Here is a 144,179-nt window from a genome sequence, read left to right as displayed (position 1 = left end):
TGCTATTGTTGAGTGAAGTGTTCTATAGATGTGTGTTAGATTCAGTTGGTTTATAGCAGTAAGTGCTCTAATTCCTTGCTTATGTTCCATCTCATTGCTCCACTGTTTATTCAAAATGGATTACTGAAATTTTAAACAATTATTGTTGAACTGTCTATCCCTTCAGTTCTTTTGGTTTTTATTGTACATATTTTGGTTCTCTATTGTTAAGTGTATATATGTTTATAATTGTCATATCTTCCTGAAGAGTTGACCTCTAACATTATATTTATAAACTGTACTTTGTCTATAGTAACAATTTTTCTCTTAGTCTATTTTCTTTAGTACTGGTCTAGTCACTCTAGCTCACCTTTGCTTATTGTTTTCATGAAATATCTTTTTCCAGCCTTTACTTTCACTATATTTGTGTCTTTGAGTCAAATGTGAGTCTTCTGTAAAGTATGTAGTTAGCTTATGTATTTTTAATCTATTCTGTCAATCCCTGCCTACTAATTGGACTTTAACCCATTTACATTTAATGTAATTACTGATAAAGTAGGATTTACATCTGCCATTTGCTATATGTTTTCTATATGTCATATGCATTTTTGCTTCTTAATTCCTCCACAATTGCTTTATTTTATGTTAAATGAATATTTTTAGCATATCATTTTAATTCTCTAATTTCTTTTACCAAATATTTTTGGGTAATTTTCTAGTGGTTGCCCTGGGGACTACTACTAACATCTTATTTTGTAACAATCTAACTAGAATACCAAATTAAATTCAAGAGTATGCAAAAATTTTCCTCCTACATAGCTCCATTCTCCTCCTCAGTTTTATACTGTTATTGTCACAAATTATACTATATACATTGTGTGCCCAACATGTTTATCATTATTGCTTTACGTAGCTGTATTTCAAACCAGATAAGAGAACACAAGATAGGAACAAAAATGCACATGCACTGTGCTTTAGATTTCCTTATGTGAATCTAGTTTGCTTTGTTTCTTCACGTTGATCAAGTTGCTGCCTAGTGTCCTTTCACTTCAATGAGAAGAACTTCCTTTTTTCTTTTTAAAGGTAGGTCTACTAGTGACAAACCCTTTCAGTTATTTATCTGGGAATATCTTACTTTGTCCTTCAGTTTTTAAGGAAAGTATTTCTAGATACAGAATTCTTGGTTGACAGTTTTTTTCTTTCAGCACTTTGAATATGTCATTCCAATGTTTCTGGCCTCTACAGGCTTCTAATAAAAATCAAGTTGTTAATCTGACTGAAGATCCCTTCTATATGATGAGTTGTTTCTTGCTGCTTTCAATATTCTGTTTATCTTTTGACAGTTTGATTATGATGTGTCTCTGTGTAGATCTCTTTGAGGCTGTCCTAAATGGAATTTGTTAAGCTTTTTGAATGTGTAAAGTTTTTCATCAAATTTGGGATGTTTTCAGCCCTTATTCTTTTTCCCTCTTTCTCTCTCCTCAACTTCTGTGATTTCCATTATGAGTATGTGACACTGTTGATGCCATACCATAGGTCTCTGAGACACTGTGAATGTTTCTTCACTCTTTTTGATTTCTGTTCCTCAGGCTGGATTATCTCAATTGAACTATCCTTGAGTTACTGATTCTTTCTCTTGCCTGCTCAAACTGCTGTTAATCCCTCCAGTGAATTTTTCCCTTCAGCTATCATAGTTTTCAGAATTTCTATTTGGTTCCTTCTTAATAATTTCTATCTCTTTATTAATATTCTCTATTAGGTGAGATATCATTCTCAGAGTTTCCTTTAGTTTCTTAGACATGTTTTTCCTTAGCACTTTCAACATATTTAAAATAGCTGATTTAAAGTCTTTGTCTAGCAAGTCCAAAATCATGCATGAGCCACATTTTCTTGTCTCTTTGTATGTCTTGTAATTGTTTTTTATTGAAAACTGATCATTTAAAATAATATAATGTTGCAATTCTGGAAATCAGATTCTTCCCAGGGTTAGTGTTGTTGCTACTTGTTGTAGTTATTGTTTATTTAATGATTTACTGAACCAATTCTGCAGAGTCTATATTTATTATGTGTGGCTACTGAAGTCTGTAGTCAGTTTGCTTACTCGTCAGCTAATAATTGAACAGCACCTTAAACACCTGGATTAAATCTCCAAGTCTTTGGTGAGAGATTGTGTGTGTGTGTTTCTGTGTGTGCTAAGGCAGGTTTCAACAATACCCAGCTAGTCAATTTACAACTCTGCTCTAGCCTTCACTTCCTTCTTGCACAGATTGTCAAGGTCAGCTAGTGGTAGGAGATTAGGACCTTCTCAGGTCTTTCCTGAGAATGTACACAGCACTATGCATGTAAGTGGCATTCTAGATTTCCAGGAATATGTTTCTTTTCAAGGCACCAATGAACATCTCCTTTGGTCTCTCCCTTTAAGCTTTTTAGTTAGTCTACTCTTTTCCTTAACTGTTATTCATCACCTAAGACAGTTGTGAAGTTAAAGTCTTGCCTGTAATTGTTTTAGACAAACGGTCCCCAGGAAGAGGCTGTTAGTGATGAGCATACTACAAGCCAGGTCAAAAGAAGACAATTCTTTCTATTAGTGGCTTTTAGGGAACCACCAAAGATGCCAAATAACGACAATTCTTTGGGAATGAGGGACTAAAAGAGCTCCAGTTCTATCCTACTCCCTCTGATACCAAGAATGCAGGGCTGACTGTTGAGGGGGAGGGTAGGCGATAAAACTAGAGCAAATTAAACAACACAAAGCTCACTCTTCTTGCAGAGGTCCAGTCATTTTTCTTGAATGGGCAAATCTTTGGTTAGTTTCTAGAATTCTGGAAAAGTTGTAACAATTTTTGCTAGTTTTCATGGAAGGGTAAATTTCCAAAGGTCCTTACTCCATCATTTTCACTGTCATCTGGGCATTTATTTCGAAGAAAATTTCTTAAGTGCTTGTAAGACTTACTTTCCAAATCCTTTAATGTGAGAATTCAGGTTGTACTACAACTTATTTTCTCACTTAAGTAATGATCAGAGTAGCTAAAATAAAAATTTATTTTTTTAATAAATTATTTCTTTTACTTCTCATTTCTTGGATATTTGCAACTAATCTTGCTAATACTTGTTTAATGATATCAGTAATTCAACTGGCATGAAATATAAATATTTCCTGCAAGAATTATTGAGAAATGAGAGATAATACATAATCATGTCTACAGGAACATAAGGGCTATAGCTATTATCAGCAGAAAAAAGTTTCAAAATAAGTCATGACAGACTTAGAGATAAGCCTGATTGCTATAATACAAAGTGTTACAGCCACATTATTAAGAACCAAATCCTATTAAAATCAATTTGTGAAACTCATAATCCTTTAATCCAGTATAATCTGTTCTGCAATAACATGATAGCCAAATCCTATGAAACCCTTCATTACCAAAAAGTACATTTTAAAAACAATAATCTCATTGGGAAAAGGGATTTAGGGTAAGTCAAGGTAAAGCTTAAAAAAGTTCTCTAGATTTAGTGATACAGAGATCACTGCCATTTACTACTTACATATTTAAATTTCTTGAATCTGTGGGTTTAATCAAATTAAAAAAAAATTTACACCTTTATTTCTTCTGATATTTATTTCTTCAGATATTTTTCTGGTCTGAAACACCCCCTGCCCTGGCCCCACCCTCAAAATACACCCCTTTTGGGACTGTAATTACACATACATTAGGTCACTTGAAGTTGTCCTATAACTCACAGAGGCTATTTTCATTAAATTATTTTTCCCTGAGTTTCATTTTGAGTAGTTTCTATTGCTATGTCTTCAAATACACTAATCTTTTCTGCAGAAGCTCAATCTGCTGTTAACCCAATCCAGTGTATTTTTCTTTCCAGACACCATAGTGTTCATCTCCAGAAGTTTGACTTGGGTCTTTTTTATATCTTCAATGTTTCTACTTAACGTTTTGAACATATAAAGTACATTTATAGTAACTGTTAATGTTATAGTCTTCTAATCCTACTATCTGTGTTAATTCTGGGTCAGTTTTCATTGAAGGTTTGATTATTCTCCTCATTAAGGATAATGTTTTCCCTACTTCTTTGCATACTTGGTGATCTTTCATTGTATGCCAGACATGAATATTTTCTTGCTGGGTGCTGGATATTTTTGTACTCCTACAAAAATTATTGAGCTCTGTTAGGAATGAATTTAGGTTATTGTACAATACTTTGATCCTTTCAAGACTTGTTCTTATGGCTTGTTAGGTGGGTTGAGAGCAAAGCTCAGTTGAGGGCTAACTACTCCCTTCTACTGAGGCAAGATCTTCTTGAGTACTCTACCCAATGCCTTATGGATTATAAATTTTGCTAGTCTGGCTGGTGAAAGCAGACACTACTCCTGCTCCTGTGTGAGTGCCTGGCACTGTTCCTTCAATCCTTTGAGATTGTTCTTTCTTCAGCTTTGGGTATATTTCTCATATGCATGCATCAACTACTTGAGAGGAACCCTCTCTAGATATCCAGGGTTCTCTTTGTGTTACTCTTTCCCCTCTAGAATGCTGTTGGTCTCCCTAATCTCAGTTGCATCTCCTCGACTCAGGGAGTCTGCAGGGCTCTGCCTAGGTTCTCCTTCTTTGTGCTGCAGCCAGGAAACTCAACAGAGTAACCTGGGACAATGTAAGACTTACTTTGTCTGTTTCCTTTCTCTAGGAATCACTTTCCTTTGTGGTCTGATATCAAGTATCTTGAAAACTGTCATTTCATATATTGTTTGTTTTTATGTGGGGGGATAAATTCAGTACATTATTACTCTATTTTGGCCGAAAGTAAAAGCTCCACATATAAAGTTTCACTTGTTAGCTGTTTGAATTTTAAAAGCCAAGAAATTAAACATTTCTCTATAAAAATATGAACTGAAGTTAGCTTAAAAATTCTTTCTACAGGTATACAGGCTTTGACAGTTTTTTTTCTTTTCACTGTAGTTTGGTAACATTCCACAGAAAAAGATATGGTGCTACCTTCACATCTAAAATATATTTATGGCCCAACTGGCTTGGTCGGTAGAACATGAGACTCTTAAAATTTATTTATGGAATAATGTAATTATCCTACACATCTAATGTCTATTAAATATGCTGTAATTTTCTATAATTAATGTATTCTATAAAAGATTTTTTAATGAAATAAAAGAATAATAGCACAAAACTAGGAAGGAAGGACTCTTATCCTTTCATTTCCCATTAAGATCAGAAACATACAATGTGAAAATGTAAAGAATTAATATATTTGTAATAGATTCATAATTGCAAATTCTATATAACCCAAATACAGATCCATTCTTATGTGGCTGCATAAATAAATACTAAAAGATAATTTAGGTTTGATGTTGATGAAGAAAGATAGTCTCTCCACTGAAAATCAGAAAACTTCTCATTCACTTAGACCTCATACCCCGCATAATACTCATTCACATTGGCATGTTTTCCTTGGGTTGAGAAATAAATTACCAATTTTTAAATTCAAGGGTTAAGATGGAGAGAATTCAGGCAACCAGTATAAAATTATAGTTGCAACTTCCATCTCAACTATGTTATTCTACTCTCCAGAAAACCCATCATCTTTAATATACCCTGAAACCACTTTCTTCAAGTTTGATTACCTTTCTAACAGGTGATGCACTTGCCAAGATTGCTGCTTGATTCAGAGGTACAAGAAATGGCAACACTGGAAATTATGTGCCTGAAACAAGTTTTCCCACTTCATGAGTCAGTCTGGCCTAATTCTCTGTCTTGATTTTCAGCAACTCAAGATGCTCCACTGGCTTACGATCACCATCAGCATAGGTCAGAATAGTTTTCTAAGCCTAAATAAGAGTTTTAGTCGTTCCTGAGTGGACAGATGTAATCAAAATCATGAAAAGGACTGTAAAAATGGGAGGTCACAGTTGAGGTGATATCAGTCAGGGTCATCTGCCCAAGGAAAGAGCTGTGACAACCCAATGAGGACCACAGGGTGAAAAAGCAGAAGCCTTGACTAGGTATGGCTAAGACCTATGGGTCCCTGGATAGAAAAAAGAATGAGATGGGGAAGCAAGAGTTGGTACTTCAAGGAGAAAGTCCAAGAATTGCACAAAACTAAAATCAGGAAGGAACGTAGAACCAAGTAAAAGTAATAAATGAAAGATCATATTTGGTTAATGTGAAAACGTAATTTTCATGAGGAACTGCTACAGGGCACAGCCATGCTGATCCTGAAAATAAATCATCTGAAGGTATTAAATCTGGGTAAGAAAATTGTTCTTAAAACAGTCTTTCATGAGAATCTGCTCTAGATAAGACACATAACATCCGATGTCCTCTTTAACACACAGTACGTGTTTCCTTTTGAAGGTAAATCATGAGCAGGCCTAGCTTCCTAGTAGTGAATTCATACCTTGTGTCCTGTTGCTTTGATGTGCTTGTATTCACTAAGGGTCATTTGATACTAGTTAAAACTTTAAAATAGATTAAAGTGGTTAATTCTGTAGCAGACTTGGTTAGCACTTTCTTCTGCAAGAAAATAATAAATGAAAAGAATCTGCAGGCAGCACAAAAGAGTTAACATGTCTCCCAAATACTTAATTCACAGAAACTGGCTCAGGGGGTTCTGTCTCCATTTTGCTTTGAAAATTGCTCTGGGCAATCAGCTGAACTAGGACTGATACATATTATCTCAGCTGTGCACCGCATGGACTTGAACGGTGACTCCTGCAGTCGTGCAGAGCAGGACCTGTCTCTAAAACTAAGTTTAACTGTAGATAACACTAACTGAACTGCTTAAAATCTTTTTAATTGTGAAGAATACCATGTGATTCTCAACTTAATTTAAAAATACCAAATATTTTCAATTTCTCTCAAAGCCTTCAATCACATACTGTCATTTTTTTCTAAAAGTTTCACTGGGTAAAATTTCCTAAATGAAAAGAGAAGCTAAGATAGAAAAATATAAAAAGGTTATGCATATTTCCCTAAGCAATTAAATGTAGTATTTTTATAACACACTGTATCATTTCTTCAAATATTCAAAATTCCATATTTACATGAATATATAAAAATTATTAAAAATGAAGCTCTGGGGACTCTGGTTTAAAAGTAAGGAAGAATATCATTGGAGTGTTCTCAAGGCAAGTCAATGCACAGACTAATTTTCTGCAACTTGTAAACTCATCCTTTTTGATATCACTTTTCTTGGAAGATAATGGTGAGTTTCTTTCTAGAATCAAGACAACAGCTTAGTTCCCTCTCTGACTCCTCAGTTTCCTAAGCTTATATTTTATGACTTTATCCTTCTACCTCACTGACCTTCCTTGTTCTTGAAATGCTCATAATTTCAAAGTTGTTACTGTTCAATGCTTTAACATTAAGATCCCTTAATGGAAATATTAATGAAATATTAACACTATTAAGGGCTTTATTTTCTCACATACATGGAGAATGGTTACCAGGGAACTAGAAGTATAAAGTATCTTTCATTAGCAAAGTTAAAAACCCTCAAAGTGTAATACAAACTTACGTATTTCTTCCACAACTTGCGGGTCACATTCTCTGTATTTTTCTACTTCTGCTTTTAGCTGTTCCCTTTGGTCTCGAAGTGAAGAAAGTTCTTTTGTTAGCATGGTTCGCTCTTCCTGCATTCAAATAATATTATGTATAATTAAGATAAACAAAATGCCATATGTTATAAAGTTACATGTTTTATAAACATTTTCATTTTATTTCTCATAACTGATATGCATTAGGCTTTTGACAAAATTATATACATACATATATTCACGGTGCAAGAACAAACTCAATTCTCATTTTTCTCTGCAATCTCAAGCACCTTATATATATGTTGACTAACTGGAAATTATTATGTAGAATGGAATGCTTGTAAATAGATAAGAGGTTACTGATTATGCATGAACTCAAAGATGATTGTCATCAAGTTAGGAAAAAAAAATACTGCTCCTTAGGTAGTTTCACAAGACTGCATCCATTATTATATAAGTAATATTTTATGGCAACATCAATCATTGTAAAATTTTCCTTAAAAGTCATCTAGATAATTTTCCAACCTTCAAAGATGATTAACCCTCAAAAATATTTTAAAATACCAGAAATAAGAGTTGTAGCTTTGTGACCTCCTTATCACGTTCCTTTAAAGGTAAACCAGAATAAAGGTTTTAAACACAAAATGATCCAATAAACACCATTTGAAATTTCTAGCCTTAGTTCTAACAGGTAGAAGTCATAGTGCTATCAGTATTCAGTTCATATGTGTGAAACGTAAGCCCAAATAAAAATCAACTAACGGAAAAGTTATGGTACAGAATTATAGGGTAAGTCTGGGGCAAAACCAAACAGAGTTCAAGCTGCCTGATCGGACTTGTTTAAGGTTCCTTGCTAGCTTACATTTCTGTACTTGTATTTTCCTACTTTTGCCTTTCTCTGTTCTCTTTAGTTCCAAAGCGAAGAAAGCTCCTTTTGTTGGCATTTATACAAGAGAATGCATGCACACAGCTCTGAGGTAGCCGAGTCCAACAGAATTCTGCAGTGACAGAAATGTTCTGGATCTGTGTTCTCAAAGGCAGGAAACATCAACTACATGGGGCTACTGAGTACATGTACTGTGACTTTTGTTACCGAGAAACTGAATTTAATTGTATTTAATTTTAATTTAAATGAAATAGATAAATATGATTACAGTATACCACATTAGCAAAGCACAGAAGAAATTAAAAAATAACTACAATATAAGATGGTCATTATTTGCTATCAACACTGAAATTATACACATTCTACAATGACAAATGAGTGGAGAGAAGCTAATGGAGACAGGAGCAGCAGAGGGGTGGCCATCCGTGTGAATGCAATGACAGCTCTCCAGATACCCTGAGTTGGGAGCCATCTCAGACTGTTACCAGCAACAAGATCTTTGCCAAATTACTTAACCTCTTTGTGCTTTCAGTTCCTCAAATGTAGAAATGAAGACAGTAATAGGAGCTACCTCCTTGGACTGTTGGCAGGATTCAATAAATATAGAAAATGTGTTTGGAACAGTCCTGCCTTGCTCGTAGTAAGCAGAATATGTAAGCTAGCTGTTTCTTCTCCTTCATTACCATCGTCAGCAGTATCACCACCATGAATAATATCTAGCAGATGGAAAAATCTTTTAGATATTTCTGAAAACTCCTGACTAGTGAACTCAGGATGAACACAAGAGTTTGTCTCTCTCAGGAGCTTTTCTGAACTACTCTACCCTTCTGATGGCTACAGGCACCAACTAAGTGTGCCAGTGTCTTTTTGTCCTCATTCCAGTGGTTACAGTGGATGGGGTAACCTTCAGTAGACTGGCTAACTAACTACTTTTGGGCATGAATATGTCACCATTAGTTGAAGGTGCTTCTACAAGTTATTGCCAAATAAAGAAGTGGTAATTGCTGTCCACAGAAGAAGAAACATCATAGTTTAAGGTTATGCCCAGAACTTACCTTCCCTTAAATCCTCTTCAGCAATCACCATTCTCTAGTTCCTATCTGTGAGCGTGCTGACCATTCACGCAGACTGCATGTAAAACAACTTTGAAAAGCATAAAGCCATGTAAACCTGTGATGTATTCTTTTCTACAATGTGACAAGTTTTTGAGTCTCTTTCACTATCAAGTGGTACAAGCAGAGGCTGAGTTGAAATGCTTAGTGGTTCATGTTGATCTTCAACATTTTTTTCAAGTCATAAATCCATACTTTAGATAATGATGAAACTAGAAAGTAAAGTGATTTTTTAAAAACCCCTAATGTAATACTTCAGAGAACATTTGCACTTTTTAAAATAAAATAGGTCAATATTCATTTAAATAATTTAGAAACATTACGAGGACACAAGGATACTATAATGATAGTTTTCAATTTGTTCTGAGCCAAGACTTTAAAATAAAAGACTCTTAAAATTTTACATAAACATTTATATAGGGCTGACTTTGTGCCAGGCTCTCTTCTAAGTCCTTTCCAAATATTAGCTAGTTCAATCCACACAGTAACTCAGTGATGTAGATTTTATTATTCCCCACTTTACAATGGAGAAAACTGAGAAGAGAGAGTTTAGGAGACGTTCAAACCTAGGCAGCCTGGCTCCAGGGTTAATGCTTCTTTGCTATACTGCCCAGACAACACAACACAGCAACAATGACAAATCTAGATTCACCACTAGCGAACTACCAGGTGAGATGTTGACATACTTTGCTGAGCTTCACTTCTCCTCTGGGAGAAGCAGCATCCTCCCCACAGGAAGCTCTATGCTTTTACTCTTCTATTTAGAATCGACATGATTAAAGAACCTACAGGATACAAACTTACCGTTTCATGTCGGCCAATTTTAGCTTTCTCGATGCTTTTCTGTAGGTTTGCATGCTTTTGGTTTCCCTCAGATAACTAGAGAATTAAAACAAATAAAATGTCTTGCTAAGATAAATTTGCTCAACATAAAGTTTACGAGTCAAGAAGACAGAATGAGATTCGTCTTCAGCCCAAGTCCGTGTAACAAAAAAGTCAAAGACTACATTGGGAACTAATTTCTCTAAATTGGAGAAAACCAACTACCATAAATCATTAGGGCAGACTGAAAAAAAAAAAGTTTAATATCACTTCACATGAGTCAGAATGGCCATCATTCAAAAGTCCATGAACGATAAATGCTGGAGAGGGTGTGGAGAAAAGGGAACCCTCCTACACTGCTGATGGGAATGTAGCTTGGTGCAGCCATTATGGAAAATAATATGGAGATTCCTCAAAAGACAAAAACCAGATTTACCATATGATCCAGCAATCCCACTCCTGGACATACATCTGGAGAGAACTCTACTTCAAAAAGATACACGCACCCCAATATTCACAGCAGCACTATATACAATAGCCAAGACATGGAAGTGGCCCAAATGTCCATCGACAGATGACTGGATAAAGAAGTTGTGGTATATTTATAGAATGGAATACTACTCAGCCATAAAAAATAAAATAATGCCATTTGCAGCAACATGGATGGAACTAGAGATCATCATTCTAAGTGGAGCCAGAAAGAGAAAGAAAAATACCATATGATATCAATCATATGTGGAATCTAAAAAAAAAAGAAAGAAAAAAAAGGACACTATGAACTCACTGACTTGCAGACATGGTAAACAATCTTATGGTTACAAGGGAAAGGGGGTGGGAAGGGATAAATTTGGGAGTTTGAGGTTTGCAAATATTAGCTACTATATATAAAAATAGATTTTAAAAAAGTTTCTTTTGTACAGCACAGGGAACTATATTCAGTATCTTGTAATAATCTTTAATGAGAAAGAATATATATTATATGCATGACTGGGACATTGTGCTGTACACCAGAAATTGATACATTGCAACTGACTCTACTTCAATTAAAAAAAAAAGTATTTCCTCCTATCCTATACAAAAAAAAGAGCAATATGCTTTCAACCTTTTCTACAATCTTCATATATCAGGTTTTCCCACCTTCATCACAAATAATGTGAAGTGTATTATTTAAATTTTTAATTTGAAAATTCAAAAATACCTGTTTTATATAAATTCTCTCTTTAAATTTCTTTTCACCTCTGACTTAAGTCCCTTTGAAACACCCTAGACTGTTTCTTATAGACTGGTGGTATTGGGACCTGTTTCACTAACACAGTCAAAAACGAATGCACCACTGATTATTCTTAAATAAGGTACTTTATAAGGAATTGCATATTAAATTCTCAGAAAGAAAAAAATCTACTAGCCGGCTGTTGATTTTATTCATGTTTTACATACCTTAAAAGTGATCATTTTAAGTATTTTACTAAGCTTAGAAAGTAGTAAGTTGTATTGGAAATGGATTAAATAATACCAGCAAAAGGAGACCTCAGATAATAGAATATTCATTAGTACGTGGTTGAGCCCACACCAAAAAGGACTGTTAATTTCATAACTTTGCTTCCTGTCTCAATTGTATTAATCCTACTTGGGCCCCAGACTAAATAATCACAGGAAATTCCCAATACTAAATTCTCCACCACGTCTTTCACTACGAACTTGTTAGAAATTTCAGACTCACTTGATTGGGTAAGGGGTTTCTTAAAATATATTCCACTCCTCCCTCATTCTTGAGTTATAAACATTTAGAAAATAATTAATGATTGGATGAGTAATTTCTTTTGTCTGATTCTAAGAAACTAACCTTTCAGAATATGGCCTTATTATATGTAGAGGGTGAATAATATTTAGATACCCGTTTTCGCTTAAAAACCACAAACAGTACCTTCAGAAAGTTGGTAGATTTACCCTGACTTTAAAAAACCTTCCACTTCTCAATATGCGTAAAGGTAGGTTTTCCTTTAATGATTCTCTAGTTCCTGATTCTAACCTATAGCACGAACAAGACCCATCTGTGATGCCAAGAAGACACCACACCAAACCAGTTATACCTCTTCTTGAGAGTAATTATCTTCCTAAGTTGAAAAAACAAAAATCTGCTGTAGATTTAAGAGCCAAAGTAAGCTATAAAGCCCTAAATTTAGCAAGGGGATAAAGTTCTTTAAAACAAAGGCTCTCATTTATAAAATAACACCTTGTTTAAAAGGTTAATATTCCACCCTGACAAACCCACCTGAAATAATTAATAAATGTATGTAACATCTAAATTCAGGAGTAGAAAATTTTCCAAAGAAAAAATACACATACTTATTAGCGTAACATTTTCCTATTAAAAATGTTTTAAAAATAACCAGACAGGCAGATGTTACCCTAAGAATGAAGAATTACATAAAAATAATCCAATAATTAATTAACATATATCTTAATTATATTAATGAAGTATCTCCCAGGTATTGTATGTCTGCTTGTAGTTATTTACAACTTAAAAGCATTTGAAAGAGAGCTAATTTAGGAATTCCTTAACTCTGAAAATAATCTTATGTAATTTAAATGTGATTTCATGATTTGTCATTTTAAGTATCTTGGTAATGGAGGGAGGCACAATCTAAATGATGTTATTAAATGAGAAGCTTCTGCCTATCATCCTAGGTACTGAAACAATTTGGTTCAACTCAACAGTGAAGGATTCTTGGCTCTGTTTAGTGCTTAAAATCTTAACTCCTGGGAACAATGACAGCAGCTCTTGTGAGGCAGCCCCTGCTATCAGTTTTTCATCTACACATCTCTTAGAAGCAACATTGCTATAGTTCCTAACACACACCTTGGAATTAAACCAAATCCAGAACTCAGATGACTAAGAGCTGAGATTTTAAGCCACTCTGTAGATATTATCTAAACCAGTAGTTCTAAACTTCAGCACATAGCAGAATCACCCGAAGGGCTTGTTAAATATAGGTTGCTGGGCTCCACCTCCCAGTTTTTGAATAGTAGAGGTCTGGGGTAGAGCCTAATAATTTGCATTTTTAACACACTCCCAGGTGATGTGATGCTGATGCTCCTGGTTGGGGGCATCACACTTTTGAGAACTAGTGACCTAAACAAAAACCTGTTTTCTTGCAGTAGAGAACCCAAGTAAAACACACAAGGTATTAATATATGGGAGACTATTACTAGTTTATCCGCAAAAATGAAGTACTGCTAAATATCGTAGCCTGAACTAGAAACAAAACATCTCAATATTTCCGTCACTGAAAGAAATACAAAGTCCACACTTACAAAAGTAGAAAACGCAGTGATACTCTATAATCAAAGAGGATTCACCATAGGATTCCTTTAAAGAGAAAACTCTCTTGACACATATGTATAACATAAAACAAGAACCACCTATATGCTGGAAATCCATTTCCAACTTTCCCTAAAGCAAATAATAATTTTTAAAATTCTGTAACTCAGAAAAAACAGCACCAGCAAGAACAAAAATAACTTACAATTAGAAAGAACAGGACTTCATCTTTAGACTTGAGTTTCTGACACAATGCTTCTCTTTAATGCATTCCAGACCACCTATACAGACACTCAGCGTTCAGAAACATAATGCCAATGTTTTCTAAAGGGCTAATTCACTGCCTGGAGGAACTGTCTATTCATAAGAGGGACAGAAAGATTGATTCAAGCTGGTTGCACTGGAAATCTGATTGGCTCCCTTTTAGAAATAAAAAAATTTCAAAGCAGTAAGGAGGAAATATAGAAGTTTTCATAGATGCGAAAGAATGTCAAGAAACAAAGAATGGGAAAAAGAGGTAAAAGCAAGAGAAACCAGATCAGTCTACTGCTTGAACAAAATTCATGTACAATATGTTACAGGGTAAAAAAGGTTCTATGTCTTGTTTTCCCTTAAAAGAAAAAAAAAAGAGAGCTAGTATAACTTAAGATTTTTTACATTTAAAAAGTATAGTTTATATTAGTGTAGTACAATTTTAAAATTTATTATTTTTTATTGAAGTACAGTCAATTACAATGTGTCTGGTGTACAGCACAATGTGCCAGCCATGCACATACATATATATATTCGTTTTCATATAAAATTTATTTTTTAGGGTGATATTTCATTTAGGAATAGATCACAGGGAAACAAAGAACACTATAAAGATGTATTTACATAAAGATGGGAGCTGTACAATTGTCTTAACAATAGAGAAATGGTAAATCATTATTTCATGGTATAGATAGGTCACAATTATGTAACCAAAGGAAACATTTTAGAAAACTTTCAATGACACAAATACAGAACAGGGGTTTTAAAAAGCTGGAAACAAAACTGTGAATACATTTGAGAGCTTATCTATGACCAAAACCCTCAAAAAACTGCAAGAAAATGCACAAAATTTAAAAAATAGTTATCTCTGTATTGTGAAACATACTTGTAAATTTTCCATATTAAAAGCATACATAACTATTATTTTTTAAATGCTTTTCCCGGGGAAGGGGGTAAGAAAAGGAAAGAAATAGGTGACGATTAAGAGGTACAAATTTTCATTTGCAAAATAAATGAGTCATGGGTATGACATGTACAGTGTGGGGAATAGAGTCAATAGCTATGTAGTATCTCTGTATGGTGATATATCGTAACTAGACGACTTACCATGGTGATCAGTCTGAAATGTACAGAAGCATAGAATCACTATGTTGTGTAACAGGAACTAGCAACGTATAGTAACTCAGAAAAAGATCAAATTTGTGGTTATCAGAGATGACCACAGCAGGGGGGTAGGGTGGGGGTATTGGATGAAGGCAGTCAAAAAGTACAAATTTCCAGTTATAAGATAAATAAGTACTAGGGATGTAATATACAACATGATAAATATAATTAACGCTGCTGTATATTATCTATGAAAGTTGTTAGGACAGTAAATCCTAAGAGTTCTCATCACAAGAAAAAATTTTTTTTTCTATTTCTTTTATTTTGTATCTATATGAGATAATGGATGTTCACTAAACTTACTGTAGTAATCACTTCATGATGTATGTAAATCAGATTATTATGCTGCACACCTTAAATTTATACAGTGCTGTCAGTTATATCTCAATAAAACTGGAAGAAAAAATTCTTTTCCCATTATAAGAAATATATGAATATATTTTCAAGAGACCAAAATGAATACATTTTTATTTTAAAAGACTCAAACAATGCACAAGTATTTAAACTAAAGCCCCCTCGCTCTCCACTTCTACACCACCCCCACTACCCTCTCGGGGGGGGGGGGGGGACCCTGTAAAGTCTAGTGGGCATCTTTCTTGTTCCAATTCTTTTGCTTAATATTCAAGTACAGGTCAATGTGGAGAACATGTCAAAACACACAGGGGATTATCCTTTATGTTTCATGTCAATATATTTTCTATAGTCTACTTCACTTTTTAAAAATAGATTTTATTTTTTTAGAGCAGTTTTAGGTTCACAGCAAAATTGAGTGGAAGTTATAGAGAGTTCCCATATAACCCCTGTCCCAACATACACACAGGCTCTCCCATAAACAAAATCCCCTCCAGAGTGGTACATTTGTTACAACTGATGAACCTACACTGACACATCATTATCACCCAAAGTCTATAGTTTACATTAGGGCTCACCTTTGGTGGTGTACATTCAATGGGTTGAACAAATGTGTAATGACATGCCTTCATTATTATCCTATCACACTGAGTATCTTCACTGCCCTAAACATCTGTGCTCTGCCTATTCATCCCTGCTTCCTCTCCACAGCCTCTGGCACCCACTGTCTATGTAGTTTTGCCTTTCTAAAATGTCATATAGCTGGAATCATACATTATGTAACCTTTTCAGACTGGCTCCTTTCATTTAGTAAAATGCATTTAAGGTTCCTCCATGTATTTTCATGGCTTGATACCTTATTTCTTTTAATCACTGAATAATATTCCACTGTCTAAATGTACCACAGTTTATTTATGCATATACCTACTGAAGGACATCTTGGTTGTTTCCAAAGTTTTGGCAATTATGAATAAAGCTGTTATAAACATTTGTATGCATGTTTTCCACCCATTTGGGTAGATCTCAAGAAGTGCAACTGCTGAATCATTTATCTTCCCACTGTCTTTCAAGAGCACTGGGAAATGACATGCTCACATTTCAGTCCTAACACATCTGAATACTTCTTGTGAGAATTAAGATTGTCCACTATTTGAATTTCTAATAAAAATGTTACTTAAATACTATTTAAAATGTATTGATCCAGAAAATTACTCAGTTTAAGTAATTTATTTCATTAGAAACCACCCATCTAAAATATAACAAATTACTTGCTAAGGAGCATCAGTTAAAGAGCTTAAGCTCAAATATCTATTTAACTTAAATGTAACTAATTTAAATTAAAGCTTTACACTTCTTTCCAGGCCAGGTTATAATATACTCCACATTAAGTATATAAAGCCAAAGAAAAAGTCATAAAGAGACAACAGTGCTCAGAAATAGTGACTGAATAAAGTACCTGCTTATAAAGGCTTTTATCTTTTTCCCGTATTTCTGCCTCTTATAGTGGATAGATTCAAGAGAACTTGGATTTCAAAGGATTAAAAAAGCAAACGAAAGCCTTCTCTTCCACAGCTTCAACAGCTTTAGCAGAATAAAGAGAGCAACATAACACATCTGGATGAGAGTAGCCAACCAAACTAAGATCTGTGGCAAGTTCAAGTGTTAGAAATTATTGAAAAGGTAAAATGTACTGAACTTTAAAAGCTATAATAATTAATAAAAATTTAAATTGAAGTTTCTTTGCATTCAATCTCAATTTTTAAAGAAGTTATAGACCAGGAAATTTATGGTTATAAATAAATATAAACACTACGGAACCCGAACAACGCCCGATATTTGAATCTGATGAAATGCAGGGTTGAAAGTTTGAGCCATGCCCTTTGGTTAAGTGAGAACCATACTTTAAACCCAAAAAAGCACCCAACTTATAGGGCTGTTTTCGTGAAACTTCTAAATACATAAAACAGCCAGAGACATTATGAATACTGAAATATTAAAATCTATAAAATATTGATACACTTCTTGAGGGCAAAACAAGCCAAATGAAATTAGGGCTGGCTATCCTGGGAAACTAAGGATATATATGACCTGGACATTGCCACCACCTGGTGGCATGACATTAAAATTGTAGGTCCAGTTTTGATGGAATAGATCTTTTCCAGGTTGGTTGATCTGGGGAGAAGAGAGTTGTGAATGAAGAATGGCTGTCACAAATCTGTAATCCACATGAAGCACAGAAGAATGTTCTGGGAGTGGGAGAAGAAATTCTAAAGCTCTAGAGTAAGGCTTTTCAAATTCATCCAGCAAGTAGCTCCAATAGCAAAGGAGAATAATTCCTGGGGGAAGGTTCAGAAGCCTAGCCCAAAGCTACCTACCGCAAAAGCAAAACAAACAAACAAATATAAAAAATAAATCATGGAAATCTTTGGTTCTACTGTAAAAATTTCTGCAAGTTTCAAGTTGTAATATTACCTATTACAATTTTTTTGTTATTTAAAATTATTTACCAACAAAAATCCTGTTTATATACTTCCTCCATCTACCACCCACCCCCAATTTTTAACTAACTCAACCTGAACAAACATATTTAATTCTTGATTATCCAAGCTGATGCAGAAAAGTAGTAAGAACATTCAATTTAAAAGACCTGGACTTTCAAGTGCATATAGATATAATTTTGTAGGCCCTGTTAATTGCCTCTCTAAAGCTTCAGGTGATCTAAAGCCTTTCTTTGTAAACAGAACTCCAACTTTGTTCAGATTGGGAGGGCAATGTGCTCAGAGAGAATAGGCCCCTCCCAGTCCAAGAGGGCAACCTATGATGTCCTACCTTCCAGCATGAGCATGTATCTCAGACCTGGCCAATGAGGGTTATACATAAAGGGAAACCTATTTGGGAAAGGGGGGCATTCTGGGATTTCCCCTCCTGGATAAAAAGAGAGAGGTATACAAGAAGAAAGTCCATCATTATTCTTGCTTTGGACATTGTCATGGGAAGATATAGTAGCTGTGGTAGCTACTTGCATCCAAAAAGGGAAAGTCAAGAAGAGAAGCCAGCCCAGACCTCTGATATCAATGTGTGGTGAATTCTGAAAGAGCCCACCTCCAAACTTCCTACACAGGATAAAAACCCCTATTATTTAAGCCCATTTGGATCTACTTTTCTGTTATTTGTGGCTGAAAGATATCCTGATTCATGCACACAAGAAAAGGAAATAAAATAATATAATATAATAAAAGAAAGGAAATATATCAAAATGTCAACAGTAATTAGTTTTTTAATTGAAGTATAGTCGATTTACAATGCATTAATTTCTGGTGTACAGCATAGTGATTCAGTTATACACATACAATATTATATATATACACACACATTCCTTTTCATATTCTTTTTCATTATAGGCTATTACAAGATAATGAATATAGTTCCCTGTGCCATACAGTAGGGTCTTTTTGTTTATCTATTTTATATGTAGTAGCTATTATCTGCAAATAACAGTAACTAGTTTTGAATCATAGAATTACAAGCAATTTAACTTTCTTCTCTACTCTTTTGTTCTAAAGTGAGTAAGTTTTAAATTTGTTATAGCAAAATGCAAATGTCAATATTTGAAAATTGGGATGTGGTTTTTTTTCTTTTCAGGGACAATTTATTAATTTATATATATATATTTATATTTATTTAATGCCTATTACCCTGCAGAATCTATATTGGATGAGAAAGTTCCCTAGCAGTGGCTGGAAAGGGATGTGGTTTGCTGACTGGCAAGATTATTTCAGGTTTCAACAAAGAATATATATCAATTTTGGGGAGAAGAAGGTAGTCTAAGACAGCAGTCTTGTCTGCTGAAAAGAATCGATAAAGTTGGGAAGCATTTCCCAAATGTTCCATAGAACATTAATCCCTCAAGAAAAAGAATCAAGTAAAGATTCACAAAGCATACTGGCATGAGAACTGAGAACTCAAAGTAGTTTATCTTTGTTAATCCAGAAGCCCCAAATTCCTCTGATTACAGAACTCCTCTTCAAGTAATACCTATTATATATCCATTCCACAGGATTACTTTGGATAATGCCGAGCTAGTCTCCAGCAAAATATAATTCAAGTGATGGTAAAAAGAAATAATGGAGTTGAAAATTCATGCTTAATTATTCCTATACATGATATTTCTGAGGCTGAATTTTTAAAAATCGAGATTCCTATAAACATGAATACTTAATGGAAATCATCTGTGTTGCTCTATATTGTGGACTAGAAGGAAAAGAAAAGGTACGGGCCAGGGAGGAAGGTTCCTAGACCAAGAAGACAATAGTTAGGACCAAAACTAGGCAGTGCTGTACTGATCTATGTATTCATTCACTAACAGTTATTATGTCTCTGTGTGTCTCAGTAAGTGCATTCCATGCTGGGGATAAAACATGGTTAAGATATGCCTGCTCTCAGAATGCTGGCCGTGGACATAAGACACATAAAGACTTCACCCTATAAGAAATACATGTAAGATAGTCAAGGCACAAAGAAGTACTCAGCTTTGCTGAGGGGATAAAAACTTCCCAGAAGAAAAGATTTCTGAGGTGGGTCTTAATAAACATCTCTGGTTAATGGACAGGCTGGAGTTTGTTAGTTAAACAAGTAAAAAGAGCCAGTCCGGTGCAGCATGTAAAGATGCAAGATATAAAATAAGTCGCATTCAGGAAGCTGTAAACAATTTGGTTTAACGGGTGCTAGGGTTGGAGAAGGGGTAAGAGCAGGTTATTAGGCTGGCCAGTGGCAGGAGGTAGATTACAGAGAGCCTTAATGTCAGGCTGAGGAATCTGGATTTGTTATTCAGGAATGGGAAACCATCCAAAAGGAATTAAAAAAAAAAAAAAAAAAAAACTACTACAGCAGATGAAAGAAAGTGAAAGCTGGAGACAGGGAGACCAGTAAAGACATTAATTCAAAATTCTGGGCCAGAGGTAATGAGAGTCTAAGCCCAGACAGTGGCAGTGAGGATGGACAGGACGGGAGTGATTTGAGAGGTATCAGCACGTAGAATCAACAGAGTTTAGAACCTACTGGATGGGGAGAAAAGGGAGAGAAAAAAAATCCAAGGTAACTACCAGGTTTTTGGTTTGGGTGACTAAGTGGATAGTAGTTTCAGAGTCTACAACTCAGAGGAGCAGTTTTGAGTAAAGAATTTTGAACATACTGAATGCGAGTTGCCTGCTAGCTGTTCAAGAGATGTCCAGTTAGTAGCTGAATACACAGGTGTGGAGTTCAGGGCAGAGGTACAGGCAGGAGATGAAAAGTGGGGAGTCAAAAGTATACAGGTGGCAACGGAAGCCACAGGAGTAGGTGAGGCCTCCCAGGAGGAGTGTGCAGAGCAAGAAGGGAAATGAGCTGAGGATATAAGGACTTGGACCCTAGTTCATCTGGAGATCCTTAGTACGGCAAGGGTGGTTGCCTGGATTTGAGTTCTTTCCTTCCCTGTTTCAAACATTTTAACAGAAAACACATATTTAATTAAGATGAGGCTGCAAAAGCTAGCTAAAAATCTCATGAGTGATAGTTCTTCTAAATGGCAAATCTTCAAAAAGGAGACTTGAATGGAAAGAATAAACCAAACTTTCTTTACAATTAGAGAGATTGAAGGCCTAGAAGAGATTTTAAGGCCTAGATTTGTATCAACTAAGTATGTTAGCACTAGTTATTTCGCATCAACTCTGAAAAGCTCTTATTGGTGTCAAATATATCGCTGGTTAAAAAAATGAGAAAAATGATTAAAAATGCAATGGGGTGGGGACAGAAATAAAATAGACAAAAAAAAAAAAAAAAAAAAACCCCAAACAAACAATAGAAAAGATCAATAAAACTAAGAGCTGGTTTACTGAAAAGATAAACAAAAATGATAAACTTTTATCCAGATCCATCAAGAAAAAAAGAGAGAGGACTCAAATAAATTCAGAAATAAAAAAGGGAACATACCTCAACATAATGTAGGCCATATATGACAAACCTACTGCCAACATTATACTCAGTGGTGAAAAGCTGAAAGCATTTCCTCCAAGATCAGGAAGAAGACAACAATGCCACTCTCACAACTTTTATTCAACATAGTACTATAAGCTCTAGCCACAACAATTAGACTAGAAAAAGAAATAAAAGGAATCCAAATTGGAAAGGAAGAAGTAAAGCTGTCGCAGTTTAAAAGTCGATATGATACAATATATAGGAAATCCCAAAGACTCCACCAAAAAACTACTAGACTAATAAAACAATTCAGCAGAATTGCAAAATTAATATAAAGAAATCTGTTGCACTCCTATGCACAAACAATGAACTATCAAAAAGAGAAATTAAGAGAACAATACCATTTACAGTTGCATCAAAAAATGTAAAACACCTAGGAATAAAGCTAACCAAGGAGGTAAAGCCCTGTACTTGGAAAACTGTAAGATACTGATGAAAGAAAATGAAGATGATGTAAAGATATAACTGCTTGATTGAAAGAATTGGAAGAATTAATTTTGTTAAAATGACCATTCTACCCAAGGCAATCTACAGATTTAATCCAAAGACTATCAAAATACCAATGGCAATTTTCACAGAACTAGAACAAATAATTCTAAAATTTGTATGGAAACACTGAAGATTCTGAACAGACAATACAATCTTGAGAAAGAAGAACAAAGCTAGAGGTTATCACACCCGCTGATTTCAAACTATATTACAAAGCTACAATTACCAAAATAGCATGGTATTAGCACAAAAATAGACACTTAGATCAATGGAACAGAATAAAGAGCCCAGAAATAAACCAACACACTTATGGTCAATTAATCTATGACCAAGGAGGCAAGAATATACAATGGAGAAAAGACAATCTCTTTAATAAATGGTGCTGGGGAAACCAGATAGCTACACGCAAAAGAATCAAACTGGACTTTCTCACACCATGTAAAAAATAAACTCAAAACGGATTAAAGACTTAGATGTAGATGTAAGATCTGATACTATAAAACCCCTAGAAGAAACACTGGCAATATGCTCTTTGACACTGATCTTCACGATATTTTTTATACGTCTCCTCAGGCAAGGGAAATAAAAGCAAAAATAAACAAATGAGGCTAAATCAAACTAAAAAGCTTTTACACATTGAAGGAAACTATCAAGAAAATGAAAAAGCAACCTATTGAATGGGACAAGATATTTGCAAATGATATATGTGATAAGGGGTTAATGTCCAAAATATAAAAAGAACTCACACAATTCAACATCAAAAAACAAAAAATGGGCAGAGAATCTGAATAGGCATTTTTTCAAATTAGACATACAGATAACAAATAGACATGTGGAAAGATGCTTAACATCACTAATCATCAGAGAAATGCAAATCAAAATACAGTATCACACCTGTCAGAATGGCTAGCACCAAAAAGACAAGAAATAACAAGTGCTGGCAAGGATGTGGAGAAAAGAAAACAGTCGTGCACTGCTGATAGGAATATAAATTGGTGCAGTGACTATGGAAAATGGTATGGAGTGTCCTCAAAAAACAAACAAACAAAAAAACAAACCTACCATATGATCTAGCAATTTCACTTCTGGGTATTTTTCCGAAGAAAACAAAATCATGAATTCAAAGATATATGCACCCCTATGTTCACTGCAGCATTATTCGCAACTGCCAAGATATGGAAGCAACCAAAGTACCCACCAACAGATGAATGGATAAAGAAGATGTGGTATACATATACAATGGAATATTACTTGGCCATAAAAAGAATAAAATCTTGCCATTTGTGATGACATGGATGGACCTAGATGGTATTATGCTAAATGAAATAAGTCAGACAGAGAAATACCATATAATTTCACTTATCTGTGGAATCTAAAAAACAAAACAACAAATAAACATAACAAAACAGAAACAGAGTCACAGATACAGAGAAGAGGTAACTGCCAGAGGGGTGGGGGTGAGGGATGAGTGAAATAGGTAAGAGAAATGAAGAGGTACAAACTTCCAGTTGCAAAAGAAATGAGTCATGAGGATGAAATGTACAGCTTAGGGAGTATAGTCAATAAAATGAAATCAAGTACAATAGAAATGAAGTAACAGAGTCATGAATCTGAAACAGAGCTGAGATAATAGTTTGGGAAACACCAGACTAGGGTTATTACAGGAATGAAAATGAGGCAAGTTAAGAAACATAACTAAGGACAACTGACAATAATTAGTGATGCATTACATACAACAGAAAGAACGAGAGTTAATCTTCCAATGTGAAGACGGCAAAACCGTGAAAGTGACAGACCTCAGGATGATCTCCATTTTCTATATACTTAGACATATTCAGTTAAGTGTCTGGAAAGGATATGAAGTTCCCTTTACAGCTCTAGATCCTACTCAGATACTGGTTATACCCATTAGAACTGCTCCCTGAGGAAGTAAGTTTGGAGAAGAAAACGTTCTTTAGAATGAACCTTGAAGGACATGAGAGTGGAGAGTAGAAAACAGCAGTAAAGGAAAGGTGAATGGTCAGAGAAAGATTAATTATCAAGAGTAAATAGCTCAAAGACACAGTTAACCTTATCAAAACTGGCAGAAGGAAGAGGTTAGGAACAGAGAGCAAGACAGAAGAACGGCACTGAAAGCAGTAAGCAGGGCACCTGAAGTACTGAAATTCGGGAGAAGAAACAGGCAGTGGCATCATAAACTCACTGAAAGTTCGCTCCCTCTCCTCCATTCCGTAACAGTGCCTGCTCATTTCTCTTTTACTGAACACGTGTTAATTAATGTCATACAGTTTACTTATGGTCTAGTCTTTGATCTAAAATACGAATTCACTGAGGACATGGCTATGCCTTAAATCTTTCCATTTCCAGCACCTTGCATGGTGCCACAGCACAGGGCAAGAGCACAGGAATTTTCTGAATGGCTCCCCATTTCTCTCAGGATAAAAACCGTGTGATATTATGGATGGCCTGACATCCCTTTATCGCTCTGATCTAAGTTCTCTTACTCCACTTCATTTATACTTACTCTAGCCACACTGGCCTCTTTGATGTTTCTTAAACTATGCTGGTGTTTTAATGCCTTTATGTTGGCTGCTTTCTCTGTCCCTCTCTGGGATATTTCTCAAGATATTCACAAGGTTTACCCCTTCTCCTCTCAAATCCCACTTTCTGAAGAAGGTCTACTCTTTCTTATTTTAAATCTATTTTTATTTAAATAGATTTCTCCCTCTTCTAGAATGTGAGCTCCACAAAGGCAGGGATCTCTGTCTGTTTTGCTCACTGACACATGTCCCAAGCCCCCTGAGCAGTGCCTGGCCCACAGTAGAATCTCAAAAAATAAACAGACGAAACACAGTGACAGACAGAAAATGAGAGTCTGCCAAAAGTGTGGTGTTGCTTTCTCAGCACTGTGAGTATTGGAGGAAATTTCAAATTCAGATACTGGAAAAATCAAGGAGAGGAAGAGAAAGCTGGTAAGTAGGAAGCCAATGGAAAACACACAGACTTGCAAAAGTCTGAAGAGCTAAGACCTAATGTTTTCAATCTTTCCCATCAAGTAGAATGCAATATTAAAACTCCTAAAAGAACTTGGAATTTTACTTAAGAACTGAAAATATGAAGGAGCTTACTAAAGAGGAGAAATGAAAAGCTGCCAACTATTTACCTTTTTGATACAGATGTGAACTTAAAGATATCAAATGCCACAAAAATAAAAGTTCCTTCTTATCTGGAAGAGATATTAAAAATTATAAATCAAGAATGGAATTATTAAAATGTCTAGCAGTGAATTTTAACCCTTACTGAAAATTATCAGATGAGATTATATCTAATACAATAAAGACAGAAAGAATTTCCACTGGGAAAAACTGGCTTGATTTTGGAACATTACTTCTCAGGGTTAATTTCCTAAGAAAAGTCCATCTGGAACTTCAGTTAAGTGTAATTATGGAAGTTTCTAATGTGATTATGTCATGAGGTGATGACCCTCTGGCTTACTGCAGGAAAACAATGGAATTATTCCTCTCTCATTAACTAAGGGATATGGGGCTTTGACAACGGAGAGGTAATATAATTTTTTTTTGAGAGAGAGTAAGTTGCACTATCTTCTACAAAACTAACATTTTAACAAACTGAACATAACTTGACAATGCTAACTAAAAAAGCAAGTAATGTCACTGAAAACTTTTTGTCACTTTCTTCATTTTTTTTCTTCCTTTATGTATATAAAAACAGTGACGAGCAACAAACTACAAGTGAACAAGCCACACATTCTCCCTGTATTCTCCACTGTCAAGAGTCACTCACCTGCTATGAACAGAGTCTCCAAGTGAGCCAGGCCTGCAGAGGACACAGTCTATACATGAGCTCACTGGAAGCTGACACTGCCATTTCACAGATTAAGAAACTGAGATCCAGAGAGATTAGGTAGTTTGACCAGGTAGTAATTGGCAATGTTGCTAGTTTAATCCAGCTCATCTGGATAGCAAAGCCTGTTTTTCACTGAGAATTCTGCCCCTTTGGGCATCATATTAATACATTAAATTTGTCAACATTTTAAATACTAACAAACAATGTCCAGAACAATTTCAAGAGAGGCATCCTCAAGAAAATAAAAAAACTACATTTTGAGTTATATAGCATATACTTAGCTAAGATTACCACTTTGAAAGAAAGTATTAGAGTAAAATGGTATCTTTCATCAAGAAGAACCTTTCAATGCAGGAACTAAAATTTATTAAATAAATAACAACCTCTGGCATTTAAAGAAAAACCTTAGCAGATAATATTGATAGAAGTATGAATACATACCAGTGAAAATGTCCCTGTACAGCAAAAATAGCAAAAAAAAAAAAAAAAAAAAAAAAAAAAAAAAGATTATACAACAAATAAGAAACTGGCCAAGTATTTCCATATTTCAAGGAAAAATCAAAGCACAAATATTATTTTGTTGATGCCCTGTAATACCCCTGCAACCACGGGGGGGAAAAATCAGAGGTAAAGCAGAGTATTTCCTGTATAATCCATGTACTCACAGAGAACAGACTACATTACCACCGAACACTATTATCTGATCAATTGTGCTGCAGTTACAGAACTTTACACTCTCATAAAATAACGTCCTATTTATAACACTATGCCTGTGTCAACCCTTCTGGTTAACTAACTCATCTAAGCCATTTCCAACCTCCTTCCTCCCTTACCCATTCCCACTCCCAGCTTCCGCTACAGAGAGGTGAAATACTGTTTCAGCCTACAGATTTAAGGAAAAGTCTGTTGGACAGCTGTGGGAAAGCTTTTGTTTTCCTGCTAAGAGAGACAGACATTCCAACCACTTCCCTTTCCCCTCTTCCATATTCTGCTTTGGATATGACACGAGGAGCTGTGCCAGCCACCCCATGACCATGAAGGAAAGACCAAGAGGACCACAAAGATGCCGAGACATTGAGCAACATTAATAGAGCCCCACCTCAAGACTTTGTGAGAAAAATTAATTTCCATTTATTTAAGCCACTCTTAGTCAGATACTCTACTATTTGTAGACAAAAGCAATCTTTACCAAACATTTTATAAAACTTTCAGGATGACCAGAACACAGGTCAGTAGCTGGTCAGAGGTCTGATGTGTTCATTCATTTGTTTAAAGGGTTAAATGCCTACTTTCTATCAGGATTAATATTAGGTTTGGGGGAGAGATAGTTGAAGATACGGCTCTTAGTTTGAGACACTCAGGCCTAACACAAGAGGGAGATGTATAAATGACAAGTGTGACAAGTGCTCTAATAGAGCATGAACCAACTTCAATGACAGCCAAAGAAGAATCGTGACAATTTTCTTCTTTTTGCTGTTTCAAAAATCAAAGTCTAGATTCAAGTCAGAAAAATACAGGACCAGCCAGAACCAGTCCCGTACCGCCTTCTCCAAATGACAACTTGAAGACAGAGGCAGGGAAGAAAGGAAGAACACTGAACACTGTTGAGGGTTTCTGATACGAGCCCTGATCTTCCCTCTCCAGTACATGATGAGACTGGTTACAACTATAGAAACAGGAGTGCAACTACAGAGCCTCTAGGAAATCTGGAGGATACAGGAACACAGACAATCTATCACTTCCTGTCTAGAACCCTGGGAAGCAGCAGCCCCACAGGTATTGTCCACACCCTCATGGCAGAGGAGGTGCAAAGAAGCACTCTTGCCTGTGTTACCTGGAGCAGAGTGGGCCTGGGACAGCCACTAGTTTGGCAGTGTCACAGGGCACACTCCTATATATCCTCCAGAAGAAGCACTTTCTAAAATAAGGCTCTGATCATCTCACTTCCCTACTCAAAACTCTTCAGCTTACATACTCAGAGCCCTTCATGATCAGGGTCCACCTGCTCATTCATCCCTCACACACAACTGAGCAGTACAAAACAACTCAAGATCTGCCCCCAACGTTCTCTGCTTCTGTACACACCTGGTCTCGGCACACAGCAACAGAACTGAAGCACATACTATGGATTAGTCATCACTGGAGGCAGCTGATTGTCACAACTACCCTGTGACGTAGGAAACATCAGGACCATTTTTTAGAAGAGAAAACAGAGGCACAGAGGTTATGAGTAAATGGAAGGAGTTGGATTTGAATCTAGAGTCTGGGTGTAGAGTGCACTCTCTTAAACCACTGTGCTGTACATACTGCCTTAACTTACAGGTCTCTGTACCCAGAATGCCATTCACTCTCGACTCCCTTATGAACTCCCATACATCTTTCCAGAGCCAATGTAAAGTTCTCCTTCCTTAACTGTAAAGCCCTTCCTCGGCAGACTAACTCTCGCCCTCTTCTGTACTCCCATCCTCTGCCGTACTGCACACAATCACATCATACTGCAGTGATCTGCTGACATGGGTCTCCTCACTGTGAGGTCCTGGAGGACCTAAATTAACATTACATCCCTTTCATGAGTCACAGGGCCTACCACTGCAAGTATTCACCAAACATTTACCGAACTAAATGAATTTCAATAGAAGTAATGCCTATTTTTATTCAGAAAATATTTCAAGTTGTCCACATAGCCCAAAAGCGGACCTACTCTTTGTCCAGTTTTGGCAATAAAGAATTCTATGTACTGATGGTTCCCGACTTACAATGGTTTGACCTAATGATTTTTTTTACTTTATGATTATGCATTAAGATTGTTCGGTAGAACCGTATTTGGAATTTGGAATTCAGACCTTTTCTGGGCTGCTGACATGCAGTATGATCCTCTGTCCTGACGCTGGGCAGCAGCAGTGAGCCGTAGCTCCAGGCAGCCACGCCGTCATGAGGGGGAATGATGGATCCACTCACAACCGCTCTGGACCCAGGCAACAACTCTGTCACTTTCAGTAGTCAATAAATTACAAGAGCAATTATAAAATAGGCTTTGTGTCAGATGACTTTGCCCAACCATAGGCTAATATAAGTGCTCAGAGCCCTTATAAGGAAGGCTACGCTGAACTATGACGTTCGGTGGCTTAGGTGTATTAAATGTATTTCTGACTTACAGTATTTTCAACTTACCATGGGGTTACCGGATGTAACCCCACTATAAGTGGAAGAAGATCTGTACTCATTTTTAAAAACTGGTAAAAAAAAAAATCACTGAATTATCCTAAGAGAATCTATTAGTGTCTCCCAAAACCCATACACCATGTCTGAAATTCAAGTCAGTATAGATTTCAAAATGTAACACTTATCATAAACTGACTCCTAGAAAATCTGTCCCCTAAACTACCTTCCCTTAGTAGTGAATGGCCTGCAAACCAGAACTTGGATGAAGAACTATGGAAGATCTCAGCAGAGCAAGAAAACAAAAGAAAGAGTATGATTTCTACATTCCGACCCTTTAACAAAATTTTAAAAACATAAGTTAAAAACTGCTACACAGACTTGCTGCAGCACTAATGAAATTCTCTGAATCAATGGATTGTTATCATTAAGACTGACTTTATATACATCTATCAGACTTGATCAAATTATACACCTGAAATATGTGTAGTTTACTGTACAGGAATCATACCACAATAAAGATGTTAAAAAAAAAAAAGACTGACTTCACATCCTTTGTTTCCCCTAATTCTCATTCACGTGTCAGATATCAGTCATATGCCAAGAGCTGTGCCAGGTGCCGAGGGTACAGGCTGACTGAGAGACCGTGTTCAGTAACAGCGGTAGCACCACGTGAAAGACTGGAGTTAGACTCAGGATGCTACAGCAATGAAGCAAACAAACATTCAAGTCAGAATGGGGAGTCCTGGAAGGAGGGAAAGGGCACAAATACAAAAATAAAAGCATACTGAAAGTGCTGTTCTTTTGGGGAAAAAACCAAAAAGTGTGCATTTCAAATCAGTATTGGTCAGTTATTCCCCACACTGCCAGACTTCATGTGAATTAGGCACCACAGTTACAACACTGCTCTCACCTGGTCTGCACACGTTGCAGAACACCATCCTACATCCGTCAGTATCAGCCAAGGTAAAATGGACAGAGTCACTCCTTGGAAGTTGAGATTGTTCCTTCATTATAAAGGGCAAGCTATTTGGAAGGGGCAAAAGAAGATGAGAACCAGAGGATGACTGGAAGAATGGTTTAACGCATTTTGTGTGGCTTTTCCTTACAAAGAATACTCATAAGGACCACAGAGAGACAGACAGACTCTTTGTCTCTCTCATACACACACTAAAATTATTATCATGCTGGGGAAAATCAGCAAGTTTCAGCCAAAATTCTTGAAACTGTTATCAAGAAATAAAAATCATCTCTTGACCTTTAATAAAGTTCTATACATTCTTCAGGACACAGAAAAATGCCATTTCACTTGGGAGTTTCCACAATATAATTACATTTTAAGTTACGTTAAAATTCATAACAAAAGCACAACAAAGACATGAGAAAAGGATCTGGTCATTTCTACTTTCCGTTGAACCAAAAATGGCTGCTTCTGCTGTCATCCAAATACCGTAACATATTTACATATATTTCAGAAGACCACCAGACTTGAACATATGTTACCACACTCATCATCTTTGCATACAATGAAGTTACTAATTTACTTGAAAAAACCTGAGGAATGCATCTGTGTCACAGATATTTAGAGGCTAGTTAACAACTACTTCTTCACCCAACCCAAATATTTATTTCAGCCTTGCAAAAATAAATTACTACACCTTAAATTATTCTCAGCAACACTAATGATAAAATCTTACTCACATACAGAGAGGGGAAAACCTTTTTTGCTTAATACCAGAAAGTAACAACACTATTTTCTAAGTTTATAATCTAATTTTTAAGCAATTAGACCAGGAAAAAAAACCCATAATATTCTGGAAGGAAAAATTTCAACTTCCCCTGCTTGGTGTACATGATAAGAGCTAACCAATCACTAAGATAATCCATAATATGGCCTCAATCTAATGTCCAATCTTATTTCTCCATTTCTATACAATGAAAAATTGCATATTCTTTCCAAGTCAATGACCAACTATCCACTAAATGTAATTTGCTTTTAAGTTGTGTTTATCTGTGGTTATGAGCAAGGACTACAGAGTCAGGATGCCTGGATTTGAATCATGCTTTACCACTAATACTGTCACCTTGGGCAAGTTATTTAACCTCTTGGAGTCTCCAGTTGTCTCACACGTAAAAGGGAGTTCATAACAATAGCTACCTCATGCAGCTTTAAGAATCAAATAATACACAGCACGCAGAAGCTCTGCTCTGGTCTGAATATGTGTGTCCCTCCAGAACTCATACATTGAAATCCTAACCCCCAAAGGTATCAGTAGGTGGGGCTTCTGTGAGGTGCTTAAGTCATGAGGGCAGAGCCCTTGAGCCTGGGATTCAAGCCTTATAAAAGGCTGCAGAGACACCCAGCCCCTTCCACATGTGAGGAGTCAACAAGGAGTCTGTGACCCAGGAAAGGGCTCTTACCCGAACAGCCTCCAGAACCCTGAGAAATAAATTTCTCTTTATAAGCTTGCAAATCTAGGATATTGTTACAGAACCCTGAATGGACTAAGACAAGCTCTTAAAACTGTACCTGGCAAACTGCTCGATAGATCGTGGCTGCAATTATCAGCAACAGCATCCCGGTGCCCTCCATCTCCCACGGCAATCGCCTCCCTCCACCTAGATCTGGTCAACTGTCAGCTCAAAAGAACCATTTCTAAGAAGTCTTCCTTAACTATACAGATTTTCTTTCCTAAAAAGTTAATTTACTATGTCAGGTATTTATCTTGCCTTACCAAGTAAAGTATAAATTACCTTGACACGAAACACATATTTTGATTTTTATATTGCTCAAAGAACTTAGCACAGTGTACAGTGGAGGCACACAGTGAAAATCTGTAGAAGCAGTTAATGCAACCCCCACACAGTTGATGGCTTATCTGCTATCTTATAAAATATTACAGAGAAACAGAAATTATACCCATGAGGATTTTAGACTGTCTTTAATGATGATCAACACATATAACCTAAAGGCATGAGAGAAAAAAATGTGTTTCCTGATTTAATTTTCAAACTTACTACAAGAATGTCTATTCTCAAGAGACGAATACATTCCTGTACATAATTGGAATCACTGGCAGAACCAAAGTGTAACAGAATGAGAGGGAAAAAAAAATACAACTAAGAGCTCCCTCTCTGTATAATCTGGAAGTAATTAACAAGAAACTCCGAAGAAGTTAACATTTTACTTTGGCAAGATGTTGAATAAACTGATCCTCAGTGCAACCCTGGAGTTGGAATCTGATTCAATTCAACAGTAAGTGAGGGACTGCTATCTTTATATAAAACCCACCATCTCTTGCAGCATGTTTCTCTCTGTCACTCATTCAGGCAGTTAGCCACAGAACACTTTTCACTTCATCCCACTCCAACTAGTAAAACGTGAAACTGTGATTTCAATCCATGTTTAATTTCTAACTGCTTCTCTTCCCATTAGGCCATATGGCCTCTCTGAAATAAGTCATCTTCAGAACCATGGTTGAGGGATTTAGTATGATACTGACATTCCCTCTCAAATTTCAGTGAAAAATAAGGTAAGTTTATGTCAGTGAAATGATACTGAGTATTTTCTTTTCTTTTGAAGAAGTTATTTATAGCAAATGCCAAGGCTATCTTTTACGAATGACATATCAAAATCTAACTCGTCATTTACTTCTGTGGTGCTTAGAACAGAAGGTATAGGACCTACTGCCTATGTGTTGGCCTCTAACTTGAACTCTAACTTCTGAGTAAGTGTGTGAGAGTAAGCTTTGACCTCCAGCTTGTAAATGGGGCTGGGGGACAGGGGTGTGTCACAACATACATTGGATGACAACTCTCAGACCAGCAGGGAGAGGAGTATATTGACAGTAACTGATAAGAACATCTTATTCCTCAATCATTCAGAATAAATAAGTAATGATATTAAGTTCACTTATTAAAAATAGTCACTGTACTAGCAAGAATCTCTTTCTTCTATTAAGGTTTGCCGAACTCCTCCATTTGCTAAGTAAAGATTATGCTAAATCCGGAGGCAAAGAAATAAAGTGACATTTGGCCAGATTATCTCTGGATTACAAAGTCAACAAAGAAATGCTTAATCAGCACCCGATTATGCCTAGTTTCAGGCATGAATAAATGCCTGGAGGAAGGTAGGGTACACCACCAGAAACATCAACCATAAAGCAACAAGCTGATAAATTGGACTTCCCTAAAACTTAAAACTTTAGCTCTTTTAAAGACAGTTAAGAAAATGAAAAGGCGAACCACAGACTGGGAGAACATTTGGTAGGTATTCTGTGAGAACTGTTCCACATGTAGATGTATTTTTGATGTATTTGTGGCAGAGGGTGAGCTCCATGTCCTTTTATTCTTCCATCTTGAAGCCCCTCCTCAGGGAGAAAACATTTGGAATGCACTTATCTGATAAAGGATTTTGTATCGAGAATACGCAAAAAAACTGCCCAAACGTAATAATAAAAATAAATGTATCAATTTTTATAAAGGCAAATGATTTGTATAGATACTTCATCAATGATGATATATGGATGACAAACACTTGTGAACATGCTCAACATTCTAAGGCCCTTGGGAAACGAAAATTAAAATCACAAGATATCACTACGTATTTTATTGGAATGGGTATCATACCAAGTACTGATGAGGATGTGGAGGGACCAGAACTTTTATACACGGCTGGTGGGAATGTAAAATGGCATAAGCACTTTGAGAAACAGCCTGGCAGTCTCTTGAAAAGTAAAATACACCTACCAAATGATCCAGCCATTCTATTTCTAGGTATTTACCCAATTTAAATGAAGACATATGTCCATACAAAGATTTATATACAAATATTCTTAAAAGCTTTACTTCCAGTAACCTCAAACTAAAATAAACAAAACCCTGCAATGTCCATCAACAAACAACTCTAGTATATCTATGCAGCGAAATACCACTCAGCAATAAAAACGAATGAGTAGGATATATGGCAGTAATGGATATACTTTAATTATGCTGAGTAAAAGCATCCAGGAAAAAGAGTATATACTGCATGATGCCACTGACATAAAATTTTAAGAAATGCAGACTAACGTTTAATGACAGAAAGCCAATCAGTGTTGCCTGGGGAAATGGGCAGGGGAAGCAGCATATCTGTGTGCGTGGGGGGTGGGCAGGAGACAGAGATTAAAAAGAGGAAGGAAGAAACTTTTAGGGGTGAAAGGTATGCTCCTTATCTTGATTGCAGTGATAGTTGCGTGGAGGTATACATATGTCAAAACTTGTCAGTTTATAAACTTTAAATGTGAGTGGGTTTTGTAGCCCAATTATTCCTCAGTGAGGCTACTTTTTAAAAATAATCAAAGAGATTTATACATGTGAAAAGTTAAAAGAATGAAAAATTTGTGATAAGTATCTTCTAAGATGATCCCAATGATCTTTGCCTCTTGGTATTTATGCCCATGTGTAATCTCTCAAGTGTGGACTAAATTTAATGATTTGTTTCTAGGGAACAGAATGAGGCAAAGGTGATGTGATGTCATTTCCAAGATTAAGTTACAAAAAAACTTGTGGCTTCTGTCTTGGCCTCTCCACACGCATTTGCTCTGAGGGAAGGCAGCTGTCATGATATAAGGAACGAGGGAGACAGCTGGCTAAAGCTATCAAGAAATTATGGCCATCACTCCGATAGCCTGCAAGGAACTGAAGACCTCAGCACAATCGCCCGCAAGGAACTAAATCCAATAACCATTATGATTGAGTTCAGAAGAAAATCCTCTCTCAGAGGAGCCTTCTGATGAGAATGCAGCTCTGGCCAACAGTTTTGACTACAATCTCATGTGAGACTTGGAGTCTAACTAAACTGTACCTGGATTCCTAACCCAAAGAAATTGTGAGATATAAATGTTTGATTCTTTAAGCCATGAAGTTTAAGAGTACAGTTTTGTTCCACAGCAATACACTCCTAGTATAAGATCTAAGTCATGTTTATATAGAAAAAGTCTTCAAAGCAATTTTATCCATTCGGAATACATTCAGCTACAAATAAGAGAGTTTTTGACCAAAACTAGATTAAACAGGGGCTTAATTTTCTTATGTAATATGAACTCCGGAGGTAAGGGAGTCCAAGGCTAGTGCAGTGTCCAAGTGCCACCAGAGACCCAAGCCTTTTTTTATCCAGGTCCTGCCATTCTTAGGGAATGTCTTCATTCGAATGCTTGTTACCTTGGGGGTGTCACAATATGATCTCATGTCCATACCATGGAAAAGAAGACAAAAGGGTTTTGCTTTCATCAGGAAAGTGAATGCTTTCCCATAAACCTCAAAGCCAGTTTTCCACTTACACCTCATTCATTAGAACTGTTTCCCATAGCTGTCCTTGGGTGCAAGGGAGTCTGGGAAGATTAACGTTTTTTTAGCAGGACATGCAGCTACGTCAACACAGTGTTTTGTTAGTAATGAAGGAAGTAGCAATGCTTATTAGATAGGCAACCAGCCACATCTGCCAAAGGAACACATTTTACTTATGGTAAAACCAAAAATATTACTCAAGTTTACAGAACGGCAAGAATACGGTAAGCTATAGGAGCTTGAGAAGGTTCCTGAGGAGAGATGTTAAGAACTGGCTAAGCAGAAAGGAAAGACAAGGGAACTTTCAAAGGGGATAAAAGCAAGAACAAAATCTATGAAGACGGGAAAATGTAGTAAGGTCTAAAACTAAATTACCCTGTAAAAAGTTTTTAATTGCATAATTAAGTTTAAAAAACATTGCTGAGTGATAAACATGCATGTTGTTTCCTAGCAGGAAAAAAAAAAGTAGCATCATGTTTAAGAGATGAGTCACGAGCCAATGATCTCATTAGACATTTCTCCAAAGAAAATACACAAGTGGCCAGTAAACACATGAAAAGACACTCATGATTAGTCACCAGGGAAATGATAATCATACCCATAATGAGATACAACCACTTCATACCCATTAGTATGGCTAGAATCAAAAAGTTAGCAAGTTTTGGTAAGGATGTGATGAAACTGGAACCCTCATACACTACTGGTAAGAATGCAAAATGGTACAACCACTTTAGAAAACACTCTGGAAGTTCTTCAATCAATTAAGTATGTTATCATATGACCCAGAAATTCCTAAGAGAAATGAAAACATATGTCCACCCAAAGACTTGTATGTGAAGTTTTATAGCATTATTCATAATAGTCAAAAGGTAGAAAAAAAACAAATAGCTAGGAACTGATGTGTAGATAAACAAAATGAAGTATATCTGTAGAATGGAATATTATTTGGCCATAAAAAGGGATGAAGTACTGATACGTATTACAACATGGTCAAACTTTAAAAACCTGCTAAATGAAAGAAGCAAGTCATGAAAGACACACATTATGTGATTGCATTCCTATGACATGTCCAGTACAAGGAAATCTATAGAGACAGAACATAAACTAGTGGTTGTCTAAGGCTGAGGGCGGGTAGGTGGGCTGCTATGACCTGATTCAAACCACTGTTACTTCATAGCTGGATTTTTCTGATAACTTCCTGGTCTCCTGCTTCCATTCTTTGTTCACTAATGAATTCCAAGTGCCTAGAACAGTACCTGGCACACAGAGGAAAGTACGTATTCAATATATCTGTTGTTATTTTGACTTCAAGTTCTGTGCTCCTTTCCAGATTTTTCTCTTGATTTATTTTCTGGGTATATATCCACCATGGGAGGAGAGGAAGTGCTACTCAGAACCCAACCCCCCTTCATATTTTGGGAAATTGCAGGCACCAAAAGGAGGCAGCCCCTTTCCACCATAAAACTAGAAACCCTAATTATTTACTTCACCAGCTCCCCTGGCACACGACCAGGTTTGGCCAATCACATGTACCTCCCAGAATTGTGACTGGGAACTGGGAAAGAGGTTTCTCTGTGGCTTTTTGTTTATTTTGGTGGTAGCAGTATCTGGTTCTTCAGCCAGGGCCAGGAGTGCCAGTGGAGTTACCTTCTGAGGTCAGCAATGTCAACAGTTAGGTGAGGTGTTCAGGGCTCTGAGGCACTGTATCCTCACCAGACAGGCTTCATCGTGTGTTCGGCTGTGATCTGTCTGTGAACCTTCCCTCAGTTCCTGCCCACTTTTAGAACTGGGTGTCCACTCTTCCCAGTGATTCTGCAAGTCCACCTTATATCTCTCAATAAATTCCTTTTCTGCTAACATCAGCCAGAGTTAGTGCTGCTTGTAATGAAGAATACTGACTGAAAGAAGACTTCCTATAAACATGAACCTTCTTAAACCCAGGAGCATCATTTAAAAAAGTGGTGTTTCAGGAGGATTTCCCTGTGAAGAAACACAATCTCACATAACTTCCAGAGAGAAATTAATTTACTTTACTTCTGTTGATTCACTTTTCCTGTTCTTGTTATCTTCCAGACAATCAGGATTCTTCCTCCTTTCACCCCCAAACAAGTCCACAGCCCCTTTCCCTAAAGTCTCATTTCCTGCCTATATAGTAGTCTCCTCTTATCTGTGGTTTCAGTTCCCACGGTTTCAGTTACCTGTGGTCAACCACAGTCTGAAAATATTAGATGGAAAATTCCAGAAATAAACAATTCATAAGTTTTAAATTGTGTGCCATTCTCAGTAGCGTGATGAAATCCTGCACCATCCCGCTCTGTCCACACGGGACATGAGTCATCCTTTGGTCCAGCATATTCTGCCCCTTAGTCACTTCTTAGCTATCTTGGTTACTGGGTTAATGTCATGGTATCACAGTGCCTGTGCTCAAATGACCCTTATTTTACTTAATAATGGCCCAAAGCCTAAGAGTAGTGAGGCTGGCAATTTGGATATGCCAAAGAGAGGCTGTAAAGTGTTTTCTTTAAGTGAAAATGTGAAAGTTCTCAACTTACTAAGGAAAAAGAAAAATCATACACTGAGGTTGCTAAAATCTATGGTAAGAACGAATCTGCTATCCATGAAATTGTGAAGAAGGAAAAAGAAATTCATGCCAGTTTTGCTTTTGCACCTCAAACTGCAAAAGTTATAGCCACAGTGCATGATGAGTGCTTTGTTAAGATGGAAAAGGCATTATATTTGTACAGTAAGATATTTTGAGAGAGAGAAACCATATTCACACTGTTATTAACTATTCTATTTTATTCCTAGTTACTGTTATTAATCTCTTACTGTGCCTAATTTATAAGTTAAACTTTATCATAGGTATATATATACAGTAAAAAACCATAGCATAAATAGGATTCAGTACGTTCCACAGTTTCAGGCATCTACCAGGGGATCTTGGAATATATCTCTTGCAAATAAGGGGGGCTCCTGTACTGTAATTACGTGTAAGTTCCACGTGATAATTCACGGCATCAGTCCCGTAAAAGGATGAAAAACAGCTCACTAAGTGTGATGGGATCTGGGACTATGTTTTTGGAAATAACCAAGATTTCCTTCTATAGTTGAAAGAATAAACAAGCTGTGGTACTCACATGGAATGGAGTATTATTCGTCAATCAAAAGAAATGAGCCATCAAAAGACATGGAGGAACATAAAACGCATATTGCTAAGTGAAAGAAGCCAACCTTCCTTGTTTTGAAAAAGCTGTAAACTATAATGATTCCAACCAGATGATATTTTGGATAAAACATAACTTTAGAGACTGTAAAAATACCAGCAGTTGCTAGGGGTTAGGGGAGAGGGAAGGATGAAGAAATAAGTGAAACACAAGAGATTTTTAGGGCAGTGAAACTATCCTATATGATACTGTAGTGTTGGATGCATGACATTTATGCATTTGTCAAAACTCACAGAATGTACAATACAAAGAATGAACCCCTAATGTAAACTATGCACTTTAGTTAATAATAAGATATCAATATTGGCCCATCAGTTGTAACAAATGTACCAAACTAACACAAGATGTAAATATTAAGGGAAATTTTATGTTTGGTGGGGAGAGAGGGGTGGCATTTTGGAACTCTCTGTATCTTCTGGTCAATTTTTCTGCAAACCTAAAAAGAACTTAAATACTAGAAAACAACATCATGGCATGTAAGAAGATGAAAGTTAAAATATCCTAAGGTCCTTGTGCTCTGAGAAAAAGAGATGTTGATTATCTTTAGACTTTGAGTCCAATAATGCATGTTAAAAATTTAACGGAAACCACTAAATGAAAACAGGATTAAGCAAAACAAATTTCTTTCTTACAAAGCAAATCTATTATTTTTAACTGTGGTGGCCTACCTGAGATTCCAGAGCCTCCAACTTACGTTTCCTGGCATGAAGGGCTTTACTTGGAAAAGCCCAATAATAATTAGATGTTCCAATTCTTTCACAGTCAACCATACCATCATCGACTAAGCTCTGAAGAACTTCTTTTACTGACATAGCAGCTGAAAGAGGTAATTTTTAACGATTCCATATTAAGACACAAATTAAAAGGCCAATAACTGGGGAAACACTTGCAATAGATATTATAGATAAACGTCATTCTAAGTAAAGCCAGAAAGAGAAAGAAAAATACCATATGATATAACTCATATATGCAATCTAAAAAGAAAAGAAAAAAAAAGGCCACTATGAACTCATCTACAAACAGAAACAGACTTGCAGACATAGTAAACAATCTTATGGTTACCGGGGAAAGTGGATGGGAAGGGATAAATTTGAGAGTTTGAGACTTATAAATGATAGTCACTACACATAAAAATAGATTTTAAAAAAAGTTTCTGCTGTATAGCACAGGGAACTATGTTCAATATCTTGTAATAAACTTTAATGAAAAAATATGAAAACGATTATATGTATGTATATGCATGACTGGGACATTGTACTGCTGTACATCAAAAATTGACACATTGCAACTGACAGCATTTCAATTAAAAATAATATTAATAAATAAAGTCAAAAAAATATTATAGATTGAGTTAATAAGTTAATAAACAAGAAGCTTTCAAAAATAATTTTAAAAAGACAAATACTCCAATAGAAAAACAAAATACATCAATGGGCATCTATAAAATACACATGATCAATAAGAAACAAGAAAAGTGTTCAAACCCACTAACAATTCAAGAAATGCAAAATAAGGCATGAGATATGATTTCCTGACTACCAAGTTAAAAACATCAAAAATTATAATAAAGGATTCAGGGAAATGGGTGGGAAAATATAGCACTATGTATCTAAAACCTGAGATTTGTGCATATCTCTTATACAGAAATTCCACTTTTATAAATTCAGCTAAAGAAAATAATGATGGATATGCATAAGGATGCTTGTTAAAGCACTGTTTTCAACAGTAAAAACTTACAAATCAGTCCAATTACTGGACTCGTAAAAGTATTTTACTGCAATGACATACTATGCATTCATTAAATTTACGTTACAAAAATTTAATGGCCTGGATATATACACATTCAAAATGTATTATACAGAAAAACAAGTTAAAAGATAGTATGCACTAATGTGACAGTTGTTATTTTGAATGTAAGGTTAAGAGGCAATTTGTATTTCCTTCTTTTTGCTCATTTTTCTTATTTTTTTCCAACAATAAATATGCATTATTTATTATGCTAAGGAAACAAAAACAGAACTACTATGAAAAATTCAACAAGAAAGAAGGAAACTGGAGGTTATGGTTAGGGGTAAGATTAAAGATCAGAAAAGTTTAAAAATAGCACGTAAAAATATAAAATCATATTTCACAAATGTTTGAAATTCATGAACTATTCAAACTTTCTATTAGGCAAAACTACACCAACAAATTATCCATATTTTAATGTCCATTTTAATTTTTCCTAGAGTAAATTTAATAAAAATCTATTAAAAATTTAAAGATTTAATAAATAAAAGCAATAAAATTGACACCAAATACAAAACATTCAACCTCATTTGTAAAGAAGTACAAACCGAAAGGAATTGTCAAAGAATTCTAAAAATGAAAACAGTTCTGAGAAATGAATTTGAGTAGAATTTGGTATAACCTTTCCTGAAGGCAATTTAAGAATACATATAAAAAACCCAAAACTACACAAGTCTCTTTTTCTACTCTGTTTCTAGGGACACTTCCTAATGAAGTAACATGAGATGTAGAAAAAAGTTCATAGTGGGGGGAGAGGAAGGGATGAATCGGTGGAGCACAGAGGATTTTTAAGGCAGTGAAAATACTCTGTATGATACCACAATGACACTGTAACAACGGATCTGTGTCACTGTACATTTGTCCAGACCCACAGAATATGCAACACTGAGAGTGAATACTAATATAAATTATGGGCTTTGGGTCAGTATGAAATGTCCGTGCAGGGTCATCAGTTGTGACAAATGTCCTGCTGGTGAGTGATGTTGATGATGGAGGTGAGGAAGTATATGAGAAATCCTGAAATTAAAAAAGCTGTAAAAAATAAGTCTTTTAGGAGAAGAATCTATGGATGGCATGTTACTTACATATTAATTCTAGCAGCAAAATTTGGGAACAATCTGCATGGTCAATAATAGCTAACAGGCTAAGCAAACTATGGCACAGTGGGTGGTCACAGAATAAAACATTAGCAGATGCAGATGTTGTAAATCTTTTTTTTAAAGCAAATGACATAAGAAAATGTATATGATATAATGCTATATGAAAAACTACATGAACACAAAGCTGTATATGCAGCATGGTTCCCTCTCAGAGAAAGGGACAGATATATACACACACAGATAAACAGAATCTAAGAATAAGACATCAAAATACACCAAAATATTAACAGGGGTGATCTCAGAGGGATTATGAACAACTTTTATTTTTATAATATTCTTTATAATTTCCAAATCTGTTGAAACAAACATATATAGCTTATGTAATCAGAAAATAATGTTATATATATACATAAAATACATAGTGGGTTTAACAGTGACCCCTGAAAAGATAGCCTCCAGAATCTGTGAATGTGACTTTGTCTTGGAAAATGGTCTATAGAGATGTAATTAGGACCTCACAGTGAAATCATCCTGGATTTAGGGTGGGTTCCCAAATCCAATGACATGTGTCCTTATAAGACACCAAGGGAAGAAAACCAATGGGAAGGCCATGCAGAGGCAGAGATTAGAATGCTGTGTCTATAAGCCAGGCACACTGCTGGCAGCCACCAGAAGCTGGGAGAAGAGCATGAAACAGATCCTCCCTCAGAGCCTCCAGAAGGAACCCACCTTGCCAACACCTTATTTTTAGACTTCTGAACTATGGGAGAACAAATTTCTATTGTGTTAAGCCACCAAGTTTATGGTAATTTGTTACAGCAGCCGTAGAAAATTAACACCATACAAATCACATTTAACAAATACTAGAACATACATGAATAGTTTTTACTTCTTTTGAAGGAAATTATTCCCATAAATAGATAAATGTGTACAATTGTGTGTACATATTATGTGTGTATGTGTGCACATGCATGCATGCATATTCCGTTTTAGTTTTCCTAGAGCAGATACTCCAAACACAAGAATCATGGTTGTGGCCCAGAGATATTATATAAGGGATTTTAGAAACATTCTTCATCTCTAGAAATTTATAAAGTGAAAGACTGTTGCAAAAAAAGATGACTGGTATTTACCAAAATATTCTGGAACTTTTTTGATACTTACTAATGCCTTTTTCTTTGGGAGCAATCTTCTCCATGTCTTTTAATTGAAATACATCTTTCTGTTTAAAAGAGTTATTAAAAAATAGGTGAAAAATATGTATTTATTTCCTACTATATACTTATATTTACCATATTATGTTTACAAAATACTGTACTAAAAACCTATGCCTGGAAATGAACAGTGCTATAGAATTAATAATTTTAGAGCTAAAAGAAATTAATTATCTTGTTTAATACCTTCAACAGAACTTAAAATGGACAGATTTTGCATGAACATACAATTCTTTAAAGTGAGTGGAGGGCAGAAAGTAAAGAACATCTTCCCAGCGAAGTATAAAAACTAGTCATCATGAATCATTTGTTAACATGAGATAATCAGCTTCTCTGACACTCTGACTTGAAGAAAACACAAGCAATGCTTTGCTTAGCACATAGCATACATCACAGATTTAGCAGCTCTAACTAAGAGCAAAACAGACAGCTGTCAAGATCTGTTTACATTTACGGTTTCACAGAAGAGCTGCACCTAAATATGACCATCATACAATTCAGGGCTGCCTATCAATCGTTCACCTATACCTACTGCATGTCTACCATGTGCAAAACAAAACATTATCGCACGATATACACGTAGAATATTTGATCTTACAGTTGAAGAAAAAAATCTATGTAGAATATTCCTTTCTTCTTGTAATAAGCCTTGGCTGAAGTTGTAAAAAGAACTTGGATAACAGAAGTGAAATATTTGAAAAGACTGAAGTATTCAGTTATTAGAACAGAACTATTGTGATTATTGCTATGGAAATCTGGGATCTATTTCTTCCAAAATAAACTTGAAAAAGCAACTTCAATAAGATGGAAATTAGACATCATAAAAATTTAAAATGTCTGCCCATTCAAGGGCACTGTTAAGAAACTGAAAAGACTGCCGAGAAGACAATTCACAGAAGATATACACTCCCCTGCCCTCAAAAAGATAAACTGATGATGGATAAAGGAGTGGACAGATGAATATTATATATTAATAAAGTAAGCAGAGTACAAAATATTAATGGTAGAATCTAGGTTGGGCATATAGTCCTTCACTGTGAAATTCTTTCATGTTGAATGATAAAATGTTGGAAAAAGTAACTTCATCTAAGTACACTTAAGATTTAGTAAATTAAGGAAAATACTGAATCATTGGTCTTAGAAAGTGTGAAATCAATTTTTGTCCCTCTGGGAATAAACTCTCAAAAAATAATTCTGTAGGGTCTCAGAGAACATGCAATAAATCACTGGCTTTAGGTCACTAATGCATTAAAAAAAATCAATTAATCAAACCTATTTGCAAATACCTTAGATTCCCTGGAAAAAGAACATGAACTCACTGAGATATCTGCCTACATGTGGTCATCAAAGAAGAGCCCCAGACATACTGGCTGCCCCAGCGGGGATGCTGTGTAGATAAATATGCTTGCAAAGAACCAGCCTCAGGACTAAAGTAGGGTCATTTAAATGAACAGAGAAAATGGTCTCCAGTAAATAATAGTTCTCCCCAACATCAAACAGAAATAACAAAGAAGAGATGAACACAATGGTTCTAGCCCTCAAAAACAAAACTATAAAAACAAAATACCATGGAAGACACAAAGTAATAATACTAGATAACTTTTAATTAAACACTTGTGATCTGGGCATTGTAATGTTTTACACAGATTATCTCATTTAATACTCATACTAACACTGTGAGCTAGGTACAGTTATAGATGAGGAAACGGAGACTTAGGTCAAGTAAGTCACAAAGTCACAAAGCTGTTAGGTCAAGCAGACTGGAAGTGCAAGTTCTCTGTCATGGAGCGATACTGCTGCCATGATCATCCTAAGTGTAACAGCAAAGAAGTCTTTTTCTATTACACTAGCAACTTCAAATAAATCTAGGTAAGTATGTATTCATACAAATAAATATATAGGAATATAAGAACTGAAATCAAGCAATTAATACAATTAATTTCTAGCTTTACATAAAAACACACTATTAACTTCTTTAAGCTGCTACTACTCATTAGTGTCACAGTCACTACTATCTTAATGTTCCCGAGAGAAGAGTTGCATATTTTTCAATCAGAAACAGCCAACTTTGATATTCGAGAAAATTAACAATTCCATAAAGGACAAAATAATTTCCCTCACCACTCTCCCCAGCTTTCCACTGCCTGGTGGGAATTAATTCTACTTCTCCTGCTCTAAGAGCATAGAAAAAATATTTCGACTCAGCGGAACAGTCATAATCCTCACCAACGAACGTTATCAATTTATCTTCCTAACCATATCATCATTACTAATATGATACTCTGTTCTGAATTGCCAGTGACTTTTAGTAAGTCATTATATATTAGTAAGATTACTAAGATTTCACTTAGATGGCAAAGCATTAAAAAAAAAAGCCCCTACAATATTTCGCTTGTTTTATTAAGAATATGCTTTATCAAAACGAAAATGTCAAGTATTATCATTACTTATTAATTTCGTATTCTATTTTGCCATTTTCCCATCTTCTTCACATTTGTAAATAATGAAAACAACCAGTAGGCTGGGGCCAGACAAGACTTTGAAGGTCCTGTCAAGACATAAGACATAGGAAGTTAAAATGTTTTTGTGGGTCCAAAGTCTGAATTTTAACCTGCAAACAAGAAAAGCCACTGAATGGTGGCTTGGTGAAGAAAACAGGGTCTAGAGCCAGGTGACTGGGTTTGAATCCTGGCTCTGTCACTTAGAAATGGAAACTTCAAGCATATTTCCTGTTAGTGGCAGGCACAAATTAAGGAGGACTACGTGTTACATTATACATAGGCTTATAAATGTTGGTGGTATTTAGCATTCCCTCTAAAATCAGATGATTCTCCCTGGGTTGTTTTTTTTTCTTCCCCTCCCTGGGTTTTTAATCCAAGTACTATCACTTCCACTTTTGAGATCAGGGCTGGTACCTTAGGCTGTTCAGATGTCCAGATCTGCAGAATGAGGATGATAACAATAGTACTGATCTCATAGGGGCAAAAAGGACAAAATCTGATAATCTACACCAAGTGCTTAGAATAGTGATTGGCACCTCGGAAGCACTCAGTGGATGTGAACTATTAGTATCATTTTCAGGCAAAGGGGGACAATGCCTCAGAAAATACATGCCTCAGAAAGATAATTGCAGTGCCAGCGTGTACGAAGAGATTCTACAAACACTGGGGTAGGGTTCTTTCCATAGCTCACAGGTACCACAAAAGCTTGTAGAATTTTATCTGTTATTCAGGATATTGGTTAGTACTGTTCGCTAATGAAAAAGGTAGAGTTGATACTGGATGACACACACTTAAGAATATTACACAAAATTCTAAAAATCTTAAGGAAAATGACTTACTGTCTCAAAAAATATTTCCATCATGCGGGCTCTCTTTTCCTCTGCACTCAGTCCTTTTTTCTTCGACTAAAGCACAAAAGTTAAAAAGTAAACACTGTGTTGTTGTTGTTTTAATAAACGTTGCATTTTAAAACAACTTGGTTCAAAACATTATCAGAAATTATACATGGTCTTGTCTGAGACCAAGAGGTTTAGTAACTCAAGACAGATTTTAACACTCTGCCAAGCCTTGTGGCAGGTGCTGCCAGTATGGTAACAAGAATTGTGACTGACACAGAGCTGGCATTTTATAGAAATTCAGTATTTATTAAATGATCCAATAAGTCACTGTATTTACCTTCAAAAGACTTACAATCTCTCGAAGAAAATAAATGGGCATAACCACTTATAACTGATGAACAGGTACGTGCACAAATTGCTACCTGGGACAGAATGAATTAATTCCACCCTGGAGAGGGAGGAGGGTTAGCTAGGAAGGCTAGAGATGAACAGCATTTTGTCAAGTTGAGAAACGGTAAGAAAGGTGTCTTGAATAGGCATAACGTTATGGTAGTACATGGAATGCTCCAGAAAGACAAAACACTCAGGGACAATTATTATATGCGTGGAGTATGTAGATGGAGTGGCAGATGAGATGCGAAAGGTTGTCTGGGCCAGATTATGCAAGGCTGACTGTCTAGCCAAAGAGAGCAGACTTTTTTCCAGGCAATGAGGAGCTACTGAGCAATTTCTGAAGCAGGGAGTGACAAGATCAGTTACATCTTGGTTCGACAGCTGTAGCAGTACTGTAGAGGGTAAGAGGGAGGAAGGAAAATCACATCCAAATAGAAAATGAAAGCCTCTTCAGGTTACTATTATTCTGTAACTACCCTTTGGCCAATCTGAAATTAAGATAGTTAATATGTAACTGAAATGTACATTAATGATAAATTTTATTATATATTGTATATAGAGTATATACCTAAGGTCCAATTTAAAAAAAGGCCAAATTTCCTTAATGCAAAAATTCACAGGTGGGGGAGGGTATAGCTCAGTGGTAGAGTGAGTGCTTAGCATGCAAGAGGTCCTGGGTTCAATCCCCAGTGTCTCCATTAAAAACAAACAAACAAACCAAATTACCTACCCTCCCGCAAAAAAACCAAACAAATAAAAAAAAGGTCTTTAAAAAAATTCACAGAAAAACAAGAGAATGAGAACCAATATCTCTAGTGCTCTCATGGAAGATTCCACACTTTTTTTTTTTTTTTAAAGTGATCTGCATCTTTCTCAAAAACTGCATGGGATTATAGGGGAACACAAATTGCTTAGTTAGAACTTTAAAACACCGTACAGCACTTAAAAAGCAAGCAGAAGTCAACCAACAACTAAAAACTGACTGGCCCCATCCAACCACAAACTCCATCAGAAATGAGAGCCTACGCTAGATGGGGAAGGAATTTGGAACTGCCACTGTGAATGCACACCAGGGTACACGAGTCTAACCAGCAGAACCTAGAAACCCACTAACTCATTTACACAGCAATAAATTTTACCAGGTGTTTCTTGATGAGTCATATAGGTAAAGCACGTAGCCTCAAAATTTTACTTTCCTCTTTTATCTCTGTCCACTCTCAATACTGCAGTTCCCCAGGGTTCTCAATTGATCCCCTCATTGCCTCACACCTTTTCTCTGATCTCAGCTGTTTTCATGGTTTTAACAAACACCTACGCTGAGATCTCAAATCTATACATCACTGGACTTAGTGTGCACCTGAGCTTCAATCTCATATATCTACCTGCCTGCTGAACAGACTTCCAACTCAGGAGGTCTACAATGACCTGTTCCTCTCCCACGTCTACTGCCCAAACCTGCTGTTCTGGATCTTAAGTTCAGTTGGATACCAACCACCTTGTTACCCAAGCCAGAGGCCTGGCAGTCACCCTGGTTTCCTCCATCTCTCTTACTCCATATCCAACCAATCACCAGGTTCTGCCGAGTGCACTGCAGTCCCATAAGTACAACACAAGGTAAATTAATAAAAGGAATTCTGTGATAACCATTTACTGCTTTGTTTGGAGAGATAAACCAGAAAAGCCTCAGCCAGGCGAGTTCCAAGAAAGCATCTACTCTGAAGAGCAGTTCACTAAACCTCGGGTACAGAGCTAGAGCACAACACTACTTGATTACCCTCCCTTCACACCGGCCTTGGCAGCATAATAAAGCAAGCCATTCACATCCAGTTAGAAGGCCCATTCAGCTCATTCCTCTGGTCCAGTTGGTCTCAAACTTCCACATAGATCAGAATCATCTCAGGAGCATTTAAAAGTAACTGATGCCCAAGCACATCCCATATGAAATGAATCAGAATCTCTGAGACGGCGCTATGGCCTGAACATGTATATTTTAAAAATCGTGAGGTGTTTTAATTGTGCCCCGGGATTGAGAACACAGCTCTTCTCAGCTCAGAACCTGGGTTATGTCAAGGGCAGTGAAAATCCTTTCAGGACTCCAGTCTGTGGCTGCATCAGTGGAAAATAGATACAAAGCCTCAGAAAAGGCTACCATTTTGGTATTATTATAAATTGCTCGAGAGACCACAGACTCCACAAGAATCTGCCATGCAGAGGGCAGGCAATGAGGAGAATCTAGTGTCCTGAGAGCTCACAGTTTTAAGAAAGCTCTTTTCTCTCAGCTCAGCAGCTGTAAAACTTACTCAGGAAATACGGATGAGCTGTATCATCTGTTAACACGGATTTCAGGCTAATTTATTCATCAGCCTCCTTCGTGAGAAGTAGTTTTTTTTTATTATTAACCACAGCAGGAGAGTACCATGGCCAGAATTAAAGTAACTAATGTAAATGGATGCCATATTAATCCATATTTAGAAATTTCTCCAAAAAAAAAAAAAAAATCTGCAAGGGCTCATTTAATATTTAAGATTAAAGAAAATCTCCCGATAGTATATGTTAAAGATCCAACCAAATTAGTAAGTAAGAGGACTAAACAGTTAAGGATGGGGGAGGAATCTTCTCCAATTAGGAGTTAGAAAATCCCTAATGTCAGTCCTGTTACCAACTGCAATAAAATAGTGAAAAATTAAAAGGAGACACCTGGGGCCCTCAGAAGTGGCAGACCACCCTGCAGTTCTCCAATTCCAAAAACATGCCTGGACTTACAACAACTCCACCCAGCAAGCCCAACCAAACTGGAACAAACAACTATTAATTCAAAATAAGGGAAGAGAACAAGTTACCTTTGATCAACATAATTCGAAACCTATTTCTTAGTAATATGTGACAAATAAGTATGTATCTTACCAAAAGTTTTTAGTATTAGATGATTCAGGTGTAGAGAGAGCTTAAGTAAAAAGACAAAAACAAAAAAAATTTCACACACGTGTGCTGCATAGTTCTCAGTTGTATCAGGCCAGTGGCTCTATAAGGAGAAATAGATATCACAGAGCACTGGTAACAGATTTAAGCGTAAACCTGTTTGGCTTCTTGTATCATTTAATGCCCAGGTGGCTGGGTTGTTGGTTTAACCACAAAGAAGCCGTTATCAGTTATAATTACATCTGGACAAGTATCCTCAAATAAACACCGTACAACCCAGGTCCCTGTCCACCATCAGCTTGCAAAATAACGGCCACTTAATTAAGATATTAAAATCTTAGATCTATTTCACTACATGTTGATTCTCTACCAATAGAAGCGAGGGGTGGGATGAAACTGAAGGTTTATGAAAATGACTGGATGAGCAGAAAGACATTAAATTCATAAAAGGAGACAATCTGGTATCTTACCAAGACTTAAACCATTATGGCATGCAAGGAAAACTAAGTCTGTACGGTGCTTCCCTAATAAAGCGACTCTCCCTACCAGCCGGCCGTCCTTTTGAAGCACAAAACGGCAGCGATTCCTGCCCTTTGTTAAAAAAAAAAAACAAAAAACACATTTTCACAGAAATCATCTAACTGGCATAAAGTGAAGATTCGTTAGGTTACTCTGGAAATCGTGCGCGATCCTGAAATGCGCTCTACCGGTTACAACATGAAAGCACTCAAACGGCAAAGACCAACCGAGCCACTTGGGAGCCGAGGCGGCCCCGGCCCTGCCCGCCGACACCAACTCCTCCGGTTCTCATCCCGCGGCTGCGCCTTTAGCGGCGAGGAGCTGCTCCGGAGTGACTCGTGGTCTTTCTGCCGGCCAGACTGCAGGGTCTGGGAGATACTCGGGGCACGTTCTCGAACGCTCCCGTCTTTAACCTAACCCGCCCGGGAGGGCGCCGGGGCAGACGGGCGGGGGTCCCAGCGCGGCGCCTCAGCCTCCCGGCTCGGGCCGCGGGAGCCGGAAAGCGTGGGGTGGCCGGGGGGTGTCCACCGGGCGAGGGAGCGGCCCCACAGCCCGCCAGGGCGGCCAACACCGAACCGGGGTCCCACGCGGCCGAGGGGCTCGGCGGCCCGGTGACTGGGGAGGAGGGGGACCGCGGGGCGAGCTCCCGGCTCTTACCATGGCGCGGGCGGCGCGGCTTCCGGCGGCGGGGCCTGCGCGCGGCAGGGGCGGGGCGCGCAGGCGGGTTTGATTTTGGCGCCAACACCGCCCCGGGGGCGGAGCAGAGGAGAGGAGGCGGGGAAGAGAGGCCGGCCCTCACCCCAACGGCGTGCAGCGTCCCCTGGCGTCTCCGTCAAGCGGCCGGGCGGGGCGGGGCGGGGCCTTTCCTGGGGGCGGGGCCTGCCTGGCCGGCCGGCCTCCGCTAGGTTGACTCCAGCTGCTGGCGAGCCAGGTCTCCCAGCTGCTTCCGCCTCTTCCGTCCTCCGCGCCGAAAGTGCCTCTTTTTTTTTTTTTTTTTTTTTTTTAAAAGAAAGCCTTGAGTCCTCGCTTTTAGGTCGTTCCTCGCTTAGCGGAAACGCGGCCTAAGTTTGCCTTAAAAAACAGGCAGTTTGGCTGCTGGGGAAGGAAACACAGCATCCCAACATCCGGATTTGCCAGGTCTGGGGCGGCTTCTCTCTAATTTCATGTCTCATCTTCCCCATCGCTGTCCACAGCTTTTACAGCTTTTAAAAATCAGTTTGTATGTTTGTCTTTCCCTTAGTTTTTTTTTTTTAATAAAGGAGAATGAATTTTAAATCAAAACGGTCGAAAATAGAATACGTCGTTACTTGACAACAGATAAGGATTCAGATCAAAAGCTCAGGTCCCTTTGCCTCAAGGTGACATTAACTCAGACCTTTCGGTTATTTTGAAAATAATTGTACGAGATTTTGAACCATTTTAAAGTTTAATTTTACTAGAAACAACGAGTGGCATCTAATACAGGAATTTGTCCCTGTTGCATCTTATGGAAGCACAGTAAGGGAATATATATATATAATTGCTTAGAGTTCTATTTAGTTTTTCCTTGAGTTCAATACAATTCAATTGATGGTACATGAGAAGATTTAAAAATTGTAAAACGGTAGACATTTAGAAAGTGTTTTAATATTAGAACTAGAAAATGTGTAATTATACGCCATACCCTAGAATTCTCATGCATTAAGATACAGCTGAAGTAGGTACGTCACTCAGAAGTGAAAGTGACATTTAAGAAAACTATGAAGTACTTACACTAGTGCTGTACAGAGTTTTCAAAAATCATAAAGGTGGCATTTGTGGGAAGCCTTGCCTTTGCTCTGTCTGCCCCACCTCATCTGCTCCATGAAGAACAGCCTTTCTTCACCTGGCTAACTCTTAACCATCATTTAAATAGCTTAAGTGAGCCTGTCACACAGGAAGGGGACAGGGCACCGACATTCAAGGAATGACACAACCATTAACACCAAGATGGCAGAAAATTCAACTCCCAGTAGACCTTGAGAGCCAAGATGGAGATTTGGCTTCCAGTAGACCTTGAACTTCATTATACGCTCACTGTAATATATTAACATGGTAGTCTTCCCACAGACGCCATGACAGTTCTGAGGCTGACCATAAAAGGTCAAAAAGTGGGCAGTGGCCCAATTCCTGGGAATCCCAGCCCCCTCCCCAAAGTATATGGAATAGTCCTCCCACTTGTTAGCATATGGGGTTATCAAGCATGTAAAAACTAGCAACACCACCCGTTGGGGAAACTCTTTTTTCTGAGATGGACCACCGTCTGTCTATGGAGTGTATATCAACATTCACTTTAAACTGAGCACCCAATTCCCACACCTCATGGCCTTTCTCTCACCTTCTGAGACAGCCTGCATCCTGTCTATGGAGTATGTATCTCTCTGAATAAATCTACCTTTACTCAACTGTGGCTCACTCTTGAATTCTTTCCTGTGTGAAGCTAAGGACCCACACTTGATGGGATTTGTCCCAGAGACTCAACCGAGACCTAGGACATGGCCATCCTCTCGCCCCACATTCTTTTTCCTGTGTCACCTCCAGGAATCTTTTTCTCTCTGCCTCTTCACCCCCATCCCACAAGCAGATAGGATCTCTGTAGTTTTATCACAGCACCCCAGATCCATTTTGTAATTATTTACTTGGACAGCTTCCCTATAATGTCAGAGACTAAACCAACCAGTTTTGTATCACCGAAGCCTAGCACAGTGCCTGACATGTGATGAACACTCAGTAAATGTGTATTAAATAAATATACCAGGTATCCAAGAGCACCATCTTGTCCTTGACTTACGAATATCGTGATACAATTTTCAGGTGAAAACCCGAAGGATATTTTGCTTTTAAAAATCTTTATTTGCATTGAGTAGTTCTTTCCCATTTACTATTTTCACCAGTATGATTCTGAAATCATCTGATATACCATGCAGATGTCTTGATACACTCCAAATTTTGCAAGATTACAGGGCAGGCAGATGTGGTGTATAAGTTAAGTATGAAAGCAAATAAATATTTGTAGCATCTGAGAAATACTCATGAATTTGGATCTTGTATCCACCATCTAACATTTGTTACACTACCCAAATGGCATTTGTTTATTGCACACATTTGTGTTTTACAAAATCCTTAAGCATACATCAATTCCACTTTTTAAAATCTGAGTATCTGCTGCCTGCAGAATGTGTGAGGATGAACCGGAAAGCCCACACACACCCTTAAGCAGTTTATACTCCAGCCATTGCTGCCCTTCCATCTGGGCACCTGGCCCTCACCCTAGACCTTGCTCTGTAGAGGCCATGTTGGCCCCACCCCAGCCACATCCTGCCCCATAGCCAAGGGGTCTGCAGGGTCAAAGGGACATACCCATCTATTACCCACAACCTTCCTTCTAGATCAGGAACCTAGGAACCCAGTATCCCCTGCTTATCTTAGATTGAGTACCCAGAAAAACAAAGCCTGAGACAAAGGTGTGCTGGTACAGGCACCCCTCTTTTTCTTATGCTTCACTTATTGCCCTTAGCAGATACTGTGTTGTTTACAAATTGAAGGTTTGTGGCAACCCCGCACCCAGCAAGGCTATCAATGCCATTTTTCCAACAGCATTGGCTCACTTTGTGTCTCTGTGTCACACTTTGGGAATTCCTGCAGTATTTCTAACTTTTTCATTATTATTATATCTGTTCTGATGATCTGTGATCAATGATTTTTGATGTTACTATTGTAACTGTTTCAGGGCACCACAGACCATGCCCATGTAAGACAGAGAGCTTGTTATGTGTGTTCTGACCACTCCACTGGCTATTTCCTCATCTCTCTACCTTCCCTCGGGCCTCCCTATTCCCTGAGACAAAACAGTATTGAAACTAGGCCAGTAAATAACTGTACAATGGCTGCTAAGTGTTCAAGTGAAAGAAAGAGTCACAGGTCTCTCGCTTTAAATCAAAAGCTGGAACAGACTAAGCTTGATGAGGAAGGCCTGTCAAGAGCAGGGGCAAGCTGAAAGCTAGGCTCTTTCACCAAACAGCCACATTGTGAATGCAAAGGGGAAAAAAATTAGAAGGAAATGAAAAGTGCTACTCCAGTGAACACACAAATGATAAGAAAGTGAAACAGCCTTATACTGATATGGAGAAAGTTTGAGTGATCTGGATAAAAGATCAAAACAGTCACAACATTTCCTTAAGCCCAAGTCTAACCCAGAGCAAGGCCTCAACTCTTTTCAAAAGAGATCAAATCAGGTCAGGGAAAAGATTCCTTTAAAAATATTCCTGCTCATTGACTGTGCACCTGGCTACCCAAGAACTCTGATGGAGATGGACAACGAGATGAATGTTTATGCCTACTAACACAACATCCATTCTGTAGCCCACGGATCAAGGGGTAATTTTGACTTCCAACTCTTAAGAAATACGTTTTGTAAGTCTATAGTTGGTGATTTTTTTTTTCTGATGAATCTGGGCAAAGTCAACTGAAAACCTTCTGGAAAGGATTCCCCATTCTAGATGCCATTAAGAATGTTTGTGATTCATGGGAAGAGGTCAAAGGATGAACATTAAAAGGAGTTTGGAAGAAGTTGATTCCTATCCTCATGGATGACTTTGAGGGGTTCAAGCCTTCAGTGGAGGAAGAAACTGCAGATGTGGTGGAAACAACAAGAGAACAAGAATTAGAAGTGGAGCCTGAAGATGACACTGAATTGCTACAATCTCATGATGACACTTGAATGGATAAGGAGTTATCCATTCTTATGGATGAGCAAAGAAAGTGGTTTCTGAGCAAAGAAAGTGGTTTCTTGAGATGGAATCTACTCCTGGTGAAGATGCTGTAAAGACTGTTGAAATGACAACAAAGTGTTTAGATATTACATAAACTTAGTTGATAAAGCAGTGGTAGGGTTTAAGAGGACTGACTCCAATTTTGAAAGACATTCCACAGTGGGTAAAATACTATCAAATAACATTACATATTACAGAGGAACCGTTCATGAAAGGAAGAGTTAATCGATGCAGCAGACTTTCCTGTCTTATTTTAAGAAATTGCCACAGCCACCCCAGCCTTCAGCAACCAGCATCCTAATCAGCCAGCAACCACCAACATGGAAGCAAGACCCTCCACCAGCATCAAGATACAACTCACTGAAAGCTCAGATGATAGTTAGCTTTTTATTTTTAGCACTGAAGTATTTAGAAGTTAAGGTATGCACATTGTCGTTTTAGACATGATGCTATTGCACACTTAATAGGCTACATACAGTAGAGTTTAAGTATATCCACTGGGAAACCAAAAAATTCATGACTTGCTCTGGGAGTGAGGAAGCAATGAGGATGAAACAGTTTCCACTTGAGCCACTTGCCTCTGAGGTGTCCAGGAAGGAAGAGCCACAAATGACTTTCACTTTTCAGTTTGGGCATTTAAAAATCTTTATAAACCCATCTTTTTTGCCCAAGAGGATGGAAGTTTGTGGACGTCTCAAGAAAACATAGGAGAGACAACACCTGAGGACAGAACTCACTGGACAGGATGCTCTGAAGCTTTAGGTGCCTCCCGGGCCCTTTGCTTTCTGAGCCTTGAAACTCCCAGCATTCTTTCTGCTTACAGTTGTGGTTCTTGCCAAATCCACCTGATGAACTCTCTTCCAGCTGGGCCATACAACCAGACCAGGGTGCTCAAACCAAAAGCTACATGTATAGGCTGAAGATAAAGGAGGCCACTTGCCTCTGAGGTGGCCAGGATGGCCTTGGACTGTGACAGACTGACCCAATGGGATCTTCTCTTGGAAAAAAAGCATAACCTATAGGAGAAGCTTCTTTATTAAGAAAAAAGAAAGCTTCTTCATTAGGAAGAGAAAGGAACATCATTTGAAGGAGACAGAGAGAAGAGGTAGGAACAGAAGTAGGAGAATGAAAAACCAAGAGAGAAGAAAATTTCAAGGAAGAAATAGTCAACATTATCAACCTCTTAGTCACACTATGTCTCCTGAGTTGGAGGTGACAATACTCTGATGTCATTTGTGCAGAGCATTAGTTTCAAGGGTGGAAAGATCAAAACTGGTTCCTGCGGGCCAAAAAAATCTTGGTTTGTGAACCTCCAAAGAGCTGTAGCACAGAAACAAATATAAAGTATATCTCTGGTATTAAAATGTCATGGGGTGGGAGTGAGGAGTGATTAAGAAAAATTAGGAAAAATATGTCTATAAAAGCTCCTTGGGGGAATGATAATGGGGAGAAAGGCTGAGAAAACTGGTAGAGAGTGAGAATATAATTTCACATTCAAATGAGGACACTCTTGGGGATGAAAAACTGCTCTTTATAATTATGCTGGGACAGTAAGTATAAAGCAGGACTATCCCAATCAATTATGTGATAAACTTGGATTTTCCATCATGCCTTATTGACACTTTTTTTATTACTCTTACCTTAATTTGCTCTGTATTACAATAATTGATGCTCTTTTCATATTTTCATCTGGGATGTAAACTCCTTGAAAACACCCCCAGTAGTAGCTAAGTCATTTTTGTAACCTTGCCTCAGCTCTTACCATTTCTTCTTGACCATCCGCTGGCCTCACGGTATTGAACATTTTGTTCTTCCCTGGACAACTCATGTGTTCTGGCCCTCTTTTAGCAAGCCTTGGCTCACAGGTGGGCCCCCCAACACCACCTCTCTGCCTTCTCCCAGGATGTGCTCTCAGCTGCCAGCATCCCTGGCTCCACCCAGAAACCCCTGCCACCCTCCACTCCTGGTGAGGGGCTGGGCACAAGCATGGGGCGAGTGTGAGTCGCGGCGTGGGGTCTCAGGTGTATGTGAGGGTCTTTGTTTACCCAGCGAGTATCCTTCTACCTAAGGGAGCGTGACATTAAGTAGCGAATAAACACCCACCACCACAGGTTGAAACGGAGACCACAAGAAAGGAAAAAGTCTCTTTCATTCCTTTTGAACCAGGAGCTTTGTATTTTTATTTTGTACTAGGTGTCACAAATTATGTAGCCAACCCTACATATATTCACATAAGTCTCACCAAAGTAGAATAAAGCTCCATGAGAACAGGCCTTTTTTATTTACTGCTGTTCCCCAGTGGCGAGAACAGGACCCAAGCATACTAGACTCAGCAAATATTTGCTAATGTAGGTCTATAAAGGCAGCTCACAGTATTGTAATTACCTGGTCTCGTTCTCCAACCAGACTGTGAGTTCTCAGAAGTTACAGGCTTTATTTTTCATCCTAACAGCCTTTTAACCCCTAGCCCAAAGTGTGGTGTACCATAGGTGGTCGGACATTTGTTCAGATTATAGCAGCAAAAAAGAAAGAGCGAGCTGGGGTTGAGAATAGAATGTTGATTGTCCTTCCTGCCTCTTAACCTAGGCGATAACAAACTACAGCTTTAATTGAACCCTTTGTCTGCTCTGGAAAGCGATGCCTCTGGCTTTACGTGAACCGAGTTCCTAAAAAGCAATCTGAGATATGCTAAAACCTGGGGCAAGTGGCTTATATCAGGAATGCCCTACTCTCAGTCTGGCTCTGAAAACCTCCAAAGAGCCCATGATTGCAACAGTATCTGCTTGGTTAAAAGAAAAAAAAAAATAAATGAAGAATGGAATTAGCTGTCAATAATATCAATGTTCACAATTACTAGTTAGCAGTGCCACATTTTGTCATTTTCTCATTTTTGTTGTTTCATCTCTCCTTCCAAGACTAATTTAGGTCATCTCTTTCTGACTTTCAATCTATGATGAATTTGATTCAACCCTCCAAAAAACAAAACAACAAAATTTTTGGAGTGTCCCTCCATTTTTAACAGGCTACTCTAATTATGATAAACTTAGTTTTCATTTCATTACACAAAATACAAATCACAAGCTTAATGAAAAACCAAAAAGCCTATAAATACATCAGGAAAAATGTTGTATGCATAACTGTAAGTCAACTACTTGTTTACAGTCAATGAAGAAAGACAAGAGTCCTTTACAAGAATTAGTCCTGAGGCCTCGCGAATTTCTGAAGCCAGCCACCCTGTGACCCCGTCCCACCAACCAGTGGTCAGCGGCCTCCCCATAAGGCAGGGCCTGACAGCTAACCAGACCAGGGGCAAGTCACGCCTACTGGACCACCCATAGTAGTCAGCCCACACAACAGAAGGACCCACGCAGCCCATACGGAGACACTCCTAGAGCATACAGCTCTGGTGACCAGAGGGGAGTGTGCTGCTGGGATGCACAGGACGTCTCCTAAAAAAGACCAGTCCTCCTAGGTCCAGAAACGTAACCAACCTACCAGATAAGACAGAAATAAAAAAGCAAGTTAGGCAAGATGAGGTGACAGATAAAACATGTTCCAAATGAAGAAACAAGATGAAACCCCAGAAGAACTAAATGAAATGGAGAAAGGCAATCTACTCTAGAAAGAGTTCAAGCTAATGACAGTAAATATGATCAAAGAACTCTATAGAAGAATGGATGAACACAGTGAGAAGTTAGCAGTTTTTAGCAGAGTTAGAAAACATAAAGAACAACCAAACAAGAGATGAAGAGTACAATAACTAAAATAAAAATGTATTAGAAGGCACCAACAGTAGACTAAATGATACAGAAGAATGGATCTGTGAGATGGAAGACAGAGTAGTGGAAATCACTGAAGATGAACAGAAAGAAGGATGGAGAGAAATGAAGACAGTTTAAGAGACTTCTGGGACAACATCAAGCATGCGAACATTCACATTATAGGGGTCCCAGAAGGAGGAGAGAGAGACACGGACAGAGAATATATCTGAAGGTATAATAGCTGATAACTTCCCTAACTTGGGACAGGAAACAGACATCCAAATCCAGGAAGCACAGAGAGCCCCAAACAGGATCAACCCAAAGAGGACCACACCAAGACACACTATAATTAAATCGGCAAAAATTAAAGACAAAGAGAGAATATTAAAAGCACCATGGGTAAAGCAACAAGTTACACACAAAGGAACTCCCATAAGGCTATCCTCTAAAGCTGACTTTTCAGCAGAAACTCTGCAGGCCAGAAGGAAGCGGCACAATATATTTAAAATGATGAAACAGAAAAACCTACGACCAAGAATACTCTACCCAGTAAGGCTTTTATTAAGATTTGATGGAGAGATGAGAAGTTTTATAGACAAGCAAAAGCTAAAAGAGTTCAGCACAACCAAACCAGCTTTACAAGAAAGGTTAGAATTCTCTAAGGAAAAGAGAAAAGGCCACAACTAGAAACATGAAGATTATGAAAGGAAAAAGCTCACTGGAAAAGGCAAATATACAGTAACGGTAGTAAATCAACCACGTTCAAAGCTAGTAAGGGGGTTAAAAGATGAAAGTAGTAAAGTCATCTATATCCACATTAAGCAGTTAGGGGACACACAAAACAGACAGATATAAAATACGTCAAAAACAGCAATTGCGAAGGGAGGAGCAAAAATGCAGGGCTGTTAAAATGTGTTTGAAACTAAGAATCAGCAACTTAAAATAATCATATGTGTGTGTGTGTGTGTGTGTGTGTGTGTGTGTGTGTGTATACCTCATGATAACCACAAACTAAAAATCTATTATAGATATACACACAAAAAAGAGAAAGAAATCCAAACATTAACTATAGTCATCAAATCATAAGGGAAGAGAAGAAAGGAAGAGAGGAACAAAAAAGAACTACAGCACAATGAACAAAATGGCAATAAATACATACATGTCAATAATTTAAATGTAAACGGATTAAGTGCTCTAATCAAAAGACAGAGTGGTTGAACGGACACAAAAACAAGACCCATAAATATGCTGCCTACAAGAAACTCACTTCAAATCTAAAGACACACAAAGACTGAACGTGAGGGGATAGAAAAAGGTATCCCATGCAAATGTGAAAAAAAAAGTCAGGGTTGTATTACTAATATCAGAGAAAATTGACTTTAAAAGAAAGACTATTACAAGAGACAAAGAAGGACATTACATAATGATTAAGGGATCAATCCAAGAGGAGGATATAACAACTGTAAATACATATGCACCCAGCATAGGACCACTTATATACAAAAAGCAAATATTAACAGACATAAAGGGAGAAACTGACAGTAACATAATAATAGTAGGGGACTTTTAATATCCCACTTATATCAATACACAGATCATCCAGACAGAAAATCAATATAGAAACACTGGCCTTAAATGACACATGAGATCTGATGGACTTAATAGATATTTATGGAACATACCATCCAAAAGCAACAGGATATATCTTCTTTTCAAATACATGGACTGTTCTCCAGGACAGATCACACGCTAGTCCATGAAATAAGTCTTGGTAAATTTAAGAGTACTGAAATCATATCAAGCATCTTTTTTGACCACAATGCTATGAGACTGGAAATCAACTATAAGAAAAAAAACTGCAAAAACACAAACAGGTGGAGGCTAAACGATATGCTACTAAACAACCAGTGGGTCACCGAAGAAATCAAAGAAGAAATTAAAAAATACCTGGAGACAAAGGAAAATGAAAACACAACAATCCAAAATCTACGGGATGCAGCAAAAGCAGTTCTAAGAGAGAGGTTTATAGCACAGCAAGACCAGGATCAGATGACTTTACAGGTGAGTTCTACCAAACATTTAGAGAAGAGTTAACATCTATCCTTGTCAAACTATTCCAAAAAACTGCAGAGGAAGGAACACTTCTGAACTCATTCTATGAGGCCAGCAGCACCCTGATAACAAAACCAGACAAAGATATGACAAAAAAAAAAAAAAAATTATAGGCCAGTATCACTGAGGGACATAGATGCAAAAATCCTCAACAAAATATTAGCAAACTGAATCCAGCAATACATTAAAACGATCACACACCATGATCGAGTGGGATTTATCCCAGGGATGCAAGGATTTTTCAGTATCCACAAATCAACCAATGCGATACAGCACATTAACAAACTGAAGAATAAAAGCCATATGATCATCTTAGTAGGTGCAGAAAAAGCTTTTGACAAAATTCAACATTCATTCATGATAAAAACTTTCAAAGTGGGAATAGAGGGAACATACCTCAACACATTAAAGGCTATATATAATAAGCCCCCAGTTAACATTACACTCAAAATACTCAATGGTGAAAAGCTGAAAGCATTTTCTCTAAGATCAAGAACAAGACAATGATGTCCACTCTCATAACTTTTATTCAGCATAGTTTTGGAAGCCCTTGCCAGAGCAATCAGACAGTAAAAAGAAATAAAAGGAATCCAAACTGGAAATGAAGACCATCACTGGTTGCAGATGACATGATACAATACATAGAAAATCTTCAAGATGCCACCAAAAAACTATTAGAACTAAAACTGAATTCAGTAAAGTTGTAGGATACAAAATTAATATACAGACATCTGTTGCTTTTCTAAACACTAAAAACAAACCATAAGAAAGAGAAATTTAGAACACAGTCCCGTTCACTCAGCCTTTTCTCACTAGTATAAACAATTTGGTTGAGGTACTGACATCTTCCACGTGTTCTCGAACATAACTTCATTTTCCTTCACCAAGAAAGAGAACAATAGGTTAAATAAATAAACATTCACTCTGGAAATGGAGAAAACAAGCTTTATTGTAAGGACTTGAGATTTTGTGCATGGTAAAGGTATACACACGAATCTTGTTTCTCCTATCTTCAAGACAGAATTAATTTAAGGATTTATTGTAGACTAAAGCATCCAAAATACTGTGGTACGTATGTAGCTACGAACGTACAAACACTTTGATGCAGAGCGTTCATTCTTTTCTTTAAATAGGCAGTCAGCATTTTGATTCATAAAGGAACAAATGATGAGAATGTATCAGTATCAATGTCAGAGAGCGCAAGACTTAGTGTTGTACACACAGAACATATGAAACAGACCTATTAAGATGGAATGTATAAAATTTAAAAAGAAAAAAAAAGAAGCAAAACTCCCTCATATTCATACATAGGATTGAAAGGCTATAGAATTGAGAATGATACAAAGAATTCTAAGAATACACTCTGTTGATGACAGAACATTCCCATGTCATAAAGCAAAGACGTTGAGTTTAAGGCTGTGTTGCTTTCAAAAGTTAATGGAAGTGCTGTACATTCATTGGAACAACATAGCCAATTTATTAATCTATTTCAGAATATTAATAGCTCTCAAACATTCTCCACAAACAGACCACAATCACTGCCACACAATTCATCTTCAGAAAGTTAGATTAACATCATGATTTGTAGCTTACTGCCATTTAAAACAAAACAAAAAATTATTTATTTATACCAAACAAATCTTTAATGGGCACTTAGTTTCCTTTATGGCAATGCTAGATTCCTAGTTATCAAAAATATTAAAATAATTGTAAAGTTTAAAACCCTGCAACATTTACAGAATGCAACAGTATTATGACTTTTGATTTTAAGCAAAATTAGATGATGTTTGCAGCAAGTAGCTTCTGTTTTATCCTACCTGGAAATGTATTTTTAAATTATTAAACTAAAAATATTCCTCCTTTTTCAGAAGCTGGTGAGTAGGGAGGATATTATAGAGTTCAAATGTACATAAAGACTTTTCCCATCTGAAGTAATCTGTGGATTACCTGATGTTTATTTGCTATTTCCTCCCATTAACTCGATAGGCATTACCAAAGCATTTGCATGAATCCTCCAGTATTAAGGAGCCATAGACACTTGCTTCTGCACTACTATTCCATCTAACTCCGTTAGGACATACCCTGTATCTCCAGTAGTAGAAGCAAGTGTCTTCTATTTGCATGGACCTGTTAGCGTTGATTTGCCTCAAATCTAGTCAAAGAGTAAACTGAAATAAGAAAACTTGGGGACTTTAGTTACTAGAGACTAAAGTTTTGATTAAGATACTAAGAACCATGTTTTTCAATGGCTAACAGTCATAAAGGTTTTATTCATGTGTTTCTAGACGGTCAAGCGACTCTCCTCCCAACTCCCCATGTCCAGCAGGGGAGGCTGTATCGGAGATGCAGTTACTAGCATCCGTAGCTAGTAACTGGGGGAGGGAATGCGTTGTCACTGACCTTTACATTCTAACTGGCAATATTTTGCCGTAAGTGCCCAGGGGAAATTCGAATGGGTAATTTTCAGTGCTACTTATCATGAATGTATGACAGGTTCTGTACACTTGACAAAGAGAAATCAAACAATAATGGTAGCCCAGAAAAAAAGTCACTTATTTTAATAGCCTTCTCAGTTTACCAGAAACCATTTTCCATAGAATGTGACACAATTTCATTTAAATCTTGTCTATTCGTACCTTATCAGCAGCACTTTTCCCCTAAAATATGTTTACCAAGAAATACAGTAAATGCACATATATATCCAAATTTGAAATGTTACCTATACTTTAACATATATGATTACATATATTTTGGGGAAAAATATAGTGTTTCCTGGAGTGCTCGTAGCCTATGTTTTAGAAACAGAGAGTGGAACAGGTCTGAATCAAAGTATTTCTTCTTTCATTCCAGTTTCATTCCAATATTGCCGTGTAAAAAAATTCGTTTTGTATTCAATCTACTACTAAGATATCCAGTCTGATACGGTATGATGGCTGGTAAATTTCAGAATTCACAAGTATAACTTAAATGTGCAAAAAACCCCTTTAAAGTAAACTAATCTTAAGATCAATGGCCTGTGACAGAATCTAAATAGGAAGCTGTTTTCACTTGGGAAAAATAAACTAAAATTAATTTAACTAATTTAAAAAGTTTTCTTTTAAACTTTCCAGGAGCTATCAAGAGTTTAGCTTATTAGCTTTTATGCAGAACACTAGTAAATGGTAAAATGCAACTCCCTCCCTAGAGTGAAAACTCCAAAGGGGCAGGGATTTCTGTCTGTTTTATCCATCACTTTATCCTCAGTGCCTAGAACAGTGCCTGGCATCCCATAGGCACTCATTAAATATGAATGTTTAAATTCAAAGACTTATTTAGCACTGACATTAGGAAACAGTGTCTTAGTTTAACATTCTAAAAATTTATTTAATTTTATAACTTTATCACAGACAGTCTCAAATATTTTGAAAACTCTACCTAACTAAAAAATACGAAACCTAAACATAAATCTTCCTGAAAAAAAATTTTTTTTCAGAGGCTGATTTGGGCATAAGAAATTTGATAGATAATTGGAAGTAGCTAGATTTCCATTTTAAATTTTTAAAAGTCCTATATAAGAGAATGGCTGAATTATAAATTAATAGAAATAAACATCACATTCATAGAGTTATATGTATGGGAAGTGTTTCCTTGTAGTATAGTTCTAAGGTGCTTTCAGTGAAAAAGGTCCCAAAGTCATTATCGAAAATGCCAAACCTGACATCCTATTTGGTAGAACTGAGTAGAAAATTAAACAGTGGAAACAGACCACTCCTATTTTACAGTATCAGTGACGGATTAACGATTGACTAAATTATTCTCAACATTTCGCAAAATGCACTTATACTTAGTTTAAATGAAATGTAACTCCAGTTCAACTTTCTTCTTTCCACCTGTTTTTGTTTTTTTGTTTTGTTTTGTTTTTGAAAGCACAGAAGGCCGTTTTTCTGACAGAAAGTCAGCCGATACCAGCATTCCTGGAAAATGGCAAAAATTACAGCTGCTTTAGGGCTTGCTCTACTGGGACGGCTTTAAACTGCGCTGCAAAGAACGTGTTGCGGAAAGGCTGGCCGATGCTTCTGTCTTTCAGAGTGCTGCCTATTTCAGTAACCAAAGATTCAGCTATATATATATATATATATATGATACATTCTACCTTACCCTAATCACGTATACATAGTCCTTTAATGCCTCTACTAGTCATTAGACAACGATAAATAACCATAACATGCCCTTACCTGTAATGCTTTCAAGATAACACAACTTTGGTAACACTTGCTTTCTAAGGGGAAAACCATTAATCAATCACATACCTTTGGTTGACACCATCAGTCCTCCAAAGGGCTGCTTATGGCTCTCTGTCCTAGGATACTGGTGTCCTACTACGTGTGCTGACATTTTGCAGGAGGTAAAGCTTTCGCTTCCATGAAGTGGAAGAGGATAGACAGGTACGTGTCAGAACGTGGCACATAAAACGTGACTAACTTTTTCTTGCTTCCAGTCCAGTGCATTAATCTGGAGTTAACAGGGCTGTTGGTTTACCAAAAGGTAGCATTACTATTGTAATATGCTTTTCAAAGTATTAGGAATTTCAGGTTTCCCTGAAAATATACTTTGTATTTTTTTTGTGTGTGTGATACAAGGTGAGCAGGAGAGAGGTGAAAAGAACACACAAAAAAGGGCTCTGATCTAACCCAGAAAGGATGGGAAATTTGCATTGATTTTTAAGTGCTAAACTCAAGAGGCTTGCTCATCCCAGCTGAGAGGATTTTGCAAGACAGTTTTCTTCTTTCCTAAAGTAATTTACATCTAGTTGTTGATAACCAAAAAAAATGTCACAAGGGTAATACCCACTGTCAAAGTGAGGTTTGAAGATCCCCTGGGTCTTGTGACCAAGGTTAAATAAAGTATGTAACTACAACAGATTTTCTTTCTGTTTTGTTTTTGGAAGCTCTGCGCAAAAGCTACCACTCACAGGATGAACAAATACCTTTAAATATTCTAGTTGTTTTTTAATGCTTGTTTGATTTGCAAAATTAGTTTCACTACATAAATCCCTGTCCCATAAGCCAAGTTCACAGGTGTAAAACTCTGCAGTTTCTGTAGATTCAGTAGAAGAGATTTCCTTTGTTTAAACCCTAAATGTGGATTACAGAAATCACATATGCAGTTTTTAAGGAAATGGTTACATTCAGAAATAACCTTGGAAAGTTCACCAATGATTCCTTCTAGCACGAAAAGTCTCGTATAATTCTGGTCCTGCGTTGAGATATCCATTCCAGTTTATACTGTAATATCTTTCTAAGTAGGTGTCCAGCTGCCCGCTGTTACTGTAAGTACCGATAGACCTTGAAACAGTGGTTTCCAGAGTCTGCAACCACCACGTGGCCGTCTGAAGTGAGGGCCAGGCCCTGGGGGCCGTAGAGTGGGTCGGCAGATGTGTTGATGTAGGACAAAAATGATCCACTTCCATCGAAAACCTGTAAATACAGAGTCAGAGTGTGATGGGGAAAGTTAGAGTAATACAATGATTTTTGTATGTTGACCTTGTCCCCTGTGACCTTGCTGAACTCACTTATTCATTCTAGCTACTGTTTCGTAGGTTTCTTGAGTTTTTTTTAACGTAAATAATCATGTTATCTAGAAATAGGGAGAGTTTATTTCTTTCTAATTTGTAAGCTTGCTATTTCCTTTTCTTTCCCTATTGTGTTGGTTGAAACTTCCAGCACTATGTTGAATAAGAATGGTGAGAGCAGACATCCTTGCCTTATTCTGATCTTAGAGGAAAAGACTTCAGTCTTTCACCATTAAGTATGGTGTTAGCAGTAGGTTTTCATAAGCGTTCTTTATCAAATTGAGAAAGTTCCCAGTTTTCTGAGACTTTTTATTCATGAATAGGTATTGAATCTTACTCAATGCTTTTCTGCATCAACTGATATGATCATATGACTTCTATTCTTTGGCCTTTTAATATGATGGATTACACTGATTTCTGAATATGGAATCAGGCTTGCATTCTTGGAATAAACCCCACTTGGCCAAGGAAAGATTTTCACATATTGCTGAATTCTATTTACTAATATTTTGTTAAGTGTTTTTGCATCTATATTCGTGAGGAACATGGTCTGCAGTTTTCTTTTTTTTGTATCATCTTAGGCTGGTTTTGGTATCATAGCATCAAAAGCTGAGTTGGAAAGTGAATTGTATCTTCTGTTGGTTGGAAGAAACTGAACTGGTGCTAATTGTTTTTTAAACATTTGGTAGCATTCTCTAGGGAAACCAGCTGAGTCTGGAGATTTCTTTTCGGGGAGCTTTTCAGTTATTAAACTAAATTTCCTTAATAGCCCTAGGGCTATCCAAATTATTTACTTTATATTGGGTAAGGTGAGGGGTTTGTACTTTTTGAGAAATTAGTCCATTTCATCTAAGTGGTCAAATGGATGCATGCAGAGTTGTTCACAGAATTCTTTATTATCCTGTTGATTCCTGTCATGACACTAGTATTTTGTGTCTGTCTTTTTTTCTGTCAGTCTTGCTAGGTTTGTCAGTTTAATTGATCTTTTCAAAGAACCAGCTTTCTATTTCATTGATTTCCTCTATTTTTCTTTCTTGAGTTTAACTGATTTCTTTTTTTTGTATATATATATATATATATATATATATATATATATATATATATATATATAATTGAAGTATAGTCAGTTTACAATGTTGTGTCAATTTCTGAAGTACAGCACAGTGCTTCAGTCATATGTGAACATACATATATTTGTTTTCATATTCTTTTTCACCATAAGTTACTACAAGATATTGAATATAGTTCCATGTGCCATACAGTATATTGTTGTTTATCTATTTTATATATATTAGTATCTGCAAATCTCGGACTCCCAATTTATCCCTTCCCAACCTCTTCCCCCTCTGGTGACCATAAGTTTGTTTTCTATGTCTGTGAGTCTGTTTCTGTTTTGTAAATAAGTTTGTTAGCCTTTTTCTTTAGATTCCACATATAAGTGCTATCATATGGTATTTTTCTTTCTCTTTCTGGCTTATTTCACTTAGAATGACGATCTCCAGGTCCATCCATGTTGCTCCAAATGGCATTATTTTATTCTTTTTTATGGCTGAGTAGTATGAGTTGAACTGATATCTGATACTATCTTCTCTATTTCCTGCCTTCAGCTTGTTTTCAGTTTGTTTTGCTCTTCTTCTAGTTTCTTGAGGTGGGAGCTTGAGTTCTTGAGACTTGTCCTCTTTTCTGTAAATATTCAGTGCTATTAATTTCCCTCACAGATAGAATGGTGGTTACCAAGGAGTGAGGATGGGGGAGAAACTGGTCAAAGGGTACAAACTTGCAGTTGGAAGATGAATCAGTTCTGGGGATCTAATGCACTGGGTGGTTCTTATAGTTATAACACTGTTCTATGTACTTGAAAGTTGCTAAGAGAGTAGATTTGAATGTTCTCAACACACACACACACACACACACAAAAGGTAATTATGTGTCGTGATGGAAGGTTTAGCTAAAACTATAGTGGTAATCATTCTGCAGTATGCAAGTGTTTCAAATCAACATGCTGTATACCTTAAACTTACACAATGCATGTCAATTATATCTCAATAAAGATAGGGAAAAAAAATTTCCTCTGGGCAACATTTTAGCTGCATTTCTCGAACTTTGATACGCAATTTTGCGTTTTCATTCAGTCCAATGTATTTTTAAATTTTTCTTGAGACTTCCTCTTTGACTCATGAGTTATTTAGCAGAATAATATTTTTAAATGCATGAAACAAAATACATGGGATTATAAAGGAAAATCATCATAATCAAAGACGGTTATCAAAATGTGATGGAATTGTGACATAGTAATATGTATACTTTTCAAATTAACAAAGTAAATAACAAGAAACAATGATGGGTCTCATAATGACTGACCTTAAAATCATGATGAATATAAATGATAATTTGAGATATCTGCAACTGTAATATGAAAATTTCTGTAATTTCTCTTGGTGACAAAGTTACAGGTCTTACTAAAACTGTAATTGTTGCCTATATTCATAATTAAAGCAAATTATAATTTTCAGTTAGAAGTTAGTAAAAATAAGGGGGAGGGTACAGCTCAAGTGGTAGAGCTCATGCTTAACATGCATGAGGTCCTGGGTTCAATCCCCAGTACCTCCTCTAAAAATAAGTAAGCCTAATTACCTCCCCTCCCCCCACCTGCCAAAATAAAATAATAAATAAAATATTTTTTTAAAAAAGAGTTAGTAAAAATAATAATGTGATATTTTTGTACAATGGACTTCTTGAATTCTCGCCACAAACCTTTTTTGGGTCTGTGGGATACATGCTAAGAATCCCTGAGTTAGAAGGTTTCAGTTTGGGAATATGTTGACTTTTTTCTACTCCGCTTTCCTGAATCTGGTACTTCCGGTGAGATTTACAGCCTTATTACCTAACCAATGAAGGAATGGGAAACATTCCAGTTAAGGGGACAGCCAGTTCTTTACTTTTAACAAATACCAATCACTCTAAACAAACAAATCAGCGTTTTAATCTACCTGAATCCTACTGTTTCCCCAGTCGGCTACAATGATGTTTCCGTTTGAATCCACCGCTACACCCGTTGGAGCGTTAAATTGCCCATTTCCTTCTCCATTTGAGCCAAACTTCAATATGAATTCTCCTTCCTGATTAAACACCTGCATGAAATATGTTAAAATGATTTTATTTTAAATTTAAAGAGTTGAGCAAACATTACAGCTTTTAAAAATATCTGAGCAGGTATCTTAAGACATTCTAAAGAAAAGGGGGAAAAACCTACATACTGGACTCTCCATCACTTGTGGTTCCCCAATTTACTGTCTAAATCTGATTTAGCATTTGTTAAACCATTTCTTTTTTCTAGCTGATACTTGATTACTAAATACTATGTCAAAAATACTTTCATTATAAATTATAAAATATATACAGATGTAAAGTAGTATGAGTAACACAGAGCTGTAATAAAAACGTTATTCTTTCTGCCTTTAACTATATAGCTAATTTCAAGAACAGACATTGTATTTCTAACAGGCTGGATGATCACTCAAAGTTGAATCAGAGAGTAGGAGCTTTTTGTCAGGTCAGAGGCTCAAGATTTACTACCATTTTACTAAGTCATTATAACGAGAAAGGGTAGACTGAACTTATAACAAGGAAAATCCATCGTGTGTGTGTGTGTGTGTGTGTGTGTGATGGCAGCAGATAAAGAATAAGGACAATAAGAATAAGCTTTTAAAAATACTTTTTTCAGGATCTATTTTAGTTAGAGAGTTTATACGCCCCGAAAGCTTTGATGCACAGAGCCCACTGAGAAAAGGGAGGCAGATAGAAGGGAGGGGCTAAATAGAACTTTTAGGAACTCTCAAATTCCCTTAACATCTGGTATGGTCAAGAAGCGGGTTGTTGTGATTAATTCAATATTCGTATTCATAGAGTATCAACTGCAGATGACTACCTTTGAGAGAATTAAAATTTCAATGTGTTTAATGCTAAGACTATAGTAAGCATAATTTTTTCTTGATGATTCAGGCGATCCTTAACGGTATTGAAATGCCTTCAGGATATTATTCTAAGCTTCCATTATCATGCTGCTGACATGTGTAGAAATACTCATCAACAAATCAAAGAGTATTACATAGAAGGCACCATAAGAGTAAGTAAGGGCTCCTGACACGTGGACCTGAGTGTTCACTTTACCTGAGCACAGATTTTAACCTTTAAAATCATCTTCAGGGCCTTTTAGAGATTCTCCTATGACCATCTCTGTGATCAAGAATGATTAAAATAATGCTATTTCTTTTAGTTATGTATTTTAGGAAAGTGAGACACTTCCATTTCTAAAGCCTAAACTGTCTTAAAGATAAAAAAAAAAAAAAGAGTCAGGACCACTCCCTGAGTTAACTACACTTGCCAAGCAAGCAAGCTACCTCTTTGGTTCTTTAGACAGACAGAGACAGGAATCACCTTTTACTAAGGTGTCATATCTTTAAAATCTTCCCTGACTCTTCTTAACTCCTTTCACACAAAACATTCTAGTTTTAAAGACCAAAAGGAGTGCTTGCACACTGGTGAGGTCATAATCGATTCTTTTCTTTTTTGTTTTGTTTTGTTTTGTTTTGGTAGGGGGAGATACTGGGGAATGAAACCAGGACCTTGTGTACGCTAAGCATGCGCTCTACCACTGAGCTGTACCCTCCCCACATAACTGATTATTTTCTGATCTTTCCCCTAGTAAGCTGTACAAATAATCTTCTTGTTTGTGTTTATCTCTCTGAGTCAGTATGTTTTCCTTGGCATAAGTCAAATGACGTATGTGCTTTGGCTCCACTCTGAATTAACGGAGAATGCCAAATTTAGTCTTAATGGTTTTGCGATGAAAAGAGAGCATATACTGAAGTAGCTAAAGGACTAACTAGAACACTTGTGAGCCCTGACCTCTGGGTCCGGTTCTTACATTTACCAACAGAGCAGTGACCTGAATCCAGAACTGTTAACTGCCCTGAGGTCCATAGGAAACAGAAGCCCAACTGACCCCATCAAAGCTACATGGCAATAGCTGTCAAACAGAAGAGAGAAACAAATGACCAGTTTTCTGAAATCTGAAGAAACTGAGCTTAAATAAACTATTTCTATGGTACTGAAAACCTGAAGTGTTTCCATAATCAGTCATTATACATTTCTCCTATTTTCTGTTTTTCCCATCTCAAATGTCATTTAATTGCTTATAAGTTATCCAGAAGAAAACACATTAAGAGGTAGACACAGGAGCTGAAATTGTTCTTAGAGCTTTGCTTTTGATAACAAATTTTTTACAACAAGTTTTGATAACTTTGATGACAGTCCTTTTCTGATTTCAAAATTCTGCTCACCTCAAATACCACCTCCACTTGGAAGTCCCCCCTGACTGTCTTCTGGATACTTCGAGGACTTTATATGTGCCTGTTTTTAAGAAATCATTTATTGCTGTCTGCCTTGCATTTCGGTTACCTACATATGTTTTATTTTCTCCTACAGTGTCAGGCAGGGCTGGTAAACAGGAATCACCCTGAATACCAAGGCTAGCGGATTCCTAGAGGTGCCTGGAGCCCTGGGGCGGGAAAGGCTCTGAGGCCACAGTAGGCTTAGTAGAAAAGAGCAACTTGATTAATGTCACTTTCTGGTGGCAATGGGCAGCACCTATGCCAGGCTGTGCTGGCCTCTGCACTGCTAAGATCTAAATGGGTTTTCTTCCTGTTGGATGCACTACAGGTCAATGAAGGAGTCCTCTACAGCGTGAGTGAAGGGTGGGAAGTGTGAGTACAGCCTGTGTTATCCTTTGATAGTGATGCTCGTCACAGAGGACTATTACAGCCTCCTGGGAGGACGGTCACAAGCCCCGTCCCTGCTGCGTCTTCGCTCTCTGTTCCCCTCCTCCTCCAAAGACTTTCCCTCTGTCCTCTTCCTTTTACCAAGACACCCCCGGTAGAGAGAGAGAATGCAGCTCATGGGCATGGAAGGAGGTGGGGGCACTGGGAATGGAACCTGACCACTATGGTAGCAGCTCTGGACCACATGGCAGGAAGCAGCTGTAGAGGTGAGCAACGGTGAGCATCCTTTCCCCTCATCCTGCCTCATCACTATGGCCCACTGGGCTCTCCTCTTTGCAAGGGACTTGGTACCCATCACAAGAGCTCAAGGTCTTTCCATTTATTTACTCAGGTTAAAGACACCTTCTTCCAGGAAGAGCTGGGGAAATGAAGCAGTGATGAGAGAGGACGTTTGGGTATTAAAATCCTATCCCTATCAAACTATTCCAGTTATCAACACTGGCAAATCGTTTTTAAGTTGGTGGCTCAATGGTTGTCTCCAAGTGCAAACTCTTGGTCATTGGCATACCACCCATGCTGTTTTCTTATCCTCCTTCACATGTAAAATGCCTCACCTTAAAAAACTTAAATGAACTTATTTACAAGGCAAACTTTATATCACTTCTACAAGTGTAAACCAATATCACTTGATATGAACAGAAGGTAACCCTAAAAATAAACACATAGCTCTTGAAATAGAGATATCTCCCCGTGCACTGCCCGGGACCGCCTGGTACACCTGCCGTGGAACGTGTGTCACACTTTGAGAAGCTTGGTCTAGAATGTTACTGAACAACTTCTTGTTTCAGTAAGTGAGACATTTGTTTTGAACCACTTTATTATTTTCTGATCTGCTCATAATAGTGGTCAAATGTTTCCTCCCCTTCTGCCTGGTACTACGCTGTCTAGGGGAGGGGGTGTGTGATGCTTTGTAAGGAACCGAAAGTGTGTGAAAGCATTCAAAGGCATATGAAACACACTATATGAACATATGCCAGGGCTGTTTCCCTCCCCAAAGCGGTCGCTGCGGCAGATGTCTAGCACCCAATTTTGCTTGAAAGGCCTTATGATGCAGGAAATTGAAAAACGTGATCTGTTTTAATCTACTGAATAGCCACAAAACATCAAGCTTCAGAAAGTTCTGCCTCTCTAAGTTCAAGCAATTGCTTTTTCAAATTTAATTTTCAAGTCGTCTCCATTTATACCAGTTTTAAATTAAGAAACTTATTGCCCCCATATTCTGGTCACTTTTCTGACTCTCCAAAGTCTGTAACATCCCAATTAAACCCTGCACCTTTAAGGAGAAGCAAAACACTACTCCTTTAGGTCGACTCCCTTCAGTTCTGTGTGTATACGTGAGTATTCTATTATTTTCTCCCAGAAGGACTCCTCAATACAAGCAGTTAACAGTTAACAACAATTGATGTGTTCATGGTACCTTGACAGAATGATTATGGAAATCGGTAACAATAATCTCATTATTGCTATTTACAGCTGCAAAATGGGGACCTGCAATAAAGATAGAAAAAAGTATGTGATAACTGCAACAACAAAAATGATGACAACAGCACAGTACTTACAAAACTTAATATAGTAACTTAGTTGTTTAAGAAAGAACAAAGGATCGTAGACTCAGTCCTTGAAAGGTCACTCAGCCAGACCTCTGGCTCCAGGTACCGCAGATTCTGTAGCATCCTACACTTGTGACTGTCTACGCTGCCTTCTCCCAGATCAAGCTAAGAGTTCCAGCAGCCCTAACGAATGCAATGAGCAATAAGCATCAGAATTCATTCTCTGCATCACCAGCTGAAAGTCACATCTGCCAGTTTCCTTGATGGTCACTTTAGGGCCCTCAGCTCCCGCTGAGGAGAGACGTGGTAACTCTCAGCACTGGGGGAAAAAAAACTCCAATATCTAGTGTATTTTTAAAGTAGAGCAGATACCCACACTTTATAATTTTAGGTGACATTCAGAACCTGGCAGAACTGGAGACAAAGCATAAAGAATGATGATGCAAATTAATGTTAAATGCCAAAGCCTCCTTTCCAAAATAAAATGAATAAACTGTTTTTCAGCCTCTTCTTGCTGATGTAGAAAACAAAGTAAGCTTGTGACTGTACAGCAGTACCCCAGACAAGGCAAAGAGGCGGCCCAGGCGGCCCTGCCTGTACTCGGCAAATATTCTAAATATTCCTGCTCTCTTAAAATCACCTAGAAAGGTGAAAAAATTTCTCATTCAGAAGCTCTTTAAACAAAGCTATGGCTAGGTGGACACAGGAATTTCTCCATTGTTCCTCACACATTTTTATTTAAAAAATACTCTCTTTTAACATTTATATTTTATTTAATGCTCATATTCGAAGGTGAGACTTCGGCGTTGTAAACCGCCTCCAATTAAAACCACACATGGCCTGCGGTTGAACTTACTGCGGATGGAGTAATTGAGAAGCATCTAACCATGCTTTTGCTTAGATTTCATCCCCAGTGTCTTGGCCAAAGCTGGCAAACACACGGGGGACAAGGCGCCTTCAACATGCTCCGACACCATGCAAACGTGAGCAGAAGAAGCATAAAGAAGGGGGTTTACATATTACCATCGAGTGTACCTGCAAACTGCCTGTCCCCATTTCCTCGGCTACCAAACCTGGTGACTATTTTCCCGTTTGGCTGGAAGATAAACACGCAGCACGCCTTGTTATCCACCACGATGATGTGTCCGTTGCGGTCCACGGAAACTCCTTTGGGCCCCATCAACTTTCCTGATCCAATTTTTGTCTGTTAGAAACAAGAGCAGAAATGAGGTTGAAAGCACTACAGGACATGCAGACAGACGTCTGCTTTGGCAAACATTTACTGGCATGTTCACACCAAGGCACACAGCCACCCGTAAGTCACGATGCTCTTCTGTGACTGTCTGGGCCACGTCCATTATCTGTTACTGATATTTATGTGAAGTTTTCTTTTTTAAAGTTTTGAGACAGGAGGGAAGGGAGCAGGGCGCAGCCATTAAAGGAATGACACAGCAATTAGCATAAAGATGGTGGAAGATTCAACTCAAAGTAGACCCTGAGGCCAAGATGGCAGGAGATTTGGCTCCCAGTAGACCTTGAGCTTCATTATACGCTCATTGTAATGCATTAACATGGTGAATGGCACTCCCACAGGCGCCATGACAGTTCTGAGGCTGACCATAAAAGGTCAAAAAGTGGGTGGTGGCTCAGTTCCTGGGGATCCCAGCCCCTTCCCCAAAGTAGTTGGAATAATCCTCCCACTTGTCAGCATAAGAAATGACTGAGCTCTTAAAACTAACAATCCCACACGTTGCAGCCTTTTCTTTTGCCTGTTCAGATAGCCCACACTCTGTGTATGGAGTGTGTATCTACTTTTGTTTTAACCACCTCCATGCCTCATGGCCTCTTGTGAATCTCTCTGAATAAATCTCCTTTTACTCAACTGTGGCTCACTCTCGAATTCTTTCCTGTGCAAAGTCAAGGACCCTCATTTGATGGGATGTGTCCCAGGGACTCGCCAGGGACCTAGCACATGGCCATCCTCTTGCCCCATTTTTTATGTTATCAGGATCACCACCAAAAAAGTTCTAGAATCTCCTTAACCGGGGTCACAGTAAAGAGGCAACATGGTGTAGCAAAAGATGACTGGATTAGGAGAAGGAAGACCATCCTGCCCCTGTCACTTGCTCTGGACACACCCAAAACAGCACGGATGGATTTATTTCCTTAAGCTTCAGATTTCTTATATATTAAAAATCTCAGTAACTTCTAATGGTGTATCTGGAATATGTATTAAATAAAATAAAGTAGGTAAAGCACATGCAGAGCAGAGCACATGTTAAGCAGCTGTTAAAGGGAAGCAGTCATTGTCATCATTCTATGTCTTAACTGATATTGAAATTGCCAGGCACCTGCCACTGAACTTCACTAGAATTAAATTCCACATGGGTGGGCATCACATCTGTTTTATCCAGCACTGTGTGCTCAGAGCCTAGCACACTTCCTGGTGCCTAACAGAGACTCGACAAACATTTGTGCAGTATTATTAACTTACAAAGTCTAGCATTTTTACAGGGCCCTCATTATGACTAAATGGTTCCAGTTTTCACAGTATTTTAGAATGGGAGAAAAGCATTAGATTTCTTGTAAACCTATACCATATGCATTTAAAATCTCACTGAGTTTTCTAAGTAGACTATAGTGTGTATATATATATAGTGGCAAAATGCCTGTTTGCCACAAGATGTACGTGCTATACCTTTACTTTTATAGCTCCATTTTCTAGCGTACGTATAAAGAAGTACTTTATTCATTCACCCATTTACTTACTAATTTTACAAACACTGACTGAGCACCCACTCTGTGGCACTGGGTAGACAGGGACGAGTAGGACACAGTGTTTACCCTCCAGGACAGCTCAGTTCCACTGTCTACTGTGCCTTTTTTAAAGTGCCTGGTATCAACAGTTCTATCTGGTGGATTTGGGAGAATTCAATAGGCCATGTCAGAAGCCAAGTGGAACAATAACCTAATGAGACAGGTCATGTAGACAAGGGAGCAGGGGGAAAGAGGACACGGTGGGTGATGGGGATGGTAAGGACCACAGTCTTCCCAGCTCCAGGCTGAAAAATGTCAGGGGGAAGTGGATCTCTCTGTGCTTCTGTGAAAGACCTTCAGAGACGTCATTGAACAAAGCAAGGTGCAGAACCGTGAGCAGTCTGAGCCCACCAGTACTAAATGTGTTTATACATGTACACATACTCCCAGAAGAGAAAGTGAGAAACAAAATAATGTCTCTATTTTAGAAAGTGGTGGTAGGAAAACCCCTTAATTTTCATTTCATATTCGTCTGCAGGCTTATTTGAACAATCTATTTGCATGGTATTCCTTTTTTAACTTAAAAATTTAAATTCCCCCCAAATTACATTCTCAAAGGTTCTGTTTTAGTCTTCTTACTTTCCCTCTCTTAGTGCTGTCTAAGAGAGACATAACATGAGCTACACATGTAACTTAAAATTTTCTAGTAGCCACATCAAAAAAAAAAAAAAAAGGGGAAAAGAAGCAGGGAAAATTAATTTTTATTATTTATTTAACCCAATGTATTCAAAAGTTACCATTTCAACATGGAATATAAAAATTATTAATGAACTATTTTACACTCTTTTGGGGGATCAAGACTTTGGAATTCAGTGTGTATTTCCCACACACAGCACATCTCAATTCAGACCAGCCCCATTTCAAGACCTTAGTACCCACACGTGTCCAGTGGCTACCACATTGGACAGCATAACTCTATGCATTTCTTCTAAAATCTCACTTATGCTATGGCATCAGCTTTCAACTAGATGTATAAGATTCTCAAAACCATATCTCTAGTCAAGGCCTGTTTTACAGATTATCACGTTAAATTCCACCAGTGTCAAACCACATATCTCCTTTATATCCATCATTTAAAAAAAAAAAAAGAAAGAAAGAAAGAAAAGAAAACCCCAACTAGCATCTGATTTCCTAATTCCTTTTATGACACCAAAATTCATCCAGTCACTCAGGGTCAAATTTCAGAGCAAAATTCATTCTTTCTTTCACCACTCTGAACCTCAGTTTTCTCATCTATAAACCAGCAGCTATGCTATTTAGCTCCCGGGTCGTGCAGATTCTGAAGGATAAAGGAAAGTGCCAATCACAGCGGGTGGTGGACACACAATCTTCTTCTCTCACCCTGTTCACCTGATATTATACGTGACCTGCAGGGCTATCTTCTTTCTCAATAGTGACAGGAAGATACGTGCAGAGAAGGATGGGGACTTTCCCACGGTGAGGTTCAGACTTTTTAAGATCTTTCATTCTTTTAAGCTTATAAAGGACTGAGATTCAGATCTGATCTCTTTAGAATCAAGAGATACATTTATTTAGGAAGGAAACATTGGCATTCTCGCAAGGAAATCTGTTGGCTCACTTAATTCTGATTCTGCAATCTAGCCCAGAGATCAGAGATGCTAATGTAACAGATTGCAAAAATATATATATATTCTCCTCATATCTGAATGGGAGATATGTCAGTAGAGATCAAAAGGAAGGGAGGAAACCGATTATTTGATCAATAGCACAAGAATATTATTACTACCTAACATTATGAATATTAGCTGTTACTTAGAATGACTCAGTCATATAACACTAAGTGCATGATAATTATGTAGCACAGAAACAGAAAATAAAGGATTACCGCCATTCTATCAGGTAGTGAGAGCTAGTGCATGTCTTACAGAAAAAACTTAAATGTTGACCCAAAACCTCTTTTCCTTCCAGTCCATTCATCACCCCCAGTTTAGCTGCACTAAATTCTACCAAGTGAAATAAGAATTACTGCATTTGGCCTGACAATGTATCCCCCATCTTAAACGGAACGGTAAGCAAAGATATTTTAGAACTTGACTGGAAAAGTTAAATGAAAGTATTTAATTCAACAAATAGGTCCTTAAATTGAAGAAAAAGAAGAGATGAGTATTTTAGAATCTGGTGGTCAGGTGCCTGTGCACCTGTTCTGGGGTCACAAAAGGTTCCTACATGGACTGGAAGATGTAAGCCAGGAGAAGATGGAAAGGAAAAAATTAGAGGCAAAGAGAAATGAAAACTGGGGCTATGAAGCTGGTGCGTAAAAAAAAGAAGAAAAGGAGATAAGATATTATATCCGTGGATCTATTAGGAATAAATACAGAGAATCCACATTGGTGTTAAAGGTTTGTCTTTCTGAGCACCTGTTTAATTTTACTGAATCCCACCGAAGGAGAAAATAGGTATTTTTTCTTCTATTTATGATAATGGCCATCACACTTGGATGAAATCCCATTAAGCTGCAAAAATGTTTTTACTTGCTATCCTTTTACCCTGCAGGTTTTGATCAATACCTATGAAAAAAAGGCACGGATGTTGAAACTGTACCATGTCTGTTCCTCCAATCCTCTAGGGGGCATGAGTGCTCTTTGGTGTTTATTCCAATTATTGCCAACAGTATCTCAGCCATCAGAACCCAGTTCTTCCAGGAAGAGAGTCTATCACATACAGAATATTGACCCACTGAATGAAAAGATGCTTAATTCAGGAAGCCTTTCTCTCTTAAATATAAAACTTCTATTTCAATTTGCTTTAATGTATTATTAGATCTAAAATATTTCAATATAGTAGATATAAGACTCCTGTTTCAATATCTATAGTATTAGTTTCTGAATTTAAAAAGATAGGTCATGCTGGAGTGTGAAAATAGAACAAACGGGTTGTCTCCAAACTAGAAGGGTATTTTCAAGAGGTCACTGAGTAGTGTTTATTCTATTGACGTTAAAGTTGTCATATTTGGGCGTGTCTTACTACAAATACAGTTATGAAAATGGAAAGGAAGGGAAGGAAGTCAGAGATGCAGAAAAGCAGAACTTTCTGTGTACATGGCCGTCAGATGGAGCCATCAAATTTCTAGCGGAACAAAAAAAAAGTCAAGGACAATTGAAGAATTATGTACAATATGCTGGAATTAAGGACAGCTTTTTATCCTCCTCCATTGAAAAGATGCTGCTCCACACAAAACACAGGCTCTGATCTGAGGGGTAATAATTATGTCAGTAACTCATTTTAATAAAAATGATGAGGTGATGGTAGTGGTCCAACGACTTTAAACGGAAAACGCAAATTCCTCCAAAAAGAGATGCAAAGAGCAAATGTCGTGTAAGCTCCAGGATTCCAGAATGGATTTTGAAAAGCATCATCTCTGAACGTTTAGACAAGGAGGGGGTGACCACCAGGAGCTGGCTGGAGGTCATGAAGCCAAAACTGTAGCTCATCAAACAGAATTTGCATTTTGGACAGGGTGATTAAAGGCGCTGGGAAAGAACACTTCTTAGGGTGCCTATTTCCTAGAAGGCATATAAAAAATCCAGAAATAAAATCTCATTTAATCCTTACCCAAATCCTGTAAGACAGATTTTTTAAACCCAGATTTGAAATATGAGGCTAACAAGGCTCAAGGACGTCCTAGAATTTGCCCAAGGCGGAACAGTTAACGCAGCGCAGAGCTGGGATTCCAGTGGGCTGATCGGTCTGAGTTGAAGTTCAGGTCTAAGAGAAGCTTGGATGGGGGGTAGGGGTTGGGGGGGGTGGGATATGGACGGCATGGTGCACGTGGCCTTCAAAACACCCAGGACAACGTGTCTCATGATCTTGTGGTCAACAAATGCAGAGAATGGGCTGGGTGATAATATTCTTTGATGACACTTTAGAGGAGACATTTCTCTTTTCACCCAAGGGCTCTCTCCTCATCAGTGACCTACTGAAAGAACAGATGGTGCTGGGAGTAACAGTAAGGACGTCACATGACAGGATTCCTCCAAGCACAGCTCAGGTCACGTTCTCTCCAGGAAGCCAGGCCCCACTTGCTTTACCTTCCAATTCTTTTTTTTTTTTTTTCCAATTCTTGTATTAAGTACTGTAACACTATGGTTTTAGGGTGTACCAATTTGTGGTTGTTTAAAGGCCGACATGTATTGTTCTCTGTCATTTCTCGTGTATTTATTTGTCTTTTTCCCTCACAGGGCTTGTCCATTTTTAAAAGGTAGGAACCAGGGCTTACAATTCTGTTTCTCCCACATCATCTACCACAGGCCTGAGAAAGCAGAAGTCATTTCATAAATGACAACCTGTAGGTGAACTGGGGAAATACAATTTGCCTTTTAATAATCCTTTTCTAAAGGTTGTTTCTCATTGAATTGAGGTAAATCTGAAGGTATTAAAAAAAGTGACTGACTTGCCAGGTGATGGAAATGTGAGCTACCTTGATTGTGGTGGTGGTTTCATAGGTGTATACATGTGTCAAAATTCATCAAATTGTGTGTCTGAGATATGTGTAGTTTACTGTACAGAAATTATACCACAAAAATTGTTTAACAATTTAAAAAAAGCAACTGAGCAGCCTAATTGCTTTATAAAATGAAGCCTCATTTAGGACATACATGAGTAGATTTATGGCAATAGCATTATTACCCTTGCTTCATTAAACTTAGATGCAACAAAGTCATGATGTCTTTATGTATGAAAAATTGTTGAATATATTATTGAATCTGAGAGAGCCAAAGAAAAAAGACAATTTCGTCTTGTATTTCCTACTCCTTCCTTCTCCTGTTCAGTGGCCAGGTGGCACTGAACTTAAACTTACCTTAAACTTCCCATCTGAAGAGAAGATGCTAACCCATTTATTATCATAATCCGCAATGATTATGTCCCCACTGGGATGCACAGCGACTCCCGTGGGCCGCTGCAGCTGCCCGGGAGAGCGTCCTCGGATGCCAAAACGACTTTTGAACTGTCCATCAGTTGGAAAAAATCTGTAAAACAAATGACATTCATTGGAATATGAATTAGCACAGAAATCAGTGAGAAAGAAACAGGCCAAGAACACTTGTCGTAAGTACCGCGGGTCAGAACATGCAAACTCTATTCAAAGAAAAGCCCACACATACATTATAAGCCTCCCTTTCTTTCCCTGTATCTTAAGTGGGGAAATAGGCAACTGCATATGTCGTATCCATGTAAGTGGTTAAAGGTACATCATTAAGGGCCATACCTGCACACACTGGTTGTTACTGTCTGCAATTAATATCTTTCCACTTGTAGATGCGGCTACCCCTTGAAGATTTGTAAATTCTCCTTTATTTCTTCCTTTAGTGCCTAAAAATAGATTGTAAAACCACAGTAAATTACGCAAGAGAGAATTCGATTTCTCAGTTTCCGCAACAGAATTATTCAGGCTTCTAACGGTAACCTGAGGATGCAATGTTTTTTAAATTACACTTAAAAAAAAGACCCCCTCCCTCCAACCATGACCTAATCCATATTCTACTGAACTTCTCTTCCAGACCAACAAAAGTCTTTGAAAGATCATTTTTTTGGGGGGCAAATACTAATCTTCTCTTATTAAATTGTACCTATGTATTAACATGACTGAAATATATTTAGATTCCACAAGGACACAATTACAAAGCCTAATATTACAATCAGGGATATGTAATAAGAGAGGGCCTTATTTTAGAGTTTTGCCAAAATCCCACCCCCTCACTCAGCAGCTCTTAGAAACCTGGATGCTTGACTGTTAGCACTTTTAATAAGCCTTATAAGGTCACAGATGTCATAAAGCTAGCAGGCTGATTTCCATGTACTGGATCTATTTATGCATTATTTTCAAAGACTCGGCATCCCATAAGCTGTTTATCTTTCCTGTAAAAGATACCCTGACAGTACTTTCTAGGTTAAATAAATAAGAAAGGCAAAAGAAAATTAATTAATCCAAGTAACAGGCTCATCCTTACTGGCTACTTCTATGGAAGAGATGAGGCAGGAAAAAAAAAAGCCAGGGTTTACAGATGTTTGTTTTTGTTTCCGAAGAAGTGTTTATAATTTATTTTAATAGGATCGTTTAAATACTAACGGATGGAAACAGAAGGAACTCTGCTCAGAAATGACCAGGGAGGAGAGTCACATTTTCATAGTTAGAGAAAGTTATGCTTCACTTTTCTAAATTCATTTATGTTCAAAAGAGCAACTTGATGTTTGTTTTTAGGCATCAGTGCAGCGCCTGAAGGAAAAAGTAGACAAAGACATGCTGACGAGGGCTAACGTCAGACGCGTGCTTGGGCTCTGATCAGGAACAGTCAGACTCTTCTGAAGCTGGTTTCTGCGTTTACAAAGTAAAACTGCGATGGCATTAAACTCAGAATAAAATCAAGAACAGAACTGTTGCTGCAAGCCATCTTAGATTACCTCGTTCTCACCAGACCATAGTTGTTTTATTGAAATCCTGGGCTCTAACAAGTAAGACTCGCCACCTCTATCTCTTACTAATGGGAAAGAAAAATCTGATATCCAGATCCTCAAAAGGACATCTTCCACGTTGTGGGACAAACGGTTCTATTTCCTTTCGGATGTATCAGAGGAGACGATCTTCCTACTTGATCTGCACAGACTCCCTAAAATACACAAGTCTGTGGGATCAGCTAATGCTCTAAAAATGGTGTGTTGGCATCTGTAGGTGGGAGGCAGGGAAAGGGGTGGTTGACCTTCGAAGGAGGTACGCGTTGGCGTGGTATTAACTTTTTTTGGCTATTCCTTCTGATGTCTGAGTAACAGCTGGTCAACAAGTACGGCAAAACTGAAGTTCCAAGAAAAGAAACAATTCTTCTGAAGTGCTCAGTTTATAAAAACTTTTTTAAAAGATACTGGAGGCGAGGCCAGGGTCTCTCAAAAATAAAAACTTAAGTTATCAGAAGCTTTAATAAACAGAAGCACAGAAGTTACTAGCAAGGTTAGAAACTGAGGACCAGCAGGGAGGGTGTAGGTCAAGTGGTAGAGCACATGCTTAGCATGCTCGAGGTTCTGGGTTCAATCCCCAGCACTTCCTCTAAAAATAAATACACCTAGTTACCTTCCTCCCTAAATAATATAATACAATAATAATAAATTACAAAAAACTTTTAAGAGAAACCACTCTTAAGAAAAAAAAAAAAAAGAAACTGAGGACCATATAAAGAAACATACTAAAAAACAAAAACAAAAACACTAGAGTCCTGCCAGAGAGGATGATACACACAAAAAAGAAGTGGCTTTAAGAAACCCAGGCTGTTCTAGACCTGGTTATGTAAAACTGGAAATGCACCACAGGCAGGAGAAAGAAATACTGAAACTGGGGAGGGGAGTAAGAAAAAAAGGAGTGTAGAAACGGGAAAGAATTGTATTCGGGGGTATGATTTTAAAACTTGGGAAGACATTTAGTCGAACTGCGTGTCAGTACCACTCAGAATGAGAAGGAAGACTCTATGCCTAGTTTGAAAGGAATGTGAGAGGCTCAGCGTCTGTCAATACAACGCACCTGCGCTGCGGAAGACCACGCGGCTGGGGCGGGTTCTCCAGCCGCCACCAAGCTCCAGGGTGATGCGCTGGCCCAGCTCTTACTCCTGGTCTCAAGTTACCTAGAGCTTGAGTCTGCTGCTTCCCATGTAAATAAAATCTCAGGGCTGGAGGCGCGTCTGGTAGTCCCTGGTTGCTTATATACTTTTAAAAGTGCTAGGTGGAACAGGCATGGCCATTGAAATTTTATATTTGTTTTTAAAAATCTTTCTCTTTAAGCCACAGGGCTCAGTGGCCAAACAGCTGGGGGTTGGCATTACTGGTAACATCTGTTGATTCTGATGAGCATCTTTGGTCTTGTCAGAGTTATTAATGATCATTAAAAAAAAAAAACCCAAAACTCTATTTGTGTTAAACATAGCAGGAACACGGTGTTACTCCTGAGGATGAAAGGAAATCCACCAGCGTACTTTTGAGGGACAACTCATACTGACTCTTTTTAATAGCCATTCTTAATGTTGAGTAATGATGCAGAACTCTGGCATATCAGTATGCTGAAGTGCCCAAAGTCAAGGTATTTATAAGGTGTCTTGGGACCAAAATAAAATAAACTGAAATTCCAGAAGCCAAATAATTTGGGATCATGTTTTACTCTTCAAGACTTTTAGTAAATTCTATTTATCTATAGAAAAGTTCCCCGCCCTCTGCAAAGTATTCTAAATACACAATGAAAACTAGTTTTTTCCATAACAAATATGAATGTCACATAAAACATATATAGTAATTATCAAATCTCTTCCTGTCTACTTTGATGTAAAAGATTTCATTTGATGGTGACATTTTGACTATTAAAATGAGTAATGTGAGTTTTTAAAGTAGTTATAAACCATTTGGCAACAATTCCATGAGATAATTATACTTGTTTTCCCCAGATTTTAAACTAGCCTATGAAATAGCACAAAATGAATGTTTATCAGCTTGTCGTCCGTGCTCCCGCCCACACCTCCAGGAAGATTACGGAAGCAAGGTAATAAGTCCCTGGACTGAAATAGGAGATCAGTAACTGCAAATTTCCTTCCCTCCAATCCAACTTAGTAAGAAAATTAATGCTAAATAAATCTAGATACTAGAACGGGATAATACAAGAGGATGAAATCGAGCCAAACACAGGGTCTAACACAGGATCTTCAACCAAGCAGGTGCCTAACAATAGTCGCTGAATGAATGAGTGCCTGAATGAATTATTAACAACTGAGTAAATTACAACCCGGCTACATCATGGGAAAAGGAAGTGTTCAGTAATATTTACAGCACTTTCGTACACATTCTCTCTCATGCACTCCCTGTAACAACCCCAAGGGTTAGCAGGATAAATACTATCATTCCATTATATAGATGAGAAATTGAAGCTGAACACATCATGAAGGTAGTAAAGAGACAGAGCAAAGGATAAAACGTGGGTCTCCTGACACTTTACATAACATATATTTTTAATACACACATTGCTTCTCTCTAATTGGACTTTAGAATGCCAGGTGTTTGAAGTGAGGATAATTACCCTTGGGTTCACGTGGATCATGCTTCCTCTGTAAAATCTTTTAGAAAACTCCATTTTAACTCGTTCACTGTCTCCCTCGCTATCCTGAGAGCTCCCCGAAGGCAGGGGCAACCTCTGTCCTGTCTACCGCGGAATCCTACAACACAGCACAGTGCCTGGCACACAGTAAATAACAGTGCACCCTTTCACACTTGAAATGCAAGGAGAGTTCCCAAGGATGAGATTCTCAAGGAGTAGGGATAGCGTTCCTTTATGATGACCTCAGATGCCAAATTATCATGATCTCCTTCCTCAGAGATTTAGGGAGGAAGGGTGGTGATTTGCAGAGGTGAGGTGGGGAGAGGGGCATAAAATCATATCACATCTTCCTGGAAAGCCACTGAACTCACGTTAAGTGCCTTTACACATCCATCTTTCATCACGAGACAGAACCCTACTCTAGAGTACAAATGAGTGGTTCATTGAACACATCATTCCAAGGACTCATTCAGGTACGGGGTATGAATTACAGAATCGGAAACAATTCAACTGTAATTCTTTCACTCCCTCCCACATCCTCAGACTTCCTATTTGTTCAGTGGTTTTCTTCAGTAGCTGACAAAATCAGCTCATGGCTTCTCATCAGCAAACTCTGACAGTGCAGGGAAAAATAATCCCCTGCTTCAAGGAATTGTCAACAGATGCTCTAAGCTACCTCCCTAAACCCATTCAGGATTGTTTTGCCAATATGATATTAGAGTAAGAGAAGAACTCATTCACAGTGGGCATGTTGTTAAGTCTTCAGGTGAGGGAGGTACCAAATATCTCAACTTCGGGAAACCATACTAATTAAAGGATATTTTAGATGAAGAGAGATTGTTACGCAGCTGAAAATGCAGGGGTTTTAGACTCACAGGTGCCCTGGATTACTACCCCAGCTCTCCTGAGCCTCCATTCCTTCAAAGCTAAGGATAATTATATGCTGTCCTGAGAATTTGGCTCTTGAGGGGCAGGGCTGCAGGGCTAGGGGAAGAGCTCTGATTTGTAGCATTTGCCCATTTCTGTTGGGTAAATGTTCCCATCATGGCTGATTTCAAGGAATTCAGTGAAGCTGCAGATACAAAATTAACATACAAAAATCAGTAGTGTTTCTGTACACTAACAATGAATTTTCTGAAAAATAAAGAAATTGCTCTCATTTATAATAGCATTAAAAACAATAAAATACTTAAGAATAAATTTTGTAGTTGGCTTTATTCCTTTGATAATTATGTAAGTTTAAAAAGCTAAAGATCTAATCTGTTCTTAGAAACAATAATTAGTACATATACAAAAACTAAAAAAAGTGTAGTATACTGTTTATATGTATTTACATGCAATATAATGTGTATGTGCAGTCGAACTGTAATAATTCTACACAATAAAACTGGAAAAAAAAAAGAATAAATTTAACCAAGGAGTTGAAAGATCTCTACTCTAAAAACTACAAGACACTGATTTAAAAAAAATTGAAGACACCAATAAATGGAAAGGTTTTCCGTGTTCATGGATTGGAAGAATGAATATTGTTAAAATGTCAATACTACCAAAGCCATCTATAGACTCAATGCAATCCCTATCAAGATTTCGATGGCATTTTTTACAGAAGTTGGAAAAACAGTCCTAAAATTTATATGGAACCACCAAAGATCCTGAATAGCCAAAGAAATCCTGAGAAAGAAGACCAAAGCAGGAGGCATCACATGTCCTGATTTCAGGCTATACTATAAAGCTACAGTAATCAAAACAGTACGGTACTGGCATAAAAACAAACAAATAGACCAATGGAACAGAACCAAGAGCTTAGAAATAAATCCAAATATGTGTAGTCAACTAATATTTTGACAACAGAGCCAAGAACACTGAAAGGGAGAAAAGACAGCTTCTTCAACAAATGGTGCTGGGATAATTGAATATTCACGTAAAAGAATGTAATGACCCCTGTCTTCCCACACTGACAAAAATTAACTTGAAATGGATTAAAGACTTAAGTATAAGACTTGACTCCAGGTCTTATTTCTTACTAGAATAAAACACAGGAATAAAGCTCCCTCACATGAGTCTTGGTAATGATTGGTTTAATATAACACCTAAAGAACAAGCGAGGAAAACAAAAAATAAACAAGTGGGACTTGTCAAACTAAAAACTTCTGTCAGTAAACAAAACCATCAACAATGCGAAAAGACAATCTACAGAATGGGAAAAAAATACTTGCAAATCATATATATGATAAGGAGTTAATATCCAAAATACATAATAATCTCATACAATTCAATAGCAAAAAACCAAATAACCCAACTAAAAGATGGGAAAAGGACTCAAATAGACATTTTTCCAAAGAAGACACACAAAAGGCCACATGGAAAGATGCTCAACATCACTAGTCATTAGGGAAAGGCAAATTAAAACCACAAGATACCACCTCATGCCTGTTAGAATGGCTGTCATCAAAAGGACCAGAGATAAAAAATGCTGGCTTGGATATGGACAGTTGGTTCCTGTGCACTGTATGTGGGATGGTAAACTGGTACCACCACTATGGAAATAGGATAAAGGATCTTTGAAAATTACAAATAGAGCTACCATATGATTGAGCTATTCCACTTCTCGGTATTTTTCTGCAGGAAACAAAAAACAGTAACTTGAAAAGATGCTTGCAACCCCATGTTCAGAGTAGCCCTATTTACTACAGCCAAGACATGAAACAAAATAAGTGCCCATAGATGAGTGAAAGGATAAAGAAGTTGTGATGTGTGTGTGTGTGTGTGTGTGTGTGTGCGCGCGCGCAGGATTACCCAGTCATAAAAGGGATGAAATCCTACCATTTGTGACAACATGAATGGATCTTGAACGAATTATGCTAAGCTGAAATAAGTCAGACAGAAAAAGACAAATACTGTATGACCTCATTTACATGTGGAATCTTAAAAAAAATAAACATGGAAAAAGAGATCATCAGATTGTGATTTCCAGAGGCAGAGGGTGGGAGGAGGGATGACTGGAAATTAAGTTAACTCGCCCCAGATTGCACAGATAGCAAGGTGGCAGTGTTGGGGCCGGAACCCAGGGTGGGTCTACATCCAAGTCTTCAGCCTTAACCACTCACTCCTCTACCTCACATCCCTCCACCATTCAAGTCAAACAGATGGAAGTTCCATTCTGTCATCAAGTCCTGCCCTCTCCCTCCTAAGCGTGTGATAACCTGCCCTTTCCTCTCTCCTGCCGTGGCATCACTTTCAGTTCTGGCGCTTGTAAGAGCTCACGTGGACTACTGCAGTAAGAAGCGGCTCCCTGCTTCCCCGGAAACACGGTCAACACATTCCCTACAACGCCCCAGGCTCTCTGCAAATCAGGATCTTAGTAAGTCACCACAATACTTCACACCGTTCAGTGCCGCTCCATCATCCACCCCGCGACGGTTCTCACACCTCCGTGGGCATCAGCTCATGGAGTCTGCAGAATGTAGATTCCCGGTCCCTCCCCCAGATTCTGATTCTGTAAAGGCAGTCTGGAATCCAGGAATTTTCATTTTTTTTTTATCAAGCACCCCAAGGAATTCAAGTGGTTCATGGGAAACGCAGGTGTAGAGAACGAAGTCTCTGCTCCTTATCAAGGAAACAGAATCTTTTCTCTGCTATCTGACTTCATTGAACACTCCAGGTAATGGAATCATTTACAGTTCCTCGAACTCCACAGTTTCTCATGGTCTTTCCCTTCATCTAAACCTCCTCATTCCCCCTCTTATCTGACAGACTCCTTCTCTTCCAAAGCCAGCTTAGGTTTAGATGTCATCTCTGGGAAGCCTCCTTAACTCCCGGCTGCCTGCCAGCCTCCTCCCACCCACCCCAGCTTCCGGGCCTCGACTCACACTGCATGTTCGGCGTTTTTTACATCTGTCCCCTTCTGGACTGCGGCCTCCTCTAGGTGAGAGTCAGAATCTCATCCCTCTCTTCCTACCACGACCTGGCCAAGTGTAAGGCACACAGTAGGTGTTCAAACAACAGAGTCACATCTAAACCACAGGGCGAATAATAGGTGGGGAAGGTGAAAATCTGGGTCAAAATCACCCTGAGAAAATCCTTTTTTTCAGCCTGAAAGTGATGATTCACTTTTAGGAGTATACAAAATTAACATACATTATTTAGGGTTGTTGAATGAATCCTAATACATGTTTTAGGAAAACTCAGTAGCTTTAAGCATGAAATCAGGGCCTCAAGCTCAGTATGTGAAACCAGTTGAGGGAACAGCAGAACCACAGTTGCCCGCTCACGTACTTGAAATTGAATGAATTCTGACTTAACACGTGATAGGTTTCCACACATGCAGAGAGGGACTGTTCCAACCACGAATGTTCTATTATCATGCACCTAAGAGCCTGACTGTACAGAGAAGCTTAGAGTCCTAAAACAAAGGTGTAGCCATAAAAGACAGTTGAACTCTTTTAATTACTAATATAAACTCAACCCATTTGTAGCCCACAGTATAGATTTTTGAAAACACAAGTTCTCAGAAGGCGAGCACTGTTTGTCTGACACTGCCTAGCCTAGCACAGTTCCATGCATGGGAACATAGGTGATAAATGCCTTCGAGCTTGGGGCTTTGTTGGCTGGTCTGTGTGTCCCTGGGCCTCAAAACTGGGACTTGACAGCGGTGAGCAGGAAGTTAAATCATGCAGTAAGTCGTGACTTGATCCTACTCAAATGGGCAAAGTCCTTATGCAAGGAATTCTTATGGGTATTATTGGGGATTATAAATGAATAAAGACTTCATCTTTGACTTCAAGTAATTTATAATCTTATCAGAAAATAAGACCTAGGCATAAATAATAATATTCATTGTGGATTCTAAAAGAGAAGGGGGTAGTTGAGGGAAGGATAAAATTGGGGAGAGGATTCAGGGATGAAGGTGTGAAAGCACAGAGGGCATTCTAGAAGCAGGGGCTCTGACACTGATCTGTCCAGCTCCCCTTCAGCCAGCGCCCCCATCACCTTCCACCCCTCTGAGCTCTGCTGCCCCTGCATCTTCTCATGGGATGCGTACCCCCACCACCCCGACACATCAATCGTGTTCACTCCGTTTCACCTGGCCTCTGATTTTCACATTGGTCCCTCTGCCCGGGATGCCATTTCTACCTGTCGACTTGGATGGCTCGTATTCATCATTCACGTCTGGTTTCAATTCCTTCTCCCAACCCATGGTATTAGTTAGTAGATCATACATCTGTCACTCCAAACTGTAAGTCCCTGGAGGGAGGAGACCTCATTTCTTTCATCTCCGTATTCCTCACCTCTTAGCATAATGCCTGTCCTGTAGTAAGCACTCTAGAAATGTTTTATGAGCTATATTATTGCACAGTGGTGGTGTCTTTTGGTTAGACTCTGGATTAGAACATAAAGCTAAAGAGGAATGGGTCAGTAAGATCTATCTCCCTTTCTGCCCTTACACACCTGAGGTATTCAGCATCTGTGACAAGCTGAACTGTATCTCCACGAAATTCCTAAGCTGAAGTTCAGTCCCAACCTCCAGCACCTCAGAATGTGACTGTACTTGGAGTTAAGGTCTTTAAGAGGTGATTAACTTCAATGGGGCCATTAGGATGAGGCCCTAATCCAATATGACTCGTGTCCTTCCAAGAAGAAGAAGAAACGCCAGAGGTGCATGTGCACAGAGGGACGACCATGGAAGGAAAAGGCAGCAAGAAGGCAGCTGTCTGCAAGCCGAGGAGAGGCCTCAGAGGAAACCAACCCTGCTGCCTCCTTGATCTTGGACTTTCAGCCTCCTTGTTTAAGCCACTCAGTCTGTGATATTTCGTTACTTCTGCCCTAGAAAACTAAGACCTGATCTTTACTCCATGAATAAACTCAGACACAGTGCTGTAGGCCAGGTGCTGTTCTAAGCTCCTTACAAATGTGTAGATATGTGAATCACTATGACTGCAGTTCTCAGTGGGTAAGAGGGGAGACGAGTGGGCCCCCTTCCCCCGAGGGTGGGAGCCGAGCCCTCAAAATCAGTATAGTTTGGGGAAAAAACGTCCCTAAGGGGTATACCTCTCTCCTCAGGAGAAAATCAGGTGCAAGGATGATGACTGATAATAATAACAACAGAAAAATAATAGCTACCGTTAACTGAGCACTTACTGTACACAGGCCAGTGCCAGCCGTGGTATAAGAACTCTTTCTCATGTACTCCCACGGCAACCTTAAGAATTAGGTAATACACATTGTAAACTGACTATACTTCAATTTAAAAAAAAGAATTATGTCCTATTTCATTTCCTATATTTTACAGAGGAGGAAAGCAGGCTAAGAAAGGGCAAGCCAGTTGCCGGCTGGTGAGGAGAATCAGGACCAGACCAGATCCAGGCCTTTCTCCACCGGGCTGCCTGCCCGGGGATGTGGCCTGGGGTCACCTGGCTGGAGGAGGGGGGTTCTGAATTTGAGACTGAGTTTGTTCTTAATGCAGATGGATGGGGAACAGCAAGGTACGTTTATTTTTGAAAGACAAAAGGAGGAGGGGACATCTAAGAGCCTTAACTTGCACGTGCAAAAACAATCCTTCTTGAGTATTTAGCTTCTCCTACAGGCCAGGCATTAAGCTGGGAACTTAAAACAGTTCTGAGAAGCAGATATTTTTCTTATATATATATTTTTTTTTCTTTTTTGGAGGGGGTGGTAATTAGGTTTGTTTACTTATTTAATTTTTTTTAGTGGAGGTACTGGGGATTGAACCCAGGATCTCATGCATGCTAAGCACACGCTCTACCACTGAGCTATACTTTCTCTCCTGTATTTTCTTTTTCCAGACAGGGAAACTGAAGCGCAGGGAATGTGCCCTGAGAGATGTGCCCAAGTTGTCAGTAAGCAGCAGAACCGGAGTGGCAGGCTGGGGAGGCTCCCAGTCCTGCACCCTCCGGGCGCCCACCCACTCTGCTTGGGCTGATGTCTCCACAGCTTCTGCGTTCACACCCAGCACAAGCAGCCAGTGAGTGGACCAGGGCCTCCACACTCTGAACCGATAGCTTGTCCTATCACAATCCTTACCAAGATTCAGCCCAAAGAATAATAAATAACATAGAATAATAAACAATAAATAGAGCAGCTTTTGCCCAAGAATGTTCCAAGGAGCCTTATTTTCCCAAGACGTTTCATGGAAAAAGTTCAATGGTCAGAAAAGTTAGGAGTGCTGCCTGTTATCACACCTCCCCTGCCATGGGGACTTACAGTGCACAGCAGCAGCTTCCAAAGGTACTGTAGGAAAAACAAAAACAAAAAAACCCCTGCTTCCTTCACATTAAGCTAAGCTTTCCTCAATCTATTTGAATCACAGTAATTGTTTCTCCACATGTCCGTTAACAGACCCTGCAGCACCCTTTCAGAGATACTGCAACGTAGGATAAAGAGGCAGAAAGAGAAGCAGGCTGGATACAGGCACGAAAATGCAGACTTTTTTCTTAAGAGCTATCAAACTATTTGTTCCTTAAATTCATTTGCTTTCTATTGAGAAAATACACAGCTTAAAAAAATCAGAGCCAACACATTTGACAAGGGAAGGGCTATTTGCATCCCCAAATCTCTTGGCTCATCTCAAGCTTTCTTGCTCCCACCCAACCTCATTCCATTCTCTTGGTTTTCATACACCCTCCCCTCTTATAGCTGCTCTAAGAATTGGACATGATCACAACCCGCAATGCACCATGTCCCTCACCCCCAGCGCAGAAGTGGTGACAGGGAGGCATCAGACCCTCTGCCCACAGTTACAGCCCGAGCTGGCAGATTCGAGAGAAACACATGAAGTTATCTGATATAATGATCTTGCTACCTTTGGGTTTTGGCAGGAGTTCTCTAAAAACATTCCCATGGGGAGGTGGGGTGGGGTGGAGATTGCTAAGATTTCCTTTAAAATTTCCAGATTATGACTGCTGTGATTTTTCTCTTTTTTGCTTATTTTCAGTTTCTAATCTACTATAATGAAAACGCAGAGCTTGTGTTTTAAGGAGGAGGAGGAGAGGGAGAGAAAATGGGAGAGGAGGAGGAGAGAGGGGAGAAGGGAGGGAGAGGAAGTAGACAGGGAGGAGTGGGGGAGAGAGCAGGGGAGGATGCCGGAGGAGGAAGGAGGAGGGGGGAGAAGAGGAGGCAGGAGGAGGGGAAAATAAATCCTAAAATCTGCGGAGAAGGAGACTGCATGAGCTCACCCGATAAAACACTTAAGCCGAAGTGGTGACCTGCAAAGCTGCTACTTGCAACACCGTCCCGTCACCCCTTAGCCAGAGCAAAGCTCGGCGTTCAGGCGCAGCGCCGCCCGCTCCTTACCCACTCGGAAGATCAGGTCGTCTTCGATGGGATTCTCTTTTCGCTTTCCGGTGCTGTACATGCTGGCGGGTCTCTTCACTGCCTTCTGCTTCACATGGCCGCTGCCCGGGGACTTCACGCGCCTCTTCACGCCCTCGGTGGTGGGGGACACGTCGGCCGACCGGATCACCTTCAGCTTAAACGGGCTGCCCCGGATGTGCTGGTCGTAGAGCCGCAGGGACAGGGTGAAGTCGCCTTCCTTCTGCACGGTGTACAGGAACTCGTAGGTGCCGTTCTTGTTGTCCAGGATCTCGCCATCCGCCACGCTGCCATCGGGCGTGCTCAGTTCCGCCGTGAGGTAGGCGTTGCCGGTCTTACACAGCTCCCCGTCTTTGTCCTTGGTCGTTATGGTAACGGACATGGGCTGCCCGATTATGGTCTGCCGCAGCCCCTCGCCCGTGGCCACCGTCTCGGAGGCGACGGCGTTGGTGGTTAAAATCGTCCCGAGGTTGTGGATGGACTTCTTGAGCCCCTCGGTCTCCACGATGAAGTCCAGCTGGTCGTTTTCTCGCGGGTGCAGCGGGAAGTCCTGGTCCGCCAGCTCGTTCAGCTTCTCGCTCATCTGCTTCTTCACCAGCAGCACCTCCGTCTCCGTGCCATGGTTGAGGGCCTGCGCCGTGAAGTTGCTGCAGCTCTTGATGCTCTCCTGCCCCTCGAGCAGAGTGTCCAGCTGCGACTGGAGGACCTGCGGGGAAAACCGGAGAAAACCCGGGCTAGGTGCGCGCTTCCCAGGGCGCACGCTCCGCACCTGCCCGCGCAGATGGCTCCTGGCAAGCAGTGTTCGGTTTAACACAGTGAACCCCGTCCTAAGGCATAATCCAAAATCGCCTTCCCAGTCCTTTCTCTTTCCCTTTTCCTCCCCCTCCCCCGTCTCTCCCACACACATATTTCTTGGGTCATGTGTCTTTCATAGGGGCAAGCAGAAACGTTACCACCAAGAGCTTGGCAAACAGATCGCTATGCCTGACATCTGAAATATGCATTATTCAGTATCTTTCCCTAATGTCCAAAGCTCCCCTGTCACCATTAAAGGAACAGAAACCAGACAAATGAAAACTCCATACCTGACTATCAGAAGCTTTCATCCCTGGTTTTGTGATTGGACATGGTAAAGTCTGCAGTCAGTGTTCACTTTGAAGTTGACTAATAGGTTGGTGTGGGTGACAGAGTAATTAAGAGACTACTAGATATTATCATTAAGGAAGGAAAACAATCCAGTTTAACCCTAAATCCTGAAAGCACTGCTTTATATTCAACCTTGCATTGTGTCACATTATAAAGTGGTACTTAAGGCCACAGAATCATAGTTTTGCTGAAAACAGGAAAGAAAAAAATAGCTGGATATGCCATTGAGTGACAACTACTATTTACTGAACAACAGTGACACTTAAGGAGCCATCTGAGTCCCCTTGGCTGCTAGGAGAACACAGTAAGCTGGCGCCAGGGAGGCCCCAGATACCGTGCCTCTTACAGGATGTCTGTAAGAACGGCTAGGGTCTTACTTTGTGTTTGAGGCCATAGTTGACTTCCAGCTCCATCAGCAGCACACTCTTGCGCACAGTTTAATGTCTTCTGGAGTTCATCAAAGGTAGAATGGATGTCATCCACAATGCTGGCCTTCTGGTTCGTTAACTGATGAATGATTTCCGAGATGAACTGAAGAGCAGAATCTATTTCTGGGAGCCTGGAGGACAGTTGTCAAAGGTCACTATCATAGTAACATCAACACAGAAATAGTAAAAAACAAACAAAAAACAAAACACACAAACTATTCAAACACTAGTATTTTGTCAAGAAACATTTTTTGTGGCTTTCAGCATCTTAAAGAAGTAATCACTAAAGAACAGAATGAATAAGACATGACATAATTATTGCCTCTGAGAAGAGAGATTTTGAGGGTCTTTGTCTACTTCAATCTACCTCAATTGTTTGATTTTAATAATTGATAGCACAAAGCCTTAAAGCTCTCAGAACCCTACAGCTCTGCCTCACACTCTAATCAGGCATTCTCTAACTTGACACTATTGATATTTGGGGCCAGAGAAGTCTGTTGCAGGAGACTGTCTGTACATTATGATTTTAATAGCATCCTTTCCTCTTCCCCTCCTCCCCCCTCAACAGCTGTGACACCAAATTGTCTCCAGGCATTGCGAATGTCCTCTGGGGGGTGTATAATCACCCATGGCTGAGAACCACTGTTCTAAATATATAGCTGTATCTTTTTTCCCCAATCACATGAAAAACTTATCCAAACTTAACGAGTTTCTTGGGAACTTCCTGCAAGTTTCCAAGTTCTTTTAATGAGTGCAGAATAACCACACTTTTCTCACTTCAGCTATTGGCGAAGAGATTTATTTTCAGCTGGCTGTTTATTTCCTCTCTTTGGTCTTTCTCATGCATCACACAGCTACTCTGTTCCTTCGTTTCCATGCCAAATAAAGAGCCTGGAAGTAGGGAAGCAGAAGGAAAGCCGAGAGATTGCTACTCAGGAGCATTTTGCTGGGCTCCAACAGAGAGGAGCCAGTCATAGTCAGCACAATGGGCCTTTAAGTATTTCAAGAACAGTAGCTAAGAAGGCCCTTCAGACCACCTGGTTTCAGGCACAAATTTCAGAGATCTCTTGAAAGCATTTTCCTTGTATGTATATTTGAATGAATGAATGAAAATCATTTAATCATACTAAGGTACTAAAAGCAAAGCCACCACTCGTAACAAAAGGGGGTTAGAATTTTACCATGGGGCAGGGGAGGACCTTCATCACCCACTAATTTATGAAGACAGACCTATGATCAAAGGAGAATTTATTTAGGCGACATGAACCTACTGTCTCACTGGGACATGAGACCCTGAGGCCACGGGCGGCCAGCTGGGAGCCTGGGGGAGGTGTGCACACCTTTTGTTGACAGCATCCAGCTGGACCTGGAGTGAGGCCTTGTGCTGCTCCACCACGTCCTTGAGGGGGACTGTGGGGTGTTCCGCGTGCTCCCCCTCTGTGCACTCCCGACACATGGCAGTCTCGCAAGACTGGCAGTAAAAGTCCATCACCTGTGGGGAACACAAGAGCAATTCTAGGTTCAGTGCCACTGACTGAGTGCTTACTATGCACAAGGGCTTCACCTACATTCTCTCATTAAAAATTTTTTTTAAGGGGAGGGTACAGCTTAGAGGTAGAGTGCATGCTTAGCATGCACAAGGTCCTGGGTTCAGTCCCAGTACCTCTATTAAAAAAATTAATTAAAAAAATAAATAAACTTAATTACCTCCTCCTCCCGCTAAAAAAAAATTTTTTTTTCCCTTAACAGAGGCACTGGAGACTGAACCCAGGACCTTGTGCACGCCAAGCACTTGCTCCAACCTTGAGCTATACCTTCCACCCCATTCTCTCATTTAATTCTCACAGCCTCCCCAGGATGTAAGCAATATTATATCCAGTTTCACAGAAGAAAAGGAAAGATAAATTTTTAAGTGTCAGTTCTCAAACACAGACAGATTGGACTTCAAATACCCTTTAAAAATTATTGAGGACTCCAAATGCTTTTTGTTTATATAACAAAAAGATATTTATCATATTAAAAATGGAAACTGAGAAACATTCAAAATATTTATTAATTACAAGCAAAAATAAGCCAATTAAATGTGAACATGAATAGTATAATTTCTGAAAAATATATTTTGCAAAGTGAAAAAAAGTGTGTGAGGAGAATGGCATTGTTTTCCATATTTGTCAGCCTCTTCAGTGTCTGGCTGAACAAAAGGCAGCTGATTCTCTTATCTGCTTCTGCATTCAATCTGTTTTGACAGCACACATACAGTCTCTGGAAAATGCCACTGTACACTCCTGAGAGATTGAGGGTAAAAAAAGGCAAATAATGTTTTAGTATTATTACAAATATAGTTTTGACCTTGTGGACCCTCTGAAAGTGTCTGGGGACCCATGAGAGTTCCTAGATTGCACCTTGAGAATTGCTACTGTTTGGATAAGAGACAAGCTGGTCAGAGCAGTCTGCATCCTGGTTCCACCACTTACGTGACCTCAGCATGTCTCAATTTTCCCTCTGCTGAATGGAAACAATCAGGTAACCTACTAACCTACTTCACAGGGCTTCTACGAGGATTCGGTAGATGAATATGCACAAAGAACTCAGATGATACCTGGCACTGGCACAGAGTAAGTTCTTAGTAAGTAGTAGCAATGATGATGACAATGATGATCATATTTGCTTACCTGAAAATAAAACCACCTTATCTTGATATGATGAACTCTCAGTAATAATATAACATAAAGCCTGAAAGTTGGTTTCCTTGTGAAGACATTCCTCTTACTCTCTCAGCTGGAAATAAATTCTTTCAATATTGAATTCCCAGAGTACTTTTTCAGGGGGATCTTTTTCTTGAAGTATAGCACACATACAGAAAATGTCACAAATCTTAAGACAGATTGATGGATTTTCCCAAAGTGAATGCACCCACCAAAGCAATTTTATTCATACCTCATTTATTTCAAATTATTGAGCACTGAAATTCTCTCATCCAGAGCCTAGGTAACCCCTTGCACATAGTAGGTATATAATAACACTGCTGAATGAGTGAACTGTATGCTGTTTCTAAGAGACTCACAACCTATCTAGAGTATAAATAGGATGAAAGTAAAAAGATAGAAAAAGATACTCCATGCAAATAGTAACCAAAAGAGAGCTGGAGTGGCTATTCCAACATGAGATAAAACAGACATTAAGACAAAAGTTGCTATAGAAGACAAAAAAGGACATTATCAGCTATACTTCAATAAAAAAGGACCTTATATAATGATAAAATGGTTAATCCATCAAGAAAATATAACAAATATTAACAAATATGAACCCAACAACAAAGTCCCAAAATATATGAAGCAAAAACTGACAGAATTGAAGGGAGAAATGGACAGTTCAATAATAGCAGTTGGAGATGTCAATATTCCACTTTTAATAACAACAGCAGTATTAGAAGGTCAATAAAGACACAGAAAACTGGAACATTATAAACCAACTGGACTTAACACACCTACATACAACACTCCGTTCAATAATAGAAAACACATTTTTGTCAAGGACACATGGAACATTTTCCAGAATAGACCATATGTTAGGTCACAAAAGTCTCAATACATTTAAAAAGACTGAAGTCATAAAAAGTATCTCCTCTGGCTACAATGGAATGAAATTAGAAATCAATAACAGATGGAGATCTGGAAAATTAACAAATATATGGGAATTAAATAACATACTCTTAAACAATGAGTCAAAGTAGAAATTACAAGGGAAATTGGAAAGTACTTTGAGATGAATAAAAATAACAAAACATATCAAAGCTTATAAGAGACAGTGCTCAGAGCAAAATATATAGTTGTAAATATCCACATCAAAAAAGATCTCAAATCAATAACCTAAGCTTCCACCTTAAGGAACGAGAAAAAGAACAAACTAAACCCAAAGCATGCAGAAGAAAGGAAATAAAGATTAGAGTGGAGATCAATAAAGTGGAGAATAGAAAAACAGAATAAGAGAGAATGAAACCAAAAGTTGGTTCTTTGTAAAGATCAATAAAATTGACAAGTAGAATTCAATGAACGCTTGTATGCCAACAAATCAAATAACCTAGATAAAGTGTATAAATTCCTACAAACACACAAACTACCTCAAACTGACTCAAAGAAGAAATGGAAAATCTGAATAGGTCTATAATAACTAAAGAGACGAATCAATGTTCAAAAAACTTCCAACAAAGAAAAGCCCACGGCGAGATGGCTTCACTGGTGAATTTTATCAAACATTTAAAGAAAAATTAGCACCAGTCCTTCCAAACTCTCCAAAAAATAGAAGAGGAGGGAACATTTCCTAATTCATTCTATTAGGCCAGTAATATACTGACATCAGAGCCAAAGACATCCTAAGAAAAGAAAATTCCAGATTAATATCCCTTATGAATACAGGTGCAAAAATCCTTAACAAAATACTAATAAGCTGAATCCAGCTGCATATTAAAAGAACTATACACCATGACCAAGTGGGATTTATTCCAGGAATGCGACAGTGGTCCACATACAAAAATCAATTATATGTAGTGTACCACACTAATAGAATGAAGAGGGGAAAACCACACTCTCATCTCAGTGAATGCAGACAAAGCATTTGACAATATCCAACACCCTTTCATGATTAAAAACACTTATCAAATTAGAAATAGAAGGAAACTTCCTCAAAAAACTTCTACCAAAACCCATAGCTTACTTAATGATGACCCACTAGGCTCATGAACAAGACAAGGACATCCATTCTTGCCAATTCTATTCAACAATATACCAGACGTTCTAGTCAGAGCATTTAGGCAAGAAAAAGAAATAAAATGCATCCAAATTGGAAAGGAAGAAGTAAGAATGACTCTATTCAGGGATGACATGATTTAATATATGTAAAATCCCCCAAAATACAAACACACACACACAATTAGAAGCAATAAAATCAGCAGAGTTGTAGGATACAGGATTAACAAACAAAAATCAGTTATATTTCTATACACTATCAACGAACAATACAAAAATGAAATTAAGAAAACAACTCCATTTACAATAGCATCCAAAAGAATATAAAATACTTAAAGAATAAATTTAACCAAGAAGGTGTAAGACTTTTACACTGAAAACTACAAAACCATTGTTGAAAGAAATTAAAGAACACCTAATAATGGAAATAAATGGATAGATACCCCATGCTCAGGAACTGGAAGACTTAGTATGTTAAAAGGGCAACATTTCTCAAATTGATTTATAGATTCAGTGAAACATCTATCAAAATTCCAATGCCCTCTTTCACAGAAATGAACAAGCTAGTCCTAAAATTCATACAGAATTACACTGGGACCCTGAATAGCTAAAGTAATCTTTACACAGAAGAAGCTTTTTTTAAAAAAAAGTCTATTTTTATATATAGTGGCTAACATTTGTAAATCTCAAACTCCCTAATTTATCCCTTCCCACCCCGTTTCCCAGGTAACCATAAGATTGTTTACTATCTCTGCGAGTCTGTTTCTGTTTTGTATATGAGTTCATAATGTCTTAAAACAATCTTTAAAAAGAACACCAAAATTGGAAGCCTCACACTTCCAAATTTCAAAACTTATGATCAAACTAGAGTAATCAAAATTTTGTGTTACCAGGATAAAAACAGGCACATAGATCAATGGAATAGAATTGAGAGTCCAGAAATAAAACCATACATTTATGGTCAACTGATTCTTGACAAAGATACCAAGGGTGGGGGAAAGAGTCCTTTCAACAAATGATGTCAAGACCACCAGATATCTACAATGTAAACGAGTTAAGTCGAAACCTTACCTCACTCCATATATAAAAATTAACTCAAAATAGATTTAACGACCTAAATGTAACAGCTAAAACTATAAAAATCCTAGGAAAAAATTATAGGGGTAAAAGTACATGACCTTAGATTGGGCAATGGATTCCTAGATATGACACCAAAAAGACAAGCAAATAAAGAAAAAAAATAGATAAATTGGACTTTACCAATTTAAAAACTTGAGCATCAAACAGCACTACCAGGAGAGAGAAAAGAATGGGAAAAATATTTCCTAGTCATACATTTGATGATGATGTCGTACCCAGAACATATAGAACCCCTACAACTCAAGAACCCAATTCAAAAACTGGCAAAAGAATTGAATAGACATTTCTCCAAAGAGGATAAATAAATGGCCAATTTGCAAAGGAAAATATTTTCAACATCATTAGTCACTGGGAAAAAAACAAATCCAAACCTCAATGAGACACTACTTCCCACCAATTAGGATAGCCAGACTCAAAAATGAGACAATAACAAGTGCTGATGAGAATGTGGAAAAATAGGAACGCTCATACTTTGCTGGCGGGAATGTAAAGTGGTGTAGCTGCTGTCAAATCAGTTGGTGGTTCTTCGAAGGTAAACATTACCATATGACCCAGCAATTCCACCCGTAGCTATAAACCCAAGAGAACTGAAAACATATGTCCACACAAAAACTGCACATGAATGTTCATAGCATCATTATTCATAATAGCCAAAAAGTGGAAACAACCTAAATATCCATCAACTCATGGATGGATAAGCAAATTGTGGTATACCTGGATGATGAATATTATTTAGCCATAAAAAAGGAATCAAGTTCGGAAATATGCTACAATGTAGATGAACCCTGCAAACACTATGCTGAGTGATAGAAGCCAGATTCAGAAGGCGACATATTGTAGGATTCCATTTATATCAAATGTCCACAATGGACAAATCCATAGAGACCAAGTGGACTGGTGGGTGCCAGAGTGGGGGCTGGGAGAAGGGGATGAGGAGTGGCTGCTTAGTGGATACGGAGTTTCCTTGCGGGATAATGAAAAACTTTAGGAATTAGATAGTGGTGGTGTTGGCATAACCTTTTGAATATATTAAAAGCCACTGAATTGTACACTTTAAAATGGTTAAAATGTTAAATGTTTTGTTACAAATTGAAGTGAGTTTTACTTCAATTTAAAAATTGGGGGGAGGGTATAGCTCAGTGGTAGAGTGCATGCTTAGCATGCACAAGGTCCTGGGTTCAATCCCCAGTACCTCCATTAAAAAATAAATAAACATAATTACCAACACCCCCCAAAATTTAAAAAAAAAAAATTGATTGCACATTTGAAGAGACAGCAGCCGACCTGGGTAATTGCCCCTGGTTCAGTATCCCAAGTGTTTCTTGGGAAGCAAAAGCCCTGGAATTATTCTGAAGCGTCAACAACTCGTCATTCTCAAATGCTTGTGCTTGGGTTCTGACAGCTTTGACTCCAGCTGAGATTTAATTGTGTGAGGTGTGAGGCTCAGCTGAGCTCATCCATCTCCGATGAGCTGATGTGGGTGCTCCCAGGGGTGGGGGGGCCAGAGGCCAGGATGAGCTTATCCTTTTTGACAGGTAGTCACCATCTGTGTTTGTTAAGAGAGAAGATGCTAGAAAGGATGCTCAGGGCCTCGCAGCCAACCCCAAGGCTTCTGGGAGTGGGAACTGGTGAGTGGCAGGGCATTCTTAATGAGGATTTAAGGTTTGCACCTCTTAACATCCTTGTTAGTGAGGAGCCTAAGGAATCAACAACAGGGCTTAATGATCATTTGTGTTCTGGGACGAGGCATGAGCTCAAATGTCTGCTTTAAGTGCAGAGAACCTCTTAAATCACTGACCGTTATTCCCATTTTTCTTTGTATTTGAACAATGCAGCCGTGGCAGTTTAATTAGAACACAGATAGTGTCACAGCACTTAAAGTAAATGACAGGCTTTCCTCCACATGTGCTAATCAGCACCAGGCAGTTTATGACGGCAACATCCTGCTTTACTGTTAATTACCCAATTTTATTAACCTTCTGATGCTTGAATTGTTTTTAAAGATTTACCCATGGCAATTAACTGCAGCAATTTATCCGTAATATTGCATGCATTTGGCTTGAATATGCAATGAGGACCCCTGTTTCAAAGCAGCAGCAGTGAATTCCTACAATCTATGGTGAAGCAATTGAATGATGCAAGACATGCAGTTAATTTTCCAAGGCCTCTTCCTGGTTTATAAGCTTTATGATTCCAAAGAATCAGAACGACCCAGCATAGAGAAAGTGCTCAAAACATACTTTAAAATAGCTTCATTCACCTCCAGGAGGATCCAATCTTTAAATAGAGTTAATTTTTAATGTGATTTAATGCAGTATGTTTGATAGACAAGGGAAAGGTTTAACCTAAAGGCTTTAACTTTGCTGGAATCAGCATCTCTGAGAGTGTTCTGTTTAGCAGCCCATGGCATCCAAGGGTGTCCATGCCCAGAGATGCTCAGGAAATACATCTTCAGGAATTCTTTGTGAAGCTTAACATCTTTTCTCATATGATTATCAGCCATTTTTATACCACCTGTGAATTTTTTAAGTTCTATGCTCATTTTCTTTCGTGATGTTCATATACTTAATTTCTAAGTAAGCACCCTTATACAGTAAAAATGTACTGGGGTATTTTAAATAAGAATTTCACAGCTACTTTCATAAACTGAATGATTCATAGTTTTCTTCTTCTTCTGTCGTCACTAGATTTTGGTGCCCGAGTCATGAGTGTACCACAGGTGAATTTGGGGCTTAACTTCACTTACGGTCCAGAAGTGTAGATACCATGAATCATACCTGTTCCATACAGGCTTGAAGGTATTCAGTTTTAAATTAACTTTTACCAGTTTCTCTCAAGATTATAGGTCTACTTGGATTTTCTTGATCATTTGTAGTTTCTTAATCATTCACTTCATTCAGCCTTCATTAGCCTTTAGCACAGAGAACTAATTTTAAAATCTTTTTATCTGTGCTGATATCTCTTTATTAGCCCTAATCTGACTTATATATTTACCCTTTGTTGCTTTATCAGATGTCAGGTTATTTAATTAATTTTTAAAAATTCAGCTCTTGGATTTATTCATCAACTCAACTGTTTCATTATTTTCAAATTCTCCAAAGTTGTCTTTATTCTTTTTGTGTTCCATATATTTATTTTATTGTCCTTTTCCTCATTTCTAGAAATGCACTCTTTTTAAATAACAGAAAATACTTAAACCTATAAAATTTCTTGAGTACAGATTTGACTTTATCTTACACATTTAATAAAGTTTCCACTTACACTATTTTGTAAATAATCTTAATTTTACTAATTTTCTTTGATTAAATAATTATAAGCTTAAAAAAGATTTGGGGTTTCTTCTATAACATACGGTCCTAGTATAACTTTATTGCATTGTGGTGCAGGAACTTGGTCTACACAATGCGAAAATACAGTGAATTTTTTTTAATCCTATTAGATGATCAACTTGAATTGCTCAAAGTCTTCATAGCTTGGTTCAACAGATTTTAGTATATGCCTTTTTATTTGTGGGGGGCAGATTCTCAAGTGAAACAGTACTCTCCTCTCTAAAATTCATCCTTCCTTCTCCAAGTCCATTGATGAAATTTTCATTCTAGCTCTTACCATCTCTCATTTGGCCAACTCAATACTAAACTCAGAACTGGTGTTGCAGCCTCCAGTCTCAGCTATTCTATTCCTCCATAATGCCACTAAAATACTCACCTCCTGCTTAAAAGGTTTTATTTTTATTTTCAAGAATTTTTTATTAACATATAGTCAGTTTACGATGTGTCAATTTCTGGTGTATAGCATCATGTTTCAGTCATACATATACATACATATATTCCTTTTCCTATTCTTTTTCATTATAGGTTATTACAAGATATTGAATACAGTTCCCCTGCTACACAGTAGAAACTTGTTGTTTATCTATTTTGTATATAGTAGTTAGTATCTGCGAATCTCAAACTCCCAATTTATCCCTTCCCACCCCCTTACCCCCTGGTAATCATAAATGTGTTTTCTATGTCTGTAAGTTTGTTTCTGTTTTGTAAATAAGTTCATTTGTATCATTTTTTTTTAGATCTCACAAATAAGTGATATACTTCCTCACTGCTTATGGTGTTTTGGTCAAACCTTTCCTCAATGACATTCATAGCTCATCACAATTCCTCCCCTCTCTTTCCAGACCCATCCCTGCATCCTGCAACCCAGCTGTGTTCCCACCACTGTCGCCCCATCTCCAGGCTCTAGCTGAGCTGAGCTGCAAGCTGTTTCCTGAATTCCACGACACTCTTGCCTTTACTTATTGATGTAATCATTCCAGTTGCCATTATTTCTCATTCTACGTGTCTGTCCTTGACACCCCAAATTTGGACCGGTGTGTACCATAGGTCTCCTAACGTTTCTGGAACTTTACTTTCCTATCAACACAGGTCTTCAGAGAACTCCATGCCTGGACTACACTTTAAGGGATACGGGGACTCATGTGTCTGATATAAATGCCTTCCCAGACTAGTGTTTAGGATGTAAGCCCCAGGAGGAGACAGCCTTAGTCTTCACTAAGAGCCAGTGTGAGACGTGTGTGATTTAAACCGTTCAAATCTCAGTTTCTTCATCTATAAAATGAAGGTACCCAATACCTACTTGACACCGAGTGGTGTGTAAGAAGCCAAGCATGGTGTCTGGCCATTTGTTCAACAAATAGGTGCTGGTTGACTTCTGAGAGACTGAATATAAAGATGGACAATGGTCAGACCAGATAGAAAAATAGAACTGGGACCCACCTGCCTGGGAGACCCATCCCCTTATCTACGCGAAACAACACAGGAAGCCAGGCTGCTACGAGTCAGGATTGTAAGGAAAAGTCAAACTGCTATCTCTGGTAACAGTCCAACAAACTGAACAATAAATTCTGTACCACCTGGCCCCAAATGGCTAGGGCTTGATAACTAATACTTTTTGTCCCTGCTTCCAACTTAGGAGCAACCAGAGAAAGCCAAATTCGCACCCCTCAGCAATCACAGAGGTTTGCCCACTACTAAATCGTTTGCCTCCAGCTTCCCAATGTCAGCAGCTCCCAGTCAGGGCGCATCTGCAGCCGCCCCCGTTTTCCCACTATGGGGCTTTCCCACTCCTCTGCCTTACCCTGAGTCTCTGACAAAACACGAGGGATGGTGGCTGACCCCTTGTTACAGCAAGTGCTGAATCAGTAGCCTCTTTTTTTTTGTTTGGTTGGTCTCTGTTTGTATGTGCACTTTCATGTGTAAGATACTGGGCTTAGTGCCAGGGGTCTAATGATGGACATGGACCCTCCCTCTTGGAGCTCACTTTCTAAAAGCAGGGCCAGGAGGTCAATAAGTCAGCAGACACAGAGATGGAGGCAGGCAGAACGTGGCGAATGTCAAGACAGCAGGTGCGATGCCGGGTACCCAGGCGTCAGAGGTGGTCTGCCTTAGCTAGGGCATCTGGGAAGACTGCTCCGTGTGGGAGGAGTTTGTGCTGAGGCAGGGAGGATGAGAACGAGCCAGCCATGTAAAGAGGGAGCCAGGAGCATTCGGGTCATCAGGAACAGAGAACAGCCGGGCTCCAGGGTGGGAGACCACATGGAAAGTTCTAGGAGGCCAGGGAGGCTGCAGCACAGTGGGCGGGGAGTGGTATGAGAGGTAACTCAACAGTCAGTCATTATGGCTAATACTTATTACTTGGCTCTAATGATCTCTTGTTGTCTTAGAGTTTTATTACAGCAGTTTCCAACACTTCTGGAGTGGCCATTATATAAAGAAAAAGGTGAAGTCATAAGCTACAAATAACTTAACAGCTACCATTTATGGAGAGCTTACCACATGCTTTCTCTGACTTAAATATTTAATTCTCCAAATAATCCTGTATGGGAAACTATTATTGCTTTCTTTTTGACAGATGAGGAAGTGAGACCTGAGAGTTTAATAAATCTGCCAAAGCTGACACAGGGACTGAATTAAAAAGCAGGATTTGAATCAGACAATCTGAGTCCAAAGCGGACAGTGAGCTGCTAAGCAGTGCTGCCTGTCCGGGCACACAGCTACTGTGAATCCATTATTTGATGGGACACACTGTCCTCCTGAGTTTATAATGGTTACTGTGCTTGCTGGTAGCAGGAAATATGTTTGGAATCCATAATCTATAATCTCTTATGAGAGGTTCACATAATTTCAAATTCTATTTATGATTAAGAAGTAGGGTCTAAGGGAGCGTGAGTAAAATTTCCCTTGCAAGAAAAAGAAAGAACTGTAATTCAGTAACTTCTTTTTCTTTTCTTTTCTGTCTTGTACTTTAGTGCATAGCTTTTTAGTACACTTAAGCAGTGTTACTTCTCTGTTTTTTTTTTCAGTAATATTTTAATAATCATTCTCAATTTGCAGAACTTATCTGTTAGACATCTTTATAATTTATTATACAGATGTTTATGGGGGGCAAAGTATGCCCAGCTTGCAGAATTATAGGTTAGCTCCCCTGCTGAAACCAACAATTTGTGCTACGTAGACACAATGAAGATTGACTTTATAATTTAAATTCGGTCAGAGAAAGGAAGCAGGCAAAATAGTCTGAGGACTGAGAAAATGCGTTTTGAATCACTCAGTTTCCAGGTGGAGTTCTGTGTTAGTGTCTAACCTCTGATTGCCCAAAGCCTCCCCAAATCAAGCAGCCGCACGGCCACGCAGTAGTACCTGCAGTCCGCTCACTTACATTCCCATCGTGGTTTGGGCACGAGAGAGGCTTCCCCGCAGCCACAGCGGTGACCGTCTCCAGGATGGAGGACTCCTCAGCGTTGCTGCCTGGAGTTCGCTGCAGCACATCCATCAGGTTCGTGATGAAGAAGTTGTTCTGAAGCGCGGCCACCCCCTTCTCGGGTAGGATGGAGGTCTGGCGGCACACTGGGCAGGAGAGGGTTAAACTGTGGGCGGGAATGTAGTTCTGCAGGCACCTGTTGCCAAAGCAGAAGAGAAGGAGGGCTGTCAGCACAGCGGGGCTCCTGGAATGGGTACCATACACATTCTCAGTGACTACAGGGCTACTCGGCATAATCTTCCGTGGTAGTTTCCTTTACTGGGAAAGGAATATCTCTGAGGTTAATAAGTAACCTCACATTGGACCCGTCAACTGATCAGGCAAAGGATTCTGCTAAAAAAAAAAAAAAAAGAATAATCTCACTGGCTTTGGTACCGTTTCTTAGAGCTCTGTCACACCAGCAAAGTGTGGTCCATGGGTGAGCATCACCGGCCTCAACCCAGAGCTTGGAAGAAATGCAGAACCACAGGTCCCACTCCAGACCCAATGAATCAGATTCCAAGGCAATTTATATGCACATGCAAGGTGAAGATTGGTCTAGGAATATCTAGTATGGTGTTCACGAATTTGTGGACTTTCACACAAATTGGGAGAAACATGTCACTTTTTGTTGTTGTTAACATTTAAACTCTTTTTACATACAAAATCATCAGCAGATCTCAGGTGTTGAAAACATATCAAAGTGGAAATGTTTTGTTTGAAAGAGGGATGGAGTCCCACCATCCTGACCTCTCTTTAAAAGGTGTCAAATTTAATTCATTTAATTAGCAAAACGTATGGCTAATAATGAGTAACACTGCTCACTAAGTTCAAAGTATAGTTGACCACGAACAACTAGGGGTTTAGGGGAGCCGACACTTCCTGCAGTGGAAAATCCACATGTAATTAGAGCCAGCCCTCCGATTACCCGGTTCCTCCGCACCTGCGGTTCTGTGTCTGAGGATTCAACCAAACGCAGATCGTGGAATCCCATAGTATTCACCACTGAAAAAAAATCCGCAATAAGTAAACCTGTGCAGTCCAAACCTGTGTTGTTCAAGGGTCAATTGTCCTTCCAATAACCCTGTGATCACCCTCAGACACAAGCGGAAGCGCAGGCAGAGAGAGGGTGCTATTTGCCCGAGGGATTTAGGTGGTCAGAGGCAGAGCAGCAGGTAAACGCAGGCAACCTGGGATCAGAATCTAAGCTCTCCATAACTGCAGTGTATACTGTTTACCAGTTTCTCCGACAAACAGAATGTGAAAACCTCCAGTTTCGCTCCATTTCTTTTATTTTGCAGATAAGGAAATTGACATGGAGGAGGTACGCTGAACCTTCCCAATGTCACACACGTCGGTAGCATGGCACTGAATCAATACCAGAGACGAAACAGCTTTCTCTAAGGTCACTAGTGACATCTAGATCTAACAGACATTTACTTTTCAATACTGTCTTACTGGACTTAACAGTATTCATCACGTTTGACCACTATCTCCCTACCCCTCCTTTTTGGGAAACTTTATCCTTCCTTGGCTTATGACATCACACTCACTGGGTTCTTTCTGCCTGCTCTTTTCGACTGAATCAATACACTTTGGAGTTAAGCAAGGCTTACTGTAAGCCTTCTTTTCTCCCTGGGGTATTGCATTACATTGTAGTGCCTAAAAGTAAGCATAACACTCCCACATTTATGCTTCTTGCCACACAGATGTCTCCCCTGAGCCCCACATCTGTACACCAACTGATCTCTTGACCTCCCCTCTTAGATGTGTCACAGGTCCTAATACTCACATGTTCAAAACCAAACCCTTGACCTTCCCGCAAACTGTGTCCACCCCCCTAATCTCAATGAACTACACCTCCATCCAGTCATCTAAGCAAACCAGAATGTAGGAGTCGTTCTTCAAACCGTAATTCCCTTACTGGCCTTCACTGTCCACATCCAACCCATCACCAAAGCCTGGATATCCCTAAATATTTTTCCAGCTTCTCCAGGTCTCTGTCTGCATCACACCACCCTTTCTCAGGTTTCTGCAGTCAGCTCTGCACCTCGTGTCCGGTCATCCCCCTTGTACCCCGCTAACCCTTCTCCATACTGCAACCAGAGTGACCTTCTCAAAACTCACAGCTCACCATTCTCCTTCCTCTCACTTTGAAGGTGAAACCCTTCTGTGGCTTCCCCTGTTCATACAAGGAAGACAGGAGTCCTGTATGTGGTGATACGGATTATGCACCTGTATGATCTGACACCTAGACATTTGCTTTCTTCTTCATTTGCTGCACGTCTGCCACACTGGGCTTATTTAAGTTCTTCCTAAGTGTCACGGTCCCTCTCACTCTCCACATTTGCACATCCCTGAAATTCTTTCCTTCTGCTCACTCCCCTTTGCTAAATTAGTTTTTACTCACCCTTGGGATTTCTACTTAATCATCGCTTCTGCATGGAAGCCTTCCCTGACTAGAGCAAATTCCTCTATTATGCGGTCGCCTGTGTGCGTCTGGTATGTAGCACTTGTCTTTGGTTTAATTTCACATTAACTGTAGTGATTAGATGGTTAACAACTGGCTCCTCCACTTAGTTGTAAGCTTCATGAGGCCAGGGACTGAGTCTCTGTCTTCCAAGCCCCACTGATGGCATTTTGGAAGAAATGACAGTAAGAGGGCTGCTCTTCACTGGCTGGTGTTTGTGCCCGGCAGGAGGTGGAGGTAAGTGGTCTTGGGTCTCACTCGCCAATGACAGTAAGACCAGCCTTGAAATTTTGTCTCTATGTAAACAAAATTTTCCTATTTTAAGGAAGTACATAATTGCAATGCAAGCAATGCTAAAACAATGTCAACATACAGCGTTCCATAGGGACTTGCCATGGTAGGATCTTGAAAATTTCTGCCACTAGCTATTGGATGGGAGTTGGAAGTGGGCTGAAATAGTCCTCAGTGAGAGGGCAGGGAGCAGACCCAGGGCAGCCCAGAAGGGTTGCTTCTCACCTATCAGAGCAAGGAAATAGAAGCCAAACAACAGACTGCCCAGGCATTGAACAGCAGGGGATGGGGCAGCTCTGCCAAGCTCAAACTGAGTGGCTCTCAGCATCATGTACAGAGTTCTAGGCTGTGTCGACCTGCTGCATTTCAAACAGTCATCTTACCACGTGAGCCCGGGGAACCGTGGACAGTCAGCTGGGGTTCATGTTTTAGCTACATCCATGGAGTGAAGGGAGAAGTCACTCTCCATTTAGCCATTTTGGAGTATGAATTATAAAGTGCTTAAGCCAACATATAAAATGAATAAAGTATCAGTGCCCTTATATACCACCACTTCAAACAAACAAAAAGTAGACACACATGCACACACTACACACACACTCCACAACAACCCAAAACAAAGAAACAAAACACCACAACCACCAGTAACAAATCCACCGAATCCATCCATCCATCACCACCAAGGATGTGATTTTTCTATTGCAACTGAGACCTTCCAAAGTAAATCAACTCAAAGCACGTTCAATCAGATAACAAATGTATGTTAGATTGGATTGTAAATGTAATTAGCATTGATGTGAAGTCATTGGAAATACCAGTTTCCTGCTCTATGATAGGAGGTAAAAAAAATTAATTTTGTGCATTAAGTAATAAAGGAAAATATATTTAATAAAATGCTATAAAAATAATTACCATATTTGCTTTTAAGAAAAATATGCAGGAGAGAAGGGTATAGCTCACTGGTAGATCGTGTACTTAGCATGCACAAGGTCCTGGGTTCAATCCCCAGGATCTCTGTTAACTAACTAAATAAATAAACCTAATTACCTCCCCCATCACCAAAATAAAAAACAAACAAACAAAAAATACTTTGATCCGTATACCACATCAAAAAAAAAAAAGGACACAAATGAACTACTTACTATTTATAACTTAGATGATTGATTTCTTGAATATGTAATTTCTTGAATATGTGTAAGTACATTTGACTGTCCTTTATGATTGGATTACCACATTCTGTTGATTCTTATTTTGTGGCTGGCTTTATTCCTTTGATAACTATGTAAGTTTAAAAAGCTAAAGCTCTAATCTGTTCTTAGAAACAATGATCAGTACACATATGTAAACTAATAAAAAGTGCAGTATATTGTATATATGTATTTACATGCAATATAATGTATATGTGCAAACTGTAATAATTCTAATAAAACTGAAAAAGAAAAAAAAACCCAAAAAACAGTGAATGTGTAAGGTAATATAAAAAAAAGAAAAATACGTAAACTTACTAGGGAAATAAAGTAGACCACAGATAAACTAATTGCTAACAATGTTTTTAATGCTTAATTGCTGATGGTGTAAGTTGAGCAAGAGGGTAAAAATATATTTTGAAAATTGATTAACTCAATGGAAAAAACTATTTAAGAAAGATTAAAAAAGAAGTGTGTTTTCATATGTAGCAAACTGTATATTCAGGTAATTTATAATTATTTCATATATATATACAGTTTTTTTCCTTCATCTGCAACATCATAACATGTGCCATCAGTATGTGTCTTCTGAAGCATCTTTGGAAGAAAGATCTCTCTTCAACTAACTCCTCATATATGCAGGTATTTTACCTGATTCGTTATGTGGGAGAAAATGGTAGACTTTTAATTGGCCTCACCAAAGATCCTCTCTGAGAGATGTGTGGTGGGCAAAAACTGTTTCACAAGGAACAAAGGGAAATAAAAATTTTTTTTTTCATTTTTTTAATTGAATGTTTCAGGCATACAGCAAAATGATTCATTTATATTTATGTACATAAGTCTGTTCTTTATCAGATTATTTCCCATTAGAGGTTATCACAAGACATTGAATATAGTTCCCTGTGCTAAAATTTTTTCAATCTTAAAATACTTAATGCTCCATCTCCCGTGGAAATAAATCAGTGGCTACTGGATTACTTCCTCCTACTTAGAGTTGTTTGAAATAAACTAAATTATTGGCAACTCGTGGTTATGTTTCTAGATATCTATCAGAAGCACAAAAGATTTACTGCCTCCCATAGGTAACTGGAGAATTCTGGAAAGAACCTTTTGGCAGGTTGCAGGAGGTCAGTCTGCGAAACTCCCTCCCCCAGCACAAAGGAGGCTTACCTCTCGCAGAAAGTGTGCAGACAGGGGAGAACCTTGGGATTCTTGTACCTCTCCAGGCATATACTGCAAATCAGAAACTGCTTGTCAATCTGCCGTACCACAGGACTTGGGATGTTGGTGGCTTCACTGGCCATCCTAGACCACTGACATGGGGGGCCGGCTGTCTTTGACCCTGCACGCTGCTGCTGTCAGACAGAAAAACCAAGATGGAAAAACATATGATAATCTATAAATGCAAATCAATCATAGGCTCATTCATTATACACTGTATTATGAATACAGGCAGAATTCCATGTCAGTGACCTCAGAATGACCATAATCAACCCTCCTCACTACAGACAGGTGTACAGTGAGAGGCCTGTCTTGTAAATCAATAAAATAATCACAAGTTCACCACGCAAATAGGACAAATTAGAAGAAAGTATGTTGTACAAAGAGGGAGCTTGCTGGCTTTCAAAGCAGGGGCAGCTGAATGGAGGAATACTTACACAGCTGTACCTGTTCATGGCTTCAGCCGGGACTGTGTTTGAATCTATGTTTATAGTCTTATTAAAATACTACAGCCTAGATTATATATAATATAATATATAGACCATTATAGTCTACCTCACATAGAATGGTCTTATTAGGAGAAAATGTTTTCCCAAGTATTATACTTGAAGGGGCTCAAAATAAGCCATTTGACATAAGGATTATTTTGAGCTGAAGGCAGTTGAGAAACCACAGATGAGGAAAAGCTCTCTGCCCTCTCCCATCTGCCTAAAAGTAGGGCACACATTTCCTATTTGTAAAGGAAGTTTTCCCCCAGTACCTCCATTAAAAAATAAATAATGAGGCAGGGGAGATATATAGCTCAAGTGGTAGAGCGCATGCTTAGGTCCTACATGAGGTCCTGGGTTCAATCCTCAGTACCTCCCTTAAAATAAATAAGTAAACCTAATTACCTCCCCCTGCCAAAAACAAAAACAAAGTAAAACAAACAAACAAACAAAAACACACAAGAAAAAAAAATGAAAATAAATATTTTAAAATATTAACTCAATAACATTCAATAAAATATAATATGTATTTTTTTCTTTTGGAAAAATGAAATATCAATAAAATGTGTACACCTTTTCTTCTGATATATGTCTTTTGTCACTTTAATTCACAGCCTTCGGTGACAGAACTTAAGATCAGAGAAGTTTTCCCTCCCCTACATACTGTTCATATGCAGGAATGGAATAGTTAAAATTTTAAATGAAAACCTTTGTATGTGGTTCAGAATATTTTCTTCAGAGCTAAAGATCTATAGACTTCATACTAAAATATATTTGCCATGGATCAGGGACAAAGTCTAGAGGTGGTCTTTATTATTTTAAGAAATCTCTACTGGTATCTGAGGGTCTGGTGAAGTGAATTAATTCAGAGGAGGTTTCAAAATGTGAGAGATCAGGCCAGAAAAGGAGACTTGGAAGAGGATAACAAAGAGAAAACGAAGGGCCTATGAAAGAATAAGGGAGGGAAGCGTCACCACATATAACACAGCCCCGTTTACCACCTTAAAGAATTTCTGGCTTCTATCCCAAAGCCCACCAAGGCTGAGCTAAAATTCACTTCTGAATTTTCTTAATATTTCTAAGGTGTCCACAGCCTCCCCCCAATTCCCAACAGAAACACTGTTTCCAAAAAAAAAGACAAAAAAAGAAATGTAGTTAATGTTCAATATGATCCTAGTCAGGAAGGAGTATTATTCCCATTCTACAGATTTTTAAAAACCGAGGCTCAGTTACGAAATTTGCCAGAATGTAAAACTATGACCTTTTCAGCTGCCGCACCTCCCTTGACCTTGTGTTTTAAGAAGGCTGTACTATGTATGGAAGCCGGGTTTTTATACATTTTAACTTGGCCTGGGACCTGTGTTTACAGAATTGACAATTCTATGCTTTCTAAAGGAAACCCTCTTTTCCAAATATAAATGATGGTTCTTCTTTCTCCCTATCAAATCACCAACTTTCAAAAAGTATGTCAACTTTTATCAAGACAATTATGCTATTTAGACATATTTGAGGAGAGTTACAAACATGATGCGCCTATTTTCCAGTTCTGTACCTTCTAGGTCAGGTCTCTGAAGAGCATGACTGATCAACAGATTGAGCTAGAGAAAGCACCTGCTGTACCAGACGTTCAAACAGGACTCGCTGCGTTAGTTAAGCAGTGTAGATGGGACATATCTAATTAGCTGGCATTATCTGCTAGGCTTTCGTAGACTGTCTCTCTACAGAACTATTGTAGAGAATGATATCCATTGATGGGATTAAATGGAACTCTTCTCCCAGGAAATCAAATGTTGGCACAGTCTTCTGCTTTCTTTAATCACATCCCTATGACATCAGAGTAGAGAAGGAATGGATTTGTCTGGCTTGAAGATAAGGAAACCAAAGCTGAGGGTTTAAATGACTAGCTCAAGGTCATCTGGTAAAATCGGTGACTCAGAAAGCTCAGATTTCAAGTTTTCTGCTTTATCTGATAAGTTGATGAGACCTAATCTTCAGCAAATTTAATACAACTGGTGTGTGTGTGTGTGACTTGAAAATTCTTATAAATTATAGAGGGCTCACTTCAGCAGCACTAACATTGGAATGATACAGAAGAGTGACTTGGGGGAAGAGATAAATTGAGAGTTTGAGTTTTGCAAATGTTAACTGCTATATATAAACATAGATAAAAACCGAATTTCTTCTGTATAGCACAGGGAACCATATTCAATATCTCGTAATAACCTTTAATGAAAAAGAATATGAAAATGAATATATGTACATATATGCATGACTGAGACATAATACTGTATGCCAGAAATTGACACACTGTAACTGACTGTACTTCAATTAATTAAAAAAAAAAAGATTGGCTTCACAAATTTGTGAAGCGTGTCATATTTAAAAAAAAATCATATTGAACTTTTCAGTTAAAATGAAATTTTATTTTGAATAAGTTTTGAAATGTTCATATTACCCTTTGAAAGAATCAGTCATGCTGAGCACTGAACAAACAGAGAGAAAATATCATATTGGATTTTAGTCTTTTTTTTTAACCTTAAAATTTTGGATTTTTGGCAAGGAAAAAAACATTTGTTTTAATCAAATTATAGACATTGACTAAACAAAATTTCCTAAGCTGACATTTCTATTCTCCAAAACAGAAATAAAAATATTTCACTCTAAGTTTCATTCTAATTTTAAGATAATTATTGTAGTGGGTGAAAGTAAGTCTTTGTTAGTACTGATAATTTATATGGTAAATTAAGTTAACTCATTAACACTAATTTAAAATCTTGACAATATTACAATCGGTCATAAGAGATCTGTTGAAGACATCTGGATTTTCAGGACCCCCAGAATCAACACAAAAGGATTCCAACCCCCAAAGATCCCCAACCCAAGACTCTGCCAAGATAATGATCTTTCCCTGCATATAACTGGATACACACAATAGAAAGAAATTTGATGACTCCTGAAGGGATAATGTGCTTAGAAGACTGGAGTCACAGAATGTGCTAATAAGCACCAGGGAAGCTTTCCATCCATCTGAATAAGCTGCCAGGAGTATACACAAAATATACAACAGCCTTTCATCAGAGCGCTTGGGCACAACCAGAAGTTTCTGGTCTGCTTGATTAGAAAAGTAGTCAATACTTATCTAGATTCTCAAATGTTCTCCTTTTCCCATCTTGGTTTCTGAAGTGTCAAAGAGCCTTCTCGCTCATATAACCAGCAGAAGTAAGTCCACGCTAATAGAGATCAGAATACAGAACTACTCTCGACTCGGGATCCACAGAACTAATTTCTGGAAAGACACGTGAAAACATGCCTGGGCTGGAGTCTGTCTCTGAAGGAGCCCAAACGGTTTGGGATGAAGGAACTAGCACCAGACACATTGACAAAAGTCCAACAGAAAGGAAAGGAAGCAGAAGCGAAGTCAGCAAGAGCCATTTTAAAACTATATAAATAGCCAACATTAGTGTAATATTGACATTATTACACTGAAATGTAACAGCTCTTGTGTGGGGAAGCTCAGGTTCCCCGTCGGTGGAAAACCAACGATCTTGCTTACAGAGGGGTTCACTCCCCTCTCCAGCTCTGTGCTTAACTGCACCTGCTCAATCGGACTGTTCTGTTTAAAACTGAAACTTGCCCCCAACCTCCTAGCACTGGCTACTCCGATCCTGCTCTATTTTTCCCCACAGCACTGGTCTCTTTCCAATATCGGGTGCAACATGTTTGTTTTGCATACTGTCTGCTCCCCCACCTCACTAGGATGTCAGATTCACGAGGGCAGGGACTTTTGTCTGATTGCTCTGCAGCAGTCCCGCCCCTAGACCTGTGCCCGCTACATAGTAGACACTCTTTTTTTTGAATGGACTGAACAAATGAACTATATCATGGGAATAGACTCAGTTCCAGTAGCAGAGAAGAGCGGCACTTGCAAATTACAGGATAAAGAGCATGGGCATTACCGGTCATGTGACCATTTTCACTCGACATCAGACATGACCTGCCTTCCTGTGTGAGTCTAAAGCTTAGCAACATCAGCCCTGAGCCAGACAGTAAATATTTAGTGACATATTTCAACATATTCACAAATGCAGGAAAAGAAATTGAGAACTACTGAAGACGCACGGAAATAACACATAAATTCCTTATTAGTGGGGACTTGCCAACTGAACCCAGCTCGCGTGGGTAAGAACAATGTAGCAATCACGTCACACAATCCTCGGGCACAGAAAAATCCTGTCCCAGCATATCTTTCCCCATGTCATCCCTGGTATTTTGCCTGGCACCACTTTCTCGAATCTCCTACAACTTGGTGGTAATTACAACCAAATGGAAAAGAAGAACTCAATAGGAAGAGAAGAAATGAAAATGCCTGCGTCCACAGTTCTAAAGCTGAAACCACACTTCCCGCCCCACATGATATCATTTAGATCAGAAAACTATCCAAACCCTTAACTGCTAATACCAGAGTGGAGAGGAGCAGGGAGGGAGGCTGGCAGAGAAAAGACAGACTGAAAGCAGGATTCTGGAGGAGGGGAGAGAGCTGGTGAAAGCTTGTCTGGCTCGTCTAAGGAAACATGGTTGGGAAACAGGTCAAGAATCCTTCGGAAAATAAAGTTTTCACATGTGATTTGTGGGTAAGCATCTTTGTTTATACATCATCCTAAAGGCACTAGATTCCATTTCTATGACTTAATTTTATGGCCTTCCTGGTTAGGGCTTCTCTTGGTTGCCACTTAGCTGAATTTATTTATTAATATTGTTACTTTTTTTTATTGCTCTGGGGCCAATAACAATGGTGCGGATATGCTAAAATTAGCTTCCCAAGAAGCGAAAAATCTTCTGGTACATTTATAGAAAGGAGATCTTGAACCCATAGGATTATCTGTAACTCACAATGTGCTAGCTTTTACCTGCCCAAGCAGGTGGTCCCTAGAGCTCAAGGCACAGATTAAAATAGAATTTTCAAAACAAGGTCTTTTTAATTATTCAAATTTATGAGCATATTATTCACCTGCCATGGAGTTTGCATTGTTCTTGAGGACTCAACTAAAGGAAAGAAAAGAGGGCAATCTGCAGTGAAATAAAAACAGGGTGACCTATTTCTAGTTAAATCAAGCCTCTATCCCAGATGGGTCATTTTGTAAATTAGAAAAGCCACATGTAGGGGGAGGGTATAGCTCAAGAGGTAGAGCGCATGCTTAGCATGTAAGAAGCCCTGGGTTCAATCCCCAGAACCTCCTCTAAAGATAAATAAACCTAGTTACCTCCCCAATAAATACAATAATAAATAAAATACTTTTTAACAAAAGAAAGAAAAGCCAGATGCAATGTCTTTGTACAAAAGGTGTGAATGGGAAGAGGGAGAAGGGATGGGAGGGACTCAGGAGGTTTTTTAAAATTTTTTTTGGGGGGGGGGTTGTTTTTGTAGGGGGGTAATTAGGTTTATTTTATTTATTTGTTTATTTTAATGCAGGTACTGGGGATTGAACCCAGGACCTTGTGTGTGCCGAGCATGTGTTCTACCACTGAGCTGTAACTCAGCCCCCAGGAGACCATCTACTTTAACTTCTGTCTCCAGGGAAGGATGTGCCCAAGCTTTCCATGGTTTCTCCTTCTTTCCAGGGTCAGATGTATGACAACTTCCCTAAATTGCTGGGTTTTACCATTTGGAAACTGATTTTTAAGCCAAGCCTCCAGCTTGTCAATGGTATTTATGCCTGCTTCTCCTTCCTCTCTCCTTGGTAGAATAACTGTTTGCCATTCCCTTCTTTATAAAAATCCTCACCTTTGGTAGTCAGTTCTTAAATTTTGCTTTGGGTTTTCTAAGTGCCAGAAGGGTGTGTGTGATGGAGTGTTAAGTAGGTCAGGCTAACTGGCACTCAGCCCACAATCCCCCAGGACAGTCAGGATGAGCAGGGTCTCCTCTCTCCTCCTCCATCACCTTGCCAAGTCTCTTCTCTTTCTTTCCTTGGGGACTACACAGAGAGGCTGCGTATTCCAGGAAAAAGCAGAGGGCAGCCGGGGCCCTAAGCTCTGGGAGTTGGGTAAGGTTAGTGAGAAGAGGGAAAAATTCATTCTACCTCAGAACTGCAAAAGACACAGGCCTACATCAGAGTAAACCCCTTCGTACCCCGGGTGGATAAGCAGCATATTATTTAAATCTGTTGTTGATTCGAATAAATATTTACTTAAATTAACAAGTTTTTGAGAATAATAAGAAGCAGGGGCGGGGCAGGGGGTTATAACTCAGTGGTAGAGCATGTTTTTGCTTAGCATGCATGAGTTCCTAGGTTCAATCCCCAGTACCTCCATTTAAAAATAAATAAATAAATAAAAATGAACATAAATACAAAACAGAAACTGACTCATAGACATAGAATACCAACTTGTGGTTGCCAAGGGGGAGGGGGCTGGGAAGGGACAGACTGGGAGTTCAAAATTTGTAGACACTGACAGGCATATGTAGAATAGATAAACAAGGTTATGCTGTATAGCACAGGGAAACATATAGATGATCTTGTGGTAGCTCACAGTGGAAAAAAATGCGACAATGAATATATGTATGTTCATGTATAACTGAAAAATCGTGCTCTATGCTGGAATTTGACACAACATTGTTAAATGACTATAACTCAATAAAAAAACGTTTTAAAAAAACACCACTTTCTACTTAACTAGTCTATGTACACTGTGAGGTTGGATTATATTATTTGAATTTGAATAAACAAACTAAGTCAAACATAAATAAATAAATAAATAAACCTGATTACCTCCCTCCTCCTGCAAAAAAAAAAAAAAAAAAAAGCAGCAGCAAAAAAAAACACAAAACTACACAAATGAAAAAAGAAGAAGCATTTACTGGAAGAACAGAAGCTATCTGAGAATATGAACATAGAACAGGGAAAAGTGGAAGAGGGCAGACAGACAAGCATGCAAAAAGCATCCTGAATGTCTCCTTCCGTGATGCTGTTTGAACATCCTGGGCTTCTTTTTCCTCAGTATTTGGTCTAATCTAAATCTCCAAATTCTAGAAGGACACCTGATCTGTTAAATTCAAACAACGTGCACAATCATTATATTCAAAGAACTTTAATAGCCAAGCCCGTTATAATGCATATTCACACTAAAATCCTTATATAATTAATAAAGGGGCCCAGATGGCATCAGATTAAAAAACAAAAAAAAAAGCAATTACAGGTGTGTGCAAATTAGAATTTTGCCACAGTTGGAGGTAATTCAGTCACATTTTTTTAAAAGAAAAAAATTGGTAGTAAATAATTTGGTAGCAATTTTTTTGGTAAGTTTAAAAGTATTTCTCTCCTATACATCTCAACAATACATACAATCGTTTGGTTAAAGTCTTCATTTTATCAGAGAAATAATGAAAAAAGGCACAAAGGAGTCTTAAAAACTAAGCTTAGTTAAATTTTTTAGAATTGTTACATATTTAGGATTTTTTTCCTACTTAATCAGGACAGATTAAAAAAAGTCATAAGTTTGGAGAAATTAATGTCTAAAGATATCCAAGTGAAGGACATTTTTATTTTTCAGTAAGACAAAGAGTGAATATTTTTTACTGTATTTCACAAGCAACAAAATCCACTAAGCTCTTGTTACCATGTAAATAAAAAAAAATTAAGTCATCACAGGGTTATAATATTAACCGTGGTAAAAACGTATATAGACTTCGTTGTCCGTTTTATGCTGCATCCCTATTTCTTGAAACAGCACATTCTATTAGAGAACATTTTCACAATCAGCCGTGTTTTAACCTTTCCAATTCCAATCCCTTGTGTCTTTCTAGGAGAAAACTGCAAAGAAATACGTAGAGGTTGGGGAAAGGCCACCATTCACATCCCTGCAGCAGAAAGCTGCTTTCTTGTTCCACAGCACACAGGAAACTTCTCATTGTGTGCTTGCTCGGGAGGGGCGTGCATTATTTAACGCCACAGTGGGTCAGGGAACAGAGCTGGTAAAGCATCTCCCTGAAAATAGTGAAAGGCACTAGAAAAGAGGTTCACAGTAGGCAGAAATGAATCCTGATACTTGAGAAATCGATTTAAGAATCTGGGCAAACAAACGGCTCTCCTTCCATATTCAAAGTAAAACAAGATCGAGAACAAAAAAACCTCTAATAATTGACTCAAGAGGAATAAAACTATTGTAAAATGGTCTAAGCCAAATAACCGAACTAATAATTTTTTAAATGCCTCATTCTGAATCTAGAAGTGTTCCTTAAAGCTCTGACACTGAAAGCATCTTTCCTTAAGACAGAAATATCATTTTACCTTTTGGTTCAGAAAGCCACTAATTAACATTCAATTTTTAGCTTAAATAGCCTTCCTACTTGTCTCCTATCCGCCCCCACCCTTCATAAGGAATAATGACAGGGTGGGGCATCATTGTAGAAAAAGCTCTCCGACACAAAAATGATACCCACGGTTTCAGGAAGCAAACCTAAGGTCCAACCCAAGTTGGGTATTTTTTCTCCCCCTTCTGTGTAATGCTGCCACTGAACTCCACCCAGATTTGAGCCTACTTCAAAGGCAGAGGGAGAAAATGCCGGAAATAAAAAACCCCAAATGATCTCCTGCATATTTTCTGATCATCAATGGCATTCAGAATTCTGAGGGTCGAGTCATGCATTATGAATGAATGGGTTTCCAATGGTAACTGGGAACCGTGGCACTCCACCCCAGGGTTCTCGAACAGAGGGCACGGTGGGGGAAGGGTCGAATCGCACATTCTCCACCCTGGGGTACCAAGGGAGGAGTCCTGCAAAATTTCATCCCCATCTTCGTACCCAAAAGGGAGACGCAGGGGGGAAAAATCTTATATTTAAAATAGACCGAGATACATATTAAAATAAAGACTAGTAAAAATCAAAATCTCATCAGATCACATTAGAAACTGGATGAGAAAAATCTTGCATGACTTTCTTCCCAGTGTAGTTAATTTGATGCCTTTGTTTAAGCAAAGAATGGGTCTCCCTATATCTTATAGTTAGAACATACAGCATCACCAAGAGAGAGACGAGTTGGGGGTTCGGGGGCAGAAAAGAGACAGCAGGAGAAATTAGTTATTCACCTGGCATAAGACGAAGCAATTCGAACATTTAAGACCTACCCATTTCTGCAGACAGACTAATTAACGAGGCGAAGAATTAAATCCTCCCCAGCCTGGCGCTGCAGCCCCGCGGCAACCCCAAAGAACAATGCGCATTTCTGTTAACATCTCAAGTTTGGAAGCACCATGCAAAGAGACTGGTTAAAATTCCCTACCATGCAGAGCAGCCATCATCAGAAGCCCAGCATATCTTCTGCTCTATGGAGTGATGTGCCAGCTCATGAACAGAACAGAAGAAGAGAAAAACGGAGGAAATAAGAGAAGGCTCAGGAAAGTCGGCAGGAATGTTTCTGGGTCATTAACAAGTGGGAGACCCCATTCGGTATTCAAAGCAATCAATCTTTATCTCACAGGACATCTTTTTCTCACTCAGCGTCTGTTGAAAAGACTGCAGCAAACCAAGCAAGGGATTATGGGATAGGGATGCAGCAGCGAGCTGCAATGAGATTCGTGGGTGGCTTGCTCTCCCCTCTGAGTCAGCAGTCAGCTGTTTCCACGCTCTCGTGCTGGGCCGCGAGGTCCACCACCAGGAGGGGACTGCACGGTTAACTGGAGGGAGAGGCAACCGGAGCCCACCTCCCCGCGCAACGCAGCCTGGACCCGCGAGGAGCTGCAAATCGGAAAGAGGGCGTGCTGATCATCTAAAAGATGATGCAGTGAGAAAAGACTCCGGAAAGAAAATTAGGCATACGGGACCTCAGTCTGAAAAGTTCAAATTTAGAGGAGCGTTCTGGGGGAGTGTGAGAGCGCACACGCACTTCCTTTGGTTAGGAAAAAAAAAAGTGATGATGAGAGGGAAGAGTGGTAGAGTGCATGCTTAGCATGAACGAGTTCTGAGTTCCTGGGTTCAATCCCCACTACCTCTATTAAAAATAAATACATAAATAAGCCTAATTACCCTCCCCCAAAAGAGCGATGATCTATTTCCTTAGACTGTCCAAGCTTGAAACACAAATGCAAATTTAAAAAAATGCAAAACAGCCCGGTTCAACAAGCCTCTGCTGCCTTTTTTCCCTTCTTGGTATTTACCCAGAAAGGGCCTATAAAATATAGGTCCTCAAAGTCAAATAATGCAAATGACATTTCCCTGCTTTTTGTCGTTCTAGTCATTCAGAGAAAACGCTTATAAGTCAACGTTTATTTGATTCAGGGAATGAACAGAACCTTTCGCTTTTCTGATGATGCAAAAGTTTTCAGTTAAAGGTTGAGAAACTTGTCGAACTTTATGTATTTACATAATTTGATTTCTTATTAAGTCATTCAACTGATTTTAAAAAGGTTTTAGTAAGATAAAAATGATCAGCAAGCAGCCATATAAAAACAATTAGATCTTCACATTACAAAAAATACCTTAGAACAAAAAAATCTTACATATCAGAATAGAATTCACAATAATCCCCTTTTCTACAGTGGAGGCAGGGAACCGTATTGCATTCTATTCCTTGGCTAGTTACTAGTTTAAAAGTAGACATGGGGGGGGAGGGTATAGCTCAGTGGTAGAGTGTGTGCCTAGCATGCACAAGGTCCTGGGGTTCAATCCACAGTACCTCCATTAAATAAATGAATAAATACACCTAATTACCTCCCCACTACCAAAAATTTTTTTAAAAAGTAAAAAAAAAAAAAAAAGACTCCTTTAAAAAAGTGGACACTAATCATTTTTATTTAAATAATAAAACTGAATTTGCATATTTGATTACATTAATATTAATCACATTCTTACTGCACAGTCATTGCAGTGAGCCCTGTGAAGGAGCACTCAGCTCTGCCGAGGGGAGGGAGGTCCGAGAGAATCGAGTGAAATTGACAGACCCAGGAAATGCAGACATGCCAGTTCTGACATGCTATTCCAGGTGGTACACAGGTCTCCAAAGCCCAGGTTAACACTCTGCTTTAGAAGTTTTGCTTTGTTTTTTAACAGCTTTATTGAGAGAGAATTCACATACCATATAATTCACCCATTTAAAGTGTACAGTTTAATAGCTTTTAGTATATTCACAGATGTGGGCAACCATCACCACAGTCCATTTCAGAACATTGTCATCACCTCAAAAAGCTGTATTCTTTAGGTATCCCCCCTACTTTCCTATCCCCCACAGTCCTAAGTAAGCACTAATCTACTTTCTTTGTAGACTTCCTATTCTGGGCTGTTACGTGAATGGAATCATATAATACGTCGTCTTAGGTGTCTAGCTTATTTCACTTAGTGTAACATTGTCAAGGTTCATCCCTGTTGTAGCATGTGTCAGTACTTCATTCTGTTATATGGTTGAAAAATATTCCATTGTATAGATATAACACATTGTGTTTATCCGTCTGTCAATTGATGGACATTTGGGTTGTTTCCACTTTTGGGCTATTCTGAATAATGCCGCTATAAACATTCATGTACATGCTGTTTGTGTGGACACGCGCTGTTTTAGAAATTTACAATTTAATTAGAAACACAGTCAGGCAAATCCCACTCGACTTTACAATGTCCTCTTCCTAAGACAGGCCAGCGCAAAGGTGACTGACTTGCTATGACAGGAGTCACTTCTTCTTCTCACTTGTGTTTCTGAGCCCATCCCATTGCCAAATTCATCGAAAGCTGGTCACTCCCCAGCACGTCTCTCTCCTGATCTCTCTCCTTCTGGTCCCCAACTCAACTCAAACTGGGGCATACAACTGGAGCGAGTCTCTTTTCTTACAAAGATGGCAGAGAAGTGGGAGGGACCCTTAGTCTTGTTGCCGGGCTTGGAGTCGGAGAATGTTCACCTACTCACTCAGTCACTCATTCCAATGGACACGTACTGAATGTCTAGCGTGAGCCAGGCACGGAGCAGGCACTGAGGACACAGAGAAGAATCTAATGGTTTCTCAGCCCTCAGGAAGATCACAGTCGAGCGTGGGAGAGGGATTAGTAAGCAGGCAATTGCAACTAGAAGTGGTAAGTGCCTTGACTGGTGGTAGTGGCTGTTGGTATAGAATGGCTCAGTTTCTTTCTGAGTTGGAGTTTGCTTGTATTGAAACCTCATGAAGCCAGACTGGGGCCACAAGAGCAAAGAGCCCAAGATCCTTGGGGCTGGTTCCCCGTACAATCTTGGAGCTGACTTCTAGGAGTTGTCCTGTCCCTCCCTTCAGAAAATAAACATGAGGGATTAACTGTGTTTCCCTTCCAGAGAATAAACATGAGGGATTAACTGTCATCACCCAGTTTGACTACGATGAACGCTGGGGAAGTATACAGAAAGGACATGTGCATAAGAACTGGATATGTGCTAACTAAAGTGGGTTTGGCAGGATCCTGGGAGAGAGGGAAATCTGAAATTACTGACCATGTATTATGTGCCAGGTTCACTCCAAGCCCTTTATATACGGCCTATCTATCCCCAATCACAGGCATTTCTCCTAGAAAATAAACTCCTTAGGACATCATATAAGGCCATTTATGATCTGACCTCTGCCTTCTTCATTTTTTTCCCACTTTCTGTTCTCCCCATTCACACTTTGGTTCCTCAGTCATGTCCCCATGCATTTTTGAGCATTGGTTCTCAACCAGGGAAGGGCATGAACCCCCTTGATGGAGTGGGAGGGTATGCATTTGGAAATGAGAAGGGGCATTTCTGGCTGTCACATTGATGGTGTGTTTGCAGGCTGTGGGCGGAGACACTTAGTGCCTGGAGAGAGGGATGCCAGCCAGCCTTCCTCCAATGCATGGGAGAGTCTCATGCAAATACGTGTCCCCACATATTGCCAAGAGCACCCACTTTGAGAAACACTGTTCTCTAGGCTCACATGCCATTTGTCCTGAGAGGAATGTTCATCCTCTCCGGACTCCTTCCCCTGATTAACTCCTTCAGATCGTCCAGAACTCAGCAAAGACACCAGGCACTCTAGGAAGGATTCTCTGCGACGCCTCCAATCCCAGACCCTCCCACGCCTGTCTGGATTGGGTGTCATCACCATATGCTTCCAGAATTCTTGCTGAAAAGGACTGACAGCTCCATGTTTTACCTCGAACTCCTCAGTCCCTATGCAGTGCCTGTCACATAATAAGTAGATGAGGAATGATGGAAAGCCTTCTACAAATGGATGAGTGACATAACATGATGTATGGGTAAACGCGCATCTCAGAACTGGAGAAGAGCCGGATGAGACACCATTAGGGAAAGGCAATTCTTCACATCTGCTTGGTGGTTTAGAATGTAGAAAGCACCTTCATAATACAAAGCAAAGCAAACCCAGAGACAGAGCAGATAGTATTATTATTTTAGTGGAAACTGAGGTTATGGGACCAGCCCAGAGTGGAGCAGCCACTATGCAGTAGAGGTGACTTCAGGCTTTGTGACTGGCAGAGTTCCCCTTTCAATGGGCCACGATGCCCTTCTAGGATGGGCAAGAGCAGCGACAGCTACCAGACAATTCTGCAGTGGAACAAAGCCAGTTGATCAGGGAGGTGACATGAGAATTCATCTCATTTCAGTGAGAGATGAATATAATCAACTAGGAAGAGACAGCCCGAAATCAGGAACCTATAAAGTCTGCCTAATGCAAGCGTCATTTAGGTTTGTTTTTTTCCCTCTCTTTGCTTTCAAAGACCTCTATGAAAATTGTGCCCAAATGGTCTTCTGAAAGAAGATGGTAAGGAACAGTTACTTCCAGACTTCAATTCAGGTCTGAGTGATTGGAGAAGAGATATTGTTATGCTGGATTTCACTGGTCAGCATGCCGGGCGTGACCCCTCAGAACCAGCCTCTTCCCGCCAGTCCAGACCCATTGTGATCAGTTTGGGTAAGTGGTTTGGGTTGGACCCCAAGAGGTTCCTTCCCCTCCACTGGCAGAGGTCCTGGGGAGAAACCCCTCCCCAACATAGGGGGTTAAGGGCCATTCTTCAGTGGCTTTGGGGAGGTCCTAGACCAAACAGAACTGTTTGAAAATAACAGTGATGAAACAGAAATGACCTGCCCTTCAAGTGTCCTTAAGAAGAGAGATGGTCCAAGTTGGCCTTAACCTAGTGGGGTTATATGGATAAAAACAGATTAACCAGGGCACCAGCTGACAAAGTTACAGCCCGAGAACTCACACCAGAACTGGCCTGGCCTTGGGGTTACCACTTAATATTAAACATTTCACAAATAATTATGTGCCAGGTGGTGTACCAGGCACTGATGACACAAAAATAAATAAGACATCAGTGGAACCTCTCAAAAATCACTCCTGGGGACAGAGTTGCCTGCTTCCAAGTCACAGGCATGTTGACTGGGTGTCATGTGTCAAGATAGTCCTTCCCAGACAGGCAGAGTCTTGCAGTAAAGGTGACCCAGATCGAGCACTCTGACTCCCCATCTGGTATTCCCTCCAGATGCCTGTGTGTTTCTACAAGGTGCTGCCCCATATCCACGACATAATCCAGGTGTGGCTGCCCAGCACAGAAGACAGTGAGACCCATCCCTTCCCCTGATCTCGGCCTTATCCTTTTATCATGACCTCTGTGTTCACCCTATCTTTCCTGGCACTTTTGTCATGTTGGATCATAGGGAACAGATAACTACAATCTATGTCTAACAACTCCATCAGAAAAGGAATTCCAATTGGTCAGATATCATTTATTCTCAAGGAACCCAGGATGCTTCCTTTTCTAGGTGCTTGGAAACCATCCCATTAATATTCCTCTATAAAATTATGTTTGATAGAGTTCCTTTGCCTACAATTTGTGGCTGTGATCTTTGTAAATAAAAAGTATACTTGCCTATCTCCAGTCTTTAAGAAATTCCCCTTTTCCCTAAGATCTCATAAAAATCCAGGTCTAGGATGTGGCTATCTGCGCTCTGCATCCTTTCAAAAACTTGGACTATCATTTGTTGAAGCCAGAGGACTTAAAATGTATGGAGAGCAACTGAATTTTCTATTTTTACCTACTGTATTTGTTCCCTAGGGGTGCTAAAACAAAGTACCATAGACTGGGATGAATTATAACAAAAAAGATTTATTCCCTCACGCTTTTGGGGGCTAGAAGTACAAAAATCAACGTATTGGCAGGGTCAAGCTCCCTCCAATGATTCCAGGGGACGATCCTTCCTTATCTCTTCTGTTATCTTATAGCCCCAGCATTCCTTGGCTGGTAGGTACCTCACTCCAATCTCCACCCCTGCTGTTACATGGCCACCTTCTCACTGAACATACCTGTCTTCACGAGCCACTCCCTGCCCTGTCTCTGTTTTTCCTTCTCATAAGGACACCTGTCATTGGATGAGGGCCCATCCCTATAGCATATAAGCTCATCTTAACTAGCTACATCTGCAAAGATCTTATTTCTAAATAAGGTCACATTCATAGGTACTGGGGTTTGGGACTTTCACACCTCTTTTTGAAGGACATAATTTGACCCATAACATCTACTGTGGGTAAAAGGTAACGTGAGGCCTGGGCTGACCCAGGCCCACCTGAGAATGACCTGGCCTTCCTACAGCACTGGTCTCTCAAAAGCAAAGTTGAGATAAATGGAGAATGCTCCATCTGCCTTGTTTATGATGTGCATTAGAGGAGCTGTCCGGTGCTTACATAATTAGGATGGCATAAAAGATTGGCGGGAAAAAGGCTCTATGACTTGTATGTGTCAAGGTGAGTCCCACACACCTTGGCTTTCATCCTTCGTACATACCCGAAGTGGGTGAGGGGGAAAAGAAGCTTCTGGGCCTCCCAGTGAGATGCACGTGCTGTATCTCTTGCTTTGTATCCTTTGCCAGTGCTTACTAACCATATTATTAAATTAAAGCCTCTTGGTGTCTTGGGAGTCTGACTGGCAGCTTGAACCCACGACCGCAGGTGTGCTGGCCAGCCCAGGTCTGAGTTCTTTCTTATGAGGCTTCAGAAGCCCCTTCTCAGCCTGAAGATGTCCTTTACAGAGAAGACCCAAGCAAAACACAAGGCTCTGCGATCCCTCATACACCACACCCGAGCAGTATGCTACCCTCGCCTTATTCTTTGTCTTGCTCTCTGACAAAAATAACAATCAAAAGCAAGCAAGCAAACAGCTCTTTTGTTTTGCCAGTGTTTGGCCTGGCTAATTTTAAGCTGACTGCCTGTCCGGAGTATACCCGGAAGGTAACTTCCCAGCCCTAACTCCGGATCCTCAGTTAGACTGATGTCCACACGGATGAGCACATCAGTACCAGGTGTTGTTTTTTCTCTAAAGCAGTTTCACCGTCACAATTTTCATCTGGACAATTAAATTCACGGCGGTGCCAAGTTCCTGCTTGCCTCAGCGGCTCACGGGGTTTAATTAATCAGTGCAGTGGTTCTGACTGCCAGGTTGGAATTTGGAGTCAGGGATTCTAGGCAGCAAATTTCCCTCGGTGACGGCCCGGCCGAGGCCAGACCTGAGCTGGGCGGGGCAGAGCCGGGACCGACAGGCGCCGGGAGCCGGGAGGTGGCCGATGTGGGTGCGCCGCTAATAATGCCTGACTGGACGCGGACTTCCTCTTCCCCGCACTCTTTCCTCTCCGTCCCACGAAATGGATTATTTTTTAACCGACATGCAGTTCAGAGACAACCTTCAAAAAGTTCATGCTGTTGACAAAATAATTCTGCTTCTAGAACTCTAGTCTACGGTAAAAATCACACACACGGGCCAACCTCCCGCAGCCCTGGCTTCCCAGACCAGCCGGAGCCCCGAGAGCATTCACCGGTCCCACCGCCCGCCTGGCGGTGGTTTCCATGGCAACAGACTCCTCCCCCAGGCAGCGTCCTCCAGAGAGATGTCCGCGGCTCTGCTCACATTCTGCATCTTTTCCCCCCTACCCGGGGAGTTTTCTTTTCTGACCTTATTTCTCACCGGGAGACAGGACCACTGTATAAAATAACTGATTTAAGTGTGGCGATGGCAGCGCCAGGGACGGAGAGGGGCGCAGAGGGAGAGTCAGGCCTTTTTATGCAGTGACAGCAGTAAAGGCTGTGAGCTGGGGTATTGCCCAGACCTGCCCCCTCGGCTGATGTGGGTGCGCCCACTGCGGCCCTTTCCATCCCCTGGGACTGCGGCTCTCCCGCCTTCCGGCCCGGCAGGTTTCCCTGTCTGAGCTCACGTGACCAAAGTGCCACAGAGTCAGGCTGGGACTTTCTCTCGTTAACATGCCTGAGTTTCCTGAGGACTTCTAGGGCTCGGTTCTTTTAACCCAGAGGGTGGTACTAAAGTCGGAGTCCAGGCATCTTGGCAGGGGGAGATAATCTGAGGATGGCGGAACTTGACATCACCCGGAGGAGGCTGCCTCCCCCGTACCTGTAATCAGGAGAGAGTATTTTCTTAAGCACCATATGTGGCATCACACCACACTGGTCACCTGGATTAGAATCATATTAGGAATCTCAGCATGAAGTTGTAATTAAGGCACAGGCTCTGGAGACACATCTGTATTTGCTCTACATTCAGGCTGCTCATTGCCTCTGTAATCTCATTTGTAAACCATCGCCTCATAAGGCTGTGGTGATGATTGAATGCTATAGGAGTAAGTGCCTTGGCACCATGCTCAGTGCACCACAAGTCTCAAGTAACTGTGACCAGAAGCTGTGTGGGGCGGTGGTGGAGAGTATGGGCCTTAGTGCCAGGGTGGATTTGAGTTCTGGCTCTGCCACTTAAGACTTGGAGTAGGTAATTTAACCTCTCTGTGCCTCAGTTTCCTCATCTGTATAATGGGGATAATAATGGGTTATTGTGAGAAGGAAATAGATTAGTCTATGAAGAGAACCTACCCCACCCAGTACCTGACACTGGGTATTGCTAGGGTAGTGGTACTAGCAGTCCTGCCACTACTACATTTGAGTTCCTTTGGGAAAAATGATTCCCTTTTGGATTCCTAGAACCTAGCCCCTACAGCTTCAATAAACATTTTTTTTGATGAATGAATGGATTAATAATGTACTACTCGGTGGGTTGGGTGGTTACAGCTCAGTGGTAGAGCACGTGCTTAAAATGCACAAGGTCCTGGGTTCAATCCCCAGTACCTCCATTTCAAAAATAAAAATAAAGTAACTATTTAAAAAATAATATACTACTCCCTATTAATTCTTTTCTTATACCAACTAAAATAAACCATTAAATGAGAGTGGGCAGAATCATGCAAAATCAGAAATGCGCTATCTGTTCACTTTTATCGTCCTGGCAGCACACCGCCTCCACTGGCCTGTCACCCACTTAGCAGGGTATCTCCCGGCTGGCTTTGACACAGCTGAGAAAGAGACTGCAGTGCTACTTTGTTGCTCTTGGTGAGTCCTCACACCAACTCCTAATCACAGGTCAGTCCCGGAAAGGAAGGGGGGTCTCTGCTCCAAGCCCACCTGCACCTGAAAGAAAGAGCCCTGGTACTTTCTGCTGGTCATCGGCCAGTGGGAACGAGTCCTCATGGGCCAGCTCTGGCCTGGAGAGTCAGCAGCCTTCTTGGAAAGATAAGAAGAGAAAGGATTCCTTCTGGCACCTTTGCAGAGTCCAGGTTTTTCCCTTTGATGGAGCTCACCATCTCTGGATGTGAGGATGGGAGGCCTCGCTTTCATGTCCTCCTCTGAATGCACGTGCTCTAAAGCAAACACCCACTCACCCAGCCTTTTCCTGCAGTGGCTGGCAATGTGTCTGGGCTGGGTGCCAGGAAGCCACAGTGACACCTGGGGTGAGGGGAGCAGGGGCAGGCAAATAGGAGGAGCTAGGCTTACAGCAGAAGAGGTGTGCAGGCCGGTCAGGTTGGGCCAGGACAGGGTGAGTCACCTTGGTTCCAGGTGGAGTCATCGCTGTCCTGAGGGCCAGTGCAGGGGAAGTCGGACTCCTCCTTGATAATGTCTTTCCTCTTCCTGTCTCCCTTCTTCCCTATTCTCCTGCCTTCTCCTGACTCCCCACCCACTTCCTTCATTCAAACAGCTTTTAATTTAGCTCTACCATGTACTAGGCATTGTGCTGGGGTCCACAGTCAGTCGCCAACTTTAAGGAATTGGTGTGCTCTCATGAGAGACAAAGTCTCAGTGAAACATCAGTTACATTAATAAAAATGAAAACAAGTGTGATATCAAATAAGCAGTCTTTATCTGTGCCCTCCACCGCAGACCCAGCCAGCAAGGATGCTCGGAGGTGTCAGTCCAGCCACCTGGAATGCTGTTCCATGGTGGATGGTGTTCCTGACTCTGGAATCAGACAGATGTGTGTCCATATCCCAGCTCCGACCCTGACTGGCAGATTGATTTGGGGAAATTATACCACCTGCCTGACTCTCCTTTTCCTCATCTGTTAAAAGGCGATAGAAGAGTTACACCTTGTAGGGTGGTTACAAGGATGAACTAAGCTGATGCCTGAAGGATGCTGAGCCATGCCTGGCATGCAGTAGGACTCAAAAGACATCAACTGTGGTGGTGTTTTTTTTTTTTTTTTCTGTTTCTTTTTTGGGGGTGGTGTGTAATTAGGTACTGGGGATTGAACCCAGGACTTCATGCATGCTAAGCACACACTCTACCACTGAGCTATATCCTTCCACCAACACCCAAACCCCACCCCTGCCCCCGCCCCTTGGTGGTGGTTTTAATTACTCAAGCCTGGGGGTCAGCACGCTTTCTCTGTAAAGGTCCCAACAGTAAATGCCTTAGACTTCATGGGCCACACATTCCTGTTACAACCGCTCAGCCCTTGTGTATAGTGAAAACAGCCATGGATGGTATACGAGGCAGTGGAGCTGTGCTGCAGGACAAGTGCATTTATAAACCCTGAAGGTGAAATTTTATGTAACTTTCATAGGCACAAAAATTGATTTTTCTTTTGACTTTTTCCCCCCAAGCATTTAAAAACATAAAAACCATTCTTCACTCCCTGGCTGTACTAAAACAGGCAGCGGCCAGATTTGGCCCACAGGCCATGGTTTGCCCACTTTCGATCAAGCGTAAGGAAATGGTTGCACTTCCTTTCATGGATTTGGCCTCAAAGGGAAATCCAGTCCATGAGTCCATCAGACCCTAACTCAGTGTCTAATTCAAGCCTGACTAGTTTTAACAAGGGTACTGACTGACCCAAGAACAGCAGAAATCTCATAAAAGAAAAACAATACTGGAGAGAAGCAAGATGGCGGAGTAGAAGGATGCTCGTAACTCACCCTCTCCCACAAATACACCAAAACTCACACCTATGGACCCACTCAGCCAACCAGAGCACTTGCCAAACTCCGACAGAACATCGCCCTCTTCGAAAGACAAAGACACTAAAAATCTGGTAGGAGAAAAGGAAAAAAGAAAGAAGAAAAAACCAAACAGTGCAGGAGCGGTCCCGCAGGGAGGGAGCACAAAGGAGTAATACCACTTGTTCACTGGGTCTCCCCTCTCCAACGGAGAGGCCAGCGGGATGGAGGGGGAGCCTCCGAGACTCAGATCTGCCCTGAGAACCCCTTGGCCAACAGAACTGAGTTAAATGGGCACAGAGGGTCCCTGCAACACCCAGCCTGAGACGCGAGCCGGCAGCTGGGGCCGGGCCAGGTGGCCGGAGCCAGGTGGAGGACTGGGGCGGCTGCACGGAGGAAGCCCCGGGGGACTGCAGGGGGCTGCGCGCTGTGGCTGGGAGGGGATATGGAGCAGAACAACCTTGGTCCCCCATAAATTGTGAAAAAAGCAAAGCAACACTGCTGGTGTGCCCTGGGGGGAGGGGCGCTGTAGCCTTTATCTTCTCAGACCCGTGGCGCCATTACTGGTGCTTCTCGTGAGAAGAGAGGCAGGGTGAAGCCACAGCCACCATCTCCTTCTGTGCACAGCGACCGGGCAGGGGCGGGGCCAAGACCTGAATCCACACCCAGGGGCTCTGCAACCTCCTAGGCAGGACTGAGACTTGTTTACAGCCCAAAGCAGATAAGATCTTTCTGCCCTGGCACCTCAGAGAACTCATGATGCCAAGACAAACGAGCTGAGATTTGGCACAGAGCAGGGGCGGGGCAGTTCCGCGGTCTTCCCTGAGCCCACCTGCGGAGCACCCACCCGAGGCAGAGCGGGCAACTGCACAGAGCAGCGGAGCGACCAGTGCTGGGAGAGGGCGGGTGGCCATCTGCCTTCCTGGCAGGAACGCAGCACCTGACCACAGTGCTGGAAGGGGTTGCGATCCACCCACCTGCCTTGCCCAAGCGCAGCATCTGACTATGGCATTGGGAAGGGGAGTGACCTGCCCGCCCACTGGCCACAGTGACTGAGAGATATGAGCAATATGAAGAAGCAGAGGAACCACTCCCAATTAAGAGATCAAGAGAAATCCCCTGAAAGCACGATCAAGGAAATAGGCATTGATGGCCTACTAGATCAAGATTTCAAAAAAGGAGTAATCAAAGTACTGAAGGAACTAAAAGAAACAGTGTTTAGAGATATAAAATATGTCAAAAATGAAACAGAAGCTATGAAGAAGAACCAAGTAGAATTAGTAAACTCATTTGCTGAGATGAGAGCTGACCTAAAGGCTGTGCAAAGCAGGCTAGATAATGCAGAGGAACGAATAAGTGACCTAGAAGACAGGACAACAGAAAGCACCCAATCAGAACAGCTGAGAGAAAAACAAATAAAAAACAATGAAAACAATATAAGGGACCTATGGGATAATATAAAGTGTGCCAATCTACGCACAATAGGGGTTCCAGAAGGGGAAGAAAGAACAAAGGGGATTGAAAAGGTATTTGAAGAAATCATGACTGAAAACTTCCCAAACCTAAAGAAGGAATCAGATATCCAAGTACAGGAGGCTCAGAGGGTCCCAAACAGGAAGAACCCAAACAGACCCACACTAAGACATATCCTAATCAAGATGGCAAGAGTCAAGGATAAAGAAATGATCCTAAAGGCAGCAAGACAAAAACAAAGAGTGAGTTACAAGGGAACCCCCATAAGGCTCTCAGCTGATTTCTCTACACAAACACTACAGGCCAGAAGGGAGTGGCAAGATATATTCAAAGTCCTGAATGAAGAAAAGATGCAGCCTAGGATACTCTATCCAGCAAGGCTATCCTTTAGAATAGAAGGAGAGATAAAGAACTTCATAGACAAGCAAAAACTAAAAGAGTTTAGCAATACTAAACCCATGCTAAAAGAAATATTCACAGGTCTACTCTAAATAAAAAGAAGAAAGATGCTACAAAAATGAGAAACTCATAACTGGAAAGGAGATAACTGCCATGAATTACAAAAAGAATAAAGACAAAATTGTAAAAGAAGACATCTAAATCATTAAGAGTGGGAGAGGGAAGCAAGGAAAGCCACTGTGGAAAACAGTATGGAGATTCCTCAAAAGACTAGGAATAGACTTACCATATGACCCAGGAATCCCGCTCCTGGGCATATATCCAGAAGGAACCCTACTTCAGGATGACACCTGCATCCCAATGTTCATAGTAGTACTATTTACAATAGCCAAGACATGGAAACAGCCTAAAAGTCCATCAACAGATGACTGGATAAAGAAGAAGTGGTATATTTATACAATGGAATACTATTCAGCCACAAAAACCGACAACATAACTCCATTTGCAGCAACATGGATGTCACTGGAGAATGTCATTCTAAGTAAAGTAAGCCAGAAAGAGAAAGAAAAATATCATATGAGATCGCTCATATGTGGAATCTAAACAAACAAACAAACAAACACAAATACAAAACAGAAACAGACTCAGACATAGAATACAAACTTGTGGTTGCCAAGGGGGCGGGAGGTGGGAAGCTACAGACTGGGATTTTAAAATGTAGAATAGATAAACAAGATTATACTGTAGAGCACAGGGAAATATATACAAGATCTTGTGGTAGCTCAAAGCGAAAAAAAAATGTGACAATGAATATATGTATGTTCATGTATAACTGAAAAATTGTGCTCTACACTGGAATTTGACTCAACATTGTAAAATGACTATTACTCAATAAAAAAATGTTTAAAAAAAAGAAAGAAAAACAATACCTACAACTTAAGTGTGCGCAAGCAAAGATAGGTCAGTAAACAACCCCGACAATTTACTTGCGCACAAGATAAGACAAGAAAAGACAATCAGTTCTTTAGACGCATGGTCACCATGTGTCTTGCAGACAAAGGCAAGTTGCTTCCACAGATGCAAGAATTTGCAATGCATGTAGTTCACTTCTCAGAGCTGTGTATGGAGAAACCCAGTTGTAGGAAACATCACAGGGGGTCACAGCACCCCTAAATTTTACACACAGGGGATGAGAGAAGACAGAAAGTGTGGTGAGTGTGAAGAAGGCTGGGAAAAATGAGGGAGGGCAGGAGGGACCTGCCAGAAACAGGCCAAGTCCCAGCCCTGGATAAATCAAACTGCAAATAATTTCATTGTAAAACATTCAGATACCCCCAAGAAATGCCACGTAATTCCGAATTTCCTCCTCTCCTCGTCTCTTTCCCTAACTTCCTCGGCATCTGTGGATGGGAATAGGACACTGTGCTTTACTTTCCACTGCGATCTAGGAAGGTTTTTATTTTCCAGTTCATATCAAATTCCTCGCAGGCCAGACATTCTTTCTCTAATGCTATAAAAAGGCCATATTCTAGATACACTGCAATGAATAATTAAACTTGTTTCCCTTGAACCAGAGGAAATGCAAAGGCTTTCTTATAAAGCCATTCCAAGAAATCTATTCCTGTACATCTTTTCAAAACTATGTGTTATCCACCTCCTGCTGTCATTACTGGATAAAGTGTCTGATAATCCAGCCCGACTGAAGTGTTGAGCAGCCCTCAAGGTCAGATGTTGTAACAGTGGCCTCTAACTTGGTGGGGACTCTTCTCTGGGAAAAACACAGCCCAGTCACAGGTGTATATATAATTTCAGTCACAGACAACCTACTGGCTCCCTGCAGAACTGCCTCTTTGTTTTACTGCTAAATAATGTGGAAAAGAAAGCAAAGCTTCTCTAGAAAGGAAAAAGTATGGAGCTGGGATCTGGGAGGGAACCTTGGCCAGGATGCACCCAACTGCATCCAGTGCTCAATTCGTGCCCATCCAGAAGCACAAGCCTGAAGTCAAAGAACCTGGCACCTTCTTTCATCTTTCCCCTGCCACGTGGCGTGGCACTGGTACTCTCTAAGGGGATATAAGCCACCCCTCCATCGTAGGGATTTTCGGATCCCCAGGCTCAGACCAAAGGGCCTGTATCAAGGGATTAGACTCCATCACGTTCTAGTCCCAGTGGGGGCTCAGTTCACCACCCCAGCTCCTGGCCTGAATTCTATTCTATTTCTCTTCTTGCCCTGGAGCCTCTCCACCAGTGACTGGAAGCAAGAAGGCACAAGACTCTCATCCTTTCATAGAACCAGAGGTATTTAAATTTGGAAAGGACCAGAGCAATGATACAGTCCCCATGGTTTTAAAGCCACAAAATACTTTGTTTAAAGAACCAGTCCTGGTCCTGAGGGCCTTGCCAACATGCTCACCTCTCTCTTGGCTGCCCCCACCCCATGCATCTCTTCAGAACACCTGGAGCTCTGTGCCCACATCCAGTCCATCACCATAGTACACACAAAGAAACGGGTCTGCGGAGGTGACGTGACTCCCCCGAGGCCATGCAACTCCAAGTGGCAAAGCCTAGTACAGACTCAGGCCTCACTTGCACAGGCAGACCTGGGGAGCCGTCTTTGCAGGCTGCCCGGGTTTCATTATGACTACGTAGTTCTCTGGAGACTGTTCCACAACAGAAACGACTAGAAATACAAGCATAGGTGTATTTCTCACCAAGTGAAAATAGAAAACTGTATTGAGGAATAACAAACAGCTCTCATACCATGGCAGGTCTGCCCGAGGAATTAAAGGTTTAGAGTTTATGAATATGCAAACCCTGCAGTCAAACAGCAGGAGTTCCCAAGATAGCAGAGAAACAGGAACCCACCACAAAGGGTGAGGATACTAAAAGGTTAAAACCCTGGCCATCCACTCGGCAAAGGGCAGGGAAAAAATAAACCAGGACATCCTGTTAGAGGGGGATTCACAGAGAAGACAGGCTCCTGGGAATAGAAAGGGGGGGAAAAAAACCAAGACATAACAAACAGAGTGTATTTACCAACCCTGCATAGTTAAGAAGTTATGAATCTTCAGATTCTGACCTTGTCAATAAAAATCTGGCACTAACATAAAAACAGAAGTGTGGAAGTTAAATCATTAGCCGTTGTACAGATGGCATATGAAGCCTTTTTAGCTAGATTTACTCCGAAGAGCATGTTGTTGGCCTCAGATGACCAGTGAGTTCCGGCCCTTCCCTGAAGGGCCTTGGTAGGATTTCCATTCTATTTTTAAAAAGCTATTAACACATGTTTGTTTGCCCCCAGAAATGGAAATGGAAGAACCCAGACTTAATTTAGACTTGCCCATAAGCCGATTCATGAAAAGAACAGATTTTATCTCGATTTTTCTTTTTGTTTGAACAGTCAGGGCTCTCCCAGCACCCCTGCTCCCAGCCCCCCACCCCCAGGTGCAAGGCTGCCCCTGCACCCTTGGCTCTCTGCCCAGATGGTGCCTCCTTGTCGTGACCTCCTCTTCCCTCCCATTGTAAGTGGTGTCCCCTCTTTGTTTTTTAGCACTTTACCCTGTTGGAATCCTTTACCACAATTGTGACAGTTTGTAATGATGTATCTATTTGCTTGCTTGGTTAGAGCTGCCTTCCCCACCAAGCTGTAAACTCCACGAGGACAGGATCCTGCCCCAGTGATGTCCTAGCGCACATGCAATCTTGGCACGTGGCCTACAATAGCCCATGATGAAGACTGACTGATCATCAGTCTGCCTGGATGTTCCCGGGGCTGGACCAGCACTCCTGGGAGAACACAGTCTTACTGGCCAGGTTCTCATGTAAAATGCCTTCAGAAGTACTTGTCACGGGAAAACGACTCAGTCATAAGGAAGAATAAAATAATGCCATTTGCAGCAACATGGATGGACCTGGAGATCGTCATTCTAAGTGAAGTAAGCCAGAAAGATACGATATCACGTATATGTGGAATGTAGAAAAGAAAAGAAAAGAAAAGAAAAAAGAAGACACTAATAAACTTACCTATAAAACAAAAACAGACTTGCAGACATAGTAAATAATCTCATGGCTACCAGGGGAAAGATGGTGGGAAGGAATAAATTTGGAAGTTTGAGACTTGCAAATGTTAACTACTATGTATAAAAACAGAAAAAATAAATTTCTTCTGTATAACGTAGGGAACTATATTCAGTATCTTGTAATAAGCTCTAATAAAAAAGAAATGAGAATGAATACATGTGTATATATGCATGACTGGGACATTATGCTGTACACCAGCGACTGACACATTGTAGCAGACTATACTTCAATAAAACAAAACAAAATAAAACACAAAGCCAGAGTTATTTCCTAACCTGGAGACTGAGCACTAATCACCACCCTCCATGACCTCATCTACCCCAATTACTTCCCAAAGGCCCCATCTACTAATGAGTACCATCATGCTGGAGGTTACGGCTTCAACTCTGGCGGGGATCAAGCAATCAATCCATTACAGGAGCCCTTAGGTGTTTATACAGGAGGGTCTGGACCTCTTCTGCCCCTGTGACCCCATCTCCTGGTCCTCCCTGCAGTGATGAGAACATACAAACCACTTCAAGTTACTGAGACACGAAAATCCCATGAGCAACCATGGGACATTTAAGCCCAGCAGCTCCAATGCTTGTAACTGGGGCTGGAATTGCTACAGGCTTGCCCTCCAACGAATCTTCTAGAAAGGATTTTTATTTTTATTTATTTATTTAAAGTACCATCAGTTACAATCTGTCAATTTCTGGTGTAGAACACAACGTCCCAGTGATGCATAGACATACATATATTCGTTTTCCTATTCTTCTAGAAAGGACTTTTAAATGCACTCATTCCAAGCCTCCAGGGAATCCCGAGTCTTTCCCCTCCCTCTGCCTTTGGTGCCTTGGTACACGTTTTCCCCCGGCCTGGAATCCAATCCTTTTCTTCTCTTGCTAGAGAGTCAGCTGATGCAACACCTCTATTCTGAAAACTCTCCTGACAGCCCTTTCACCCAGGCAACGTAACCCGCCCTCCCTGGATGGACTTCTGTTGCTGTACTTAGCACTCTCAGCAACAACTGTGGGTTTAAATGTCTGCCTCTCCTGCTAGAGAGCGACCTTCTGGCCCTGCCTTACCCATCTTTTTATCCCTGATACAGCAGGGTCTAGAAGTATTATGTAAGTGCTCAGTAAGTATCAGTCATTTACTCTGTGACTGTTACTTTTCCCTTGTACGTATTTTGATTCATGGCGTATGAAGGGCAAGGGAACTCACATTTATTTAGCCTGTACTATGTACCAGATTCTGTGTTAAATGTACCATTTTATTCTCAAGGACAAATTCGTAAGATAGGAATTATTGGTTTGAATAAAACAGAGATTAAAGAATTGTCTTAAGAATATGAAAATGAATATATGTATATTCACGTATGACTGAAGAATTCTGCTGTACACCAGAAATTGACACAACATTGTAAACCGACTATATGTCAATTAAAAAATTATAAATAATCGTATTAGAAATAAGAGAAGATATTTATTCAAAATGTTTAGAGACCTATGGGATCTATTTTGGATTAATAATATTTCTGGAGCTTAGTTATCTTAACTCTGAAAAAGCAGTAACTGAAAACGGTGCTTTAAAAATAAAAATAAAAACAAACAAAAAAAATCCACTATAGCAACAGAAAGAAAAAATGGTGCTTTAGCAAGTAACATGTGTTATATGTATCACTGAAATTTAACATTTAGCATAGCTAATACCTACCAAAACATGGAAATGACCAAGAGCCACACAACTTGGCATGAACAGTGAGGCTGCCTTGACGTTGGAGGAGCAATCCACCACAATCCAGTTTACCCAGTATTCAGTGGATTTTATTGTTGCCACACCACCCACTCGTCCTTTGAAGCCGGTGGATCACAGCATCCCCACTCACAGTGTTCCTTAGAGCAAATGCTCTTCAACGATTACATTGGCATGATTTTAAAAACTAGATGAAAACAGTGCTTTGAAAATAATTCCACTGTTCGGATGCTGCTGGTGTTTTGATGCCTAGAGAAACCATCTATTATTGTTCTGATTTTGTGGTCTCCCAGGAACAACACCAAAAGTACATAGAAGTCATTTTCTGGTTATTGCCAGTATATTCCACATGTCTCCCATCAGTAAGGACCAATGTGAGATTTCACAATAGCCAACTCATTACCTTTACCTCCATGGAATTTGCTTGGATATAAATTATGAACTGTGTTATGCCACACAGCATGCCTTAATAATTTTGGAAGTTAAACCTGGCCAAAACACATCAACAGTTGAGAACTGGCAAACTTGCTTTGTCAACTTGTTCATGAGTCTTGCTTGGACGGTTGACTCAGGCACACAAAAGCGAGGGCCACCACCATCTGAAGGCTCACGGTTACTCAGGAGTGGGATGGAAAGAGAGGCAGAAGGACAAACAGATAAGAAGGCTCAGCTGCCTGACTCTTTTGCTTGGAGAAAGGGGTTCAATTTCAAAGAAACAGAGCTTTAGACCAGCTGGACCCAGGACCAGCTCTGGAGGTCACGCTGCCACCCCCACCACGGCAGATCACCCATCACACACCCCAAAGCTTTGCACGACCGGGGAAGCGGTAGATCACAGAGGGATTGAGTTGGAGAACAAACTACTAAATAAATTCTAGGCTTTGAAAAAGAAATATCGTTACGTTTTCACGTTTGTAAGCTCATTCACTGACTGTCCTAATCCTCCTGTTTTTTACTTGATGGTGTAGAGTATATGCACGTATATATATATATATATGCAATCACCACCCACCAATGTGTGTGTGGATTCACATCTACACATTCCATATACTTTGCCTCTTGTTTTATTAGTATGCACATTTCTAAATAACTAAGAACCAGAAACAACAGACTTGAAGGTGTATTAATTCTAAAAGAAACCACACCACTAATCAATCATTAATTCATCAAACATGCTTATTGAATACCTGGTACAATGTGGTTGTAACATGGTGCTAATGTAAAGTTAAATGAATTATATTTAAGAATCAAAGGGCAAGAGTTAAACTCTGATCTCTCCTACCCCATGCCCCCAGAGATAAAGCAGGAGGCAGAAAGGAGAGCTAGATCTAGCTGATTGTCAGTTCTGGTTGTTTTCTCAAACGCCGATGAGAAACGACAAGCAACATGATGTCCTAGATGTTGGAAAGTTTACACAGAAGTTTGAGACACAATTCTTGGACTCAAAAAACTTGCCATCAAAAACAAATACATATACCATGGGGTAAAGGGGTTGGAAAGGAATAAATTAGGAATTCAAAAATTGCACCTCTTGGGGAGTGAAGGAAATGCTAGCCATCTTGATTGTGGTGGTGGTTTCATTGGCGTATACATCAATCAAAATTCATCAAATTGTACATCTGAAATATGTGTAGTTTACTGTACAGGAATTGTACCACTAAAAAAAAGAACCTGTTGACAATTTTTAAAAAGCCTAACATTCATTATAATATTAACTTATGTGATTCTTTGATTTCACAGTAAGAAATGAAATTAATGTTTCTGAATCTGCTTACTTTTAATACCAAGCAGAAAACTATAATAAAGTTTCTAAAGTTTGAACTTATAAGTTTCTCATATTGTTTTAATTATTCTAGAAATGGAGTAATTTTTATATATTATATGTATTTCATTACATGTATAAATATATAATAAATTTAATAATGTAGATGTATATCTCCATTAATATATAATATGTGCTATATGTATATTATATATTTTCATACGCCTTGCTACTGCAATAATTCATAAGAATATATTATATACTAGATAATACCATTATGTATTATATACTATAATATAGGACATATAATTTTAATAATGTCCCTCGTATTCTTCTAAATTATTCCAGTAAGGTATATAATATAGAGATATATTTTACATTAATTTTTTTAATGAAAGGAACTAATATGTTATGCCTATGTGATTATAGGAAATTTATATTTCATAATAAGCGTGCGTTTCTTTAGAATAACAGAATAATAATGGATAGGAGTATGTGTGCTTGTGTGTGTGTGTGTGTGTGTGTGTAGACTGGTCACTGAGCACTGATCACTCCATTTCTGCTATAAATCAGTAGTAGTCTGGGACACCTAAAAAAATGTAAGATGAGAGTAAAGAAAGAATTTTCTCATTTTTGCTTTTAAAAAACCTCCCAAGATTGCAAACCCAATAAAAAACAATGAAAAACAAAAAAAACCAAAACAAGTATGTAAATAAGTTGCTGGATTGAGGACAGTCTTCTCCAGGAGAGAAGACCATAGCAGATTGTAGAGGGTGCAGAGGGAGAAACTTACTTTTGTTTATTCAAAAATGGATCAGTAATTGTTAGAGACATGCACATCAAAACTACAGTGAGGTATCACCTCACACCAGTCAGAACAGCCATCATTCAAAAGAAGAGAGGGTATGGAGAAAAGGGAACACTCCTACACTGTTGGTAGGAATACAAATTAGTG

The 144,179-nt window shown here is 39.4% G+C and overlaps 2 protein-coding genes and 1 long non-coding RNA gene across 5 annotated transcripts in view; all 3 read right to left on the bottom strand.

Annotated features, from left to right (window-relative positions):
* The window catches only part of MND1 (meiotic nuclear divisions 1), a 60,438-nt gene extending 9,546 nt beyond the window's left edge, over positions 1–50,892 (bottom strand). The window contains exons 1-6 of one of the 3 annotated variants that reach the window (XM_032465132.1): positions 50,452–50,879; positions 45,964–46,029; positions 42,574–42,631; positions 39,190–39,338; positions 10,337–10,411; positions 7,516–7,630 (exon numbers count right to left, since the gene is read on the bottom strand). In XM_032465132.1, the coding sequence (XP_032321023.1) occupies positions 7,516–7,630; positions 10,337–10,411; positions 39,190–39,338; positions 42,574–42,631; positions 45,964–46,029; positions 50,452–50,454 (466 nt within the window). In that variant the 5' untranslated portion in view covers positions 50,455–50,879. Of the gene's footprint in view, positions 1–7,515; positions 7,631–10,336; positions 10,412–39,189; positions 39,339–42,573; positions 42,632–45,963; positions 46,030–50,451 lie in introns of all 3 variants that reach the window. The other 2 variants (XM_032465140.1, XM_032465135.1) reach the window with 2 other exon arrangements.
* Positions 50,893–61,388: 10,496 nt separating this feature from the next.
* Positions 61,389–113,176, bottom strand: TRIM2 (tripartite motif containing 2). The gene is given in 12 exon segments (XM_032465108.1): positions 61,389–65,913; positions 68,999–69,139; positions 73,266–73,336; positions 74,434–74,602; positions 81,035–81,203; positions 81,426–81,546; positions 93,605–94,328; positions 95,146–95,202; positions 95,204–95,327; positions 96,537–96,688; positions 107,793–108,030; positions 112,992–113,176. Coding segments are annotated over 12 exon segments (2,253 nt in total). The 5' UTR covers positions 113,126–113,176; the 3' UTR covers positions 61,389–65,760.
* Positions 113,177–121,139: 7,963 nt separating this feature from the next.
* Positions 121,140–129,800, bottom strand: LOC116658993. The gene is made up of 3 exons (XR_004314251.1): positions 129,790–129,800; positions 128,706–128,709; positions 121,140–121,669 (listed from the first exon to the last, which is right to left on the bottom strand). It is a non-coding gene; the product is annotated as an uncharacterized LOC116658993 (long non-coding RNA).
* Positions 129,801–144,179: the final 14,379 nt, after the last annotated feature.

This window comes from Camelus ferus, chromosome 2, assembly GCF_009834535.1.
Source record: "Camelus ferus isolate YT-003-E chromosome 2, BCGSAC_Cfer_1.0, whole genome shotgun sequence".
NCBI lineage: Eukaryota > Metazoa > Chordata > Mammalia > Artiodactyla > Camelidae > Camelus > Camelus ferus.
Note: the sequence above shows the minus strand (reverse complement) of the source record. Positions and strands in the feature narration are given on the sequence as shown.